This window comes from Carex rostrata, chromosome 3 (genome assembly GCF_964058835.1).
Source record: "Carex rostrata chromosome 3, lpCarRost1.2, whole genome shotgun sequence".
Taxonomy (NCBI): domain Eukaryota; kingdom Viridiplantae; phylum Streptophyta; class Magnoliopsida; order Poales; family Cyperaceae; genus Carex; species Carex rostrata.
The window spans coordinates 12,366,416-12,510,594 of record NC_135920.1 but is presented as its reverse complement, the minus strand read 5'-3'; the positions used below and the strand labels follow the sequence as shown (position 1 = coordinate 12,510,594).

The 144,179-nt window shown below is 34.9% G+C and overlaps 8 protein-coding genes across 22 annotated transcripts in view; 6 read left to right on the top strand and 2 right to left on the bottom strand.

Annotated features, from left to right (window-relative positions):
• The window catches only part of LOC144551561 (branched-chain amino acid aminotransferase 2, chloroplastic-like), a 6,287-nt gene extending 4,676 nt beyond the window's left edge, over positions 1–1,611 (bottom strand). The window contains exons 1-2 of the mRNA XM_078299584.1: positions 1,426–1,611; positions 102–190 (exon numbers count right to left, since the gene is read on the bottom strand). Of these exons, the coding sequence (XP_078155710.1) occupies positions 102–190; positions 1,426–1,548 (212 nt within the window). The 5' untranslated portion in view covers positions 1,549–1,611. The remainder of the gene's footprint in view (positions 1–101; positions 191–1,425) is intronic.
• Positions 1,612–7,109: 5,498 nt separating this feature from the next.
• On the top strand, positions 7,110–12,877 carry MURE (ALBINO OR PALE-GREEN 13). The gene is made up of 8 exons (XM_078299585.1): positions 7,110–7,682; positions 8,241–8,635; positions 8,837–9,738; positions 10,744–10,860; positions 10,955–11,130; positions 11,515–11,660; positions 12,293–12,484; positions 12,569–12,877. Exons 1-7 carry the CDS (start codon positions 7,191–7,193, stop codon positions 12,309–12,311), a joined length of 2,247 nt encoding a protein of 748 aa, XP_078155711.1. The 5' UTR covers positions 7,110–7,190; the 3' UTR covers positions 12,312–12,484; positions 12,569–12,877.
• Positions 12,878–17,756: 4,879 nt separating this feature from the next.
• Positions 17,757–25,412, top strand: LOC144551560 (U-box domain-containing protein 33-like). The gene is made up of 9 exons (XM_078299583.1): positions 17,757–18,152; positions 19,395–19,498; positions 20,149–20,270; positions 20,415–20,519; positions 21,603–21,936; positions 22,279–22,434; positions 22,835–23,260; positions 23,897–24,622; positions 24,962–25,412. Exons 1-9 carry the CDS (start codon positions 17,948–17,950, stop codon positions 25,145–25,147), a joined length of 2,364 nt encoding a protein of 787 aa, XP_078155709.1. The 5' UTR covers positions 17,757–17,947; the 3' UTR covers positions 25,148–25,412.
• Positions 25,413–57,674: 32,262 nt separating this feature from the next.
• Positions 57,675–62,779, top strand: LOC144551559 (U-box domain-containing protein 33-like). Of its 3 annotated transcripts, none has more exons than XM_078299581.1 (7): positions 57,675–57,968; positions 59,266–59,387; positions 60,728–60,852; positions 60,933–61,037; positions 61,297–61,480; positions 61,661–61,732; positions 61,924–62,779. In XM_078299581.1, exons 1-7 carry the CDS (start codon positions 57,818–57,820, stop codon positions 61,945–61,947), a joined length of 783 nt encoding a protein of 260 aa, XP_078155707.1. In that variant the 5' UTR covers positions 57,675–57,817; the 3' UTR covers positions 61,948–62,779. The 3 variants fall into 3 exon arrangements, with proteins under 3 accessions (XP_078155707.1, XP_078155708.1, XP_078155706.1); XM_078299582.1 differs by having other exon boundaries at positions 61,872–61,970; XM_078299580.1 differs by having other exon boundaries at positions 57,676–57,968; positions 61,904–62,779.
• A 3,887-nt stretch (positions 62,780–66,666) lies between these two features.
• Positions 66,667–114,744, top strand: LOC144551558 (U-box domain-containing protein 70-like). 5 transcript variants are annotated; one of them, XM_078299575.1, is made up of 10 exons: positions 66,672–66,910; positions 67,031–67,152; positions 67,362–67,483; positions 67,609–67,713; positions 67,980–68,340; positions 68,871–69,011; positions 69,109–69,480; positions 69,670–70,425; positions 71,630–71,828; positions 114,595–114,744. In XM_078299575.1, the coding sequence occupies exons 1-9, from the start codon at positions 66,751–66,753 to the stop codon at positions 71,813–71,815; spliced, it is 2,325 nt and encodes a 774-aa protein (XP_078155701.1). In that variant the 5' UTR covers positions 66,672–66,750; the 3' UTR covers positions 71,816–71,828; positions 114,595–114,744. The 5 variants fall into 5 exon arrangements, with proteins under 5 accessions (XP_078155702.1, XP_078155704.1, XP_078155701.1 ...); XM_078299576.1 differs by lacking the exons at positions 69,109–69,480; positions 69,670–70,425; positions 71,630–71,828; positions 114,595–114,744 and adding exons at positions 94,189–94,557; positions 94,746–95,501; positions 96,365–96,632 and having other exon boundaries at positions 66,667–66,910; XM_078299578.1 differs by lacking the exon at positions 114,595–114,744 and having other exon boundaries at positions 66,671–66,910; positions 68,880–69,011; positions 71,630–72,069.
• LOC144551557 (U-box domain-containing protein 70-like) lies at positions 91,146–127,043 on the top strand. 9 transcript variants are annotated; one of them, XM_078299566.1, is made up of 9 exons: positions 91,146–91,319; positions 91,424–91,545; positions 91,795–91,916; positions 92,011–92,115; positions 92,382–92,739; positions 123,849–123,989; positions 124,079–124,447; positions 124,687–125,442; positions 126,762–127,043. In XM_078299566.1, exons 1-9 carry the CDS (start codon positions 91,163–91,165, stop codon positions 126,945–126,947), a joined length of 2,316 nt encoding a protein of 771 aa, XP_078155692.1. In that variant the 5' UTR covers positions 91,146–91,162; the 3' UTR covers positions 126,948–127,043. The 9 variants fall into 9 exon arrangements, with proteins under 9 accessions (XP_078155692.1, XP_078155694.1, XP_078155699.1 ...); XM_078299573.1 differs by lacking the exons at positions 91,146–91,319; positions 91,424–91,545; positions 91,795–91,916; ... (1 more) ...; positions 92,382–92,739; positions 126,762–127,043 and adding exons at positions 121,970–122,185; positions 122,278–122,399; positions 122,544–122,665; positions 122,769–122,873; positions 123,112–123,469 and having other exon boundaries at positions 124,687–125,097; positions 125,222–125,416; XM_078299571.1 differs by lacking the exons at positions 91,146–91,319; positions 91,424–91,545; positions 91,795–91,916; positions 92,011–92,115; positions 92,382–92,739 and adding exons at positions 121,973–122,185; positions 122,278–122,399; positions 122,549–122,665; positions 122,769–122,873; positions 123,112–123,469 and having other exon boundaries at positions 123,858–123,989.
• On the top strand, positions 108,535–114,606 carry LOC144551401 (U-box domain-containing protein 33-like). The gene is made up of 9 exons (XM_078299347.1): positions 108,535–108,717; positions 108,819–108,940; positions 109,176–109,297; positions 109,398–109,502; positions 109,979–110,285; positions 110,530–110,670; positions 110,768–111,136; positions 111,275–112,030; positions 114,365–114,606. The coding sequence occupies exons 1-9, from the start codon at positions 108,558–108,560 to the stop codon at positions 114,548–114,550; spliced, it is 2,268 nt and encodes a 755-aa protein (XP_078155473.1). The 5' UTR covers positions 108,535–108,557; the 3' UTR covers positions 114,551–114,606.
• A 6,028-nt stretch (positions 127,044–133,071) lies between the features above and the next one.
• On the bottom strand, positions 133,072–138,278 carry LOC144551554 (U-box domain-containing protein 57-like). Its single transcript, XM_078299562.1, has 9 exons — positions 137,821–138,278; positions 137,606–137,730; positions 137,197–137,306; positions 137,015–137,110; positions 136,486–136,552; positions 135,798–135,923; positions 134,444–135,076; positions 133,605–134,357; positions 133,072–133,411 (listed from the first exon to the last, which is right to left on the bottom strand). Exons 1-9 carry the CDS (start codon positions 138,038–138,040, stop codon positions 133,220–133,222), a joined length of 2,322 nt encoding a protein of 773 aa, XP_078155688.1. The 5' UTR covers positions 138,041–138,278; the 3' UTR covers positions 133,072–133,219.
• Positions 138,279–144,179: the final 5,901 nt, after the last annotated feature.

Below are 144,179 nucleotides of genomic sequence, written 5' to 3'. Positions count from 1 at the left end.
CTGTTGTGCCTATTTTCAAGACATTATTGTAAAAATTCAATTGCATGGTCCCAAAAGTTCTTCAAAGCAATCAGTGAAAGTGTGAAACATATAGTACTTACAAAGCTTTCTTGGAGAAGTATGCTTTGCACATTGTTGACCCAGTAGATAAATGGGAAAGCGACCACAACAAACCAAAATGACTCTCTACCTAAAGGAATTTGCAAAGGAAAAGACAAGAAGATCACCAATGTTGTCGATTCAAGGATTTAGTTAGTCTAGAGAAAAAAAAAATCAAGGTTTATTGTTTTTGCAATTTTAAAATTAGCATTGAAGATTTCAAAGTTTTTGTGAAATATCCACTTCATAGAAGCCCTTCAAAGTATCAGGGTACTGATCAAAAGAACATATTGGTAATAAAACCAAATAGTGATCCCTACTAAAAGCATATTACAATCCTGGTATATCAGTTAACAGATAAACTGGTTCCTTGCTCAATTTCTAACAATTATGCCCCTTGACAAATGTCAGATTTTTCTAACAATAGTGAGTGCTATTTGTTTGTTCATTTAGACAATGAGAAACGCCATATGTTTTAGAGACTCAAAATTACAATCTAATAGAAATCTGATTATAGCTATATGCGCTATTGTTCAATACTGGTCAGGAAATATGAAGGAAAAGGTTTCACAACATCTTGGCAAGTGGTTGCCTACAGACCTAGACATGATCCCTTTGCAGTGCCTATCTCCTCTTAGACCTCAGCTGATTGAAGACTTTGATTGTGGAATGGTACCAGTGGTTCCAATGCTTACTGATGATTGATGAGTTGCTGATGCCTGTTTTTGTTGTTTTGCAAAATTGTCGTTTGCTGGTTGTTATACGGTTGAAGATTTTTGTGCTTTTTTTTTACTTATTGTGCTCTCAGATTGTGGTGTACCAATGTGTGGTACCAATCTGAGTTTGTCAGCATCTTGATGTGAATTCTGGTATTAAGGGTTAGGATGTTGAGTTTTTCTGGTACACTGATGCTTGTGATGCAATCTGGGTGACAAAAAAGTTGTGTGTGTGGCTGAAGCAAAAATAGGTAATACCAGCAGGGTTTTTGTAGAACTTTCAAGGGGCTTATAAATGTTTTTTTTTTTTTTTCAGATACAGAGGGTAAGTTGTAAAAATCAGTTCTAGAGTAATATAGCTGGGCTGTTCAGGCCTTTATTCAAAAAAAAAAAAAATCTAACAATTATGTAATTGATCCTAATATTAATCAGTAAATGAATTCAATACTTATGTTATGAAATTGATCCCTTGCCACGTCTGTCTTCAGGTAAGAACGAGAATAATTAATCATGACAAATACAGAAACTAACGACCAATTAAGATCGACAGAGAACTTCATAACCAAACAGATTTCAATTGGCAACGAGAACCAGGAGACGAGAGAGGAACCTTAAATGAGGAAGGAAGAGAGAGGGGACACTGTTTGCCGTTGCTGAGAAGTGCAAGAGAGGAAGAAGCTGACAGAAAGGCGCCATAACTGGAACTAAGCCTAGAGAGAACCCCTCTCACCATCTCTCTTCAGTCTCGTTGTGTGCGCGCTCGTCTCTCTCTCTCAGGAATTGGACATTGAAGGGAGGGAGAAAATCACGGAAAGAATTAAAAATGGAGAGGAATTCAATACTGTCTAGGATTTCTCATGCCTTATTATAAAGAGTTTCTACTTCCCAATTACGTACCCTATTAAAATTGAACATATCCAGTACATATCCACTAGTTCCAACTTGCCACGGCCGTATCCTCCGAGGTACTTGACTCAACAAAATTGAAATGGACGGCCCAGATTTAATATCAATCGGTGCCTGTTCAGGATAACAGAGGGGGCAGTATTATTTGTGTTTTGAGATTCGTGTCAAGTTAAAAATTCTAATTTTGGACCATCCAATTTAATTGTACTCCAGTCCGGTAACCTCAGGGGATGAGAATTCCACGGCCCATGGGGTAGGGGTGCAAACGGATCGGGCAGTGGTAAAAACATATTCAAACCATATCCGTATCTTTTTATTATTTTCCGATGTGGATTACGGATACATATTGAAGTATATCATAAAAAAGAATCGTTTTCAGTCCATCTTTCATAAATCATAAAAAATGATTAAAAAAGTTTCAAAAATAGTAAAAATTAGTATTCTACGAGCTTATTATATAACCAATTTATTGAGCTACTTAAATAAAAGTTTGTAATTTATAAGATATGTTTTTGAGGCCGTAGCACGGATGTCCTTATGCTATCCATAGCACCCAAGCCTTACTCTTTAAAAAATACAGATAAAATATTAGACATATATGATTTAAATATTTGTAAATATATACATAACTTTTTTATAATATATATTAAATTATATGATGTATGTGTACTATTTAGATATGGATAGTTAAAATTTAAAATCATATTTGTATCTGTATTTGTATGGATATTCGAATATTGGACATCTGTATTTAATTTTCAGATACAAATTCGTATACGATAATATATAATCCGTTTGCGCCCTTATACGGGGGTGTTCATTAGATTCAGTTTATTTTATTTTCAATATGACCGACAATTTTGGATTATAAAGTTTGACTTTTCAGTTAAATAGTTTGGTCCGATTGAACTTTTAATTCCTTTTAATTTTTGTATATAATTCGGTTTAATATTTTATATTTCGATTTGACTGATATATATCTTGATATTTACTTCTAAACTATCAAATGTATTTATATATGTATTAAGTATTGTTTTTTAAAATTTCATCTTTGGTTCAACTAAACAAATCAAAATTTACTTAAAATTTTTTATTAAACTATTATTCGGTTTACAAATTTAAGCCGATTTATTCTATTAGAGTTTGAAAAGTGAATAAAATTTTAATTCAGTTTAAAACAACTGTACATGTCACCTTCTAGACTTTTACAGAGTCAAAGAGGGTGACGGTGGTTCTGGATGGAGATGCTCTACTAAGTTTGCGGAATGGAGATGAGTTATAAACGAGGTGACGTGTCCGGCGGCTCTGGATAAGAGTCTAATTAGCCTCGGGCTCCTTTACGATACTTTATTTTGTATGGACTGTTACACCTTCTGTGATCTGATACGTCAATTTAAAGCACCGATAACCGATTCGCACAAGACACGTTCAGCGCGCGTGAGATAGAATTACTTTTTTTTTTTTTTAAATTGAAGGACAGAGTATAATGATTTTTTTTTTTTTGTACTGATTAGAGCAATGAGGGTCAAAAGTGTAATTTTGATTAACTAAGTACATTTTAATTAATATTTTATTTTGATAAATGAAAAGAAAAGAAATCCGAATGGTTTTTTAATTGCCTAACTAAAAAAAAAATTCGGAACAAACAAATAATTAAATTATTTCAGAAGTTCTAATAGGCATCCGAGGAATTCACCCAAACGGAACAAAAAACACATCACTAATTATATATATGATTTTATTTGTTGTACCTATTTTCTCTTTTAGCTTATTTTTGACAGAAATACCACTTAGTACTTACGTGGATATATTCTTGAGAGACTGATATTTATTTTGTTATGTTTGTTTTGATGGATGAATATTATTCCGACATTTTTATTTTTACCTTTTTTTTCAATACATTTTAATAAAAATAATCAAACTTTTGAGGTTTTTTTTAAAATACTCAAGTTGCAGGATTTTCCTGCGACTTAAAATTAAGGTCCCAAGTCACAGGAAAAATTCTACGACTTGGGTATTTTTTTTGCACTATAAATACTATAGGGTTCTCTCTCCTCCCTCACAAATTCAGCAGATCTCATTCAGAGGAAGAGAAAGAGAGAAGGAGAAGGCGAAAAATGATAATTCTAAGGCGATTTTCGAGTATTTTTTTTCCTGCAACTGTTACGACTGAAATCAATAAATTGACAAAATATTTACCATTTACGAATGTAGTTTATTGGCCATGTCATTTTAGTAAATTTTAAAGGAAAGTTCATAACTAACCATTATGGAGTACATTACTCCAAACCTCGAGTAAATATATATTGGGTTGATGAAAATAAACACTGAACCGTCAAACATTTGATAGGACAAACTACCAATAAGTCTATTTTTTCACAAAAACTAACAACAACTGTGGATGCCAAACTGACCTCGGAAGGTAATTGTATTTATTTTTATGTCTTGATTCTATTCCTCCTCAATTTTCCTTTAGGGTCTGTTCGGTGGAATCAAGGAAATAGGAATGCAAAAATTTTCAACTGATTTTTACTGTTCACGTGGGAAAAAAAAAATTCAGTCTGAGTGAATTTTTTTTTTCCCACGTGAAGTAACTTCCGATCAGACCCTTGAAGTTTTAATTATTAAAACTAACTTGCTTGAACAACTGGTCATCCCACCCCACCTTTTTATATTTGTTTAGCCTGTGAAGTAGGCCGAAGCTAAACTTGATCTATATCATTTTTTATTCAAATTTAAAACTTAAATTTCAAAATGTAACCTTGATCTATATAATTTTTCTCCGTTTACATGTAAAAAATTATGACATGTCCACTTTGTATAATTGTTGTTAAGAACTTGCAAAAATATATTGACGTGCAAAATTTTTAAACATTAATTTTTCAACCTATTGATACACATAAAAAACAAAACAAAAAAGTGATATTTTTTTTTACTTGCATGTCAACAAAATAATACATATCATATCTACTTGTTTTATTTTGACATTAAATTTTATAAATTTTTGTTGTTGTAAAATTTAAAAATGATAACGAAGGATAAAAATAAGATATTCGAAATCTCTTTAAAATTAAACACTTTTCTGATTAAAGTACGTGTTAAAACCAAACAAGCATTAGCGCAGTTTAGATACTAAATTTCAGCTGCTATTTTGGCATTAGACTATCCAAATCTTTACTAATTCGCACAATTTTACAGCGATTTAAGATGAAATTAACATAAAATAATAAAATTAAACTACTACACCACTGCTATTTAACAACTTCGTTAAGATAAAATTTAAATGCTATAATTTTTCTACATGCACCTCTTAATCAGCTTTTGGTCAATTGTCTCACTCATCCAACGTTCTTGGTCTATTTGACATCATGAGAACGAATAAAAATATGATTTTGTTTCATTAATTTACATGTGAGGGAAACGATTAAATATTATTTCACTGAATCTATATATTAGGATCAGTAACATAATTTACATATATAATTTCTCTCAGTTGTGAAAGTAATAATGTACTGTTTTAATGAGGGTATGTAAAAATAAATTTAGGCAAGAATTATAATCAAGGTTTTAAATGGCGATTAACGCGTTATAGCAAAAAGACTAAAAAATAAAATTATCGCAAATAGCGTAGCTATAATGAAATTTTTTTGTTAAGAAAATATATTTTATATTTCTCCTAATTATCAACATTATCTAAAGTCTCATAGAGCAATAAGTAACACAAAATTGATTAAGGAATTAGAATATTCATATTGAACGAGTACGAAGTCCAAATCGCTATTCAAAATATCCCTAATAATATCATAAACTATCTATCTTATTATATTCAAAATAATCTAAGTATCATGACATAAACTATATATATTTTTTTATTAAAAAAAATCTAAGCATAAACTATCTATATTTTTCTATTTAAAAGCAATATCAATCTGGACCTTGAAAAAAAAAAGATTTTTAAAATTAATTTTCAATTGAGCCTTTGTATAAAAACTTATGTAGCATAGCGTAGATAGAGGATCGCTAATATCACTATAGTGGTCGTAGCTAAAATAACATACTTTTATACCATAACTTAGCGTTCAAGGTCTGAAAATGTTATAGCGCACTATTTTGAACACTGATGATAATACTAAATTACTAATAAACACGTGCTGACTTCAAAAAGTGGGTTCAAATACCTCCATTTTTATTTCTCTAATAACAAAACTCTAAAATTTGTTTGTCAAAATAAAACTATTAGATATGATCTATATTATTTTCCTCTACATGTGTATAAAAAAAATATAATTTTTTAATTTTTATTTTATATAAATCAATAAGTTGGAAAATCAACATCCAGAACATCGATGTATTTTTGCAAGTATTTAATGCTAATAAAAACAATATGAGAATGTTGTGATTTTTTACGTGTGCATGGAGAAAGTGATATATATGATATATAATGCTTTTATTTTGACATTTAAATTCTAAATTTTATATAATTATGATTTTAAATGAGGCATGATAAAAGCACAAGGTATATAAACCCTCTTCTTTAATTATATATATGTTTTTTTAAGTTTAGTCCCACAGTGTATCAAATTCGATGTAGTTTGAAAATAAAGCAATTATTTATTGAATGATTGAAAATATTGACGGTCCAATTTTATCAAACTTCATCACAGATCAAATGATTCTTGTAATTTGATATACAAACATGATCACTTGTAATTTTTTTTTATTTGATAAATATGTTTGTCGGTGGTTATGATTGTCAAATTTATCTGCTTTTCGTATCGTAAGAAGAAATATTACTTTTCAGATTAAATTCAGACATATCAAATCCACATCATATTAGATTAAATTCAAGCCCGAAGGAATTTGTCCGTATTTTATCATTGCCATAGATGGTTCAGGCCTTCGGGGCTAGAGGCGGGTAGATTTATTGACAGAGTGACTTTTATTTCGTGCAGCGCAAGAATCATGTGCACTGCTGCTTGTTTCTATTGTTCGTGTGCTGCATGAAGAAAGTATACTCTGTCAATATCTTTACCCTGGAGACTCTGAATTAACTCAAAAAAGAATCTTTTGATTTAATGCATCTAGACCTTTCGATTTACTTTAAGATCCATGAGGACTAGATCCACACTAATATTAATGGACCCCTAAATTATAGACTGTGGACGGATTGGCTTCTTTTAAAATCAAACGGTCGAGATGCGTTAACTCAAAAGATGCTCTTTTGAGTTAATGCAGACGATGCGGACTCGGAGGCTCTATCTCCGTATCTCGGCAACACTGCAACGGGTTGGACATGCTCCGCGCCGTCCGATTCAAAGAGTTCATGATGGGAGCTAAACTCATTAGCTACTGTCCGATCGGTTGATTCGAATCCCACTTCACTCATAGAGTCATAGTAACCACCTCGTCTCTTCCCCGCTTCCTAATCCACAAGCAAACACTTCCAAAACCTCATAAACCCCCATCCCCATGTACCTCACTCTTCCTTTTCCCTGTTCCCACCTCTCTCTCTCCTCCACCCGTCCATTCCCTCCCGCTCTTTCGCTCCCTCTCCGCCGTCCGTGTCGCCTCGCCGCGTTCCGGCACGGTCGATTCCAGCCACTTTCGTCCGACGATGAACCACCAGAAATCCCAGAGGATACTTCCCATGGACTCAGCCGCCGTCAAATCTTCGAGCGTCAAGTTGACCGGGCCCGCCGCCGCATTGAGGCGGAGAACCGAGATTTCCCTGCCCTCGACCCTTCTTCGTCTGATGATGGCGGTGCACTAAAGAATCCTTCTCTTTCCCCTTCAGCTGATCTGTTTCTGGACGTCGACCAAGCCATTTACCAGAAGCAACAGGACCTGGTCAAGGCTGCGGCTCCAGCTCCACCTCCAGCCCCGGCTGTACAGGAGGCACCGACCGAGGATGAGCTTACTCCTGATGAGGAGCAGGATTTAAATGAAATTAATAATCTACAGGTTATTCATATAACTAGTCTTTCTGATAAGATAAACTATTTCAAGTAACTTTCAGTGTAATGTGGAATGTTGGTGAGTTGCCGAAGTGCCTATAGACGTTTATCTAACCAAATTCTTTCATTTAATTTATTGAATTTTGCTCTCAAGGCAACTTACTTTAGTTTGAACTCTTAGACTTGACAAAAAAGTTGAGCATTGATTTCTTTAGTCTTTTCTGAATCAATGCACAGTGTATCAAATAAACCAGAATATATCCTGGATGCAGAATACATAATTACAGTAATATTGAGAATGAAACATAGTTTAATTTGCTGAGGCAATGCTCTCGTGTAGGAGACGTGGTTTGGGCGGGTGCTTAAAATGAGGGAAATTAAAAGTAATTATGGTAATATGTAACATTTTCCATTTTCTTGACAAAGAAATAGACAGGGTCATCATATGTGTGGATTTATGAGCATTTTACTGACTTCTTTTTTATGTGTATATGAGATTCTATAACTTTGTTATATAATACATATTATAATCATCTTGGTCCCCTTTTTCCTGCACTCTCACCAGGCTCAGGCGCGGGACTCATATTCCAGCGACAACGAAGGCGAAGTCAACAATTTGACCAGTCCATCCATAAATGGATCGATGCCTTCCTTTGGTTTTAACTTTGATGTGTTTGGCAAGGAACGGATTCCTGTCAGGGAGCCCAAATTTAGCATGACACTGGCTGAGCTCCTTGACGAGAGCAAGGTCGTACCTGTTTTAGTAAATGGGGATTTAGAGGTCTCCATTACAGGAGTTCAAACTGATCCAAGGGAAGTCACTTCTGGAGATTTATTCATTTGCGGTGTCAATTCCAATGAATCTAGTGGGATTGCACCATTAACTGAAGCTGATAAGAGAGGTGCTGTTGCAGTCGTTGCTGATAAGGAAATTAACATAGATGAGAAGCTTGCATGCAGGTATGGTTGTTAATAGATTGAATCCGTTCTGCTAAAATTAATGACATAGGAGCACATGAATGCTTGATTGAGCAAATTAATGAACATAACCCAAAAGAGTATGATTTTATAAGAGCTAGACATCCGGTGATGCACAACTGAACTGATTGGTTGGTTGGTTTTTTAATGTTTGAACTCTGATGCACAACTGTTGATTTGCAGGGCCGTCGTCATAGTAGAAGATACAGTTGGTGTTGTTGCAAACCTTGCCGCAGCATTTTATGGGCGTCCATCAGAGAAAATGCCAGTGATAGGTGTAGCGGGTTCAAGTGGGGTAACTGCAACTGTCCATTTAATCAGGGCCATGTATGAGGCCTCTGGCCGTCGTACCAGTATGCTGTCTGTTGTGGGTCATTATGTGCATAGCAACATCCATCTGGAGTCTCCTGATGCTAAGCCTACAATACCAGATTCAGTCTCAGTACAGAAAATCTTGGCAAAGATGATGTATAATGGGTCAGAGGCTGTTGCCATGGATTCATCTATCGATGGAAATGGAGATTTAATAGACTATGATATTGCAGTCTTCACTAATTTAAGATATGATGACGCTGGTGGTAGTGATTCCAGGGAAGAATACATAAAAAGCAAGGCTAAGGTATTTTCTAAGATGGTGGACCCCAGTCGGCATAGAAAGGTGGTCAATATAGATGATCCCAACGTTCTGTACTTCTTATCGCAGGGAAACCCTGACGTGCCAGTGGTGACTTATGCCATGGAAAATAAGAAAGCAGACGTGCATGTTATAAAGCACAGGCTTTCTTTATTTGAAACAGAAGTTTTAGTGCAGACGCCCAATGGCATACTTGAGATATCCTCTGGTTTGCTTTGTAGGGAAAATGTGTATAGTATTCTGGCGGCTGTCGCTGTTGGGGTAGCAGTTGGTGTACCATTGGAAGACATTGTGAGGGGGATTGAAGAGGTAGATGCAGTACCGGGTAGAATCGAACTCATTGATGAAGAACAAGCTTTTGGGGTAGTGGTGGACCATGCCCGAACACCAGAGGCTCTGACGAGGCTTCTTGATACTGTTAAAGAGCTGGGTCCACGACGAATCATCACTGGTTTGTTGTTCACAAACTTGTTCTTCAGATATCATTTTTTGGTTAGAAATGACATTTAAACCAACATTTTTGCACTCTCTCCTTGCTGGTTTATAGGCACTAAGAATAGTCACCTCAATCTGAGTATTTTGTTCCCAATTGAATTGGAGAATTTAACTAAGCTGTCTTTTCTGGAAACAACTTGCTCTTTATATATTGGAACTTCATCCATGTAATTATTTCAATTCTATCTGTAATTCATTGTTAAGGTGATTTAAAAAGTTCATCTATGGTCCTCCTATACTCTATAGTACCTTGTTGCTCTGGTGCCGGATCATACTTTTTGATATAAATAAAAGGAGTAATCTGATTTGTTCAGTGTGATCTAAATACAAATTCTAATTGGAGATACTATTTTACATTTGCGATGTTTATTTCATCATCCCATCAGATGATGTAGAGTAAAGCATATACTTAGAATTTAAGGGATCATCTGTCGATTTATGGTGAATTGACATTTGTATGCTCTCAAAATTCGTAGGGAGATACTGTTGGCTAGGATAGCCATGTTGAGTTGATTAGAGCACTTATTCAACATAATGTTTTGGAACTTTCATATATTCATAACTGATCATTATTAGGTTTCTTCATTCTAAAGGGCATAATATCTGTGTAAAAGATTGCAATCATCTCCTATTAGAATTATTTTGGATTTTGATCACATTGAATGGCTTGGATCATTCTTTTGGTTATTGAAGGGTAGAATCGGAAGTGAGATAAGATAACTGAGAATCATTGGTTCACTTAGAAGTTTGGAGCCTGGCTCGGTTAACACTTAATGTTGGTGGTGCTTTTGGGGATCATTGCAGAGAATATAATCCTTCTTTTCATCTAAATATGTAATTCCTTCATAAAGGATTTGACATCCTGAAGATTCACTCACTCTGTTTTAGTGCGTAAATTGACATCTGTTGCAGTGCTGCAATTATATATATATGTGTTTTCTTCTTGTTGAACAACATGCAGTGGTTGGCTGCTGGGGTGAAGGAGAAAGAGGAAAGAGACCGTTGGTCACCAAAATAGCAGCTGAAAAAAGTGATGTGGTTATGCTGACATCAGACAATCCAAAGAATGAAGATCCATGTAATACATTTTCTACTTCTGGTATTATAACATCTTGTTCCTCCTTTCTTTTTGTAAGTTCTAAATATTTACCCTTCTTCTCTACTGGTACTAGTGGATATCTTGGATGATATGCTGGTTGGTGTGGGATGGACCATGGAAGATTATTTGAAGTGTGGTGAGAACGATTACTATCCTCCACTAAAAAATGGCCACAGGCTCTTTCTACACGACATCAGAACAGTAGCTGTGCGAGCTGCTGTTGCAATGGGCGAGGAGGGTGATATAGTTGTAAGCTTTCTCTGCTCATAATTTCCAGTTTTTGGGCTTGAGCTTCTTAGCAAAAAAATTTAACCAAGAATAGCGTGAGAGAATCCATTGCGGTGATCTGCTGAGAATTGTGGTGCTAGTTCCTTTATTGTACCCAGTTCTGACTGGTATGGGGTACATTCTGATACTGATCTCACTTTTTGATTCCATTTTTTTATAATTATTTTATTTTAGTCTATTCTGATATAGTTCATGTTTTTTATTGCATTGACGTGCTTTGTGTATTCTTAGAAATTAAGTTCTAAAAGAAGAAAAATGACCTAAAAGTAGCCTTTTGGGTACATTTGTAATTAACCAGATTGCTACTTTGGTTTGTTTACGTGTTTACATGCCTACATTTTGTAGGTTGTTACTGGGAAAGGAAGTGACACAATACAGATTGAAGGTGACAAAGAAGAATTCTTCGATGATAGGGAAGAATGCAGAGAGGCATTGCAGTATGTTTACGAATTGCATAAATCTGGAATAGACACAAGCGAGTTTCCTTGGAGGTAAATGCTTCTATCAGGATTGGTTTTGATCTTATTTGAAAAATGCTGCTGTTTGCTTTTGTCCCATTCTCTTCTTTACATTTTAACTGTAGAGGCAGCTTTGAATGGTTATTAGATCTCAGTAATATTCAAATTAGGTCCACTACTTGTGTGTGCTTCCAGTATGGTACCTCAGTGCTTTGACTGAATTTTTACTCATGCTCGTTTCTTTGCCTTGCTTTTATTTGCTCGTGTTGGGTATTCCCATTGGTTGCAAAGTTAATGTGGAGTGAGCCACCTTTGTGGACACTAATTGGTATGATTGCATAATTCAAGCTAAGGAAGGCCTATCATGGGGTCAATTCCTATGGTTATGGGTGTTGATATTTTCGGTACTATGTTAGCATTTGTACTTGTAAAATTCCAGCATGGCATGATACAAATTGTTGATAATTTTGATATGTATTGTAGATGTTATACCCGGGTTTATTTTTTAAAACCTTGCCCTTGTGTCCTTAAATTTCAATTTTGCAAATTGCTATCATTCTTTTATGTTCAATAATTTGGGCTACTAGAAGGATCCTTGAAAGAACTTTGTTATCAGTCTATTACTGATCATTTTTCTTTCTTCATTTGCTTTTGATTTGCAACAGATTGCCAGAAAGTCACTGATTCCCATGCTTGTTTGGTGCTTGTGAAAAGAAAAATAATTGATCAGTTGCTACTCTAAAATTGAATGACTGGTTTTGTAATATTGTGATGCTAATTATACGCCAAGTGGAATTATGGTGTTGAAGTCTCCCAATGTCATCTGGGTTTCTAACAATCCCTAACTGCTGTTCCAGGTATATTATTAAAAAAAAAAAAAACCTTCAACTAAAATCTAAATTGCCATGCTTATCTAATTTGTATTTATGTGGTGCTTTCAGATATAGTGTCGTTTAGAAGTTTTTTCTCGGAGTGACCACTTATTAGGGTGGAAGATTCGAAGGTCATCTAACGAGGTATTAATGTTTCATGTGAGTTGGCATTCCCCGTCAATGTCTAGGTGCTGCAGTTTCATATTTCAAGGCAAATGATGCTGATGCCGCATTTGATTTTTTTTTTTCTGTGTTCTCTTGACCTTGTATCTGACAGGATTTTTTTTTTTCCTCTTTTCTTCTGCTTGCATTTTTTTAAGTATTCAATGATAGTAATATTTTGTATTTGTAAATCTTTTTGAAAATGACTTCTATTTTTCATATATGTTATATGTATGTTATTTTAATAGTATTTATTCATTTGGATTTGGCTGTCTTTGCTTCTAAATACACAACTTACCCAGGGGCTGCTATGAATTTTCTAAGGACTTGTTCTTGGAAAAAAAAATTAAATCAGGATAAAAGTATATATGTGGAAATAGAAGCATGATGATAGTAAAAGGACCTATAGTGAGTAATTTGAAATTCATTGGAAATTATTTTATACACTGCGTCTGCAACTAGTCTTCAAATTCCTGGGTTGCACTGGCAAAAAGGCGATTACTTGTATGGGCCTGTTCGGCTGCAAGGCGAGAACGGGCTTGAATTCGGATTCAATTTGAATGGCCGAAATATTGTGTGCACTCTGAGATCCTGTTCAGCTGCCACTTTGGCTTGACCACTTTTGAGTGATTTTTTTTTTCGCTTGAGAAATTACAGTGGTACGTCCCCCCCCCCCCCCCCCCCCCCCCCCAGTTGAAAGAGTACCTGGTAATTTCTCAGGCGAAAGTTCGTTACGTGACTTGCGTCTGAGTGAATTCACTCGGGTTTCGCGTGGGAAATTACCACGTACTCTTTCAACTGGCCAAGCCAACGGTTGGTACGTCTCCATTTCAACCTGGGGGCGTGAATGACTGGTGGTTGGTTTGACCTGTTAAGCCAGGTCTCGATTCGCTATCAGTTGGCCCACCCGGTCCCAGTTGATCTAAGCAGGCTCGGGCAAAGGTCTGAGGTGACCGGATCTTAGAGAGGGGAATGTGTGAGATTAATAAATCTCGCTCTCAACGGTGAACAGATAAGGGTGCATATTATCTAGATATCGCACTTGGTATAACGAATTTCCAGCCGATTCAAAATAAGTTTGATATCTATTTGAATTATAGGCGGTTTGCTGTTTGCTTTAAAAATCGTGCCAAGTTAAAATAAACGATGCAAATTTTATTCTACACGGTAGGTTACCCCACTGGATCTGAACTCAAACGGATAAGGGGGTACGTGCGACTGAGAATCCACTTAATAATGGTTTAGGCGAGTTCCAATCCAACAGTCATCTTTGTTGGTTAGTTTTTATTATTACTATTATTATGTGTCGAAATTTTTTCAGTTACTATTCTAATAAATCAAAATTAAATAATTACCACTCGGTTAGCCAGAATATCATTTCTACTACCTTCGCAGATTGAATCCGTACACGGATCTCAATCGGTTCGCATACCCAATCTACGCACGGATTGAAATAGTTGCTGTGCCTATGACGAATCAATGGTTTTCTAGCGGCAGCGACTCGTTCTGACCTGAGCTAGGATGGAGGGTAATACATTATACGTAAGAGTTATTATTATTATGTATATATTTTCTATTCACATGTTTAATGTATATTTTCGTGTGACCTTATGTTATCCACTAAAAAAAAAAACTTGCTTATTTTAATATTTTGTTATTCACGCCACACTAAATCTAGTTCAAACTTTTATGCGTGGAAAACCGGAGACGTATGAGTGGAAAAACAAAAATCATAAATTTTATGCAACAAAAAAATTTATAATCCGTGTGCAGACTGAGTATGCGAACCGAGATCCGTGCGCAGATCCAGTTTGCGAGGGTGGTAAAAATAATATTCTAACTAACCGGTGGTAATCATTTAATTTCAATTTATTAGGATGGTAACTAAAAAGATTTCGGTATTATGTGTCTGTCCCTTGTTTTTTTTTTCATGGATGTCCTTTTAATTTTTTTATTTTCAATATGTATGGATTTTTCATTTAAAAATAAGCAAAAGAAATGAGGCTAACAAGTTTATCCTAATGTTTTTAGTGTTTCTTTCAAATTTAGAAATTTTAAAATTTATCATAAAGTTAAGCAAAACGATAGAAACTTGCAAATTTATACCCATTCAAATCGATATATTATTTTCAACAAACTATTATATTTTGATATCGGTATCTGGACTATAAAATATTCAAAGGTTTTTAAACAACATATTATATTATTGTATGGTCAACAACAAAACTGTCAACAAAGGATTTTTCTTGTTGTATAGTCAATATTAAAACAAAAACATCCTCTTGTTTTCGTTGTAAAATAATAAATGCAATGTGTTTAAATATTTCAAGTTTCAAATCAATCGGATATATTAAAAAACCTGTTATACTTTGACATAGCATGTGAACTAAAAGAATACTAAAAAAGATTTCCGAACAACTCAAATATTGTTGTACGATCAACATAATAAAACATGAGAAAAAGATTTTTTTTTTTTTTTGTACAGTCAATGTTATATAGCAACCATCATGTTATTCTTGTTGTAAAATATTGAAGGAATTGTGTTTATATAATTTGAAAAATTGTAGGAGCAAAAAGTAATACTCAATATTCTTTGATGAGGAGGATACAAATGTCTTGTGTCCTTCATATTTCATTGTGCCTCACATCATTTATCTCTGTTTTTAAAGTTCAAATATTCAATTTGAAGCGCTCAACTTGATCTCCATATTAAATATGTTGGAAATCAAATTTTTATAATTTTTGGAAAATTGTGTACTATTTTTTTAGATAAGTTTAAAATCACATTTTTTGGATGGTCTAGAAATAATGATTTTGTACCTATCTAGAAGTTAGCAAAATATTTCTAAAAATGTAAAATTTAATCTTCAAACATAGCTAAATATGAAAATCATGTTGAGTGGTTCAAATTAACTGTTTGGACTTAAAAAAAATATAAGACACAATTAAGTATGAAAGATATGAAATATTTTAACCATCCTCACATATTATTTTGCAAGATATGTTTGCCTAAGAAGTAAGAACCAACCAATTTCATAAAGACATAACGTGGACAATCATGTTCAATTTTTATAATTAGATTAATATTAAAAAATACTGATAGAATCTGTCAAATATATAGTTATTTTTATTCTGAGAAAAAGAAAATTGACCTAGTATGTTCCGATTTTTTTATTAATATAAAATAAATAAATAAAATATATAGAATTTGGTGAAATTTCGAAGTAAGAGAGGATGCTTTATCTCATCAATTAGACAGAAAAAACCATCACATTCAGTTAATTTCGTCTATAATCAAAAACTCGCTAATTGCAAAAACAATAAAAGCAGAAAACAAAACTATGAACAGTAATGAATGGGATGGACTATCCAGTACAAATTTTTTATAAGTGATATTACGTGATTAGTGACGAAATCAGCTAAACGGAATGATTTATTCCATCCAACATACGAGATAAATCATATCATTTTTCTTATATTTCAAAATTTCATAAATACCTACTCCTATTTCATATTTCTTTTTTCTATTAATAAAAAAATCGTATGTGGACCTCGATGAAACCTATAGGTATATATTGGATCTATTGCGGCGAACGCTGGCTCGCATTCGCACAACGAAGATCTAGGAAGTAGGAACTCCTTACAAAGTGTGACACGTGGCAAATCGTTGATGGCCTGATGGGCCAACTTCTTTCCTGTTTGTTGTTCTGTGGTTGAAAACCATGTTGCAAATCAACTTCTGGTTCTGGACCTTCTAGTTATGGCTTATTGCAGCGCAGCTCACTGCACAGAAACTTGTATTGTTTGTATTATTGAAAAATAACCGCAAAAAAATAAATAATATAGATTATCAAATCTTCAACTGGCACAAACTGAACTTAATCCAACGGTCGTAAAAATTATAGATCGCTGTCTTCAAAACTCCGAAGACACTGTCTATAACGTCTCACGACTCTCGCCTCCGATTAAAAATTGCTATTTATTTCTACTCCGTGGCTTAATCTCTGCCGAGTATGCTTTAAAATAAATTATAATGACAATTGCATGAGAGAGATATTATTCTGAATTATGGTTATTTTTCAATGATAGTCCTACTCCGTGTGAGTGGTGATGATTATGCTACCCCTTAGCACTTTAAGTTCTAATCCACATCCACCTTCTAGTGACTTTTACCACCCGTGGACATGAAGAATTATAATTCGGTGTCTATTTTGTAATGAAGTTAGTTTATTTAGATGTCAAACTAAATTTTTATTGACTAACTAATAATAGAAAATATTTTGATTTGTGGCAGTTTAGTAACAAATAATAGAGAAAACATGTTGTGGCATTTTGAGTTTTTATATTACTTTGTTACTGTTTGCTTTAAATTGTATTTTATTTGTGTATTTTATTCATCCATTTTGTACTCATATTCAGTAATTTATTTAATTTTATTTGTTCATATGATTTGTGAAACTCAGTAGCATGTTATTTTGTTTGATGCATCATAATATAACAAGGTCATAAGAATCATTTTGTACTATACTTGTATTTTAATAATTGTTCACTTTTTTTATTCCAATTGTTGAATTGTCAAACACATTTGAAATAGACTAAAAGAGTGGTTAATTCTTAATTCTATAATTCTCTTTTGTTCCCTTATTCCATGTATTGCTGAACATGGCCATAATGTACTTGCCGATAGCGATACATTTCCTATTGATATAGATCTATTTATCAAATATTCAACGGTTTAAATTTTAAACAAAATTTTAAAATATTTTTGAACTTTATAAATTACTTATGTGACTCGTATGTTTTGTAAAATACAAGTTTTAATATATTATCTATATCATAAAAATAATAAATTATTTTCGAATTATATATGCACTATATTGAGTTGTGAATTTTAGACGTTATTAAATATTTCTCAAATTATGAATTAGTTATTATGTACGGCCGCAAGTCGGCCATTAAAATTGTAAAAAGAAAAGATGATTACACAGAATTAACTCATTAAGCCCCTAGAAAAATTCAATTAAATTATAAAAACCCGGATGGCAACGCCGAGGCGTCATAGTCAGCAATTAAAGCTCCCAGTAATCCTAGCCATGACCAAAAGTCTCTGCCCTCTTTTTTCTCATATTTTCAATCCCAAATCGGGAGCCTAGTGCTTAGCCTCCGTTCCACATTTTCAGTGTTTTCTCCAAAGCACAGAGGCGACCAACATGTGTGATCTTCTTCTCTATCATTCCTTGCTCCGACTAATCTGCTAATACCTCTAGAATAGCAACAGCGAGGTGGATGGAGGAATGTGAAGGTTGGGTAGAGGCTAAAAACCGGGTCAAGACCCGGTCTAGTTCTACTGTCAACAAGGTGTTTGTTGCTTTGCCAGGGGAGTATAAGGCCGGAAAGTCAGTTCTTAATTGGGCTCTGAAGAATTCTCCAGAGAATTCAGTGATTGTAATCACCCATGTTCATGTCAAGACCTTACCAATTAATCTGTCAGGTATGTTCCTAACAAGTTTTACGTTGTCCAGTGCTAGCTTAAATTGATAATAATTATTGCTATAAACATAGGTGTTGTGTTGATTGGTCTAAGAGGCAGAAAAATATAGCTATTTGCGTCTTTAAACCTCATTAACTGAGTTATAGCTTAAATATTTAATCAAACTCCTTGTGCGAGTTGAATAGAATTAACTGATATCATAATTGCAACACTGATGGAAGTGGGAAATGAGGTCGGTTTAAGAAGAAACTGCAACCTGGTAAAACCTTAAAATCCCACTGGTCTATCCCTGCATAAGGTAGAGGTTTCACCATCACCAGTGAACATAGAGGTTTACCGGGTCTGTACCACCAGCTCTAACAGCTCTGTGTGCGCGCTGTGGATAACTGTGCACGCGGTCTCTGCACGCTCGATGGGATAACCGTGCAAACCATCATACCCGTAAGTGGATTTCAAGAGATATACTTGAAATAATAGATCAAAACATGGATGCTATGATAAATGAATGAAATAATACATTATAATATGAATGAAATAATAAAAAAAAGATATATCTATGAATTGAAAAGACCCCTATTATTTTTTTTTTTCTTTAACATCAAAAACCCAAAAGGAGGCTATTTCAATGTTAGCCAGATTAGTCAACATTCATATGTCCCGATGTAACAACTAGATTTTATTTGTAACAAGCAATTTTGGTGTTTGGTTCATTGGTCAAATTTTATTCACAAACTGGCTTGGGTTGGTATTATTCTGGATATCTTAAACTTATGTTTATGCTTATGGACCAGAGAAGTATAAGGACCTTGTGTTGCATTGGAAGTATACTGTATTAGATCTGACATGTATAGGTGGATATCAGAATATGTATCAGGATAGTGAGATATAAAGAGATACCACAAACTGCAATGTGCTCACACTGTATCAAGCTGTACCACCAGGATCCAATCATTTGGCGACATTGTTTCTTCACTTCCTTTCTCTCGCTAGTTTATGTGCAATCTATGCATACTGTGCTTTTAGTCAGAAACATCTCTTTCTTGCTATTTTACCAAAATAAAGTGCCCTTACTACATTTGTACTGATGCATAGATAATACTATGAATTGTGAGATCACGTCGATTTTTTATCTATGACAGAAAATTAATTTTACTTGAGTGATAGGTTGTCTTTAGATCATCCTGTTGTGTGTTGTTTCTTATAGTTTAAGAAAACTTCATTTATCTGGTGTGAATCTTTCAGGCCTGACAAACGCATATCACAGCATGTATGCATCCATAAACCTTGAGAGGAAAAGGACTGATAGGCAGCTGGACAATTACATTGGTGCATGTGCAAAACTAAAGGTACATATAACAACAACAACAACAACAACAACCAAGCCTTTAGTCCCAAACAAGTTGGGGTAGGCTAGAAATGAAACCCAATCACAATCATAAAATCAAGATAAGTAGTAATAAAGTAGAAAACGGATCCGAATTGGGATCTTTTCTGAATATTTTGAATTCAAATTTGGAACATATAAAGGAAAATATTCTTCAGTTTCTTATTTTCACAAATTCAGGAAATATTGAAGTTCAGAAAGAAAGTGTCGATCTTTTGCATGTAATTTAACTACTAATTATATGCATAGAAACATATTTTATGTGATGCTGTAGGAATGGACGGGAAAATCTATTTGGTGATTTCAACCATGGATTTTGGTACCATTGCTTCTGGTATAGGTATATAAACAGCAGAAGTTTCAGCCTGTACACATTGCATGAGAGTTGATTTTAAATATTTTCTAATTTTTCACTTCTTTTGCTTATGTTGTCTAATGAAGAGTTCAGTTGAGACTATATGGCAGCTTACTTGCAAATGCACTAACAACAAAATTAAGCTGGAATAAAACGTTAACCACAGACTTATCTCATGTGCATTACGTGTAAACAGAACTATATTTTTATTTAATGTTTTGTAATTATGTATTACACCTTGTTTCTTGGTTTTTCAGTTTAGAGCTGAGAAGCTAGTGTTCGAGGCAGATGATGTTGCTAAAGGACTTTTGAATCTCATCACTCTGCATGGAATCACTACTCTTGTAATGGGGGATGCACAAAACAAATATTATACTACGTATGTGAGAATACAAGAGTAGAAGTTTCTCTTCTTTTGCCTCATTTCAAATCTTTTTGGACATTTTTCTTTCTCAACCATTTTTTTTAGGTTGCACATTCCCCCACCTCAAAGTGACTTCACAGGTTTTCTGTTCAACTGTAGGAATGTGGAACGACCAAAGTCCAAGAAGGCAATTGAAGTGATGCAGAAAGCTGACCCATCATGCAAGATACATATTGTTTGTAGAGACGACCTCATTTGTACCAGGTACTTTCCTGCTTTTAAGTGCTGCTTTTGTTTGTTTACAATGTGCTATTTTGCTCCATATACACTTTATAATTTGTGAAATTGAATTCTTTAAATATTGACTATGCTGCCTAACTGCTTGTTATCTCAAAGTAGCAACTCTGCATTTGGCAAGTGATTTAGTGGTGATTTAAGTTGCTTTAAGGCCCAAATGTAAGTGCTTTAAGGTGGATGTTATTTAATGCAGCTCCATATGCGCTTTAAACTTAAATCACCAAATATCTAACTTTTGACACCTTTTACCCTCACCACTTAACTTACTAACATAGTACATGAGGGCAATTTGGTCTTTTATTTAATTATACTTCATCTACTTCACTACTACCTAACAATAATGCTTTAAAAGATTTAGTATATACTTCTCCTTAAATTCACTTGCCAAATGCAACACAAATACGAAGATAGTGAAAAGGAAATTATCTTTAAAGTTTCACATACTTCCTTTATCTCTCACTTTTTATATTTTTTGATCAAGTGATGTTAATTGAGTGATACTACCTAACAATAATGCTTTAAAAGATTTAGTATCTACTTCTCCTTAAATTCACTTGCCAAAAGCAATGCAAATAGGAAAATAGTGAAAAGGAAATTATCTTAAAAGTTTCACATACTTCCTTTATCTCTCTCTTTTTAATTTTTTTTGATCAAGTGATGTTAATTGAGTGATATTAATGATGTGCAAACTACTTATTGTGGTTTAGTCATGACTGGTACTCTTTGTGTTAACTGCATGGTAATGAAATCTAGGTAATATTTTTTTCTGAATTGTCCTTTTCTGTAATTTTCATTTGGGTTTCATTTTTAGCCTACCCCAACTTATTTGGGACTAAAGGCTTGGTTGTTGTTGTTGTTGTTGTCCTTTTTTGGAATTCTCACCAGAATTTCTTAATAATGCGCTAATTTGTTGGTTCTGTTTTGTAATCCAAACCTATGATAAAGGTAAGTACTTTATTATGAAGTCAGTACTGGTAAGTCCATCATGATGCACGTGCACGGATACTGTCTTCTTTTACGTCTAATTGATAGAGTTGCATTTTTTAACAGAGAGGCAACTTCAAGTGCATCACCTGTGGATGCGCCATCCCTAGGAAGATCAAAATTACTATCCTACCTGTCACAGCAATTAAAATCTCTGCCATCAGTTAAGCAGTGCTCTGGATCTCCCAACTTGCGAGCCATTGTTCCTGAAGGTCTGGAAGATATATCTCTTGATCCTTTTAAAGAGATGCCAACAAGAACTCAAATCAGACATGAGTTGGAGATGCATAGTGACTCAGATTCGTCATCCTCTACTGATTTAAAGATTGAAGCACAATATTCATTATATGAGACCAACAAGAACCACTCATCATCATTGAAAAAATCAGAGCTCTACTATGTAAACACTTCTATCAATTCTTAATATAATTTGGTGCTTGTGGGTACGCACTATGTATTTTCCTTGGTATCTCTTCAGTGTCACTGTGTCCCTTTGTGAACTTTCTTTACTAGTTCCATGTCTATGGCCGTACAAGACCAACTAAATGATATCTCCAAACTTTATACCTTGTTAAACATACTCTTACTCCAAGCTAAGTATCAAGAAGATGATATAAGGTAGGGGGTGTTGCAGTGTTGTGTGTGTTTGGGTGGTGGTGGTGGTTGGGGGGGGGGGGGGGGGGGGGGCGCATAAAAAGTTAAACATGGGCAATTTTTTTTCATGTTTACTAATTTCTGTTAGGGAGGCATGAGGTCTGATGACCATGATGACGATGATCATACATATGCCAGGCTTCAAGAGGCGTTAAGGGTAGCTAAGACCTTGGAAAAAGAAGTCCTTGATGAGCGAAATAAGCATCAAAGAACTGAAAGGGAGCTCTGGGAGGCTCTCCTTAAAGTAATGAGTTTTTCTTTCTACCTAAACATTTATTTTCCTCCCAAATTCATGGAATTGCCTTTTTTTCAAATGATTGGTGCATCTGGTGGTCCTCCGCACTTTTTGTTGGTTCTGTTGCAATATTAAATTTCTTTTATTTTTTGGCCCAACATTATTTCTGGCTTCCTACAAAATAGCGGCACATACTTTTTTGTCATTCCGTTTTTACTACTTATCATGCTTTGTTCTGTATTCTTGAACCAGATTGCTTTTCGGTCGTACTCGAACATTTTGAGGGTATAGTTTCTAGTTAGCAAACCAGCTTTTTGTCACTTTCGAAAATAGTTTAAAATTAGCTGTTATCATCATAGTTCATCTAGACTCTTAACTCTCTCTAAATGTTGGCCGATTCCTTTTTCAGACTAAACAATCTGATGACCTGCACCAAAAGGAGTTAAAAGAGAGGGAAGAAATTGAAGAAAAGCTTGCCAACTTGGACCTCTATGCAAAAGATTTAGACAAAAAGTTGGCCGGGACCGAATCACTTCTTCACTCGATACAAGATGACCATGACAGATTGCTGAAAGAACATGAAATTGCAGTGAAAGAGGCTGAGGATTTACGTAACAAAATAAACAATAAGAATTTTTCTGGGTCCTGCTTAGGACCCAACACTGAGTTTTCTTATGCAGAGTTGAAGCAGGCCACCCAAGGTTTCAATGATTTGCTCAAAACTAGGGAAGACGAGTTTGGACTGGCTTACGTTGGTACAATTTCAAATGCCTTTGTTTCTGTGAAGGTGTTGAACTCCAGGAGCGATTTTGATAGATTACAGTTCAAGAAAGAGGTTGCTCAATTTATTACCTTACAATTAACATGAACAGGCAGAGAGCATAATGCAAGAGTTTAGCCCACCATTAATCATTGGCCTTTAAGTTAAATTTAAAATATTAAAATATTTATATATGGCCACATAAAAGAAAGTAAAATAAAGTGTGCAATTTTTCCTTTTTCTTTCTTGTCCCTTTAGGGGGCATAATGTAAGTGGTTCAAGTACACCAGTAATCAAGGACTTTGGAGTAAATTGAAAATATCGAGCTATCCACAATATGACCAAAAAGACAAAAGAGAAGTGCATTTTTTTGTTTACTTGTTTTTCGGTACTTCTTTTCTTGAGTTATCTGCCTGCATGTGGTTGGGAAGGGGGAGGGGGAGGTTCATTATATGAACCAATTTGCTGAATGTTCTGCTTCAGAGTGCAGTTAACAATACCTGAAACTAAGCTCCTAGAAATTATTGTATATTGTCGTATCATTAACTTAACTTACTAAGCTATCAATATATATTTGGTCCACATTTTTTTTTTGATGGTTGGCGGCGAAGTGCCGCCAATAGATATATTGATACTAAAAGAGTTTTTAAAAGTTTATTTACAACCATGAAACAAACAAACAAACTAACTAGTCCACATTTTTTATCACAGGTCACTGTTCTTAGTGCACTGAGGCATCCAAATCTCGTCACCTTAATTGGATCTTGCCAAGATACACCTGCTCTTGTGTATGAACACGTACCAAGAAGCTTACAAGAGCATTTAGTTAGTATGCATGGTGGAGTGCCGCTGACATGGCAGATTCGCACCAGAATAATTGGCGAAATCTGCTCCGCTCTGATATTTCTTCATTCCAGTAAGCCTAATGCCGTAATTCATGGCAACCTCAGGCCTGAAACTGTTCTCATTGATTCTGATTTCCATGTCAAGCTCAGCGATTATGGAACCTCTACTTTTCTAAAATCAACCGAATCTCTGAAAAATTCATACTCGGACCCAAAAATCACGGTCTCTCAGAAGCCAACACCTAAGTCCGATGTCTACTCCTTTGGTATGATTATACTCCATCTTTTGACTGGAAGGTCTCCTATGGTTATTACTGGGGTAGTTGAGGAAGCATTAGCAAAGGGAGAGTTGGGGTCAGTGATTGATGCTTCAGCCAAGGATTGGCCGGTTGTACAGGCTATGCAGCTGGCTTATCTCGGACTTAGATGTGCTGAGTCGTTGAGCAAGGGAAAACAGCTTGATTTAGTTAATGATGTTTGGAGGGTGCTTGAGCCCATAAAGAATGCTGCATCACTATCCGTGTCACCCCCATTTGGACCCTACTTGGATGGGAATGGTGTGCCATTTTATTTTGTCTGCCCCATTTTCCAGGTACTATATAAACTATCAATGTTGCTCCCCCCATTTTTCAGCTTTTGAGGGAAGTGATAACTGCTGTAAGTGTGCATATGGAGATGTGTGGACCAAAAGTTGGAAAAAGAAAAATACTAAGGGGCACTCAGTTGGTACATCAAGATTCTCTTGTAAAGCAAGGGTAGTGTACCTGTCTACTGATGCCTACCTAACTTAGGTCATAAAATTAAAAAAATAGAGAAAACCTCAGTATATACTAATGTTGCAACACATCTAATACCACTGCTAGTTGCAACACAGACGCTTGAACTATTTCAGCAAACACACACAGCTAATTTGCCTACATTTCTATTTCAGGAGGTCATGAAGGATCCACAGATTGCTGCAGATGGGTATACTTATGAAGCCGAGGCTATAAAAGGTTGGCTTGATAGTGGACATGACAGATCACCTATGACTAATTTGAAACTGTCACATCGTCAGCTCATTACAAATTATCCCCTTCGATCTGCTATTCAGGAGTGGTTTCAGCACCACTTGTGATAGCCATAGCCAGTTCCATTTTTTTGATGTTCTGTGTATACTTGTTTGTTTTGATTTTTTTTTGTTTTTGTTGTTGTATAATTACATATTGTACATCTGTATAGAGAGGAAAATATATGCACATGTAGATTTCACAGAGAACAAAACGCAAGTTAAAGACGCAAGAAATTAATTGCTAGAAGAGTTCACATACAGATCTTGAGCTGCAATAAGCATGTACAGTTATTTTGGATATATTTGCATCTTTGATGGATTTGACAACAGAGAATTGTTTGTCTACTATCTGTGCCTGGAGTGTACACAATAAATTATTTATCCTAATTTTTATTTATTTAATGTGCCCTCACATATATAGACCTTTTCCTGTCTTGGCTCAAGAAAGGTTTCTTCCTTCCTATACTCCAAAGCTGGCCATGGAGATCTTTTTTCAACGATTTTGAAATACTTTTTGTGTTTAATTTTGATAACAAGTAATGGCTGAGAGCATCTCCAATTCAACAATTGAAATTAATTGCTAAATTAACAATTATTGAAATTTTAAAAATTAAGCAATCTACTCTTACATTGGTGCAATTAACCAAACAATTGAGAATTAAATATTTAGCCAATTCATCTTTAGAAAATGATTTCTTATTAAGCAATTATTTCCAACAATTGCTAAATAAGCAATAGCCATACAACCTAGCAATTACAAAAACAATTGACACATCAGCATAAGTAATCCATAAGCAATCACTGATGAAGATGCTCTGATATCTTCTGCAAAAGAAATTTAAGTTATCATGTGATTAAGATTTCCTCCATCACATAGAAAATCCATGTATCAAATTTAGGCAATTTTTAATATAGTTTGCTCGTCTATCCAAATTATATAAAAATAACGGTTATTTATGAATATTATTATGTTGAATAGGGATTCAATTACAACATTATATAGTTATAACATCTAACAACACGATTTTTCAAAGTCCATACAGTTGATCCAAAATGTTAAACATTATCTACATATTAAAATGTTCCTGGGATCAAAATTTACCTTTTTTTTATAATTTTTTAATATTTATTAAGATGTGTACAAAATTGAATAGTGAAAACAATACTTTTGTAAAATACTTAATATATGATAAACAACTAAAAAAAAATGTAAAAATTGATCTTCAAGCACATTTTAATATAAAGATCATGTTGAACGGTTGGATCGATGGTTTGGACTTTAAAAAATCGTGTTGTAAGATATTGTAACTATAGATTGCTGTAAGTGGATCCCTCTTCATTTATGAATTCCGTCAAAATTGATACACTTGTTGTCCCTAACGACACCTAGAGGGAGATGAATATATGACCTTTTTAAATTTTAAAACCTATTCAAGTTTAAATAGATCTCGTGTGCAAATATATAGTTCTTAGCGGAATCAAGAACTTAAATATAAATTGCAAATAAAGTAAATAGATAGAGTTAAGAGAGTTGACACATGAGATGATAACGGAGTTTGGTAACTAAAGGCCTACGTCTCCGAGGCATCACGACTGACACTTGGTGCACCTTTCTATTACCCAGTAAGAAAGGAATATAAGGTGGAACCGATAAGATCTCACAACACACGGGTAGTCAACTCAGCCTAAAGAAAAGGAGCACAAACGACTCAAAGAGAGGAGCACAACAACTCAAGTAGGCGAGCACAACAACTCTAAGTCCAACAAACATTCCCTTACTTTCATTCTAATATCAACACTGATCAATTTAGGTGAAGTGGATTTGATATTGTTCAAAGAATATTGAAGTTTAAGCACAAACAACAATAGACTAGGCTAAACCTCTCAAAGAATTCAAAAGTGACACCTCAAAGGATGCTAGGTTTATTGTATGTGTGTGCACAGAGGGAAACAATTAAGCACTTTATTTATAATGAGATATCATCATAGAATCTTAGAAAATAAAAAAAATATAGGGTTTCATTCTCAACCGTCACAATGGCTGGGAAGATCTCAAGATCCGCATAATTAGGGTTTACCTGATTTGCTTGTGCTTTGTTTTCATTTTGGACTTGCCTAGATAAATTTGAATTTTGAAGTTTTGATTTCTGCCGTTATGATGTTAGATCAATCATGTAATGGCTGGACTCAGGAAGTCACAACTTAAGACCTACTTTATCATACTTTTGGATATAAATTAAAAATTAATAAAATTAAAATGATAAAGTAATCTTTATGATCTTCATGATTTAGCATCCAATCAATCCATATAGCTTGTGTTAATCATGAATCATGTCGTGATACTTTTCTTTGACAATCAAATTAATATAGTAATTAAACCTACAAATATCTCAAAAAAGAAAGTGTAGAATTCAATGTTTATATATTTTGCAAATTAGTCAAACAGAGCAATTAGATTGCTTACAACAACACTTGTAGCTTATGTAAGGAGTAGAATTAGGGTGCATTTAAGCAATTTATAATTTTTTGACTTAATGAAGTATAAAGTTAAGTGGTAAAGAAAAAAAATTAGAAGTTAATTTTATGCATTAAGTTTTCATCATATTTTGACCACTTAAATTTATACTAAATTATTTGAAAATTTAATAATTTGACATATGTTTAAATTACTTGCAAAATAAATCAGCTTTAACGATTTAGATTCATCATAGCTTAGTTACTCATTACGTATGTAATAGTTTTTTTTTTATCCACGGCTATGTTCAAAATCCCAATGGTTGAATCCTTCAATCCAATGTTATCAGAACTAGACCGGACATCGATCCAATAAAGCTTCAGATTAATAATTTACTGATCGAACCGGTAGATCAACCGGCGATCACTAGTTTATTTAAATACTTATTATATATATGATGATTATCACACAATATCATATTTTTATGTAGCGATAGGGAAGTATATATTATCCTTTGCGCGAGGAGGATAAATTGCGTACTTAGAATACTCCTAAAAATCGATCGAAAGATAAAAATAACTTTTAAATCGCATAAAAATAAAATAGAAACTCCAGGCGCCTATGGGTAGTGACAGTGTCGTATGCAGGGTCGCCTTGCGGGATAATTTGTTTCACATGCGACAGTGATAGTGCTGTATACGGGGTAGAGAAACATCGAAATTATACTTTGCATAATTTATAAGGAGATGACTTGAACCCTAGAGTCTCTCTATTATCTGTTTACATCTGTATCCTAATTACAATTAGCGCCACCATCTCAAACTTTTATAAACCCGAGAACCTAGACTAGTATATGTTACTAAATATTAAAGATACTATCCCTGTGGACCGACACTTAACACTACTATATAGTAGGATCATGCGCTTATGATTCGAACGAAAGTAGAATTAAGGTATAAAAGGTATATTGATTTATACTAAAAGTAGTGTACTCATTTAGAGTCATTACTAATACAAGATGAAAGACAACTAAAAGAAGATGAACAACCAGTAGAACATGAATGATAGCTAGTAGAAGATAAAAGACAACAAATAGAAAGTAAAATACAACCAGAAGAACATGAAAGACAACTAGTACAAGATGAAAGATAACTAAAAGAAGTTGAACGACAACTAGATGGAGATGAACGACAAACAATTGAATGTGAAAGACAACTAATATAAGATGAAAGACAACCATTTAAAGATGAATAACAAGATGAAAGACAACAAGAAAAAAAATGAAAGGCAACCAGTAGAACATGAAATAGAACAAGTACAAGATGAATAACAACTAGAATAAATTGAAAGACAACATGTAGAACATGACAACCAGTATATTATGAAATACAATTAGAAGAACATGAAAGACAACCGGTAGAACATGAATGACAACAAGTACAATCTGAAAGAAAACTAGAAGAAGATGAAAGACAACCAGTAGAATATGAAAGACAACCAATACAATATGAATGACAAATTGAAGAAAATGAAATGCAACCAATAGTAGAGGAAAGACAACTAGTAGAACGTGAAAGATAACTAGTAGAACATGAAAGAACCAGAAAAAGAAGAAAGACAACTAGAAGAAGATGAAAAGACAACCAGTACAAGATGAATGACAACAAGATTAAGATGAAATATAATCAATACAAGATGAAAGACAACCAATAGAATGTGAAAGACAACAAGTAGAACAAGAAAGACAACTCGTAAAAGATGAAATACAATTAGAAGAAGATGAATGACAATTAGAAAAAAAAATGAAAGAAAACCATTAGAATATGAAAGATAACAAGTACAAGAACATGAAACACAACCGGTACAAGGTGAAAGACAATTGGAAGAAAATGAAATATAACCCGTAGAACATGAAAGACAACTAGTAGAACGTGAAAGACAACCTATTGCTAATGAAAGACAATTGAAGAAAGATGAAACACAACCCATACAAGATGAAAGACAACTAGAAGAACATGAAAGACAACCAGTAGAACATGAAAGACAACCAGTACAAGATGAAAGACAATTAGAAAAACATGAAAGACGTACATGATAAAAGACAACTAGAAGAACATGAAAGACAACCAGTACCATAGAAAAAAAAAACTAGAAGAAGATGAAAGACAACCAGTAGAACATGAAATAAAATCAGTACAAGATGAATGAATAAAAGGATGAAACACAACCTATATAAGATGAAAGACTATCAGTAAAACGTGAAAGACAACCAGTACAAGATAAAAAACAAAAAGAAATTGAAAGACAACCACTAGAACATGAAATACCAAATGCAAGATGAAAGACAACTAATACAAGATGAAAGACAACTCGAAGAAGATGAAATACAACTAGTAGAACATGAATGGCAGCTAGTAGAAGATGAAAGACAACAAGTAGAAAGTGAAATACAACCATTAGAATATCAAAAACAATTAAGAAAAGAAGAAAAGACAATTAGAAGAAGATGAAAGACAATAACTAGAACATGAAAGACAACCAGTATATGATGAATAACAATAAGATCAAGATGAAATACAACCAGTACAAGATGAAAGTCAACAAGTAGAACAAGAAAGACAACTCGTAAAAGATGAAAAACAACTAGAAGAAGATGACAAACAACTATTACAAGATGAAAGACAACTAATAAAACATCAAACACAACCCCTAGAATAAGAAAGACAACTAGTAGAGGATGAATGACAATTAGGAAAAAAAATGAAAGACAATCATTAGAACATGAAAGACAATCAGTACAAGATGAAAGACAACTAGAAGAATATGAAACACAACCAGTACAATGTGAAAGACAATTGGAAGAAGATGAAACACAACCCGTACAAGATGAAAGACAACTAGAAGAACATGAAAGACAAAAAGAACAATATAAAAAACAACTTCAAGAAGATGACAACCTATAATATAAGAAATGCAACCAGTAAAACGTGTAAAACAACCAGTAGAACGTGTAAAACAACTAGTAGAAGAAAAAAAACAACTAGAAGAAAATGAAAGACAACCAGTACAAGACTCTATTACAACACTCTAATTGAAGGTGACTGCAGCAAACTAGTAGTGTCTCCAGATGGGAAGATAAGAGGGTTGGTTGCAACTCTAATAAAACACTCCAACTGGAGGTGTTCGCAATAACCTAGTAGTGTCTCGATATGGAAAGAGAAGAGTGTAGTAGCAACCCTTATAAAACTCAAAACACCTTCAATTGGAGTGTTGTATTAGGGTTATAAATACCCTATTATCTTGCAACATGGAGACACTACTAGAGTGCTCTAAACACCTTCAAATGGAGTGTTGTATTAGGGTTATAAATGCCCTATTATCTTGCCATATAGAGACACTACTAGAGTGCTCCAAACACCTTCAATTGGAGTGTTGTATTAGGGTTGTAAATGCCCGATTATCTTGCCATATAAAGACACTACTATAGTGCTCAAAACACCTTCAATTGGAGTGTTGTATTATGGTTGGAAATGCCCTATTACCTTGCCATATAGAGACACTACTAGAGCGCTCCAAACACCTTCAATTGGAGCATTGTATTAGGGTTGCAAATGCCCTATTATCTTGCTATATAGAGACAATACTAGAATTCTCCAAATACCTTCAATTGGAGTGTTGTATTCGGATTGTAAATGACCTATTATCTTGCTATGTAATTACGCTACTAGAGTGCTCCAAACACCATTAAATGGAGGATTGTATTACGGTAGTAAATGCCCTATTATCTTGCCATATAGAGACATTACTAGAGTACTCCAAACACCTTAAATTGGAGTGTTGTTTTAAGGTTGTAAATGCCCTATTATCTTGTTATCTAGAGATACTACTAGAGTGCTCCAAACACCATCAATTGGAGTATTATATTAGGGTTGTAAATGCTCAATTATCTTGCCATATAGAGACACTACTAGAATTCTCCAAACACCTTCAATTGGAGTATTGTACCAGGGTTGTAAATGCCATATTATCTTGCCATATAGAGACACTACTAGAATTCTCCAAACACCTTCAATTGGAGTATTGTACCAGGGTTGTAAATGCCATATTATCTTGCCATATAGAGACACTACTAGAGTGTTCAAAAGACCTTCAATTGAAGTGTTGTATTAGGGTTGCAAATGCCCTATTATTTTGCCATATGGAGACACTACTCGAGTGCTCCAAACACTTTATATTGGAGTGTTATATTACAATTGTAAATGCCACATTATCTTGCCATATAGAAACACTACTAGAGTGCTCCAAACACCTTTAATTGGAGTGTTATATTAGGGCTGTTAATGCCCTATTATCTTGCCACATGGAGACACTACAAGATTGCTCCGAACACCTTCAATTGGAGTGTTATATTAGGGTTGTAAATGCTCGATTATCTTGCCATATAGAGACACTACTCGAGTTCATGAAATACCTTTAATTGGAGTGTTGTATTAGGGTTGTAAATGCCCTATTATCTTGGCATATAGAGACACTACTAGAGTGCTCCAAACACCTTCAATTGAAGTGTTGTATTAGGGTTGTAAATGTCTGAATATCTTGCCATATAGAGACACTATTAGAGTTCCCCAAACACCTTCAATTGGAGTGTTGTATTAGGGTTGTAAATGCCCTATTAGCTTGCCATATAGAGACATTACTAGAGTTCTCTAAGCACCTTCAATTGGAGTGTTGTATTAGGGCTGTAAATGCCTTATTATCTATCTATCTGGAGACACTATTAGAGTGCTCCAAACACCTTCAATTGGAGTATTGTATTAGGATTGTAAATGACCTATTATCTTGCCATATAGAGACACCACTAGAGTGCACCAAGCACCTTCAATTGGAGTGTTGTATTAGGGTTGTAATGCCATATTATCTTGCCATATAGGGACACTACTAGAGTGCTCCAAACTCCATCAATTGGAGTGTTGTATTAGGGTTTTAAATGCCCTATTATCTTGTAGTAATGAAGTATCAATCCAAAGACTAAGGCAATTGTAATTTTTACTTAAACTAAATTAGAACTAAATAAATTGCAATTAATTAAAGGGGGGGGGGGGGGGTTGTTGCAAAGTAACTAAATGTGGGTTCAATACCCAAAGCAATTGGTTTGTAGCAAGAAACTAAATTAAATGCAAATAAAAAGGGGTTTCTAAATCAAGATAACGAGGTCTAAGGGCTTTTGGTCTACAATCATTTGGTCAATCTATTTACTTTTGAAGTTATCTAAATTCATGTCATGTCTTGATGGGAATTCCAACTAGGTTGGTCTATTTCTAGTTCCTACAACTACCTTTCATAATTCATGATTCCACGTTAATGTACATCTTAATTATGGTTCTCATCCACCTAATTGGGTTATTTAATAGGAAGCATCTACTACTACTACTATTACTTGGTACCGTATTTGGTTCTATGATTCCGGGGGTAGATTTGAGTCCACCTTATCTACTATCCTAAGATTATTTGTGTACAATGAAAATGTTTCTTCTTTATCATACACCCTTAATGCTAAAGTACTGTCACTACCCTAACAAGGTTCGATTACCAAAACACAGATCATGCATGCCTCTCAAATATATAAAATAAAACCAAACATCAAGCCAAAACAATCATCATAAAGAGAACATCCAAGTAAATAAACTAACACAAGTTCTTGCTACAACCTAAGTCCTTAGAGAGGAAATTAGCCTCTCATGGGTGCAATAACAATAACATCCATGATAGAGAACAAGAAATCCATACAAGTATCAAGAAAATAACAAGAGAAATAGAATACACCAATTCCCAAGTTATGCCTCAGTTTTTCCTTGCAAGCTCCTCGAGTTCTGCCAAGTTCTTCAATCCTTCGCGCCTTTGATTCACTTGAGAGATGAGATGGATTGAAAATGTGATTAGGGTTTAGTGGTAGATAATGGTAGCATCCAAAGATGAGTCTCCAGATGGCTGCCTATTGCATACTGCCTTTTATAATCAAATTTGTGACTTGGGGAATAATCAGGCGCAACTTGGAAGTGAATCGGACGAAGATTGCACAATAAATACACAAAATCTGCCAAAGATCTGGCTGGTGTGGCCCAGGGTGCAGCCTGGTCAGGCCGCACAGGCGGTTGCGCTGTGAAGAGAGATGTGAAGAGAGATGTAGATCGTGCGGGCAGAGGAGGCCGCACCTTCACCCGCAGAAGCTCTTTGACTTCTTGGGGTGTCTTCTCCAGAAGGATCAAAATCTGCTATTATTCTCGTGTATGAACAGTGTTCCTACTATCCCTGCTTTTTCAAATCCAGTCATTGAATTGTTTCGAGATGCGTGCACATAAAAGTTTTGAAAAAAGTTGCTTTGAAATTCATTCCCGAAGAAAATTGAACGGTTAGACTCGAAAAAGCAGGGATAGCAGGGTTACTGTTCACAGGAAGAGAATAGCAGCGGATTTTATTCCTCTACAGAAGCGTGCGGGTCATGGTGCGGGCAGGGATAGCCACACGGGAGGCCGCACCAATATGCTTGTGCTGTCTTCTAGAGCTTTTGAGAGGTGTGCGGGTCAGCCAGGCTGCACCTTATGCCGGACAACCTCTCTGACTTGGCTATTTTTGCTCCTTTTCGATCGAGGTTTCTTCCAAAGTGGATACGGTCGCACCAAGTGCCCTACAAACCATTTCAAAGCTTGCAAATGCTCCAAAACTACAAATAAAATGAGCAAACGGTAGTAACTTGGTCCTTGATATATTTCTAAACTAAATTATGCTAAATTAACCTAAATGCATGAAAATTGGTCAAGTTATCAATACAAAACACTAGGTAAAAGTATACCTAATATATGCTCATCATGTATTAGGGTTGTAAATGCCCCATTATCATGCCATACCTTCAATTGGAGTGTTGTATTAGGGTTGTAAATACCCTATTATCTTGCCATATGGGGACACTACTAGAGTGCTCAAAACACCTTCAATTGGAGTGTTGTATTAGGGTTGTAAATGCCCTATTATCTTGCCATCTGGAGACACTACTAGAGTGCTCCTAGCACCTTCAATTGGAGTGTTGTATTAGGGTTGTAAATGCCCTATTATCTTGCCATCTGGAGACATTACTAGAGTGCTCCAAACACCTTCCATTTGAGGGCTGTATTAGGTTTGCAAATGCTATCTTGCCATATACACTACTAGAGTGCTCAAAACACCTTCAATTGGAGGGTTGTATTAGGATTGGAAATGCCCTATTATCTTGCCATATAGAGACACTACTAGAGTGCTCCAAATACCATCAATTGGAGTGTTGTATTAGGGTTGTAAATGTCCTAATATCTTGCCATATAGAGACACTACTAGGGTGGTCCAAACACCTTCAATTGGATTGTTGTATTAGGGTTGTAAATGCCCTATTATATTTTCATTTGGAGACACTAGAAGTGTGCTCCAAACACCTTCAATTGGAGTGTTGTATTAGGGTTGCAAATGCCCTATTAGCTTGCCATATAGAGACACTACTAGAGTTCGCTAAGCACATTCAATTGGAGTGTTGTATTAGGGCTGTAAATGCCTTATTATCTTTCTATAAAGAGACACTACTAGAGTGCTCCAAACATCTTCAATTCGAGTGTTGTATTAGGGTTTTAAATACCCTATTATCTTGCTATATGTGGACAATACTAGAGTAATCCAAACACCTTGAATTGAAGAGTTGTATTAGGATCGTAAATGCCGTATTATCATGCCATATAGGGACAATACTAGAGTGCTCCAAGCATCTTAAATAGTATTGTATTAGGATTGTAAATGCCCTATTATCTAGCCATTTGGATACACTACTAGAATTCTCCAAACACCTTCAATTGGAGTGTTGTATTCGGGTTGTAAATGACTTATTATCTTGCCATGTAGGGACACCACTAGAGTGCCCCAAACACAATTAAATGGAGGAGTGTATCACTGTAGTAAATTCCCTATTATCTTGCCATATAGAGAGACACTACTTGAGTGCACGAAACACCATAAATTGGAGTGTTGTTTTAGGGTTGTAAATGCCCTATAATCTTGTCATCTGGAGACACTACTGGAGTGCTCCAGACACCATCAATAGGAGTGTTGTATTAGGATTGTAAATGCCACATTATCTTGCCATATAGGGACATTACTGGAGTGCTCCAAACACCTTCAATTCGAGTGTTGTATTTGAGTTGTGACTGCCCTATTATATTGCCGTGTCGAGACACTACAAGATTGCACCAAACACTTTCAATTGGAGTGTTGTGTCACTAGAGTGCTCCAAATACCATCAATTGGAGTGTTGTATCAGGATTGTACATGCCACATTATCTTGCCATATAGGAACATTACTGGAATGCCCCAAACACCTTCAATTTGAGTGTTGTATTTGAGTTGTGACTGCCCTATTATATTGCCATGTCAAGACACTACAAGATTGCACCAAACATCTTCAATTGGAGTGTTGTATCATGGTGGAAAATGCCCGATTATCTTGCCAGATAGAGACACAATTAGAGTTCCCTCAAACACCATCAATTGGAGTGTTGTATTATGGTTGTAAATTTCCTATTATCTTGCCATCTGGAGACACTACTAGAGTACTCCACACACCATCAATCAGAGTGCTTTATTAGGGTTGTAAATGCCCTATTATCTTGCCATATAGAGACATTACTAGAGTGCTCTAAACACCTTCAATTGGAGTGTTGTATTAGGGTTGTAAATGCCCAATTATCTTTTCATTTGGAGACACTACAAGAGTGCTGCAAACACCTTCAATTGGAGTGTTGTACTAGTGTTATAAATGCCCTATTATCTTGCCATATAGAGACACTACTAGGGAGGTCCAAACACCTTCAATTGGATTGTTGTATTAGGGTTGCAAATGCCCTATTATCTTTTCATTTGGAGACACTACAAGTGTGGTCCAAACACCTTTAATTGGAGTGTTGTATTAGGGTTGTAAATGTCCTATTATCTTGCCATATAAAGACACTACTAGAGTGCTCCAAACACCATCAATTGGATTGTTGTATTAGGGTTGTAAATGTCCGAATATCTTGCCATATAGAGACACTATTTGAGTTCCCCAAACACCTTCACTTGGAGTGTTGTATTAGTGTTGCAAATGCCCTATTATCTTGCCACATTGAAACACTACTGGAGTGCTCCAAACACCTTCAAATGGAGTGTTGTATTAGGGTTGCAAATGCCCTATTAGCTTGCCATATAGGGACACTACTAGAGTTCTCTAAGCACCTTCAATTGGAGTGTTGTATTAGGGCTGTAAATGCCTTATTATCTAGATATCTGGAGACACTATTAGAGTGCTCCAAACACCTTCAATTGGAGTATTATATTAGGATTGTAAATGACCTATTATCTTGCCATATAGAGACACCATTAGAGTGCACCAAGCACCTTCATTTGAAGTGTTGTATTAGGGTTGTAAATGCCCCATTATCATGCCATATAGAAACACTACTAGAGTGCACCAAGCACCTTCAATTGGAGTGTTGTATTAGGGTTGTAAATGACAAATTATCTTGCCTGATACACTACAAGAATTCTCCAAACACCTTGAATAGGAGTGTTGTATTGGGATTGTAAATGCCACATTATCTTGCCATATAAGGACATTACAGGAGTGCTCCAAACACCTTCAATTCGAGTGTTGTATTTGAGTTTGACTGCCCTATTATATTGCCATGTCGAGACACTACAAGATTGCACCAAACACCTTCAATTGGAGTGTTGTATCATGGTTGTAAATTCCCGATTATGTTGCCAGATAGAGACACAATTAGAGTTCCCTCAAACACCTTCAATTGGAGTGCTGTATTATGGTTGTAAATTTCCTATTATCTAATCATCTGGAGACACTACTAGAGTACTTCACACACCATCAATTGGAGAGCTTTATTAGGGTTGTAAATGCCCTATTATCTTACCATATAGAGACACAACTAGAGTGCTGCAAACACCTTCAATTGGAGTGTTATACTAGAGTTTTAAATGCCCTATTATCTTGTTATATAGAGACACTACTAGAGTGGTCCAAACAGCTTCAATTGGATTGTTGTATTAGGGTTGTAAATGCTCTATTATCTTTTCATTTGGAGACACTACAAGTGTGCTCCAAACATCTTCAATTGGAGTGTTGTATTAGGGTTGTAAACAACCTATTATCTTGCCATATAGAGACACTACTAGTGTGGTCCGAACAACTTCAAATGAATTGTTGTATTAGGGTTGCAAATGCCCTATTATCCTACCATCTGGAGACACTACAAGAGTGCTCCAAACACCTTCAATTGGAGTGTTATATTAGGGCTGTAAATGCCTTATTATCTTGCTATAAAGACACACTACTAGAGTGCTCCAAACACCTTCAATTCGAGTGTTGAACTAGGGTTGTAAATGCCTTATTATTTTGCCATCTGGAGACACTACTAGAGTGCTCCAAACACCTTCAATTGAGGGCTGTAATTGGGTTGCAAATGCCTTATTATCTAGCCATATAGAGACACCACTAGAGTGCTGCAAACACCTTCAATTGTATGGTTGTATTTGGGTTGGAAATGCCCTATTATCTTGCCATATAGAGACACTACTAGAGTGCTCCAAATAACTTCAATTGGAGTGTTGTATTAGGGTTGTAAATGCCCTAATATCTTGCCATATATAGATGCTAGTAGGGTTGTACAAACACCTTCAATTGGAGTGTTGTATTAGGGTTGTAAATGCCCTATTATCTGTTCATTTGGAGACACTACAAGTGTCTCGAAAAACCTTCAATTGGAGTGTTGTATTAGGGTTGAAAATGCCATATTATCTTGCCATATAGAGACAGTGCTAGAGTGCTCCAAACACCTTCAATTGGAGTTTTGTATTAGGGTTGCATAATGCCCTATTAGCTTGCCATAAAGAGACACTACAAGAGTTCTCTAAGCACCTTCAATTGGAGTGTTGTATTAGGGCTGTAAATGCCTTATTATCTTGCTATAAAGAGACACTACTAAAGTGCTCCAAACACCTTCAATTCAAGTGTTGTATTAGGCTTGTAAATACCCTATTATCTTGCCATATGTGGACACTACTAGAGTAATCCAAACAACTTGAATTGAAGAGTTATATTAGGGTTGTAAATGCCCTTTTATCATGCCATATAGGGACAATAGTAGAGTGCTCCAAGCAACTTCAATTGGTGTGTTGTGTTAGGATTGTAAATGCCCTATTAGTTAGCCATTTGGATACACTACCATAATTCTCTAAACACCTTCAATTGGAGTGTTGAATTCGGGTTGTAAATGACCTATTATCTTGCCATGGAGGGACACTACTAGAGTGCCCCCCGAACACAACTAATGGAGGATTGTATTACGATAGTAAATTCCCTATTATCTTGCCATATAGAGAGACACTACTTGAGTGCACGAAACACCTTAAATTGGAGTGTTGTTTTAGGGTTGTAAATGCCCGATAATCTTGTCATCTGGAGACACTACTGGAGTGCTCCAGACACCATCAATTGGAGTGTTGTATTAGGGTTGTAAATGCCAAATTATCTTGCCTGATAGAGATACTACAATAATTCTCGAAACACCATAAATTGGAGTGCTTTATTAGGGTTGTGAATGCCCTATTATCTTGCCATGTAGAGACACTACTAGAGTGCTCTACACACCTTCAATTGGAGTGTTGTATCAGGGTTGTAAATACCCTATTATCTTGCCATATAGAGACAATACTAGAGTGGTCCCAACACCTTCAATTGGATTGTTGTATTAGGTTTGTAAATTCCATAGTATATTTTCATTTGGAAACACTACTAGAGTGCTCCTAGCACCATCAATTGGAGTGTTGTATTAGAGTTGTAAATGCCCTATTATCTTGCCATCTGGAGACACTAGAGTGCTCCTAGCACCTTCAATTGGAGTGTTGTATTAGGGTTGTAAATGCCCTGTTATCTTGCCATCTGGAGACACTACTAGAGTGCTCCCAACACCTTGAATTTGAGGGCTGTATTAGGGTTGCCAATGCCTTATTATCTTGCCATATAGAGACACTACTAGAGTGCTCCAAACACCTTCAAATGGATAGTTGTATTAGGGTTGCAAATGCCCTATTTGCCTGCCATCTGGAGACACTACAATAGTACTCCAAACACCTTCAATTGGAGTGTAGTATTTGGGCTGTAAATGCCTTATTATCTTGCTATAAAGACACACTACAAGAGTGCTCCAAAAACCTTCAATTCGAGTGTTGAATTAGGGTTGTAAATGCCCAATTATCTTGCAATCTGGAGACACTACTAGAGTGCTCCAAACACCTTCAATTGAGGGCTATAATTGGGTTGGAAATGCCCTATTATATATCTATATGGAGACACTACTACAGGTCTCCAAATACCTTCAATTGGAGTGTTGTATTAGGCTTGTAAATGCCCTAATATCTTGCCATATAGAGACGCTACTAGGGTGGTCCAAACACCTTCAATTGGATTGTTGTTTTAGGGTTGTAAATGTCCTATTATCTTTTCATTTGGAGACACTACAAGTGTGCTCGAAACACCTTCAATTGGAGTGTTGTATTAGTGTTGTAAATGCCCAATTATCTTTTCATTTGGAGACACTGCAAGAGTGCTGCAAACACCTTGAATTGGAGTGTTGTACTAAATGCCCTATTATCTAGCTATATAGAGACACTACTAGAGTGTTCCAAACACCTTCAATTGGATTGTTGTATTAGGGTTGTAAATGCCCTATTATCGTTTCATTTGGAGAGACTACAAGTGTGCTCGAAACACCTTCAATTGGAGTGTTGTATTAGGGTTGAAAATGCCATATTATCTTGCCATATAGAGACACTAGTAGAGTGCCCCGGACACCATCAATTGGAGTGTTGTATTAGGGTTGTAAATGCCAAATTATCTTGCCTGATAAAGACACTACAAGAATTCTCCAAACACCTTGAATTGGAGTATTGCATTAGGATTGTAAATGCAACATTTTCTTGCCATATAGGGACATTACTGGAGTGCTCCAAACACCATCAATATGAGTGTTGTATTTGAGTTGTGACTGCCCTATTATCTTGCCATGTTGAGACACTACAAGATTGCACCAAACACCTTCAATTGGAGTGTTGTATCATGGTTGTAAATGCCCGATTATCTTTCCAGATAGAGACGCTACTAGGGTGGTCCAAACACCTTCAATTGGATTGTTGTAATTGGGTTGTAAACGCCCTTATTATCTTTTCATTTGGAGGCACAACAAGTGTGCTCCAAACACCTTCAAATGGAGTGTTGTATTATCATGCCATATAGGAACAATACTAGAGTGCTCGAAGTACCTTAAATTGGAGTGTTGTGTTTGGATTCTAAATGCCCTATTATCTAGCCATCTGGAGACACTACAAGAGTGCTCCAAACACCTTCAATTGGAGTGTTGTATTAGGGTTGTAAATGCCCTATTATATTTTCATGTGGAGATACTACATGTGTGCACCAAACAACTTCAATTGGAGTGTTGTATTAGGGTTGTAAACGCCCTGTTATCTTGCCGTATAACACTACTAGAGTGCTCCAAACACCTTCCATTGGATTGTTGTATTAGGGTTGTAAATGCCCTATTATCTTTTCATTTGGAGACACTACAAGTGTGCTCCAAACAACTTCAATTCGAGTGTTGTATTAGGGTTGTAAATGCCCTATTATCTTTTCATTTGGAGACACTACAAGAGTGCTCCAAACACCTTCAATTGGAGTATTGTATTAGGGTTCTAAACGCCATATTATCTTGCCATATAGAGACACTACTAGTGTGCTCCAGACACCTTCAAATGGATTGTTGTATTAGGGTTGTAAATGCCCTATTATCCTTCCATCTGGAGACACTACATGTGTGCTCCAAACACCTTCAATTGGAGTGTTGTATTAGGGTTGTAAATGCCCTATTATCTTGCCATCTGAAGACACTACTAGAGTGCTCCAAACACCTTCAATTTGAGGGCTGTATTAGGGTTGCAAATCTTGCCATATAGAGACACTACTAGAGTGCTCCAAACACCTTCAATTGGAGGGTTATATTAGGGTTGGAAATGCCCTATTATCTTGCCATATAGAGACACTACTAGAGTGCTCCAAACACCTTCAATTGGAGTGTTGCATTAGGGTTGTAAATGCCCTAATATCTTGTCATATAGAGACACTACTAGTAAAAAGTCCAAACACCTTTAATTGGAGTTTTGTATAAGGGTTGTAAATGCCCTATTATCTTTTCATTTGGAGGCACTACTAGTGTGCTCCAAACACCTTCAAATGGAGTGTTGTATTAGGTTTGTAAATGCCCTATTATCATGCCATATAGGAACAATACTAGAGTGCTCGAAGCACCTTCAATTGGAGTGTTGTGTTTGGATTCTAAATGCCCTATTATCTAGCCATCTGGAGACACTACAAGTGTGCACCAAACATCTTCAATTGGAGTGTTGTATTAGGGTTGTAAATGCCCTAATATCTTGCAATATAGAGACACTACTAGAGTGCTCCAAACACCTTCAATTGGAGTGTTGTATTAGGGTTGTAAATGCCCTATTATCTTTTCATTTGGAGATACTACAAGTGTGCACCAAACAACTTCAATTGGAGTGTTATATTAGGGTTGTAAACGCCCTGTTATCTTACCATATAGAGACACTACTAGAGTGCTCCAAACACCTTCAATTGGAGTGTTGTATTAGGGTTGTAAACGCCCTATTATCTTGCCATATAGAGATACTACTAGAGTGCTCCAAACACCTTCAAATGGATTGTTGTATTACTGTTGTAAATGCCCTATTATCGTGCCATCTGGAGACACTACAAGAGTGCTCCAAACACCTTCAATTAGAGTGTTGTATTAGGGTTGTAAATGCCCTATTATCTTGCCATCTGGAGACACTACTAGAGTGCTCCAAACACCATCAAATGGATTGTTGTATTAGGGTTGTAATTGCCCTATTATCTTTTCATTTGGTGACACTACTAGAGTGCTCCAAACACTTTCAATTTGAGGGCTGTATTAGGGTTGCAAATGCCCCATTATCTTGCCAAATAGAGACACTAGTAGAATGCTCCAAACACCTTCAGTTGGATTGTGGTATTCGGGTTGTAAATGCCCTATTATCCTCCCATCTGGAGACACTACTAGAGTGCTCCAAACACCTTCAATTCGAGTGTTCTACTAGGGTGGTAATTGCCCTATTATCTTGCCATCTTGAGACACTACTAGAGTGCTCCAAACACCTTCAATTTGAGGGCTGTATTAGGGTTGCAAATGCCCAATTATCTTGCCATATAGAGACACTACTAGAGTGCTCCAAACACCTTCAATTGGAGGGTTGTATTAGGGTTGGAAATGCCCTATTATCTTGACACATAGAGACACTACTAGAGAGCACCAAACATCTTCAATTGGAGTGTTGTATTAGGATTGTAAACGCCCTGTTATCTTGCCATATAGAGACACTACTAGAGTGCTCCCAACAGCTTCAAATGAATTGTTGTATTAGGGTTGTAATTGCCCTATTATCTTGCCATCTGGAGACACTACTAGAGTGCTCCAAACACCTTCAATTTGAGGGCTGTATTAGGGTTGCAAATGCCCTATTATCTTGCCATATAGAGACACTACTAGAGTGGTCCAAACATCTTCAATTGGATTGTTGTATTAGTGTTGTAAATGCCCTATTATCTTTTCCTTTGGAGACACTACAAGTGTGCTCCAAACACCTTCAATTGGAGTGTTGTATTAGGGTTGTAAAAGCCCTATTATCATGCCATATAGGAACAATTCTAGAGTGCTCCAAGCACCTTCAATTGGAGTGTCGTGTTAGGATTGTAAATGCCCTATTATCTAGCCATCTAGAGATACTATAAGAGTGCTCCAAACACCTTCAATTGGAGTGCTGTATTAGGGTTGTAAATGCCCAATTATGTTTTCATTTGGAGACACTACAAGAGTGCTCCAAACACCTTCAATTCGAGTGTTGTATTAAGGTTGTAATTGCCCTATTATCTTGCCATCTGGAGACACTACAAGAGTGCTCCGAACACCTTCAATTCGAGTGTTGTATTAGTGTTGTAATTGCCCTATTATCTTGCCATCTGGAGACACTACTAGAGTGCTCCAAACACCTTCAATTTGAGGGCTGTATTAGGGTTGCAAATGCCCTATTATCTTGCCATATAGAGACACTACTAGAGTGGTCCAAACATCTTCAATTGGATTGTTGTATTAGTGTTGTAAATGCCCTATTATCTTTTCCTTTGGAGACACTACAAGTGTGCTCCAAACACCATCAATTGGAGTGTTGTATTAGGGTTGTAAAAGCCCTATTATCATGCCATATAGGAACAATTCTAGAGTGCTCCAAGCACCTTCAATTGGAGTGTCGTGTTAGGATTGTAAATGCCCTATTATCTAGCCATCTAGAGATACTATAAGAGTGCTCCAAACACCTTCAATTGGAGTGCTGTATTAGGGTTGTAAATGCCCAATTATGTTTTCATTTGGAGACACTACATGAGTGCTCCAAATGCCTTCAATTTCAGGGCTGTAATAGGGTTGCAAATGCCCTATTATCTTGCCATATAGAGACACTAGTAGAGTCCTCCAAACACCTTCAGTTGGAGGGATGTATTAGGGCTGGAAATGCCCTATTATCTTGCCATATAGAGACACTACTAGAGTGCTCCAAATACCTTCAATTGGAGTGTTGTATTATAGTTGTAAATGCCCTAATATATTGCTATATAGAGACGCTACTAGAGTGGTCCTAGCACCTTCAATTGGAGTGTTGTATTAGGGTTGTAAATGCCCTATTATGTTGCCATATAGAGACACTACTAGAGTGCTCCAAACACCTTCAATTGGAGGGTTGTATTAGGGTTGGAAATGCCCTATTATCTTGCCATATAGAGACACTACTAGAGTGCTCCAAATACCTTCAATTGGAGTGTTGTATTAGGGTTGTACATGCCCTAATATCTTGCCATATAGAGACGCTACTCGGGTGGTCCTAACACCTTCAATTGGATTGTTGTAATTGGGTTGTAAAAGCCCAATTATCTTTTCATTTGGAGACACTACAAGTGTGCTCCAAACACCTTCAAATGGAGTGTTGTATTAGTGTTGTATTAGGGTTATAAATGCCCTATTATCATGCCATATAGGAACAATACTAGAGTGCCCGAAGCACCTTCAATTGGAGTGTTGTGTTTGGATTCTAAATAACCTATTATCTTGCATATCTCACTACTAGAGTGCTCTAAACACGTTCGAATGGATTGTTGTATTAGGGTTGTAAATGCCCTATTATCCTACCATCTGGAGACACTACAAGAGTGCTCCAAACACCTTCAATTGGAGTGTTTTATTAGCTTTGTAAATGCCCTATTATCTTGTCATCTGGAGACACTACTAGTGTGCTCCAAACACCTTCAATTGGAGTGTTGTATTAGGGTTGTAAATGCCCTATTATCTTTTCATTTGGAGATACTACAAGTGTGCTCCAAACAACTTTAATAGGAGTGTTGTATTAGGGTTGTAAACGCCCTATTATCTTGCCATATAGAGAGACACTACTAGAGTGCTCCAAACACCTTCAAATGGATTGTTGTATTAGGGTTGTAAATGCCCTATTATCCTACCATCTGGAGACACTACTAGAGTGTTCCAAACACCTTCAATTTGATGCTGTACTAGGGTTGCAAATGCCCTATTATCTTGCCATATAGAGGCACTACTAGAGTGCTCCATACACCTTCAATTGGAGCGTTGTATTAGGTTTGGAAATGCCCTATTATCTTTCCATATAGAGAGACACTACTAGAGTACTCCAAACACCTTCAATTGGAGTGTTGTATTAGGGTTGTAAATGCCCTAATATCTTGCCATATAGTGATGCTGCTGGGGTGGTCCAAACACCTTCAATTGGAGTGTTGTATTAGGGTAGTAAATGCCCTATTATCTTGCCATCTGGAGACACTACTAGAGTGGTCCTAGCACCTTCAATTGGAGTGTTGTACTAGGATTGTAAATACCCTATTATCTTGCCATATGGAGACACTACTAGAGTGCTCCAAACACCTTCAATTGGAGGGTTGTATTAGGGTTGGAAAGGCCCTATTATCTTGCCGTAGAGAGACACTACTAGAGTGTTCCAAATACCTTCAATTGGGGTGTTGTATTATAGTTGTAAATGCCCTAATATATTGCTATATAGAGACGCTACTAGGGTGGTCCAAACATCTTCAATTGGAGTTTTGTATTAGGGTTGCAAATGCCCTATTATGTTGCCATATAGAGACAGTACTAGAGTGCTCCAAACACCTTCAATTGGAGGGTTGTATTAGGGTTGGAAATGCCCTATTATCTTGCCATATAAAGACACTACTAGAGTGCTCCAAACATGTTCAATTGGAGGGTTGTATTAGGGTTGCAAATGCCCTACTATCTTGGCATATAGAGAGACTACAAGAGTGCTCCAAATACCTTCAATTGGATTGTTGTATTAAAGTTCTAAATGCCCTAATATATTGCCATATAGAGATGCTACTTGGGTGGTCCAAACACCTTCAATTGGAGTGTTGTATTAGGTTTATAAATGCCCTATTATCTTGCCATCTGGAGACACTACAAGTGTGCTCCAAACACCTTCAATTGGAGTGTTGTATTAGGGTTGTAAATGCCCTATTATCTTTTCATTTGGGGATACTACAAGTGTGCTCCAAACAACTTTAATTGGAGTGTTGTATTAGGGTTGTAAACGGCCTATTATCTTGCCATATAGAGACACTACTATAGTGCTCCAAACACCTTCAAATGGATTGTTGTATTAGGGTTGTAAATGCCCTATTATCCTACCATCTGGAGACACTACTAGAGTGCTCCAAACACCTTCAATTTGAGGGCTGTATTAGGGTTGAAAATGCCCTATTATCTTGCCAAATAGAGGCACTACTAGAGTGCTCCAAACACCTTCAATTGGAGGGTTGTATTAGGTTTGGAAATGCCCTATTATCTTTCCATATAGAGAGACACTACTAGAGTGCTCCAAACACCTTGAATTGGAGTGTTGTATGCCCTATTATCTTGCCATCTGGAGACACTACTGGGGTGGTCCTAGCACGTTCAATTGGAGTGTTGTATTATGGTGGTAAATACCCTATTATCTTGCCATCTGGAGACACTACTAGAGTGCTCCAAACACCTTCAATTTGAGGGTTGTATTTGTGTTACAAATGCCCTATTAGCTTGTCATATGGAGACACTACTAGAGTGCTTCAAACATCGTCAATTGGAGGGTTGTATTAGGGATGGAAATGCCCTATTATCTTGCCATATAGAGACACTACTAGAGTGCTCCAAATACCATCAATTGGAGTGTTGTATTAGGGTTGTAAACGTCCTAATATATTGCTATATAGATACGCTACTAGGGTGGTCCGAACACCTTCAATTGGAGTGTTGTATTAGGGTTGTAAATGTCTTAATATCTTGCCATATAGAGACGCTACTAGGGTGGTCCAAACACCTTCAATTGGAGTGTTGTATTAGGGTTGTAAATGTCTTAATATCTTGCCATATAGAGACGCTACTAGGGTGGTCCAAACACCTTCAATTGGAGTGTTGTATTTGGGTTGCAAATGCCCTATTATGTTGCCATATAGAGACACTACTAGAGTGCTCCAAATACCTTCAATTGGAGTGTTGTATTAGGGTTGTACATGCCCTAATATCTTGCCATATAGAGACGCTACTCGGGTGGTCCTAACACCTTCAATTGGGTTGTAAAAGGCTAATTATCTTTTCATTCGGAGACACTACAAGTGTGCTCCAAACACCTTCAAATGGAGTGTTGTATTAGGGTTGGAAATGCCCTATTATCATGCCATATAGGAACAATACTAGAGTGCTCCAAGCACCTTCAATTGGAGTGTTGTGTTTGGATTCTAAATGCCCTATTATCTTGCCACATAGAGACACTACTGGAGTGCTCCAAACACGTTCGAATGGATTGTTTTATTAGGGTTGTAAATGCCCTATTATCCTACCATTTGGAGACACTACAAGAGTGCTCCAAACACCTTCAATTGGAGTGTTGTATTAGGTTTGTAAATGCCCTATTATCTTGCCATCTGGAGACACTACAAGTGTGCTCCAAACACCTTCAATTGGAGTGTTGTATTAGGGTTGTACATGCCCTATTATCTTTTCATTTGGAGATACTACAAGTGTGCTCCAAACAACTTTAATTGGAGTTTTGTATTACGGTTGTAAACGCCCTATTATCTTGCCATATAGAGACACTACTAGATTGCTCCAAACACCTTTAATTTGAGGGCTGTATTAGGGTTGAAAATGCCCTATTATCTTGCCAAATAGAGGCACTACTAGAGTGCTCCAAACACCTTCAATTGGAGGGTTGTGTATTAGGTTTGGAAATGCCCTATTATCTTTCCATATAGAGAGAGACACTACTAGAGTGCTCCAAACACCTTCAATTGGAGTGTTGTATTAGGGTTGTAAATGCCCTATTATCTTGCCATCTGGAGACACTACTGGGGTTGTCCTAGCACCTTCAATTGGAGTGTTGTATTAGGGTTGTAAATACCCTATTATCTTGCCATCTGGAGACACTACTAGAGTGCTCCAAACACCTTCAATTTGAGGGTTGTATTTGGGTTACAAATGCCCTATTAGATTGTCATATGGAGACACTACTGGAGTGCTTCAAACACCGTCAATTGGAGGGTTGTATTAGGGATGGAAATGCCCTATTATCTTGCCATATAGAGACACTACTAGAGTGCTCCAAATACCATCAATTGGAGTGTTGTATTAGGGTTGTAAATGTCTTAATATCTTGCCATATAGAGACGCTACTAGGGTGGTCCGAACACCTTCAATTGGAGTGTTGTATTAGGGTTGTAAATGTCTTAATATCTTGCCATATAGAGACGCTACTAGGGTGGTCCAAACACCTTCAAGTGGAGTGTTGTATTTGGGTTGCAAATGCCCTATTATGTTGCCATATAGAGACACTACTAGAGTGCTCCAAATACCTTCAATTGGAGTGTTGTATTAGGGTTGTACATGCCCTAATATCTTGCCCTATAGAGACGCTACTCGGGTGGTCCTAACACCTTCAATTGGGTTGTAAAAGCCCAATTATCTTTTCATTCGGAGACACTACTGGAGTGCTCCAAACACGTTCGAATGGATTGTTGTATTAGGGTTGTAAATGCCCTATTATCCTACCATTTGGAGACACTACAAGAGTGCTCCAAACACCTTCAATTGGAGTGTTGTATTAGGTTTGTAAATGCCCTATTATCTTGCCATCTGGAGACACTACAAGTGTGCTCCAAACACCTTCAATTGGAGTGTTGTATTAGGGTTGTAAATGCCCTATTATCTTTTCATTTGGAGATACTACAAGTGTGCTCCAAACAACTTTAATTGGAGTGTTGTATTAGGGTTCTAAACGCCCTATTATCTTGCCATATAGAGAGACACTACTAGAGTGCTCCAAACACCTTCAAATGGATTGTTGTATTAGGGTTGTAAATACCCTATTATCCTACCATCTGGAGACACTACTAGAGTGTTCCAAACACATTCAATTTGAGGGATGTATTAGGGTTGCAAATGCCCTATTATCTTGCCATATAGAGGCACTACTAGAGTGCTCCATACACCTTCAATTGGAGGGTTGTATTAGGTTTGGAAATGCCCTATTATCTTTCCATATAGAGAGACACTACTAGAGTGCTCCAAACACCTTCAATTGGAGTGTTGTATTAGGGTTGTAAATGCCCTAATATCTTTCCATCTAGAGACGCTACTGGGGTTGTCCTAGCACCTTCAATTGGAGTGTTGTATTAGGGTTGTAAATATCCTATTATCTTGCCATCTGGAGACACTACTAGAGTGGTCCTAGTACCTTCAATTGGAGTATTGTATTTGGGTTGCAAATGCCCTATTATGTTGCCATATAGAGACACTACTAGAGTGCTCCAAATACCTTCAATTGGAGTGTTGTATTAGGGTTGTACATGCCCTAATATCTTGCCATATAGAGACGCTACTCGGGTGGTCCTAACACCTTCAATTGGGTTGTAAAAGGCCAATTATCTTTTCATTCGGAGACACTACAAGTGTGCTCCAAACACCTTCAAATGGAGTGTTGTATTAGGGTTGGAAATGCCCTATTATCATGCCATATAGGAACAATACTAGAGTGCTCCAAGCACCTTCAATTGGAGTGTTGTGTTTGGATTCTAAATGCCCTATTATCTTGCCACATAGAGACACTACTGGAGTGCTCCAAACACGTTCGAATGGATTGTTTTATTAGGGTTGTAAATGCCCTATTATCCTACCATTTGGAGACACTACAAGAGTGCTCCAAACATCCTTCAATTGGAGTGTTGTATTAGGTTTGTAAATGCCCTATTATCTTGCCATCTGGAGACACTACAAGTGTGCTCCAAACACCTTCAATTGGAGTGTTGTATTAGGGTTGTACATGCCCTATTATCTTTTCATTTGGAGATACTACAAGTGTGCTCCAAACAACTTTAATTGGAGTTTTGTATTACGGTTGTAAACGCCCTATTATCTTGCCATATAGAGACACTACTAGATTGCTCCAAACACCTTTAATTTGAGGGCTGTATTAGGGTTGAAAATGCCCTATTATCTTGCCAAATAGAGGCACTACTAGAGTGCTCCAAACACCTTCAATTGGAGGGTTGTGTATTAGGTTTGGAAATGCCCTATTATCTTTCCATATAGAGAGAGACACTACTAGAGTGCTCCAAACACCTTCAATTGGAGTGTTGTATTAGGGTTGTAAATGCCCTATTATCTTGCCATCTGGAGACACTACTGGGGTTGTCCTAGCACCTTCAATTGGAGTGTTGTATTAGGGTTGTAAATACCCTATTATCTTGCCATCTGGAGACACTACTAGAGTGCTCCAAACACCTTCAATTTGAGGGTTGTATTTGGGTTACAAATGCCCTATTAGATTGTCATATGGAGACACTACTGGAGTGCTTCAAACACCGTCAATTGGAGGGTTGTATTAGGGATGGAAATGCCCTATTATCTTGCCATATAGAGACACTACTAGAGTGCTCCAAATACCATCAATTGGAGTGTTGTATTAGGGTTGTAAATGTCTTAATATCTTGCCATATAGAGACGCTACTAGGGTGGTCCGAACACCTTCAATTGGAGTGTTGTATTAGGGTTGTAAATGTCTTAATATCTTGCCATATAGAGACGCTACTAGGGTGGTCCAAACACCTTCAAGTGGAGTGTTGTATTTGGGTTGCAAATGCCCTATTATGTTGCCATATAGAGACACTACTAGAGTGCTCCAAATACCTTCAATTGGAGTGTTGTATTAGGGTTGTACATGCCCTAATATCTTGCCCTATAGAGACGCTACTCGGGTGGTCCTAACACCTTCAATTGGGTTGTAAAAGCCCAATTATCTTTTCATTCGGAGACACTACAAGTGTGCTCCAAACACCTTCAAATGGAGTGTTGTATTAGTGTTGTATTAGGGTTGGAAATGCCCTATTATCATGCCATATAGGAACAATACTAGAGTGCTCGAAGCACCTTCAATTGGAGTGTTGTGTTTGGATTCTAAATGCCCTATTATCTTGCAATAAAGAGACACTACTGGAGTGCTCCAAACACGTTCGAATGGATTGTTGTATTAGGGTTGTAAATGCCCTATTATCCTACCATTTGGAGACACTACAAGAGTGCTCCAAACACCTTCAATTGGAGTGTTGTATTAGGTTTGTAAATGCCCTATTATCTTGCCATCTGGAGACACTACAAGTGTGCTCCAAACACCTTCAATTGGAGTGTTGTATTAGGGTTGTAAATGCCCTATTATCTTTTCATTTGGAGATACTACAAGTGTGCTCCAAACAACTTTAATTGGAGTGTTGTATTAGGGTTCTAAACGCCCTATTATCTTGCCATATAGAGAGACACTACTAGAGTGCTCCAAACACCTTCAAATGGATTGTTGTATTAGGGTTGTAAATACCCTATTATCCTACCATCTGGAGACACTACTAGAGTGTTCCAAACACATTCAATTTGACGGATGTATTAGGGTTGCAAATGCCCTATTATCTTGCCATATAGAGGCACTACTAGAGTGCTCCATACACCTTCAATTGGAGGGTTGTATTAGGTTTGGAAATGCCCTATTATCTTTTCATATAGAGAGACACTACTAGAGTGCTCCAAACACCTTCAATTGGAGTGTTGTATTAGGGTTGTAAATGCCCTAATATCTTTCCATCTAGAGACGCTACTGGGGTTGTCCTAGCACCTTCAATTGGAGTGTTGTATTAGGGTTGTAAATATCCTATTATCTTGCCATCTGGAGACACTACTAGAGTGGTCCTAGTACCTTCAATTGGAGTGTTGTACTAGGATTGTAAATACTCTATTATCTTGCCATCTGGAGACACTAGTAGAGTGCTCCAAACACCTTCAATTGGAGGGTTGTATTAGGGTTGGAAATGCCCTATTATCTTTCCATATAGAGAGACAATACTAGAGTGCTCCAAACATCTTCAATTGGAGTGTTGTATTAGGGTTGTAAGTGCCCTAATATCTTGCCTTATAGAGACGCTACTGGGGTGGTCCAAACACCTTCAATTGGAGTGCTGTATTAGGGTTGTAAATGCCCTATTATCTTGCCATCTGGAGACACTACTATAGTGGTCCTAGCACCTTCAATTGGAGTGTTGTATTAGGGTTGTAAATACCCTATTATCTTGCCATCTGGAGATACTACTAGAGTGCTCCAAACACCTTCAATTTGAGGGTTGTATTTGGGTTACAAATGCCCTATTAGCTTGTCATATGGAGACACTACTAGAGTGCTTCAAACACCGTTAATTGGAGGGTTGTATTAGGGTTGGAAATGCCCTATTATCTTGCCATATAGAGACACTACTAGAGTGATCCAAATACCATCAATTGGAGTGTTGTATTAGGGTTGTAAATGTCCTAATATATTGCTATATAGAGACGCTACTAGGGTGGTTCAAACACCTTCAATTGGAGTGTTGTAAATGCCCTAATATCTTGCCATATAGAGATGCTACTAGGGTGGTCCAAACACCTTCAATTGGAGTGTTGTATTAGTGTTGTATTAGGGTTGTAAATGCCCTATTTGCTTTTTATCTGAAGACACTACTAGAGTGCCCCAGACACCATCAATTGGAGTGTTGTATTGGGGTTGGAAATGCCAAATTATCTTGCCTGATAGAGACACTGCAAGAATTCTCCAAACACCTGGAATTGGAGTGTTGCATTAGGATTGTAAATGCGACATTATCTTGCCATATAGGGACATTACTGGAGTGCTCCAAACACCATCAATTCGAGTGTTGTATTTGAGTTGTGACTGCCCTATTATCTTGCCATGTCGAGACACTTCAAGATTGCACCAAACACCTTCAATTGGACTGTTGTATCATGGTTGTAAATGCCCGATTATCTTGCTAGATAGAGACACAATTAGAGTTCCCTCAAACACCTTTAATTGGAGTGCTGCATTATGGTTGTAAATTTTCTATTATCTTGCCATCTGGAGACACTACTAGAGTACTGCACACACCATCAATCAGAGTGCTTTATTAGGGTTGTAAATGCCCTATTATCTTGCCATATAGAGACACTACTAGAGTGCTCCAAACACCTTCAAATTGATTGTTGTCTTAGGGTGGTAAATGCCGTATTATCTTTTCATTTGGTGACACTGCAAGAGTGCTGCAAACACCTTCAATTAGAGTGTTGTACTAGGGTTGTAAAATCCCTATTATCTAGCCATATAGAGACACTACTAGAGTGGTCCAGCCACCTTCAATTGGATTGTTGTATTAGTGTTGTAAATGCCCTATTATCTTTTCGTTTGGAGATACTACAAGTGTGCTCAAAACACCTTCAATTGGAGTGTTGTATTAGGGTTGTAAAGGCCCTATTATCTTGCCATATAGAGACACTACTAGAGTGCTCCAAATACCTTCAATTGGAGTGTTGTATTATGGTTGTAAATGCTATAATATCTTGACCGATACTATTATTCCCTATGGATGCTTGGGTTCGGTTCTATGCGTATTTGAAAGGTTCTCCGACTTTAAGGTCGGCTTGTGGGGGAAAATTCAGATCATCACTGGATATAATGTAATTAAATCACTCGCACTAACCTAATTAATTATATTCCCCTATTACTCGCTAAGTAATAACCATAAACCTTATTCATTACAAGTAATAAATAAATTCCTAATTAAACCTCGAGATGCTATCTAATCAATATCCTGCTAAAGGAGCACACTGCGTTCTAACCCTAGTCTTTGAACTGCTGCCAAGCCTTGTTAGCCGAAGTGTTTACAGTACTTAGTTGTATCCCCTCTCACACCGAGTTACAATGATTTAACACCTATCTATATGTGGAGGGCATTGGCATATAATAAACAGAACTATGTATGCAAGGACATATTTGAATAACATTCAAAGCATAACAAAATCTCAAATAAACATAAAAGAAAAATAAATATTATAGTAAAGAGATAAAATAGAATTCATTACATCCATCCCTAGAGAAGAGGAGCTTAGCTACTCAAAGCCATAACAAAATAAAAAAAAGTAATAAAAGAAAGACATAACCTAAAACCTATAACACCTTTTCCTTAGATTGACTCCTTCTTCCGCCTTGGACTTTGAGCGCATCTTCTTCTCGAACTCCAGAAATTACACGCAATATTCTGCTCTAAACTATGGACTTACACAACTAAAATATGCGCACTAATTCCTAATACATGAGGGGTTTATATAGTTTTCCTAAAAATGTGGAGTCATGGAGAACATGGGTGCCAAATATAGCTTTTCATGCTATATTAATTTGGAGCGCTAAAAATAGACTTCAATGCTTAGCAAGGCTTGCCACATCTGGAGATTCGTCATTCTAGAAGGTCACTGTTCAACAGCCGATATTTTATCTAAACTAGACAGTCCACGAATTCAATTCATGTGCCCGTGCGGCACTGGGTTTTATACCACATGTGGCATAACTTATACCGCACGGCACGATACTTAGCCGAATTTCAGTGAATTTTGCCATGTTGCATGTTGTGCACTTCGTGTGAGGTGTTTGCATACTCCATGTGATGCCCTATTTTGACGCTTCCTTCAGAATAGGTCTAAATATGACATTTTTGCTCCGTTTTCGGCCTAAATTCGCAACTTTCTCCAAAACTTGCCAAAATAGCTTAAAAACACGTTTGCAGTGAATAATTAAAAAAAAATGGTACTTTGCATACGCTTTTCTGCTATTTTTCGTACTCAAAAGTAGTGATTTTCGCTATATAAATTGGCGTTATCAGCGCCATCGGTTTGTTAAATGCCAACCGATGGTAAAAATTTCAATGTAATTACAGCATTGCCACTCGTGACGAACACCATCTATGCGGAAGCGCATTCGATGATAAATGGGCGATGGTAAAAATGTTTTTTTGTAGTAGTGTAGTCTAAAAACCTGTTTTTTAAAGAACAAATTAGGGTCTTCTTTTTGTTATAAAAAATGGTGTATAATTCAGTTTTTATCGGTTCACTGGCAGCAACGGCCTTCTAAACGAACTAAACCAAAATGAGTGCTGGGTCTAGTTTATTTCGATTTAGCCGTTCGGTTCGGTTCGATTTTAATAACACTGCTTCAATTCATATATACCCACTTTCTTGGCAACTTATTCATATATTTGGAAGATTACATTCTTAGCAAATTTCGTAATATTAAAGAAGAAAATATTACACAAAGTACTAGAATATAAATATCATGGTGCTTTATTTAAATTTTATTGACAATTTCAGCAATAATTTCAAATTTAGAAATCAGAGTTAAGTTACATAGTACCAGCTATTAGTAACTACTCACAGCATGAAAATCTGCCCTAACATACCAACAAACCATCTTCCACATAAGCTGCAAAAACCAAATAGAAATGCAAAAACAACATAAGAGATGAACTGTCTGGTTCTACTGCTAAGCCACTTTATACATAGGGCTGAGGTTATAACTAAAGTAATCAAAAGTCAAAAACATCATTTTCTTGTTTGGCTATATATCATGAACTGAGATGTGGTTCCCCTTCAAAGATAGTGACCTTGGTATCTTCTGGGTTCCAGTCTTCCAGACTCGGAGAGTGTTCACATAGTCAACGAAGACCCGAAATTTTTATTTATACCCTTTGAAAAAAAAACCAACAACAAACACCCTCCGAAATGGGAAAATTCCACGTTTATCCGGATCGTTAAGCTAATTTGCGGTCCATTTATGGAGGGTCACAGATTGGCTTAGAGATCACTCAAAGTCCTAAAAAAATATAATGTAATATTGAATATATTTAAGTTTTGAGAGACCTCTAAGCCAATCTGCGGCCCCCATAAACGAATCGCATATTGACTTAGCGGCTTGTGTAAATGTGGAATTCTCCCATTTTTGAAGTGTTTTGATTTTTTTATTTTTTTTATGCTATTAATAAAAATTTCGGCAATGAAGACTAAGAGAATTCCACGTTTACCCGAATCGTTAAGCTAATTTGCGGTCCATTTATGGGGGGTCACAGATTGGCTTAGAGATCATTCAAAAGCCTAAAAAATGCACTGTAATATTGAATATATTGTAGTTTTGAGGGACCTCTAAGCCAATCTACGGCCCCCATAAATGAACCGCAGATTGACTTAGCAGCCTGTGTAAATGTGGAATTCCTCCATTTTGGAGGTGTTTTGATTTTTAAAATGTTTTTATGCTATTAATAAAAATTTCGGCAACAAAGACTAACCTACTGTGTATATAACATGACCAACAGATTTATTAATTGAATTGATATTAACAATTTACACAACTTGAAATTGTTCCATACAGGACCTCCTTTTTTAATCAAAAAATAATATCTGAATTCTGATTTTTTTTTTCAGAAAACAAACGGGATAAAATCCCATTTCTTCATTTGATTTCTTTTATTTTTATGTATTAAAACAAAACACGCTAACATTAATAATATTAATATATCGAATAATAATAGATATCGGTAATCTATAGATATTTTAGCAGTAAATTAAATTTCATACAATTTTAGTATTTATTTGATAATGTATCAAAGATAAAATACAATTTTAGATGGTTAAATCTTTAAATCATCCGATGTACGATAAAGGCATATATTCAATTTCATTATTTTCTAGAGACAATATATACATCATATAATATGCTCATAGTGTTGAATTTCACATCTAAACTTTATTTTTAAAGATTAAAAAAAATGTCAAATCATCGTCGATAATTCTTCCTCGTCTAAAAAAATCATTTATCTACCAGCTTAAAGTTATCTCCCGACCGATAGCGGAAATAAATCTACTGTTATTCCAAAGGATTAACATGAACATGTTATTCTAATCCTAACCGTTCAAATTATTTTATGTGTTAATTAATCTCGACAAAGGAATTTTTCCATGTACGAATGTCAACAAAAATCAACGGTTGATATCGGAATAAAAGGTTTCCTGTTTGGAATACCAGCAGATTTATTTCCGCTAGCAGTATCAGCTGAATGAAGAGGCCATTGTGAACAAAAATTGTACACCAAAAGCAATTAGCAATATATTAAAAAATTTGGTCATGATCCCGAGCAATCCGGATTCCAGACACTTTACATCAAAACGTGTCAATTCATTAAAAAAATTGTCGAATTATTAAAAATCAAAGAAGGTTTCTTCTTTTTACATAGAAAGAGAACTACATATCTAGAATGAAAAATCAACGATGATGTACGGTTTAATAAATCCTGTGTAGAAAAATATTAGTTGTGTAAATGACTTGAGAACTCGATGTCAACTGAGTAATAAATTATGACAAGAACGTCCCCGTCGACCTGAGTATGCTTTGCTCTTGACCAAGCAAAAAATAAAGAAAAATGAAAGAAACATAAAAAAAGAACAATAATAATCATACAAACATATACATCCCTGAGAACTTCAGTTTAACAACTGATCTGTCATTTATGCTCATTTAGACTACCCTTTGGTCTTACATCAAGAGAGAGAGAGAGAGAGAGGAAGAGAGAGAGGAAAAGAGAGAGTAGGAGAAGGGGTGGTGGAGGCATGGAAGCACAAGAGGAGTTGTATGTAGCTCTGCCAGAGAAGTCGAAGGAGGGGATGTCTCTTCTCTTGTGGGCTTTGAGGAATGCTCCCAAGGATATCAAGATCGTCATCACCCATGTCTACATCCTTGATCAGATGATTCCCGGCCCATGTAACTTTCCTTCCTTTCATTCTCTCATCTTTATTCCGGGTAATATATTGACAGAGCAAGCAGTGTTTCTTCATGCAGCGCACGGAAGAAAGTCAAAATAGAGTTGCTGCACTGCATGTAGCAAAAACTACTCTGTCAATATTTTCACCCGTTTGTTCCCATTATCATTCCTTGGGTTTGTTAAGCACTTTAATAATTTAGTTTTAATTCAATTCCCTTTTGAACGAATTGGGAGTTGCGCTGATCGAATATGATGTTGTAGTACTACTGTACTAGTACGTTGATAATTTCACAAATCAAGTCATAGCTTGTGAACAATCTAAATTTTAAATGAAGAGATTAATCCAAATTATTTGATTAATTGGGGATTAAATTACTTGACCGAACAAATTATGAGCAAGCTAGACTGTTGCAAATTTGCAACCATATCTGGTGTGACCACGCAACTGCCTCTGCCAGTGGGACATTTTAGCAACCTGGCACATTATCCAAACCGATCTATTATTTCGAGGCCAAACAAACCGTTCTATTATTTCATAATTAAATATTTAGGAATTAAAAAAATATGTTTTTATAATATAAGTAGGACGGAGATGAGTTTTTATTTATTTATTTTTCCAATCTTTTCCATTGACATCATCTCAAGAGAAAAAGGACAACATGTATATTTTATAATAAATATTTAAAAATAATATAGGATATATAATAGATGGATTCACTTGAGATTTTAATCTCATAAAAAACCGACAAACATTGGTTTGAGATTTTGTTTCCATGAGTAACTGAAATATTTGCTTTTGTTTCTTTAAGTAATTTGAAGGAGATGATTTTTTTTTTATTCTTTTAGTTCAGGAATATAATTTTTTGTGACATGAGGTGGGTGGTACGCTGTATCTTGTCTAAATAAATCATTTTTTATTCTTTCAATGAGATTAAAATTTTCATACAATCCCTATTATCCTATATTATTTTTATTTTATTTCTATATATAAAAAATTCTGAAAAAAAAAACATCTTGAATTTGGATCAAATTTTTTCGTTCTTAATTTCCAAAACGGAGAATTTGTTTCTAAGAAAAAATAAAAACTGAAAATTTGCTCCAGCCTCCAGGTCCTAGTCAATTCCAGAGAAGTTAAGGAATTAATCGTGTTTCTAGAAATTGGGCCCACCAAAGTCTTGGCCCTTCACAAATAAAAATGTAACGATCAAATAAATGTGTGGAAATGAACATAACAAAATCTGGTGAAATTAATCGTGTTCTTAAATCTGAACTTTTCAATTTTTGGATGCATTTCAGTGGGAGGCCGAGTCCATCCAAGTATTGCATCTCAGATCGAACTTATTGCTTACAGACAAGAGGAGAAATCAAAGGCCGAAAAGAAATTGGATGATTATACAAGGCAATGCGCTAAGGCAAAGGTAAGCAACCATTTCGCTCTCGTTTTACTATTTTTTTTTTAATTTTTAATGGTTATAGTTGTCTTGCCAAATGATCCTAATGTAATTACGAAGAGTTTTCATTGTTCACGCGTCGTGAGTTAAGATGTAAATGCCTTCACTTCTAATTTATCTCTTGTAATTACTTTGTAATTAGTTTACCCAAAAATCAACCTTTTCTCGCCACAGAAAAATCAGTATTAAGCAAGCGAGGATTTGGTTTTTTTTTTTTTTTTTTTAAAAAGAAATTCCACCTTTCGCGTCCTGCACCGCGCGTAGGGCCCACGCTAGCAACGCTCTAAGGACCGTGGGGCCCTCACAAGTCTCCTGTCGAAATTTCCGCGATGCATTCTACGTAGAAAAAACGTTCGATTTTACTCGTGTGACTCTAAATAGTCCCACCGATACACATTCGTCATTGTTTTCTTCACATAAAATTTCTAAGTAATTCCGCAGCCCAAATTCACATAGGCGAGAAAAAGATGTCGTCGATCAAGCCCAAGATGGCACCAATTCCATTGTCGTGTTCTTTCAAGCCCAATTGTATAGCCCATTTAAGGAGGAGTCCATATCCTAACCAAAATATTTATGTTCAGATCCGAACCGTCTGATCAGATCCGGACCAATCCGACCCGAAGTGAAATCGGAGCCTCATTAATATTTGAGTAAGGGCTTGGGTGCTATCGATAGATATATCCGTGCTACGATTTCAAAAATATATCGTAAATTTCAAACTTTGATTTAAGTAGCTCAATAAATTAGTTATATAATAAGCTTGTAAGTTACTAATTTTTACTATTTTTAGAATTTTTTCACTGTTTTTTGTAATTTATGAAATATGACAAAAAAAATAGTCTAAAATATTGACAATTTTTTTTTATTTTTAGGCCATCTTTCATAAATCATAAAAAATAGTAATTTTTTTTTCAAAAATAGTAAATATTAGTAATTTACAAGCTTATTATATAACCAATTTATTGAGCTACTTAAATCGAAGTTTGAAATTTATACGATATATTTTTGAGATCGTAGCACGGATGTCTTTATGCTGTCCATAGCACCCAAGCCTTACTCTTAATATTTAATCTAAACAGAAATATTATGTTACCTTAGGTGATATGAATTCTTTAAGAAACACAAAAGCTCATGGCTAGGGTTTATACCAGTAAGGTTTTCAACACATACTGGTATTTTAATCTTTCGTTGTATCACAACCTATAGCTCTTTTATTATATATCCTAACATGTAGTTGTTGAACAAGTTCTTAAATTAGTGTCCTATCAGTATCCCTAAAAATGTGGATAATTCTTTTCTTTTGACAGTTTAAATGCGAGAAATTAGTTTTTGGGTCCAATAATGACATTGCAAGTGGAATTTTGGAGCTAATTGCACTCAAGGGGATCAAGAAATTGATAATGGGAGCAGCTGAAGATCGTCGTTACTCAATGTATGTCGATTTTATTCACGCAATTTTGAGATTTAAATCTCGATTAGATAATTGAAGCTTTTGCTAAGTTAAAATTGCAGGCGAATGATTGAACCGACATCCAATAAAGCGAAGTCTGTTATGAAAAGGGCTGATACATCATGCACAATTTGGTTTGTTTGCAAAGGAAACCTTATCTATACAAGGTGTGACTTTGCTTTTAATCAGCCGTTTTCTTTTCAATTTTTGTTTTTACAAATAAAGGTTATTGGATTATTGCTACTGATTGACTGTTCTCAGTTAATTTTACAATTTTGTAAACAAGTTTACCTTGTTAAGTTAGACAAATTGATCAATTAGATGTATGAAACATATCATACCATGGTTATTTCACGAGCTAGAAAACATTATAACTTGTTTATTTCCCGAATATCATCATAACTCAATATTTCTGTTCCTTGAAAGGGAGGCAAATCAGGAGAAAACGATCAAGCCACTGCAACTGCCCCTGCCCCTGCCCCTGCCCCTGCCATGCAGTTGCAGTCTCAGTCCGGAAAGGACTCAAGAACAGTATTCTTATAGTTCTTCTGGGTCGAGTCCTGGGAGAAGTTATAAAATATCAGATGGAGGATCACTTTTCATGACTGAAGTAAGTATATTACTACATATAATTCAATTTTGCTCTTAATTGATTGGATAGATGAAAAACGTACAATTGTTCATCTGTTAAATACAACTTGACCATATATTATATCATAGACCTTTGTTTATTAATAAAATAATATGACCACAAGTAACTTGTCAAATGCTCTGTATACTAATATTGTAGGCTGATGCTGCATCATGTGCTGACTTAGAACTCAAAGATGCCTTAGCAGATTTGACTTTAATAGTCCAGAAGGTAAAATATTAACAGAAATTTAGTTTTTTTTCTTCTAATTTACTTATCGAAAATCAAAATAGTGTCAAGCATGCCTGTATGTTCTTGTTATGGGTTGTAATTTCATAGTAGTCAAACTTTAGAATCTGAGTTGTAACAGATGTTAATATTGGCACACTGATTTTGGAGAAGGTTGGGGATTCGATTTGCAGACAAAAACAAAGTATGGAACATGAAGTAGAATATCTGAAGGCCGAGCTGAATGAAAAAGACAAGCTTTTGCAAGAGGCCAATAGACATAATTTGGCATTGGAAAATCGTGTGAAGGAACTAGAAGAAAATATTGCATCAGTCAATGGTAGCATGAATTTACTGCAATCAGAAAGCATTCAACCTCAGTCTGAGAAAGAAGCAAACTTGAAACATCTTCAAGAAGCTACTATTCAGAAACTGGTTTTGGAAGACCATTTTAAGGGGCTAGGAGACAGCCTAGTACCAGTAAAGGCTCATGTTGAATCACTACTGTTAGAGAACAAGCAACTACAGCAGGAGCGAGATGAAAACGGTTGAGAACTTGAAAAATTAAACCAGACACTAATAATTAGTCCTGATTTACTGGGATCATTGAATTTTAAATTTCTAATGTCTGAGCTGGAGCCGACAAAAGAAAAATTTAGTGATTTGAATAAGATTGGAGCAGCCATAGTGGACCCGACACAACACTTCTCCAGTGACTAATTCAGTTCTTCCTCATCTAGAGATTTTTCCAAATCATACACTTCAGTCTGCCATTCAAAATGGATTGAACACTGTTGACACTAAAAAGCTGGAGTGTTGTTGCTTTTCTTTTCTTTTCTTTTGGTGAGGTGCTGTTCATGTCTTGTTGGCGGGAGCTCACACAGTTGAATTGTGCAACTTTTCCTTTGTAGATAATTATTTTCTAAGTATTATTTGAATTGATATTTGTTGTAAATACATAACGTAATATACACTATGGACGCTGCATTTCTCGGGTACCCATAGCATTACTTGGTGAACTTTTATGGATTATACCATTTATTCTTTTTCCTTCTTTTCTCAGCTGCTTCATTGCTTGCAATACTTACCAGAAATGAAAATAAATCATGTTACCGTTGTATGTTTTTTTAGTTATTTTCCCAATAACATAATATACACTATGCACATGATGTAAGATATGACAAATTATTCAATAAAGATCATTCATTCAATTAAATCATTGTTTGTAATATTATTGTCATATTGGAGTGATGTTATTTTATTAAGTAAAAAAAATAAATGTGTGTTTGTGACATCCGAAGGTAGTTAGCTACCTTCACGATTTGAAAAAAAATAAATGCGTATTTGTGATGTACTGATTAAAATTTCACTTTGTGATGGAAAAAAACTTGAGTTTAAATTTCAATTGTCACAAATTATAGTGTGGTTTGTTGGACTCTCTAGAAACATTGAAATGAACTTTGTTTTACTAATTGTAATATTGCCACTGTCATTTTACTAATAAAATCTTTATTTCTATATTGAACAAGTGATATGAGCACAAAGGCCAAAACTGCTACAGAGGCCTGGGTTCCAATAATAGAGAATGCTATACCCTTAGACCAGTATATGTCCATAGAAATAGTGATGTACCAGCCTCCTGATGATGCCAGTGCACCCCCTGAGCTTCCTTAGTGATATATGAAGAATCTTCAACAACTTAATTTTTTGTCTCTATATCTAGTTTACTATGTGGCTTAATTTTATCTACTTTAGACTACTTTTAGTCATTAGCAGTTACTAGAAGTTGGATATTATGTCTTCTTATTATCTTTTGTTTCATGTCTCAGTTTATGACATGATATGTTGGATAGAGTCTTGATCTCTGATGAATATGAATGTAATTATCTTATTTCAGTAATATGAAATGGGCCTTGGCCTTTTTTAAAAAAAAAATTGCCACAAATTATACATTTTATATTTCAGTAATATGAGATGGGCCTTGGCCTTTTTAAAAAAAAAATTGTCACAAATTATACATTTTATATTTCAGCTCCTTCAATCAAAAGTTTTTTTTGTGCTTCGTAGTTGCAATATATTGTTTGATTTTTAAAGAATTGATTTAGCTTTAGGTCGATGAAAATAAATTATTGCACCATATACAAGTAGATCTGTCGAAAACTTTTGGAAGCCTTCTAATGGTTACCTAGCCTTGGTAACTGCGAAGTAACACAAGTCTTACTATTTGAACAAAGCCCAGATTGTTAATTTGCTTATATATGACTTCATTTACAAAGAATGATGATCCAATTTTTCTCTAGTTAGACTTCAATCAAATACTGCTAAAGACTTCGTCAATTGTTTTAAAATTAACTACTTGTTCATCTGTACAATAAGTACAACTGTAATTGACAGCTTTGATTTATTAATATTTTGTTATATGACGTATGAAATATGCCTTGGCATATTCCATCCGAGGCAACCAAATTCATTGGGTGAGTTGGTCAGGGCGAATAAAATTGAGAGATTCAATAACTTGGGAACATAAAAAAAGAAAATAAAAAACTGTTAGGTTTCATACCTCATTCCAATATAATAAAAAACAAAGAAAAATAAATAATGCCGGTGGTAGATTTGACAAAGTGCTCATATAAACCACCATTTTTCATTTGTTACACTTTTTGTACGAACAAACAATCAAATTTTGAATTATACAAAATTTTAACATACACCATAAATCCAAATTACGGATATTACATTTATAATCATGTTAATTTAGTCTTTTTATGGATATTTTCTAAAATATTAAATGGTTTTATTGCAAAATGAATATATGTCAAACTTACCATAAAAAAATAAAACATAATCCAGTTTCCATATAATCCAGTTTCCATCCACGAAGGACTGGATCTTAGTTTTGTAATAGTATGCGAAGACTTGTTGAGATTATAAAGAGAGAAAACATATACAATGGGATAATATATCATGTCGAGTACAATGCCACATCATGATCTATGTTACTGGGACCCGCTGTTGTGGGGACAAATATCTAGAGTGGGAAAAATAGCACTGCAGAGTCAGCTTTATCACGGAACGGTACGGCATACGTGTCAGTTACTTATCATGATTCACGTGTCTCGTGCTGTGACTATCTTTTGAAATTTTAGCACGGAACATCACGCAAAAGATCTAGTCACGGCACGGCACATCACGTGGTCATGCGAGTTACGTATAATTGAGATCATTAAATCTTGATCAAATGGTTACGCGAGTCACATTTAATCACAACACGTTTGGACACGGCACATGACTCATGTACCGTGATCACTCCTTGATATTTTGGTCACGACACGGCACATGAAAAATTAGCTTGATTGTGACATGATACGACACAAGATCAAAATCACGGTGTACAACACGACACGTTTTTTTCACTCTACAAATATCCTCTCAGGTATTGGACGGTGGGATCACAACGTTACGGCTCATATTATCTCAATTCGGTGCCTATTCAGGGATAGCACATGGCCAATATTATTTCTACATTAAGATTCGTGCAAAAGTTAAAAGGACGGTCCGGATCCACTAATTCTAAATATTTCTTTGTTCGGTACCAGAGAGGATGTGAATTCCTGTTGTGGAGGGTCCAAAGTGCAGCGGAGGTGAGAGGAATTTAATAAAGGAGGGACGGAGTAAGGGCAATTAGGGGTCTCTAAAAGTATTTTCATACTCATATCTATTAAAAATGACTTTATCAATTAAGAATTAATTTTACTCTACTCTATTCTTATCTGTTAAAATTATCAGGTAACGAATGATAGCAGGTGAATAACGAATAATACTACTATAATAATTAGTTTTATTAGGGATCAAGTTACAACAATTTTTGAGTTACAACAAGTTACCACAACAATTTTCTACATTTTCAAAGTCCAAATCATCAATCCAAACTGTTAGATGTGATATCTATAATAAAATGTGCTTGGAGACCAAATTTTATATTTTTTGAAATTTTTTTACTATTTATTAAGATGGGTACAAAAACTAGTCAAATTCAGACCATTGAATTTTGTATCCATCTTAATAAATAGTAAAAAAATTCCAAAAAATTTAAAATTTGGTCTTCAAGCACATTTTATTGTAGATATCACATCTAACGGTTTGGATCGACGATTTGGACTTTGAAAATGTAGAAAATTGTTGTGGTAACTTGTTGTAACTCAAAAATTGTTGTAACTTGATCCCTCCTCATTTTATAAATAGAATATCAAAACTTATTTATTTTGCACATATGTAATGACATTACTAATAAAAAATAAAAATGAAAATAAATGTGCAATTAATTTAAACAAAATTGTATTTTCTATAAAACAAAAAAAATTCAAAAACAATAATATATCTTCCAATAAATTCAATTATTTAGGTAAAGAACAAGACATGTAGATAAAAATAATATGTTTAATATTTTTCTTATAACAAAAACAATACACTAAATAACAAAAATATTCACTAATTATTGCTCAAACATTATCATACTATTATATTTTATATAATTATCCTTATAGGTAACCGGTACGAAATAATTTTTATTCATATTCTTACCTATTTAGCTAATAAAAAAAATTCTTATTCATATCTAATAAATTAATCAAAAAATAAACAGTTAAAAAGGATATCATTGACACCCCTACGGCCAATGTATCAAGTAGTTAACAGTTAATTTTATAGTAAATTTATTAAAATGGGAAGTTATGACCTAACTATGAAAGAGACTACATTATTGTCTTTTTAAGATGTGATCATGTGATGCTTTCAGAAGCAGCCGAAGCAGCCAACATGCGTAGGACCGTAGGTTAATTGTGACTTCGACTTCGTCCCAACTCGTTGATCAGGTCTTCATGAGAAGTCAACTCAATATTGCTTCTTTTGATGCATTATCAAATCCCGACAAATAGAAGCCGGGTACCTGTTTCCTCCCTCCTTCCCTCCCTCCCTCCCTCCCTCTAGATCTCTCTCTCTCTTTCTCTCTCCCGCTGGCGGAGATGGATGAGTCTGGTCGGGTGGAAGAGAAGGTTTATGTGGCACTGCCGGAGAGGTTGAAGGATGGAAAAAGTACCCTCTCATGGGTATTGAATCATTTTTCGAATGATGTAAAGATAATCATAACTCATGTACACATTCCTGCTCAAATGATTCCTATGAGTAAGCACTCCTACCATTTTTTTTTTTTTTTTTTTTTGTACCAAAGCTTCTACAAAAGGGAAAATAAAAAGTATATGTAATCCTATAGATTCTAAGAAGCACATCCAATTTTTTTTACAGTGGGAACTAAGTTTCCTGCAAATCAATTAAGTCCTCACCAGGTCAACTCATACAGACAAGAGGAGTGGGAAAAAGCCGAAAATCACTTGAATGATTATCTCCCATATTGCTCCAAAGCTAAGGTTCTACTAGTCTTTTTTTCCATTTTCTTTGCTTCTTATTTTGCAATTTTGAATATCAAATGAAAGACGTGTCAAATGAGGAACACATCACAGAAATGCGCATCACTAGTTCAGAAAAAAACATTAATTGGCCTGGCCAATTATAATATATGTTAGCATTTTTCTCGATTTAGCTCTAGATTAATATTCTCCTTTTTCTTCTTAATCAGTTTAAAGCCGAGAAATTAATGTTTGTGTCTGGTGATGTTGCACATGGACTTGTTGAGCTTATTAGTTTGCATGACATGAGTAATCTTGTCATGGGGGCTGCTTCAGACAGGCGATACTCGAGGTATATGCTAATCACGTCGTTTAATTCATAGCCATTTTACCACAACCAATGAAACTTATGTAATCTTTATCTTAATTGGTAATTATTTCTTACATTTTAAGTTATTTGTTTATACATACTTTCAGGGGAATGACTGAGGTAAAGTCCAACACAGCAAAGATTGTTATGGAGAAAGCTCATCCATCGTGCAATGTATTGTTCATCTGCAAAGGAAACCTTGTTTGCACAAGGTATGTTCCTCATTTTGTGGGGGTTTATGCTTTCTTGAAATTAGTTAGCTTTGTAGCAAGTACTGTATCACAAGGTGAAATCATGTGGCTCCTCCATAAATAAGTTTAGTTTGCAATACGAGCAAAATAAAATATTATGTTCACCTTTTTTATAATTAACATGAAAAATTAACATGATGAATTTACGTTAAGAAAAAAGCAAAAAAATTGCCTTTTTTATAATCTTTTTCGTATTAAAATTCTTTTTATATTCACCTTTGTCAAAGAGAACCGGAACCACTGCCAACACGAACCTTGAATCAGACAGAATCAATGCCTACAGAAAGAAACAGGCAAATTGTGTTACCAAGAATGTCAAGTTTTGATGTGTCGAACTTGCATGTTGGTGGGATGATACCAGGTTTTCCTCCTCGATCTACTATGAGACCGAGCCGCCTGAACAGTGATAACTACTCGATTGACTTCTCAGAAGGAGCTACAAGATCGGATGCGGTGTCATCTATTACAAGTGAAGAAGGGTACAGCAACTATGACTTGTTGTCATTAAACAGGGATGATGATTTCGATGTACGATCCTTGCATGAGCCTCGCTTGGGATCTCAAGGCTCCACGCCAGCACGTGAACAGGTACTTTTTAGCGGCTTAATGCTTCCTACCTAAATTGTTTCAAAATATTATGAAAATATAATCAAACTCCTCTCTCCCCCCCCCCCCCCCCCCCCCCCCCCCCCCAAACCCACACACACCCCACTCCACCCACAATCCAATTCCACATAATTATGATGATCCCATTTCACTTCACATATGAGCCATATATCCCATTAATATTTTCCCGCGGAATTTCATCATCTACTCTCCTGTATATATAATTCTGGATGCATGCTGTCATTACAAGTTTTCAAGCAAGTTGCCTCCACAGTTACTACAATTTTTTTATCATTGTATTACTAATCAAAACCAGTTGTCTGATAATCTCATCATAAAATTTGAAATAAAATGTTACTGATCTGAAGAAGTTGCAGCATATCAATTTAGTGCCAACAACTTATCATTCCAACTGTTTTCCAGGAAATGGTCGCCAAAGCCTACAAAAAGAAAAATAATAATTGAGGGTCCTAGTTTTTTCCATCACACTAATTTCATATAAAATTTCCTAGTTCTTTCAGGGAAATATAGGAGACATTTGTGCCAAACTTCAAACAGCCTTATCAGATGCTGCAAAATACAGGCTCGAACTTCATGAGGAGATCTGCAAACGTGAAAAGGCTGAAATGGATTTGGCTTCCTTAATCCTAAAGGTATCTATTTAATATCTAAAATCAAGTCATTTAGAAATTCCATTACAACAATCCAAAATAAGCATGATCAATGGCACAATTGAACTGGAATTTTTAGGCAGAAGAAACCCAAAATGCCTTTCTAAAAGACAAGCAAGAGATGGAGTTTTTACACAAGGAAGAGATAGAAATGGACAAAAGTCGACTAGATTTGCTGCAAGAAGAAAATAAAAAATTGCAAGAGGAGAGAGATAATGCAGTTAAAGAGCTTGAAGAATTACGTAATGGTGTGGGTCGTGGATCTTTTGTAAAGTTCTCTGAGTTTTCTCTGCTAGAGCTTCAACAAGCAACTGAGAATTTTAGCGATTTACAAAAGATCGGTGAAGGAGGTTTTGGTTCTGTCTACAAAGGTTTTTTGCGCAACACCATGGTTGCTATAAAGATGCTGCATCCTACAAGCCTACAAGGCAGGCCAGAATTTGAACAAGAGGTAATTTGCATTTTATTGGAACCAAGCAGTCACATAACTTAATTTTATTGGATCCAATGTTTTTACCTATTTCGGATGATATGGCACAAGGTGAACTTATACAAGGAAGTCATTACCAATTTTCCTTTTCCTACCAATTTATGCAATAGCTTTTCTAGACTAACTCATATTCTCGTTTTGCATTAATAGGTAGCTATCCTAAGCACAATGAGGCACCCAAACCTTGTTACTCTTATAGGAACATGCTCAGAACAGTCAGCTCTAGTCTACGAGTATTTACCTAATGGTAGTGTTGAAGATCGACTTGTTTGCCAAGGTGGCTCCCCCCCACTCACGTGGCAGGTGCGCACACGTATCATTGGTGAAATCTGTCGTGCTCTCCTGTTCCTTCACTCAAACAACCCCAATCCAATTGTCCATGGAGACCTTAAGCCAGCAAACATCCTCCTAGATGCTAACTTGGTTAGTAAGCTCAGTGACTTTGGCATTTCTCGCCTCCTAATGGAATCCAACACAAACACCTTAGTGTACCGCACTGAATTCCCTAGGGGAACATTTGCCTACATGGACCCGGAATTTCTGAGCAGTGGAGAGATAACAGTAAAATCTGATGTCTACTCATTTGGTATAATTGTTCTTCGGCTATTGACTGGAAAGCCTCCAGCAAACATAGCAGCTGATGTGGAGGATGCCTTTGAGACTGACTCACTGCACTTGATTATAGATGAGTCAGCTGGAGAATGGCCTTTTGTGCAAGCCGAGCAATTGGCATATCTTGGGCTGAGATGCGCTCAAATGCGTAGGAGGAAGCGCCCGGATTTGGAAAGTGAGTGGAAGTTGGTTGAATCCTTGATGATGGCTGCTTCCTTGTCTGTGTTGCCAAGTTTCAAATCTCAACTCGATGACAAAGGCACACCTTCCTACTTCATGTGTCCTATTTTTCAGGTAACACTTTATTGAATCTCCCCTTGAATTGATGAACGACTCTTAGTGGTACTTTTGTCGAACACTTGGCATGCATTGGTAAAAATAATCCACTAGGAAGCATAAAACAAGCAAATAATCACAAGTCAGCAATGATATAACCAAATATTTAATTAGAACCAACTGAATGACGATAATGCTTGAATTAATATTCTCTCAAAATGGATCTTAAAAGTCAAAAGGTCTCTTAAGTCTTACCTGACAATAAAACCATTATTTGTCAAGTAGGAACTTTTTGTACAGAACTGCGCGACTCTCTAATATTAGTGAAGGCCACATTAACCCAGTCCAAAACCACACACGGCTAGAACTCATATAACCTGAGATAACAGAATTGATGAGTTTGTATTCGATCTATTCGTTATATACTAACACGAATTTTAAAGGGGTTCCGTACATTACAAGTTTGGATTGAATTGGTGAACGTTCCGGATTGAAACTCAAATATTCTGTTGTCTCAGAGAATGCGGAATCACCGGATTGCAATGTTTTAAAATGCAATTTTGTTCATACATATGCAAAATCACTACATACCGCATATGCAGATTTTAATGCGGACTTATATACGTGAATTTTAATTGAAAATAATCTACAAATACAGATAAAAATGGAATATATATCGTGCCTATTTGAATTATCTGTTATGGCGACTAATATTATAAATGGGTTTTTGAATTATCTGTTATGGTCACTATTAAATGGGTAAATTACTGGTCCAGAATCATTCTTGTCTGTTATGCCACAATTAAATGGATACGTAACTAATAACAGTTATGAGTTATGACAGATGACAATTGAATCAAACAATGGAGACCCAAAGAAAATAAGGCTTTTTCCTTGGGCCTAGAATCATTCTTATCAAGTTAGTGAGTTATTCGCGCACATGACTTGATATTTAATTTAGTGTAGAACTGAGGCGTTGTTAAGTTTATCATATTATTTTATGAACTCAAATCCGGGTCCATGTAGGCAAATATAGTGTTTTCTACTTATATATAAAACAGTATAAAATTCTAGTGCGAATTAAAACAATGTACAAAATGTACATTAGCTCATCTCCTACTTTAATTGAAATCCACGCAGTCTTGTTTTGGAATTTGGAAAAGATATATTGCTGACGACTAATATTTTGTGGGTGTAAATTAAAAAAAAAAATGATTTTCAGGAGATAATGAAGGATCCTCACATTGCGGCAGATGGTTATACATATGAAGCTGAAGCCATTAAAGGTTGGCTCGATGGCGGACATGATACATCGCCGATGACAAATTTGCCCCTGCTCCACCTCCAACTTACTCCAAATTACACCCTTCGTTCTGCCATTCAAGAATGGCTCTTGCACCATCCATAGCATATACAATTTCGTAATTTAACACACAAAAAAGAAAAAAAAATGTAAATATGACTTGCATAATGTAAAATCGCGTGTGCACATGAAGAACATGACTGCTGCAATATAATATGTAAGATAGTTTTTCTGATAATGTTAATGTAAGTTTTCATCAAAAAAAAAATGTAAGTTAGCTTTTTGGTACAGTAGTTCAGTACTCTACAAATGAATTCTCTAGCAATCGTTAAGTTTTTACTTTTGTGATGTTTAAATTAAAAAAAATACTTTGGTGATATTTGGACACTAATTAAAAAAAATACTTTGTGATGTTTAAATTAAAAAAAATACTTTGGTGATATTTGGTACAGGTAGTTCAGTACTCTACAAATGAATTCTCTAGCAATCGTTAAGTTTTTACTTTTGTGATGTTTAAATTTAAAAAAATACTTTGGTGATATTTGGACACTAATTGAGCCACGAATAGATTAAATGTCTTGTGCTCTTGCTCTCTACCTCAGTTGCAGGTGCATTACTCAGTGGTGGATTTACAACCAAGATCGGAAGTACTTAGACACCTTATAATTTTACAAATTTTAGTTAAGTATATTGAAATTTAATTGAATTAATTTTTAAGTTTTTATATAACTTAGCTTCTTTATAAAATGTTCAATGTGTGTTTGCAGCTTAGTGGTTAGAGTTTCGCTTTCTGGTTAAGACATGAGTTTAGATCCGACTGCCACCTATTTTACATTTTAGCTCCTCCAATCTAAATTGTCTAATTCCACTCTTCATTTCCATAATTGCTTTAATCTTGCTGTAACCTATATTAATATGCATAAAAAGATACTTTATAATTATGTTGAACATATTGAATCACTCGTCTATATGGTAATTGGTTCTTTATAAATAATTCATTTTTTTTTCTTTGAAAGCCTAGAAGGGGCTGCTAGCTAGGTGAGAATTTTTATATAATGTAAAAAAGTTATTACAGCAAAGTGGTTTAGTAAATATTTTTTGACTTAGTTTTTCTTGAGTAAACATTTCTCGATTACTCAAGTGCATTCGTTCATAATATGTGCGACAATAAGTGCAGTTGATAGCTTCTCAACTGAAGGAGGTTATGTCATATGACATATTATGGATTGATCCGTATTATAAATCAATATATATATATATATATATATATATATATATATATATATATATATATATATATATATATATATTTTTAAATTCAAACAATCAATTTAAGCTATTCAACATAATCTCTATATGAAAATATACTTACAGATTAAATTTGACATTCTTTCCAATTTATTTACCATTCAAAAATAGTGTTTTCTAATTATATATAAAACAGTATTTTATATAGTATAAAATTCTAAAGTAAATATAAAATTTAATTTGTATGTACATTTTAATATAAAGATCACATCGAATGATTCACATCGATCTGATCCGATGTGAGCGTATAGTTGTTGGAGCTCGGAGTGTGGAGTGTTTATTGACTTTCATCTCGATCGGAGCATGGCAGTGAACATATTCAATTGTTGGAGTGTAGTGCTATCGAATGAGAGCATAACTGGTCGTGGAGAGAAATAAAAAAAAAAGATAATAGAATAATTAAGAATATAAATAAGTACAAATAGATGAATATGATAGTTTCAAAAAATTGATACAAATAAAAAATAGATTTAGAAATAAAAGTATTATAGATATTTAAAACCACTAATCTAAAACTACAATAAAAAAAAATGCTAATTATTTTCTTTTTAAGGTGCCATAATGATGCTTTCAGAAGCTGCCAACCTATTTAGTTCAGAAATCCTGTTTAATTTATTCTGACCAAATGATCGCGCGGTGACTTTGGACTTCGTCCAAACGCCTTTCCTTCAAAAGTGGATCACGGTATTTTTTAAGAAGTCAACTCCATATTAGTTGTTTTGGTGCATAAGAAAATGTGACAAATTAATTAATAGAAGTATTAAGGTTAACTAGTGTAATGTGAATTGTTCCAAAACAATCTTCTTTGTAAGAGCACTGGGGCTCAATATTCATTCAAAACCAAGTCATGAAGAATTTTCTCGGTTTTATCACCGAATATTCGTTGAATCATCGCTAGAATATTCGTTAAATCATGGTCAGAATATCACCGGACCTTCAAGACTCCATTGGAAGAGAGATTGTTTTTTGAAGTTTTGTTAGTCAAAGAATTATAATAAATTGTGGTATCGCCGACGGTATTTTAATTAATGGGGATATAAATCTGCTGTTATTCCAAAGGGATCACATGACCTGTTATTTTTAAGACAACTGTTCAAAATTTTTCATGCACGAATTTTAAGACAATTTTTTTGTACCGAATCTCGATAAAGATCAACGGCTGAGATCAGAATAACAGAGTCCTGTAATTCCTTTGGAATAACATAATTTATTTCCTTTTAATGGTATCACAAGAATATTTTTTTCAGAAATAAAATGATATATATGACAGTATGAATTAGCTAGATCTTTAAATAACGCCTAGTCAATATGACAACAATTTAGGAGATTCAGAATTTTAAGCATATTTAAATATTTAAAAAGATATAATGTTTTTTCAAGTAAAATTGAAAGTCAAACTATCAAACTATTTATATCTACAAGAGATTTCTCATTTAAATTTTGAATTTACAATCTCCTATATAAAAGATATTATTTTTACCACTAAATCAAACAGTAGTTCTTAACATATCTAATTCTTTAATAATAAATAATAAAATGATGACCGATCTGAAATCAACAAGACAAGTTGTCAAAGATGCGGCAAATGAATTTTGCGCACAAATCCTCCGAGAATCTGAAAATAATTTGATTAAAATTTTAAATTATAATTTAGATATATTACAAGTAAATTTAATTCAGCTATTTTCAGGGGCATAATTAGAAAGGAGCTGAAATGTAAACGGGTAATGTGTGACAATTGGAATTCAAATTCAAGTCTTCACAGTCAATCATTGAGCATTATTTTATAGGCTGAATCATATAAACATTTTTAAAAATTATAAATTACAAAGAATAATGTGTATAAACATCAATACTTTATTAGAAAAATTGTTATCAATTCAGATATAATTAAAAATTGTCCAATACTTTATTAAAAAGATGCCGAACAAAAATTCCTTCCTTCTAGGCCTCATTTTCAGAAGGTTAGGTGAAAACTTGAAAATAAGTGTTCTAAATAGCTAGCTATCGGCGCTATAGCTAGCTACTTAGTGCAATCGCTCATATTTTTTAACCGTCTCGCTATACCGCTATAATCGCTATTTAAACCATTGAGTTAGGTTAAGATAATTCTGCAAGATTAAATCCGAATCATTCACTTTGAATTAACACGAATCTTAAAATGGATCTCCTATGTTTCAACTGGGTTAATAAAAATTAGTTTGATTTTGAGCTAATCTAATGCGGTCAATCGGTCATGTATCACTGAAAATATTTTACACAAAAAGGTACACAGAATCCATTGTCACACAATGTTACAAAGTTCCATTAGAACGAATCTTTAATGCCAGATAATTTTGATGACGTCGCTTGCATGACGACTGAAAATGTGGGACAGCGACTCGAGGAAAACCGACATTTTTTTCAGTGATGCTTCTATTGACATAAGGACCTATTTGTAAAATGAACATATTTTTATTTTTAAAATTCAAACAGTCGATCCGAACCGTTCATCTTGTTCTCCATATTAATATGTGCTTGGAGACCAAATTTTACATTTTTCTGAATTTTTTTACTATTTATTAAGATGGGTACAAAAAATATCAAATTTAGACCATTGAATTTTGTACCCATCTTAATAAATAGTAAAAAAATTCAGAAAAATGTAAAATTTGGTCTCCAAGCACATATTAATATGGAGAACAAGATGAACGGTTCGGATCGACTGTTTGAACTTTGAAAATAAAAATATGTTCATTTTACAAATAGGTCCTTATGTCCATAGAAGCCTTTGCCTTTTTATTTTTATCCGTTTTTTAAAATATTTTATTAAAAATAATCAAATTTTAGGATTATTTTTTAAATACCCAAGTCGCAGGACAACTTAGATTAAGGCCCCAAGTTGCAACTTTTTTTTTTTTTTTTTGCTTTTTGGAAACCTCAAATAGACTATATTCGAGTCTTGTTTGAATTTGTTGCTATATGTTCATCTTGTTTAAATTTCGATTGTTTAATCTGACGGATTTGTGACTTATAGAATGTGAAATATTTGATTAGAATGCGGGGTACTTGAAGTGGATACAATTGTAAATTACCACTACGATTTCAACTTTGCATTTTGAATAATAGTGAAGTACAAGGATATATTTAATCAAGCTCTTCTGAAGCTTTTCTTAAACTGAGAGCATGTAGAAATCAATATGATGGACATGTGTATTATGGTGTGGTGAATAATGTAGATGGTTTCGATGGAATTGTTAACTTCTCAAACTAAGAGCATGTAGAAATCAATATGATGGATATGTGTATTATGGTGTGGTGAATAATGTAGATGGTTTCGATGAAATTGTCAAGTTAGAGGAGACGGTATCGATGAAATTGTTAACTGCTCAAACTGAGAGCATGTAGAAATCAATATGATGGACATGCGTATTATGGTGTGATGAATAATGTAGATAGTTTTGATGGAATTGTCAAGTTAGAGGAGACGGTTTCGATGGAATTGTTAACTTCTTAAACTGAGAGCTTGTAGAAATCAGTATGATGGACATGTGTATTTTATGGTGTGGTGAATAATGTAAACGGTTTTGATGGAATTGTCAAATTAGAGGAGAATAATGTAGACATATTGTATTACGGTATGGTGAATAATGTAGACAGTTTCGATGGAATTGTCAAATTAGAGGAGACGGTTTCGATGGAATTGTTAACTTCTCAAACTGAGAGCATGTAGAAATCAGTATGATGGACAAGTGTATTATGGTGTGGTGAATAATGTAGGCGGTTTTGATGGAATTGTCAAGTTAGAAGAAATTGTTTGATGAAATTGTTAACTTCTCAAACTTAGAGCATGTAGAAATCAGTATGATAGACATGTGTATTATATATGTACAGTTTTGCTAGTGTTTAAATAGTAGCTGTGGCACAATTGGGAATTGAGTTCTTGTTGCATCTTTTTAACTGTTTTCTATAATGAGACAGTTTTAATGGAATTGTTAAGTTAGAGGAGATGTATTTAATCAAAATAGTTCTCAACACATACAAATAAAGTTCATACAAACCTCAAATCAAAATAATTCGCAAACCTTCATCTAATTAAATAAGTTTTCAACATATAAAAATAGTTCGCAAGTTAATATCTACTACCACACCTCCATGGAATTTCGAAGAACTGACTAGATCACATTGATGATGTACTTCTTCTTGCTGGTTGCTTTGCATCTTCTTACTGGTTAGCTGTACCAGATGGCCCTGCTTGAGATGTGCTCCTCATTCCTGCTTGATATGTGCTCCTCCTTGCTGATTCCTCTGCTTCTTCTTGCTAGTTAGCTGTATCAGATGGCCCTGCTTGAGATGTGCTCCTCCTTCCCTGGGTAGTACCTGAAGGCCCTGCTTGCATCCCAACAGTCTCTTCTCCTACTATTACTTTCCCATTACCTCCCTAAATATCAGATTTGCATTTTCACAGAATGTACAGCTTCTGGCTGTGCTTCGCCGCGACCCTTGCGAGTCACTTGCCTTTGTCATAACTCGCTCATTTTATACTGCATTTACTGTGTTATATTCCTCTGCAGCCCAAATATGTTAGTTAGTAAGCTATTCAAAATTTGAATGAAATATAATCAGGATTGAATGTTACATACCTCGCATCTGCCTGTCAGAAGTGGAACGGCGAGGACGGTGCCCCTGTTGCCTACCTTGCATTTCATCCATGGTCATTACCTGACGGATGTGTTTTCTCCCACCACATCGTATCCAACCTTTGGATGGCTCAATTTTAGGGGTAGTGGTCGTAGGCCATTCATTAGTATTGCCATAAGGAACAAACAGAGCATTCCAAGTACTCAGAAGGTAGTCCAACCTATACCAATGGCCAACAAATTGGTCGGGTGACTAGTTATTGTGGTGACAAATCGCTAACACATGAGCGTACAGAATTCCAGTTAATTGGATACCTCTACATGTACATTCCACTGTTCTGTTGGGCCCGCATGCCACGATATACTGGAACCTTCTATGAATAATGAACATAGTTCTATCCTGCGTTTGGACTACTGGAACATATTCATTTGGGCCTGTAACTTGGTACTGACCTTCGCTGTGCGAGTATGAGGTGACATCCATATTTACAGCTTTACCCCACCGTTTGGTAAGCTTATCATGTACCCATTTAGAAAAATGCTGATCTACATTGCTTAGCTCCGTCACTCGCTGTCGCCGCTAAAAAAATCATCGGTTGCACTTGTAGAATGTCTCCTCCACAAGTGCAGTCACAAGCAACATTTGGCTCTCCTTAAAGACAACGTTCAGGGACTCGGAGCCGTTTGTTGTCATGATACCAAATCGGTATCCTCAAATGATAAATTTTCATCAACCCAATAGATATTTACTGGAGGTTTAGAGTAATGTACCCTATACTGATCAGTTATGAACTTCCCTAAAAAATGTACTAAAATGGCAATAGACAGGGACAATAAATGTTAGTGTAATAATCTAGAAGTCAATAATACGACAATTGATTATATAAAACTTTGTTCATGAATTGGATGATTAATATCATTTTGTTGCCTTGAGTATTATTGTATTTATGAATCATTTCGAGTTCATGACTGGAATTGTGAAACTTCATAATATAGATGATATATTGTTACGTTACAAAATTTTTATAATTAATTTCAAATGAATTAAAAGCAAGAATCGAAAATCGTGCTAACAAAATAGGAGTTCAAAACCTTAATTAAGGTTCATCTAAGTAAGTAAGTTAAGTGTGAATCGAAACCGCATTGAAATTTCGAGATTTTGAAACTTTATAGTGCCGAGTGCGGATGGGTTGACCCGCACTGCGGGTGGGTGCGTCCGCACTCATGAATTTCTGTGTTGAACTGAATTTTCTAAAATCTTCTAAGTACTGAGTGCGGATGGATTGACCCGCACTGCGGGTGGGTGCGTCCGTACTCATGAAATTCTGTGTTATTCCGAAATTCTTCCCAAGTACTGAATGCGGATGGATGGACCAGCACTGCGGGTGGAATGCATCCGCATTAGGCTCAGACTTTTTCCTGAACTCTTGCCTAAGTCCCGAGTGCGGGTGAGTGACCCGCACTGCGGATGAGTGCGTCCGCACTCAGAGATTTTCTGTGTTAATTTCATGTTCCGAAATCTGTCAAGTCCCGAGTGCGGATGGGTTGACCCGCACTGCAGATGAAGCGATCCGCACCGAGATGATTTTCTGTGTTTTTGAGCCGTCTAAATTATGCCGAGTGCGGGTGAAGGCACCCGCACTGCGGATGAGTGCGTCCGCACTCAGAGATTTTTGTGTTAAATTTTCTATTCTGAAAACTGATTAAGTGCTGAGTGCGGGTGAAGCCACCCGCACTGCGGATGAGTGCGTCCGCACTCAGGGTAATTTTAACCCTAAAACTCAAATTGAACCTTCTCTCTCTCCCACTTCATTCCCTTCCCCCCTTTAAGTGAAATTTCGCCCGAGAGAGAGAAAAAGAGCGAGAGAGTTTCCCGTCCCTCTCTAATCCCCGATTATTGCGAGAAATCAAAACTGGAACCGAGTAAGCGCCCGTGAATCTCTCCTAACTATCCGATTCGGTATTCTTTTCTCTCTTTCTATCTTTCGAAACCTCGAATTTTCTCGATTTCTCAGATTTTCATTTTAAACTCGAGATTTGTGTTCGAATTGCTCGAGGATGAGTTCCTCTACACTCCTTGCTTGTTTATTTGTCAATCTTTTTCCTAATTTCTTCCGATTTCTAGGGTTTCGTGCCAAAATTGAAACTTGGCGTAATCGAGAATTTATTTGTTTAATCCGACCGATTAGACTTGTAATCGGTAAGGTTACCCCTTGATCTGGAATTTATAGAACGTTTAACGGCTAATTTGATGTTTTTGGCCAAATTAGGGTTAACCACTTGGTGAATTGAATTGTTACGAGAACCGAAACTGTGAACTAGTAAATGAATTGTTACCAAATTGAGATCGTATATGGTCTAGAAGACCCAAATGGAAATCGTGAGAAGTAGAGATTTTAAAGCAAGAAAGAGGAATAGGAAATGATAAACCCTAATATAATTTAAGTGAACACCTCGATCATGAACCACGGTTAAACCTAGTATACGTGTAATATAGGTGTAGGCTCGGTCGAGCAAGACTTCGCGAGGCAATTCGAGACGTCCGATCCTTAATTAAGCGGTACGCTCCTCGTAATCAGGTGCAGAATTCTTGGACTTGTTTGATACTTTATTTTCAGGAATTAAACTGTGTATTCGTTTGTTATGTTGAATATAATTGATTGCATCATTGAATTGTGTAAAGCATTTGCATAGCCCAATCAAATTAAACTCGAATTGATGTGACTTGAGTGATTTGCATGCTGGTATGGTTGTAGGTTGTGTCGATCTATTATGATCTGATTTGATTGAAAGTCACCACGATTTGATATGTATGTGAATGGATTTACGAAGTTAAGCACTTGGATCCAATGAATTTGCAAAGTCGGGCTGTATGCTGACTTTGATTCCCAGGATCCTAAATGGCCTTAGGTGATTATGTTATGATGTGTGAATTGGAATCGTGGGTGACTAGTGTGTAACGTTTGTGGCTCGGTGGCATTCTCCTACGTGTCAATGCATTTGGAAGGTCAATTTAATATTGCGAATATTGGAAACGATTCTAAAGATAATTTTTTTTATGTGACTTGAACCAGACCTTAATAACTGTTAAGCCAAGCAATTGCAGATGGGTGTCAGATAAAGGGTCCAGCTCGGTTGGCCATCTGTAGGTGTCAGTAACCCTACAAATGTGGGTTTGATAAATGGTCCAGCTCGAAAGAACATCTGTAATTGCTACAAGCCCTAATGAGTCGAGTTAAGCCAAAATATGTGTTGTGTTTGAAATTTATCTTGGAAATTCCGTAAACTGTGATTCATCTGCTTAATTGTTGTCGAGCATTGGCATTCTGTTATTTATGAATATATATATCTGTTTGAACTGTTGTGGTTTGGGTTTCATTGTTGAATATAGAGTTTGATTGCAAGTCCAATAATCTAAACTGTGGCAAATTTCGCACTGGGAATTTATTCTCACCCCCACCCTTTGGGTTACTTTACAGGTATTGGTGCGACTGATTCCGGAGAGGCATGAGAGTAGTAGGCCTTAGTAGCTTACCACTTGATAACCCTAGATATATTTTGTTATATAGATTTAGGGTAGGCCTCATGGTTGGTATTCGGATGTGATACTTTTGTTGTATTATTTACTGTCCAGACTGTGTACTCTGATTTTATATTAGAAACTTGTTTCTATTGCTTGTTGTTGTGTTTGAATTGGTAATCGCCTTGTAAGCATACACGGCGTTGTATGCTTACGGCAGGGGACTGTTACGACCCGTGGCCGCGGGGTGTGACAGCTCTCTTCGGTGGTATCAGAGCATAGGTTTTAAGCCCTAACCAGACTGATAGGATACGTGAGTGGGGTACGTTATACTTGGGGTCGTCACGGCTAACGACTTGTTCGTTCTATGAGATAAGTGTATGCAACCTTAATAAATTATTTTCTTCTTATTTAAGTTATGGAAGGACGTCGCAGTAGGGGACGACCTAGAATCAGGAATCATGATCATATCCAGGATCCACAGAACGAGCCAATCGTTCAAGCGAGTGAGGTTGGATCTACTGGGCCTGAGGTCCAGAGAGTTGATATTGGACCTGGAGGTGCGCAGAACCGGGACCGAGATCTAGACGATAGATTGATTGCGGCTTACGAGAGAGGCCGCCAAGCAGAGAGACGTGAGGTGGAACCGGAGGCTCCTAGAGGTGATCCTGAAGAGTTTAGGAGGCTGTATGACTCCTTCATGCGCCTTAATCCACCTCGATTTAATGGCACTGGCGAGTATGCCGCTGCGGAAAAGTGGCTCGCAAGTATGAGTGCGAAGTTGGTTCTGTGTCGAGCACCAGAACAAGATATGGTGGAGCTGGCAGAACAACAGTTGGAGAGCGGTGCGAGGTTCTGGTGGGATGGAGCCCGACGTAGTTATGTCGGGGAGGAGGCCAAGATTCCGTGGGAGTGGTTCGAGCAGCAATTCACCCAACGATTTCTGAGTAACATACAGCGAGAGGCGCTGCGGAGGACATTTCTGGACTTGAGGCAAAATGAGCGAGCTGTGGCTGATTATAACAGCGAATTCCTTGCCTTATCTAGGTATGCGACTGATGTGGTGAGATACCATAGGCAGTACCTGGATGGACTGGATGGGGAGATCTCTATGATTGTGGATACCCTTATGGCTACGGAACTGCAGGCCATGATGGATCATGCCGAGCAAGTAGAGTTGCACGGTAAGAGGAGAAGGTTGCAAATGACAGAGAGGAGTGTGAAGCAGAGGGAGGATCAGAACCGACAATTTAGGTCAAGGGGAGGACCGTCAACAGCTAGACCACCCCTGAGACAGTTCATGGCACCTAGACCCCCTCCGAGACAGATAGCAGCACCGGTACTCCGGCCGGGTTTTGTTTCAGTATGGTGCCGTTCATGCAACCAGGCACACTCTGAGATAGACTACAGACGCCGCAACCAAGCATGTTACACCTGCGGCAGTATGGAGCATTGGGCGAGAGAGTGCCCGAATGTGGCACTAAGATTTCCGAGAGATGGCGGTGGTAGAGTGTTGGGGTTTATGGTGCTGTAACCAAAACCCGTTTAGGCTTAAGCTGCGGAATGACCGTAGAACAAAAATTTCTACAGCCAACTTAAGCTCAGGATTAAACGGGGTATGTCAGGAAACTTTCCAAGGCGGTCCACCTTCAGTATTCCTTTGGTATCAAAACCCAATTTAATCCTTTTTACAGATCTACTCCATGATTGATTTCTAAAACTTTAATCTACTTACCAATTAAATAAATTAATATAACATATTTATACCTTGTTTCCAAATCACAGTTGGAATGCAGACCGAGCGAGTAGAGTCTCACCAAGGAAGGAATCGACTCGGAGTATCACACGTGTGATACCTCTATCGGTTATCCACCAGGACTAACCGGAGAGCGGTTTATTTCTTATGCCAGAAATACCGTAAACCACGGAATTATGCAAAAACACTATTCATGGGGAAAAAGACGAAAACCCATAAACATGAATTTTCGGTTGCTCAGTTTCATCAATATGCAAAACTGACATACTGCGAAATTCGGTAAAACACTATTCATCGATCCCATAAATATACTCCACAACAACCCGCAAGATTATACGTCAACTACGTATAACTTTCTTTTCTCAACCGAAATACTATTTGGGAGAGAAACCGAGAAAGAGAGAAAATACCGATTCGATTCTGCACGAAACGATACGTGTGAATTAGTGCTTTTTCTCTCTACATGCACCCCTCTATTTATAGGCTTTTGAGGAGGTTCGCAAAAGACTGAAATACCCCTCAACATATGCCTATTTACAAGATATGTCATTGAATGGATAAGGATGACATGTCATGTGGATAAGATCGATGACGTGTCATCTGGATAGGATCGATGACATGTCATGCGGATAAGGACGAATCTGAAAAGACCCGAATGCCCTCGGCCCAAATACAAATAATATTCGTATAATTATTCTGAACAATTATATATATTTTTCTTGCTGTTGTTGTTTCGGTAATTTATACAACGTGTCCTCCACATTTATAAATTAACCGGTTAACTTTTATACAACGTGTCACACACGTTTATAAATTAACCAATGTTTTTGCTTGTTATTTTTACATAACATTTATAATTTAATTATAACACGTATAATTAATTATAACCATCTTACTATCGATCATAACCAATTTATAATCAATCACAATAAGATTCTCCAATTAACTCCTATATGGTGTGACCCAATAGGATCTGTGTTATGTTGGTAAATAGAGTTAAAACTGTTTTAACTTCTATAATCATGAGCGGCCTCTGGCAACACATCATGACCATCCAATTACACAGATGATGCTGTACTGTACAATATCACGATCCAGTAAACTATTTACTGTGTCAGTTCTTTTGTCTCATAGCTATCATATTAGTTTCAAGGTAGATGTGTGTCATCCTTGCAAACTTAATCTTTTCTTGATCTTGAGCAGATTATCAAATATAATTACTCTTGTAATTATACCGCATGCAGATAATCTAACTCTACCAAGGGGCCCAGTGATGCTATAGCTCGTATAGAGATACGAGGGACGATAGTACTTTTGGTAAACCATCACTACCTCAGCTAAGCGATGTATACCGAAGAGCTACCGTTATAACTGCATTTTACCGACAGCGTTTGATAACAATCACACATATACATTTCTTAGTAGGAAAGATGAATATCTCATACTTTAGAACTTAACACTGAATGAAAACATTAATGACACGAACACAATTCTATTTAGTGTTTCATTCGGGGTCTGTCAAATACCATGTTTCTAGAACATGTATCTATGTGATTAAAATGACATCTCGTGTCATGTGGTTTGTAAAACTTAACCATCTTTTAATCCACATACTAACCTTATCGCGGTAATTAGTGTTCCTACTAATTACCTTGGTGAGTGACTATTTAAGAGTATATATCATCTATATTATGGAGTTTTACAATTTCAGTCATGAACTCGAAATGATCCATAAATGCAATAATACTCAAGGCAACAAAATGATAAACATTCAATTCATGAACAATGCTTTATGATAATTTATCGTATTATTGACTTCTAGATTATTACAAACTAACAGATAATGCTTTCTTGAACTTTGTTCTTGAACTTGTCAATAAGTAATGTTTAATCAAATCAAAGTATTATCATGTCAGGGACAATGATAAATACTTCTCAGACATAAGGATAAATACTTGTCAGAACAATGATAAATACTTTCTTGAACATCAATAAACAGATAAATATTTATTAGCGGGAATTGTTATTAAATGATAGTATAATTAATGCGGGGATTGTTATTAGATGACAGTATAATTAATGTGGGGATTGTTAATTAATGCTGGGATTGTTAATTAATGCGGGGATTGTTATTAAAGGGCAGTAATTAATGCGGAGATAAATGGAAATTCTTAGAGGAATTAATGCGGGGATAAAATGCAGTTAAGGGAGTTAATTTGGAAAGAGAGAGTGCGGGGTTAAATGGGGGGACAGGAGTGAGGGGATCAATATAATTATTCTAAAAATATTTGATCGTTTTTCTTAATTAAAACTAAATTAAACCATATAAGGTAACAATTGATTGGAGGTTTGAATCAAATAAGGGAATTCGAAATATTTTTTGCTTTCCGATTAATTGGTAAGTTAAAGAACTTAGATTGTTCTTCTAATTATTACTGAATATGATGAGAGGGTTTCTAATCCTCAATTGTTATGAAGTAACACTTTCGTGGCGTATAATACCGTGCCTAAACTGTTCAGATTTCACTATTCAGTACCTCACACTACAAGTTTAGGCCATGAAGTTTTGTTAGCCAAACCGTACCTAAATACAGGTCATGTTTCTCCAATCAGTGCCTCACACAAACATCTAAGTCACAGTTTTAGTTCCCACTTAAACCCTAAGTTTTATCGTCAGGTACTTGGCCTATAATCTTAAGTTCTATTTCTTGTAATTCCGGGTTTATGCTATACGTTCAGTTTTAGCCTAAATTCCTAAGAGTTCATGCAAGCGTGGTTGAAACTATCTGCTTTTGAATCAAATCTACTCAAGTTTGATAACCTAAATTAATATCTGCACAAAAATTAAATTCTCAACTCAGATAAACTAAAAAGAAACAATCCTAGTAAAGTTAAACACTCTCAAGTTTTATAGCCGTGACTCCACAGAGAAAATTAGCTTCTCATGAGTTGCACAAACATCCATAAAAAAAATATAAAGAAAGACATAATAAAAGTAAAGAATAAAGCAAAAAAATGACTACACCATTCCCTTGTCTTTTTCCTCCATTTTCTCCGTATTCCTCCTCTACATCATGTTTGATTATGGACTAAAGGTGAAATAAGACTTTAGGCCACTGCTATTCTACCAAATATGATTTAAATTGACTGGCCTAATATTGAATAACTTAGATTTCAGTCCAGCCTAAACATGCCTAAATTAACCCTAGGGGTGTCAATGATACCCTTTTAGTCGTTTACCCGACCCGTACCATATTCGATAAGACTGATATGGATAATTTTTTTTTTTTTTTAGTTTATTGGGTGTGGGCATGGATAAGGATTTTTTTTTTGTTAACTAAATGGGTAAGGGTACGGGTAAAGGCTATTTCGCATCCGTTACCTTATAGGGTAATTATATAAAATATAATAATATTTGATAAATAATTAGTGAGTACTTTTATTATTTAGTGTATTATTTTTGTTGTAAGAAAAATATTAAACATATTATTTTTATTTGTATGTTTTGTTCTTTAATTAAATAATTAAATTTTTCGAAAGATATATTTTTGTTTTTGAATTTTCTTATTTTATAAAAAAATATAATTTAGTTGAAATTGATTGCACAATTATTTTTATTTTTTTTAGTAATATCATTGTATATGTGCTAAATAAATGAGTTTTGATGTTCTATTTGTAAAATATAATAAAACTAATTATTATAGTCGTATTATTCGTTATTCACCCGCTACCATTTTGTTACCCGATAATTTTAACAGGTAATGATAGGGTAGGGTAAGATTAAATCTTAATAGATAATGATAGGGTATGGATAAGATCATTCTTAGTGGATATGAATATGAAAATGCTTCCACCCTACCCGTATCGTACCCATTGACACCCCTAATTAACCCACCTCCTAAGGTGCCTTAAATTTTTCTTCAATTTTACGCCACCTGGGATCCACTGTCATCGACTTTCAACCATTTCACTTCTCTCTCATTAATCACTATTCACCCACTTCCCATCTTTTTTTTTCTCACAGGGAGAAGAAAGAAGCACACAAGAAAAGACGTATGAAAAGTTGAAAACCTAGCCGCCTCCCTCACTTTTGCCTCTACACACGCACAACCCTCTCCTCTGTCTCTAACTTCTCTGACTTTCTTCTCCTCCATCTTGTATAGGTACGTTGCAATCTCTTTCACCGTACTTTTTTCTCCTTTTTAAACTTAATTTAATAAATAGATTTACTTTTTCTTTGTCAAAAATCTAATTTTGAAATCTAACCTCTTTGCTTGGTATTATCTGGTGTCTATGTATCTTTTTATATAATTTCATGACATGCATGAAATAATTGGGAATTCAAGATGTAGCTTTCAATTAAATTTAATATAAGTTTGAAAGGGACTGCTCTGGTCAAAAATCAACTAAATTTAAAGTAAGTTTCGATTAAATTTAATATAAGCTTCAAGATGTAGCTTTCAATTAGATCTAATGTAAGTTTGAAAGAGACGTTGTGACTATATGATACAGATGCTGCTTTAGGGAGAATACGTAGAGCCCAATCTCATCCATGACTCAATGATAGAGATTTACTAAATTTTTTCTCCTTTTTAAGGGTCAAGGACTCAATGTCCCAGCAGCTCTATGTATTGGTATACTAGATATTATTTCATTTTAAGGTTAGGGTATATAAAATGTAAAACTTTTTTGTCCCTTTCAAAGTTTGTGATGAGAAAAATCAAGTGCATGGACTTCTTCTAGTATGTGTTCCATTGTATTGAATTACTTTCTTCTTGTGTGATATCATATAGATTAGTAAAGCCCAATCCCATTCATTACTGCATCATTTTTTATTTATTTCTTAGACTGGTGTGTTTGTATCTGATGCATAAATGCGAGAGTATCAATTTTTTCTATTTGTTAGACTGGTGTGGATTACTTATTTCTTGTGTGATATCAAACTATATGATTTTTAAAGGACATGTTATATGTTTGAAAATTATTATGTTTAATTTTTAGATATGAAAATTATTATGTTGAATTTTAGATAGTATCAATTAAATTCTTCAAAGTATATGTGAATCTGCATTAAATTAGGCAATGATCCCTTAGAAATTCATTTGGCAAGCCAATATAAAAAAAGGAACACAAAGGACATGTGGCCACAACTGGAGCGCTAACCAAACAACAATTCTGTTGAATCTACTTGGGGAATAACAAGTTACACAAAGGTTTACTAGTCAAGGGTCCTTTATGAAGCAGGTATGGAATAGGTTGAGACCAATATTGAGCTCTCAATCAGAGCCAAATTGTACCAGTAATGTGTTACAACGTCGTTGGAAAATTTTACTATGTATGAACTTATCCTATTGTGAGACTTTTGTAATTAAGATGTTTAATTATGTCTGACCTTATTTATGTTTTTGTGTATGTGATTATGATATTTGATTTGTAATGTTGGCTTAATTATTGGATTGAATCAGGTTTGTTTATAAGGGGTTTCTTGATGTTGTAATTTCACCAAAAAAAAAAAAAAAAAAATTAGGGGGGGGGGGGGGGGGGGGGCGGGGGGCTGTGTGGCTGGGTTCTGTAAAATTGGTTGTAGTGTTCCAGCTAAGTTGTCAACTTCAATGAATTTTACTAGTACTAAGATGTATTATGATTTTTTTTTGTTGTAATTTTTTGTAATATTTATGACATAAACTTTAATATATGACATGAAATAATGTATATGACATAAAACTATGAAATAATAATTTCATAGCTATGACATAAATTTTGTAATGTACTATAAAAAACATTATTGCAGTAATTAATGTATATATTTATCTACAAAATAATATATTACATAGCTAGGGCAGTAATAACTAAATTTAAAGAAACAAAAATAAATAATAACATGCTTTAAGCCATCAAATTCATACTAAACAAGGAATAGCTTAAATCATAGCATAATTTTAGGCATGACTAAGCATAAATAATTTTGATTGACTTAAGTTTAAATAACCAACTTAGGTCATCTTAGCTTTAGTCCACAACCAAACACCACCCTAAAGATTGATCAGACCTATCCTTACTCTTAAATCTAACTATCAATAATGATTCTCTATGATGATCGATGATTCTCCCCTGCCTCTAGGCAATTCTTTTTATAGTTTTTTCCAAGAGTTGGAAGGCAATCCACTAAGATCCGTAAAGAAATAAAAAAATTTGAAAACAAATCCTGCATTGTTGCGGTCTACAAGTTTTCTCTTGGTGAATTCTTGATGAAATTTCTACTGAGTTTAGGAAAACTTTGTGACTCACAAAGTGATATTTTGCTGTCGCAAAGACTTATTGTGTCCAATAAATTGTATTACTGCAATTAAACCTAAACCACGGCAGTAAATTAAATTTTAGTATAAATCTAACCTAAATTACTCTAAACGTATGAAAATTGGTACAGTATTAGAGGCAAAATCCTATCAAAAAAAATATAATTGATGCTTATCATAAACAATGTGTCCATTTTTCAAATAACAAGGTCCCATCCAACTAGTCTCTCACTTGTTTCCTCTGCAATTATTTTTCCTCCAATCCACTGCCCAATTCGTTGCTTATATAGTGCTAAAAATTAAATAATTTCACGATTTTATGATTTTTTCTCATTCGAAGTTTTCCAATTCAATATCGTCACCTTCTTTTTTTCTAAGAAATATTTTCTCATATCAAGTAATGAATCTGTAGTCCCAAATTCTTGAGGATGAGAAGCCGTTTAAATTGTTACGTTTTAAATCTGTTTGCTTGTATCTCTACACAAATCGTCTCGTCTGGAATAAAATTTGTCCAAATCTTTTAACAAGAGTAAAGATGTTGTCCTCCTTAAATCTGTTCCTTATCTGTCTCCCCTAACAACCTTCATTTTTTGTTCCTTCACGTGGTCAAAACCAACCCTCTTCAATCTTCTCTTAAAAAGAAAAAAAAATTCAACACAACTCAAAACTCACCCTGTTCTTCTCCTCTACTGCTCGCCACCATCTACCTATGCCGACAGTTGTGATGGCAGTTGAGATCCGCGCGAGGCGAGCATGGTGCACCGTCGAGATCCGACGAGGAGAGCGTGGTGCACCGTCGAGATCTGGCGAGGATAGCGTGGTGCACCGTCGAGATCCGACGAGGAGAGCATGGTGCACCGTTAAGATTCGGCGGGGAGAGCGTGGTGCACCATTTGAGAGGGTCCATGCTAGCCCAGCAAAGGTTGTCATAGTGGAACAGATGAATATTTTATTAGTTAGATATGAATACTTTATTTGTTAGATATTCATACTTCATGTTAGATATGAATACTTCTTGAAAGAGGTAGGGTGAGAGAGACGAATCTGACTTTTGAATGTTGAATTGTATAAATTATTTCGAACATGTATAAATATTTCATTTGTTAGATATGAATACTTCGTTTGTTAGATATGCATTCATGTTATTAGATATGAATATTTCTTAGAAAAAGTGTTTAAGAAGAAGGGTCTCACTTTGAATTGTATAAATTATTTCAAACATGTATGAATACTTCATTAGTTAGATATGAATACTTCATTTGTTTAATATGCATGAAGAAGGGTCTAATTTTGAATTTTGAATTATATAAATTATTTCAAACATGTATGAATACTTCGTAATCGTCAGTATGAATACTTCATTTGTTTAGATATGAATACTTCTTTAGTTAGATATGAATAATATATAGATTTGCTGTAGTGGTCCCCAATCTTGGCAAATGTCACTTTCAGACGATTGCGGTCCCCAATCTAGGCTGTCACAAGACGTCAACAGTCCCCCTGGTCATTACTGGTCCCCTCCAGCTTGTGTTTACATATGACGAATGGTTCTGATAATAAGTATGAATACTATACATTCGTAGGTATGAATATTATATGTTTTGACTATTAACTCAGAGTATAAATACCTTCATATCAGATGTTAGAGTCAGTTAGTGGTTCCCTGTCAAAAATTATTTGTTTTTTAGTGCGGAGAACATTTAGGGGACTGATATGGGGTACCTTTAGTCGTTCCCTTTTAATAATATCCGATCCCGTTCGCGCTTTCTTGAATTCTACAGAGTTGACTTCTAATACCATAACCTTAATTTTCTGGCTTCTCTAAAATCCTGTAAGCCACGCGTCCTTGTATAAGAAACCTGGACCTGGAAGTCTAGAACGCACTGCATTTCCCAGTCTATCTCTCCTCTCTCTTTCTCTCTCTCTCTTTCACACACACACACACTGGCGGAGATGGACGAGTCTGGTCAGGTGGAGAAGGTTTACGTGGCACTGCCGGAGAGGTTGAATGATGGAAGAAATACTCTCTCATGGGTATTGAATCATTTTTCTAAAGATACAAATATCATCATAACTCATGTACACATCCCCACTCAAATGATTCCTATGAGTAAGCACTCTTACCAATTTATTTTATTACTAAAGCTTCCAAAAGGGAAAAAAAATTGTTTGTAATCTATAGATCCTGAGAAGCACCTCCATTTTGTTTTACAGTGGGAACCAAGTTTCCAGCAAATCAATTAAGTCCTCATCAGGTCAATTCATACAGAAAAAAAGAGTGGGAAAATGCCGAAAATCACTTGAATGATTATCTCTTACAATGCTCCAACGCTAAGGTCCTACTAGCCTTTTTGTTTCAATTTTCTTTAATTCTTATTTGTTCTTTTTTTCTTTCAATATTGAAATTCAAATAAAGTACTTAAGTACATGTAGGATTATGAAATGTGGAACACCGAACACATCACTGAGATGCGCATAACTAGTTCAGCAAAAATACTAATTGGTCTGACCAATTATAATGTTAGCATTTTTCTTGTTTTTGCTCAAGTGTAATCTTCTCTTTTATTTGTTTCTTCTTAATCCAGTTTAAGGCCGAGAAGCTAATGTTTGTGTCTGATCATGTTGCACATGCACTTGTTGAGCTTGTTACTTTGCATGGCATGAGTAATCTTGTGATGGGGGCTGCTTCAGACAAGCGGTACTCAAGGTCTGCTAATCATGTTGCAATCTATGAAAATTATGTAATCTTTATCTCAATTGGTAATTATTTCTTTACATGAGTTTGTTTATACATACTTTAGGGGAATCACTGAGTTAAAGTCCAATAAAGCAAAGATTGTGATGGAGAAAGCTCATCCATCGTGCAAAATATTTTTCACCTACAATGGAAGCCTTGTATGCACAAGGTATGTTTCTCTTCTTTTTTTTTTCGGGTTTTATGCTTTCTTGAAATTTGCTTTGCAGCAAGTGCTGCATCACAAGATTAAATCAGGTGGCTCCTCCAAAAGTGTAGCATTCCATACGAGCGAAATAAAATATTATGAGGACTTTTATGAGAAGTTAGTTGAAAATTAACATGACAGATTTAGGTTAAGAAAAAAAGCAAAACAATTGCCGTTTAAATAATCTCTTTCGAATTAAATATATCTTTTATATTATTCTTTCTCGAAAGGGAACCAGCACTACTGCCAACTGAAGCCTTGAACCAGGTATCATCAATGCCTATGGAAAGCAACAGGCAAACTGAGCTCCCAAGAAGGTCGAGTTTTAATGTGTCAAACTTGCGTGTTGGTGAAATTATCCCAGGGTTTCTTCCTCAATCCCCAAATCAACCGAGTCACCAGAAGTGTGACAACTACTTGATTGATTTCTCAGAACGAGCTACAGCATCAGATGCAGCGTCATCTATTGCAAGTGAAGAAGGGCACGCCAACTATGACATGTTGTCATTGAACAGGGATGATGATTTGGATGTAGGATCCTTGCACAAGCCTCACTTGTCTCAAGGTTCCACGCGAGCACATGAGCAGGTACTCTTTAGTGGCCTAATGCTTCCTTATTCCTTAATTGCTCCAAACTTTTTCCAAATCCCCCCCCCCCCCCCCCCCCCCCCCCCCCCTTCCCACAAACACACACACCATTTCTTTTTGAGAGAAGTGGACCACCGATTGATGAAAACCATAAGATTTATTACAGCAACAACTGGGACCAGTATAAGTACCAACATACGGTATTAAGCAAATGCCTCAACAAACAACTGAGCAAACTCCAAAGCACTAACCTGACAACAAAATAACATAGCACAAGCACATGCTATCAATTACAAAATAAACCCTAAAACATCACAACAAATTCAAAATAGACAAATTTTGCAAACTAGTCCCTAGCACCTAATAAAACTCCAAAGGCAGCAACTGTTGAGTCTGAGAGACAAGAGAGCCTCACCATCCAAATTCATTTCTGCGCCAAGTGTAGAAAAGGAAATACATGACGTGATAAACATGCCTTGACTTGGTCACGTTTACACTATTTTTAACCACTACTCTTAACTTTTTACTAGAAATTATATAGAAATAAGTTACAAATAAAAAAATTTGAAAAACAAATGGGGGTCAATTGACCCCATTCCCATACTATGGCTCCGCCTCTGAGTATCACTGAACCTACACTAAAAAGGAATCCTGGATATTCTATGCGTATCAAAAAAAAGCTGAAAATTAACTAGAAAATAGAAAAAACTGAAACTAACAAGGAATCCAGTACTTCCTAAACTTTTGACAGCTTCATCTCTTCCTACCAGCAACTGAAAGTGGTGCCACTGCGTATGGGTTGTATCCCGTATATCCTCCACGAAAACTGCCACTGCGCACACACCATTCAATTACATATAATTCTGATACTATTTCAAATACTAGCCATATAACCCATTAATAATTTTTTTTCCCATAGTGTCTCTATGATTCTGGATGCATGCTGTCGGTGTAAGTTTTCAAGCAAGCCGCCAGCAAAGTGATATACTAGAATTTTTCTAGCATTATATTACTAATCTAAACCAGTAGTTTGATAATATTATAATAAAATTTGAAATAAAATGTTACTGATTCTGAAGTTGCAGCATATCAGTTTAGCGCCAGCAACTTATTATTCCAACTGCATTTCAGGAAAATGGTCGCCAAAATCTAAAAAAAATAATTCAGTCATAGGTTTTCTTATAACACTAATTTCATATAAATTTTCCTAGTTCTTACAGGGATATATAGGATACATTTGTGCCAAACTTCAAGCAGCCTTATCAGATGCCGCAATATACAGGCTCAAACTTCATGAGGAGATCAGCAAACGTGAAAGGGCTGAAATGGATCTGGCTTCCTTAATCCGGCAGGTATCTATTTAATATCTAAAAGGAAGTCATTTACAAATTCCATTACAACAATAGAAAATAAGCATGATCATTGCCACAATTGAATTGGACTTCTCAGGCAGAAGAAATGCAAAATGCCCTTCTAAAAGAAAAGCAAGAGATGGAGTTTTTACACAAGGAGATAGAAATGGGCAAAAACCTACTAGACTCACTGCAAGAAGAAAATAAAAGGTTGCAAGAGGAGAGAAATACTGCAGTTAAAGAGCTTGAAGAATTGCGTAATGGTGCCGGTCGTGGATCTTATGTAGCATTCTCTGAGTTCTCTCTGTTAGAGCTTCAACAAGCAACTGAGATTTTCAGCAATCTACATAAGATTGGCGAAGGAGGTTTTGGTTGTGTGTACAAAGGTTTTTTGCGCAACACCATGGTTGCTATAAAGATACTGCATCCTACAAGCCTCCAAGGCAGACCAGAATTTGAACAAGAGGTAACTTAAATTTTATTGGAACCAAGCAATAACATAACTTTATTTTATTGGATCCAATGCTTGTACCTATTTTGGATGATATGGAATGTGGTGAACTTATACACGGAAGTCGGTACCAATTTTTCTTTTCCTACCAATTTACACAATAGATTTCTAGACTAACTCATATTCTCATTTTGCATTAATAGGTTGCTATCCTAAGCACAATGAGACACCCAAACCTTGTTACTCTTATAGGAACATGCTCAGAACAGTCAGCTCTAGTCTACGAGTATTTACCTAATGGTAGCCTCGAAGATCGACTTGCTTGCCAAGGTGGCTCCCCGCCACTCACGTGGCAGGTGCGCACGCGTATCATTGGTGAAATCTGCCGTGCTCTCCTGTTCCTTCACTTGAACATCCCCAATCCAATTGTCCATGGAGACCTTAAGCCAGCAAACATCCTGCTAGACGCTAACTTGGTTAGTAAGCTCAGCGACTTTGGCATTTCTCGCCTACTAATTGAATCCAACACAAACACCTTAGTGTACCGCACTGAATACCCAAGGGGAACGTTTGCCTACATGGATCCAGAATTCCTGAGAAGTGGAGAGATGACAGTAAAATCTGATGTCTACTCTTTTGGTATAATCGTCCTTCGACTATTGACTGGAAAGCCTCCCGCAAACATAGCAGCTGATGTGGAGGATGCTTTTGAGACTGACTCACTGCACTTGATTATAGATGAGTCAGCTGGAGAGTGGCCTTTTGTACAAGCCAAGCAATTGATAAACCTGGGGCTGAGATGCGCTCAAAGTCGTAGGAGGAAGCGCCCGGATTTGGAGAGTGAGTGGAAGTTGGTTGAATCCTTGATGATGGCTGCTTCCTTGTCTGTGCTGCCAAGTTTCAAATCTCAACTCGATGACAAAGGCACACCTTCCTACTTCATGTGTCCTATTTTTCAGGTAACACTTTGTTGAATCTCCCCTTGAATTGATGAACGACTCTTAGTGGTACTTTTGTCGAACACTTGGCATGCATTGGTAAAAATAATCCACTAGGAAGCATAAAACAAGCAAATAATCACAAGTCAGCAATGATATAACCAAATATTTAATTAGAACCAACACTTTGGGATCTGAATGACGATAATGCTTGCATTAATATTTTCTAAAAATATTAATGTAAGTACGGAACAAACACTGGGTTGTACTCATTACGCAAGTATTGCAAAAATATCCTATGAATTATTGGGATTTTGGACTTATTGATATAAATTTTTCAAGACCTGTTCGGATGGAAATCTACATGTCGTGGGAATAGATATTTTTTGCCCTCTCCTCCGCATTATTTCCCATCCCAGTGTATATAAATGAAAGAAAGAAAAAAAAAAAAACATTCAATGGGACTGAATTTTTTTCCCATGAAGGAGGCAGTGCTCTCTCTAACATCCAGAGCCTTAAATGCATCTCCTAACTATTTTTATTCTTTCCAACAATTTTTTTCATTCATTGAGTGAAATATTGTTGTATATCAGAAAAATTATGGACCATAAAAAAAATAGTAAAGAATTTCAAAAAATTGTCAAATTTGGTCTTCAAGCACAATTTAATATAGAGATCATGATGTGTGGTTCGGATCAGCTATTTGGACCTTGAAATCACAAAATATGGACGCGTATTGAAACAGGGGCTTTAATCCGCGATGTCCATTAGCTCATCTCCGAATTTTAATTGAAATCTCGCATTCTATTTTTGTATTTGGAAAAAATCTAGTGCTGATGACTAATATTTTGTGGGTGGAAACTGAAAAAAAAAATGATTTTCAGGAGGTAATGAAGGATCCTCACATTGCGGCAGATGGTTATACATATGAAGCTGAAGCCATTAAAGGTTGGCTCGATGGTGGACATGATACATCACCGATGACAAATTTGCCCCTGCTCCACCTCGAACTTACTCCAAATCATGCCCTTCGTTCTGCCATTCAAGAATGGCTCCTGCACCATCCATAACGGTAGCTACTTGTAATTCTGTATATAAACAGTTTCACAATTTAACACTAAAAAAAAATGTAAGGGCAGTGCTATTTTGAGAGCACAATTTTGATTATTGAGGGCTGAGAGAAACTTTTATGTCTTTATTATACCTAGTTTGTCCTTCAATTTTTTTCTCATTATATCTTGGGCAATAAATGCACAACACAAAAGGAAATAACATATAGGAAACTGCTTAAAAGGAAACAATTAATACACCTCAAAAGGAAACTACTTAATGGAAATATGGAAATATTTTACAATGCAAAAACAACATACATAATAAGAATTTAACAATATGTTCTGTATTTGGGATTTTTTTCAGAAACCATAATTAAAAAAATAATTTTTAGGGAACCAATAAGATTACTTTTTTTTTTTCAAAAACCATAAGAACCGTGGGAACCTCACGGTCTGGCATTTTTATTTTTTTCCAGACCGTGTGCTTCTCACGGTCTTGCGAATTTTTTTTTTTTTTTTTTGATTTGTCCACACTTGCATGAAAATTGCCACAGAAGATCCGAAATGAAATTCAAGACCGTGTGCATCCAACAGTCTGAGGAATTCCAATCTCAAGACCGTGTGCATCCCACGGTCCGGCCTTCAATTCTGAAGACCGTGTGCTTCCCACGGTCTAGGCTTTAGTTTTAAACCCCCCAGCGAGACAGAGCCTTTCTTCCCCCACGCCCCTTCTCCATTTTTTTTCTTCCTCTTCTTTCTTCCTCTCTTCCATCAGATATTTTTTTTTTGTACTCTCATAATTAGAGTAATTTTTATTTTAATTACATAAGTTTATATATTTTTGAGAGAGGAACAAAAAGAGCTTTAGATCTACAAATTTCGTTAGGTATGTGTTTAATTCTTTTATTTTTGATAAATAATTTATAATTATGAATAAATAAGTAGAATAGATTGTTTATGTAGTATAAATGGTTTATGTAGTAATTGTAGTATAAATAAATGGTTTAAGTATAATTTTAGTGTAGATGAATGTAGTAATTGTATGGTGATATGTCTATTTGCATATTTTATGTGCATGTAATTTTTTTTAGTTTAGATGCATGTAGTTTTTTTTAGTGTAGATTAATGTAGTAATTTTTGGATTATTTATTTGTGGTTTATGTAGTAATTTATTTGCATGTAGGTTTTTTTAGTATGCATGTAGTAATTGTTGGGTGATTTATTTATTTGCATGTTTTATGTGCATGTAATTTTTTTTAGTTTAGATGCATGATGCATGTAGTTTTTTTTAGTGTAGATGAATGTAGTAATTTTTGGATTATTTATTTGTGGTTTATGTAGTAATTTATTTGCATGTAGGTTTTTTTAGTATGCTTGTAGTAATTGTTGGGTGATTTATTTATTTGCATGTTTTATGTGCATGTAATTTTTTTTAGTTTAGATGCATGATGCATGTAGTTTTTTTTAGTGTAGATGAATGTAGTAATTTTTGGATTATTTATTTGTGGTTTATGTAGTAATTTATTTGCATGTAGGTTTTTTTAGTATGCATGTAGTAATTGTTGGGTGATTTATTTATTTGCATGTTTTATGTGCATGTAATTTTTTTTAGTTTAGATGCATGATGCATGTAGTTTTTTTTAGTGTAGATTAATATAGTAATTTTTGGATTATTTATTTGTGGTTTATGTAGTAATTTATTTGCATGTAAGTTTTGTAGTATGCATGTAGTAATTGTTGGGTGATTTATTTATTTGCATGTTTTATGTAGATGCATGGTTTATGTGCATGTAATTTTTTTTAGTGTAGATGCATGGTTTATGTGCATGTAATTTTTTTTAGTGTAGATGCATGATGCATGTAGTTTTTTTTAGTGTAGATGAATGTAGTAATTTTTGGATTATTTATTTGTGGTTTATGTAGTAATTATAGTATAAATAAATTATTTATGTAGGAATTTATTTGCATGTAGGTTTTTTTGAGTATGCATGTAGTAATTGTTGGGTGATTTATTTATTTGCATGTACTAATTGTTGAATGATTTATTTATTTCCATAGTTAATGTACATGCATGATTTATTTGCATGTAGTATAAATAAATTGTTTATGTAGTATAAATTGTTTTTGCGTACACCCTCCATGGACACCCCTCTGCTCTACATACAACTACATAACCAGTACGATTGGTATATTGTTGTTGTAATTCTAAGTTATTATTTAGGGCAAATGCACCCAACTGGGATTTAAGATCGGCTTTGGAGTCAAACATCTGTCCCACTGAAAATTGACCGTCAATTCTGGGTGGATAACCAAAAAATGCTTCATCCTTGTACGGCATCGGCACATCGTCATTAAATGCCGGAAAAGGATGCTGCAATCCTCGATTAATAAAGGGAATAGAATTTACCCACTCCTTCATTACATCTTGCATTCTAATTTGATCCTCCATTTCAGCCATATCATCTTCCCCGACAGCTGAGCCACCAAGGTCAGAGTTTGTGTCTGAGCTAGTATTATTATTCATCTCGTTAAAACGAGTTACCAAATCATCCACTATCGGTATTTCGGGTGGGTCATCATAATATATGGGTGAATCAGACACCGTTGTGTCTCTACTACTTCCAGGTACACTACCCGGATATGGGTCATAATTGGTATGACTATCAACTGGTACTGACTCAACCACTAAATCAAGAAGTTTAAAATTCAGTACCGGAGTGGCATATTCAAGCATCATGTGCCATATCGTTTCCTCGTCTACGCTAAATAACTGGTATTTTTCTGCTGAGCCAGGTGGTGCCGTGTTCAAACGAGCCTTGATTGTCAGATCGAACTGACTAGGGAGCAAATGAATGCTAACATATATATGTTTTCTTAGCTCATGAAGACTGGTTGAATTAGTAACAGGAAATGTGCAGGTCGGTGCGTCTGAAATTTCGCGTCCATAATAAACATTTATTATCACTTGAGACATTATCTGAACAAAAAAAATTCATAATCAATAATCGATATCATTTTCAATTTTACAACCTAAAATATGATCGTCATTGAAAAAATAAACTTACTACAATTACTTATACTACAAAAAGAAAAAATTATACATAAACCATTTATTTATACTACAATTACTACATAAATCATAAATAAATAATCCAAAAATTACTACATTCATCTACACTAAAAAAAACTACACGCATATACACTAAAAAAAACTACATACACATAAACCATGCATCTACATAAAACATGCAAATAAATAAATCATCCAACAATTACTACAATTACACTAAAGAAACCTACATGCAAATAAATTACTACATAAACTATTTTTTTATACTACAATTACAACATAAACCATTTATACTAATAAAAAAAATACACATAAACTATTTATACTACAAAAAAGAAAAAATTATACATAAACAATTTATTTATACTACAATTACTACATAAACCATTTATACTACATAAACAATTTATTCTACTCATTTATTCATAATTGCATATTATTTATCAAAAATAAAAGAATCAAATACATACCTAACGAAATTTGTAGATCGGAAGCTCTTTTTGTTCCTCTTTCAAAAATATATAAACTTATGTAATTAAAAAAAATAAACACACTAATTATGAGAGTACAAAAAAAAAATTAAACTGAAGGAAGGAAGGAAGAAAGAAAAAAGAGAGAAGATGAAAAAAGTGGGGAAGAGATGCACTGACTCGACAAGGAAGAAGCAGGAGGTAATGGTGCCAAGGAAACAAATAGGGACCGGACCGTGGGGTTCCCACGGTCTTGAGATATATTCATCAAGACCGGACCGTTCCCACGGTCTTGATTTCAATTTAGGTGGACCGTGGGAACCACACGGTCTGGAAATCAAAAAAAAAAATTGTGGATCTTCTGTGACAATTTTCGTGCAGGTGTGAAGAAATCAAAAAAAAAAAAAAAAAAATTTCCAAGACCGTGAGAAGCACACGGTCTGGAAAAAAAAAATGCCAGACCGTGAGGTTCCCACGGTTCTTATGGTTTTTGAAAAAAAAAAAGTAATCTTATTGGTTCCCTAAAAATTATTTTTTTAATTATGGTTTCTGAAAAAAATCCTGTCTGTATGTTTATATTATTTTTTTTTTTTTGTAATTTATATTGAAATTTTGTTTGATAGAGAATCGTGACGGTAATTATCACTGAACTTTATTTTACATTTTAATATGTTATATTTAAGTGAGAGCAATTGTTCTTTTTTTCATTCTTCTACAATTTCATTGACAAGAGTATAAGCATATAAGATCACCAAGTATTTATGTGAAAGATGAATAAATAATGAAAATAACACAGACGTTATAAGCAATGATGGATCAGAGAAAAAAAATGACCTTTGCAATTTCTTTTTGAGGTGTATCGTCTATCTCATTGCAATATATTCTCTTGTTTTTTCTTTCTTAATTAGATATATTGTGCATTTATTGTGTAAAGATAAGAAAGACAGTCTAAGAGTAAATTGGATATAAAGAGATAAAAGTTTATTTTAGCTCTCAATAATCAAAGTTTTGCTCTCAAAATAGTACCACCTAAAATATAATGTAAATATAACTGTAAAATGTAAAAGCGTGCCCAGAAGAATATGACTGCTGCAATGTAATTTGTAAAATAGTTTTTCTGGTAATGTAACTTAGCTTTTTTGTATTGGTAGTTCAGTACTCTACAAATGAATTCTCTAGCAACCTCTTTAACTTTTGTGATGTTTAAATTAAAAAAAAAAAAAAAAACTTTTGTGATATTTAGGCACTAATTGAGCCCCAAATAGATAAAATGTCTTGTGCTCTTGCTCTCTAGCTTAGTTACACGTGCATTACTTAGGGATGGATCTAAGGTAGGGAGTGCTTAGGCACCCTATAAACTATAGTAAATGGAACTTGCATATTATCCTGTGAAACTGAACTAATTTGATCCCAATTGTAACATGAACAAATTGAAAAAATGGGGGTTTGCTCCCTGCTTGAACTCCAGGTTCATTTAGGGATTTATTCTTTTCAAACAATTAGCATAGTTAATAGTTTGTGACAGCTTAGATCAAACTGAAAGAAATCAAACATTCATAATCTTTCTTATTTTTTCTTCAGTGAATAGAAATTGATGGAATGACATTCCATGACCATCATTTCTTGGCAGGAAGGAAAATGGGGGCATTAGACATATCTTTAATTCGATAGAAGAATAGACCTATGGAATAATACTTGATAACAAAGCTAAAACATTCTCTCTTTTTTTTTTTCTTTTTTTTTTTTTGGCTACAACAAAGTTGAAAGCTCTACGAGCACAGATTATGACTTCTGATGTTTCTGAAACCAGTTTTGAACAAAGTTGAAAGCTCTACGAGCACAGATTATGCCTTCTGGTGTTTCTGAAACCAGTTTTGAATGGCTGAATGAAGGGGATGATTTGGAATCCCGATTTTTTTATTAATCGAAAATAAAATTAAATAAATATCAGGAAGGGTATTGTTTTCTTGGAAAATCAAAATCTAGGAAAAACGGGATGATTTATCCCCTCCAGCTACAGTATTTGGATGAGATAAACTAACCCGTCCAGATTAGTGCTCAGCTAATTTTGCTAAACAGAAAAAATATATATATATCTTGGACACTGTAGCATTTTTTTAGGGGGTTTGGTTTCATCTAAGAGAATGAATTTTTTTTTTAAAAAAAAAAATGCGTGCTAGACGGAATGGTTTATCTCTTTCAGACACTGTAGTTGGACGGGATAAATCATCCATTTTTCCTAGATTTTAATTTTTCACCAAAATAATTCCCTTTCGCGATATTTTCTATTTTTATTTTTGATTAATAAAAAAATCGGTTTGGAATTAGATGAAGGTTTGGGAGGGGCAAATTCGCCATTGGAGATGTATTATGCCCTCCATCTAACCAACCTTTATAGCAGTGGGTTCATATGTATACCCATCCCCTGCTATATGAGGTTCTTTCATTAACAATCTTTAGTTTGAATCTAGCTTCATTGATGGAAATTAAAATTGTAAAAGTTGTAACTCTTTGTTTGTGATTCCCTGGGAAAGCAATCCCCAAAAAGCAGGGATGGACTTAGGGTAGGGGAGGAGCAGGAGTGGAGCTAAACTTTCAATCAGAGATGGGCAAAAAAAGTTGGTCAGTTGTACTTTCGAACAGAGGTTCCAGTAAATCATATCAGTAGCCTGTGGGGACTGATCCAACCTGGTACCCGACTAAATACACATCTATAACAAAATTTAAACCTGTTGATAGAATTGGTTTCAAATAAGTAAATTTTGTATTACATTTTGGGTTTTGATACTCATGTCAAGCATTTGTAATTCTGATAGCCACTATCGGAAATTTTCAAAGAAAGATGCTCGTGTCAAGCATAGTCCCATATTCCATAATTCTCACTCTAATTTGGTTTCTAAACCCCAAAACTTATTTAGCTGGCTTTCTAAAACCCTTCTATTATGCTTAATCTGATTTCTATATGCCCTAATCTAATTAATTGAAACAAAAAAAGTTACTGAAAATGTCGATTTCGCACCTCGAGCCTTTGTCAGTTTCCTCGTCTCTTCCTTCCTTCAGTCTTATTTTACTTTCATGTTGTATGTCGTACTTATTTTATGGATTTAAATTTGATATTATGTTATGTAATGTATTTAGGGATTTAAATTTGATATTTTATAATATGCTATGTTGTATTTAGGTTCTTATGTCATGTAACCGATTATGCCGTGCATGTAATTGATTATGTCATGTATTTTTAATATGCTATGCTCTATTTAGGGATATCATATGACTGATTATACTTTTAAAGATGATATGTGATATGTGATCAAATTATTTATTATAGTAGGTAAGGTTGTGATATGTGGGAATTTTCGTTGCTGTCGTTGTTTTGAGGAGCAGTCTTGCCGCTGTTTTGAGGAGTAACCGAGTAAAAAATAAAAAAAGAAGCATTCTGGATGAAGAGATCGGAGATAGCGACGGGACTTAAAAAAAGGGAGCACCTAGTATAATTCTCCGTTTCATCCTCTAGTCATTAACTACTTCAATAATTACTAACTACCTAGAGGGACCACTTACTATTTAGAGACCACCTAATATTTAAAAGATTTTACAACTGGCGCGCGCAAGTATTCATCTATAATGCATCAAGTATTCATAGTTTCGTACCTAATACATCAAGTATTTAAAAATAAAAAAACTGGACACGTTTTTAGAGGTGAATTTTTTTTCTGCGTTCAATCTAATCAATATTTCTGATGATCGGTGAAGAATTTTGCAAATCTAAAATCACGAATGTTTTCTACATAATTTTATCTTTAAAATGAGATTTATGATAACATACTTTCGAGTTGTCCGTTGCACAAATATTCATCCTTATCGAGAAAATATTCATCATCGTCGTGCAAGTGCAAATATAAAAACTGGACACATCACTCATCTATCTTTTACACGTTTTTAGAGGTGATTTTTTTTCTCCATTCAATCTAACCAATATTTTTTGACGATCTGTGAGAATTTTGCAAATCTAAAACCACGAACGTTTTTACACAATTTTATCTTTCAAATGAGATCCATGATGACATACTTTCGAGTTATCCGTTGCACAAGTATTCATCTCTCATCGAAAAAGTATTCATCCTTATCGTGCAAGTGTAAATACAAAAACTAGACACATCACTCATCCATTTTTTACACATTTTTAGGGATAGTTTTTTCTTCTCTGTTCAATCTAAACGATATTTCTGACGATATGTGAGGAATTTTGCAAATCTAAAAATACAAATGTTTTCTACACAATTTTATCTTTCAAATGAGATCCATGATGACATACTTTCAAGTTGTCCGTTGTACAAGTATTCATCTTTAAGATATCAAGTATTCATTCATACATGTTGAAGTATTCATTCTAAGACATCAGGTATTCATTCGTATACCTCTATTTTATTTTTCAAAAATCTTTTTATGTCATTTCTTAGGACAAAATGACTTAATTCACCATTAATAAAATTTTGTTCTTTGCAAATAACTCTCTACTTCATGAGGAAGATACGGTCAACAATGATGGATCTGACCCGGCAGAGGCGTGCTCAAGTATTCATTCGTACACGTTGAAGTATTTATTCATACATGTTGAAGTATTCAATTCCGGCAGAGGCGTGCTTGATTGGGATGGAATGACGAATGATCTTCGGCAAAATGTCTATTGGAGCAGGAGCAGTTGGCATAGACGGGAAAAAACGGAGGCGGAGACGAAGGTGGGAGAGGGAAGAGTGATGTAATTGAAATGTTACAAAAAAAAACAATATTTAAAAGAAACAAAACATACTTTATTGAAGTATTCATACAAATACGTTAAAGTATTCATACATATACCCGTGTGAATACACTTCCACAATCTAATTTTTCCTCTTTGTCTTCAACTTTAGAAAATTGACTGCATCTTCCTACCTCTCGGCGATCCTCCTCCGACGACTAACGACAGGCTCCGGAGAAGAAGCATCTGGTTGGAGAGGTGGAGATTTCCGAGATGGTAAGGTTTCTAGTGGTCGGGTTAGTAGACAGTGTGTGTGGAGGCGTAAAAGGGAAGAAGACAAAGCGCGCAGCAGTCTAGAATGTCACCAGATCCATGGAGATGGTGGAGGTGCTCTCATGGAGGTGGTGAGATAGGTTGCTAAAGCGTGAGAGAGTTGGATCTTAGATTTTTTTTGTTTCAAAAACGAATTGAAAGTGGTTGAAGATGCGGGACTGTAGTAAAAGAAGAGATTAGGTTGTACGGACCACAAATTAGTTAAAACCGGTAATTATGGTTAGAAAACTGATCTATTTTAACGGGGGATGAAATAGGAGATGAAAGCACGGGGTATAATATAATTACCCTAAAAAAAAATCGTGTGGATGGTAGAATTTGGAATCCCACTTTAGAATTTTTTTTTTATCATTTCTGATTGCTTGTCTTATTTGGAGCCCCATATTTAGAAACTTCTTTTTTTTTTCCGGATTTTGTTCTCATTTGAAGTCCCACTTATATTTTTTTCTATTTTTTATTTTTGACGTGAGCTACGTGATTATTTGGCGTCCTGTAGGGACTCCAAATCATGAGGTTACCTTCTTATTTTTAGAATTTCACAGTGACCTTTATTATTTTAAATTTTTTATTTTTATTTCTTACGAATAAAAATTTCGGGTGTATACATGTCAAATTTATAATTTTTCAGTTTAATTTAGTATAAAGTCAAGTGGTAACAAAAAGTGAAGGTTGATAAGTTAATTTTACTACGTTCATTTTTCATTTTTTTTTTACTGCTTGACTTTATAGTAAATTGATTCGAAAATTTATAAATTTGACATTAAAATCAATCCATAGGCCCATCTTCATTGAACCCAAAGAGAGCAGCAGACTTAGCTTCCTCTTATAAATATATTCTACCTATATACACTCAAGTAATTATGTATATATTCATTAAAATTACAACTGTGTTATTACGTAATTTGGAATCCCACTTTTGAAGAAAAAACCAACTGAGTTATCAGGGTGTATGTTAATGAATTTTCTTCAATGAAGATGGGCCTATGGCCTTTTTAATCAAAAAAAAATAAGAGGAAGCTAAGTCACTGGATATTACACATGGATACAAAGCAACACATAAAAGATAACTAGTTTATATATATTACGTACGTCAGTGGAGGTGAGAGCAATTGAAGAAATGTGGGACGGAGTCGGGACATGCACTATCAATCCTCATAATGAAGCTGTTAATTTTTTCCTAGTTTAATTTATAAAACTGTGGAGTTATATATTGTCTTACTAAGAAAGAGCCTAATTATTTTCTTTTTAAGATGCCATAATGATACTAGGTTCCTGTTTTATTCTAACCGAATGATAGTGCGGTGACTTTTGAATTCGTCCAAACGCGTTTCCTTCAAAAGTGGGTCAAGGTTTCTATTAAGAAGTCAACTCCAGTTCTCCAAATTGATTAGTTGTTTTTGATGAATAAGAAAATGCGACAAAATAATCAAGGATAAGTAGTGTATATACATTACGTCAAGTAGTTCCAAAAAGTGCTTCTTTGTAATTAATAAGAGCACTGGACCTCAATGTTGATTTAAAATCAAGTTGTCGTCATCACCGAATGGAATTAAAATAGAGGAAGCACATATATGTGCTAATATTTAAGAAAATGCCATATCGTTTCTATCAAAACATATTTGATTGATCAGATCGAGAACGCTCGTGCCCTGTTTCATTAAATTAAGATGCACCATGATGATTATAAATTAAATGACAAAGATGCTAAAATGCTAAGAACTATATATAAACTGAATGCCGGAAGTTTGTCAGAATATTCGTTGAACTATATATATCGGCTAGAATATTCGTTAAATTATAACCATAATTTCGCCGAAACTTCAAGGCTCCATCGGAAGAGATAGATTGATTATTGAAGTATATATTTGCTAGTCAAAGAATTATAATCGAACGGTTAGCTGGTCAAATACATTTTGGTACGTAGCCCTGGCGTATTTTTAATGGTATCATAAGAATATTTCTCAAAGATAATTAAATGATATGCATTAATTAATTAGCAAGATTGTTAAATAACGCCTGGTTAATATGACAACATTTAGGAGATTCAGAATTTTAAACATATAACATTTCTATTCTTTTTTTTTTTAGTAAATGTTAAATAGAGAGTTCAAACTATTCATTTATTTGATATTTAGGAGAGAGTCCTATCCGAATTTCGAACCTGTAATTTCTTACATAAAAAATATTATTTTTGTCATTACATAAAGAGTATTATTTTTGTCACTAGATTAAAACTGATTCTCAATATTGGATATTTTGGTAAAAAAATAAATAGCTTTTAGACGTTGTAGACTATAGTGTCGGTGTAATGTCTCATAAAATTAGTTCAGAAGGGTCAAGGCAAGGCCATATAAATTCTCTTGAACACCATAAACTACAACGTTCAGTTTTCAGACATTGTAGACTATGGTTTTCGTGGCAGACGTCATAGTTTATGATGTGCTTAAACCTCCCAAACAAAATTTCATAATGTTGATATATTACTTTTAATTTAATTTTACTACTAATAAAAAAATCGGATTTCAAGTAGTTACATATCAAATAACAAAATTTTCTTTTCAATTAACAGGACTTAATTGATAATCATTAAAGTGATTTCCAAGCAGTTACATATCAAATAACAAGATTTCTCTGTCCTTTTACCACTTCTTTTCCTCCAATCCAACCCCATTTTACTAAGTCAATTTCCCTGGATTTGACAAAATCTCAAAATATAGCAAGAACAAAATGGTTTATATGACGGACGAGATAAACCATTACGTCCAGCTAATTTTATTTTTAATTATCCAACTCGTTAATCCTGAAAAAAAAAAAAAACTAGACGGAATAGTTATTCTCATTCAGAATTTCAATTATTTTTTTTGCATGTTATGTTCAATAATTTCTAAATGATACATGATGATGAATTATTTAAATAAAATTTACAAAAAATTTTGAACAGTCATGGACGGAATACACTATCCCGTTCAGATTGCTTTTTTTTTTTTTTAGATTAACGAGTTTGTAGAATTAAAAACGTAATTAGCTGGACGAGATGGTTTATCCCGTCCGGTGGATGGAATAAACCATCCCGTTCTTCCTACATTTTGAGATTTCACCAAATTCTATTCCTATTTTGATATTTTATTATTATTTTTTCTATTAATAAAAAAATCGGCTTAATTTTCGGGCTTCTCCAAAATAAAAAGGGATATTTTATTATTATTTGTGCTATTAATAAAAAAAATTGGCTTAATTTTCGGGCTTCTCCAAAATAAATAGGGATATTTTTATTATTATTTTTTCTATTAATAAAAAAATCGGCTTTCCAAATTAAATACGCTAGCGTCCCTATATGAGAAGCCTGGTACCCGCTTCCTCTCTCTCTCTCTCTCCCTCTCTGTTTTCTCTCTCTCACACATTCTCTCTTGGGAGATGGATGAGTCTGGTCAGGTGGAGCAGAAGGTTTACCTAGCACTGCCGGAGAGGTTCAACGATGGAAAAAATACTCTTTCGTGGGTATTGAATCATTTCTCAAATGATACAAAGATCATCATAACTCACATACACATCCCTGCTCAAATGATTCCTATGAGTAAGTAATAATATCAATTTATTTATGACTAAAGCTTCCAAAAGGGGAAAAAAAGTGTATGTAATCTAGATATCCTGAGAAGCACCTTCAATATTTTACAGTGGGAACCAAGTTTCCAGCAAATCAATTGAGTCCTCATCAGGTCAATTCATACAGAAAAGAAGAGTGGGAGAAGGCCGAAAATCACTTGAATGATTATCTCTTACAATGCTCCAAAGCTAAGGTCCTACTAGCCTTTTTTTTTTTAATTTTCTTTGTTCTTATTTTTTTTCCCCACTTCTGAAAATTCAAATGAAGTACATGTAGCATTGTGAAATGAGGAACAGCGAACACATCACTGAGATGGGCATAACTTGTTCAGCAAAAATACTAATTGTTCTGACCAATTATAATGTTAGCATTTTTCTTGTTTTTGCTAAAGTGTAATCTTCTCTTTTATTTGTTTCTTCTTAATCCAGTTTAAAGCCGAGAAACTAATGTTTGTGTCTGATAATGTTGCACATGCACTTGTTGAGCTTATTAGTTTGCATGGCATGAGTAATCTTGTCATGGGGGCTGCTTCAGAAAAGCGGTACTCAAGGTCTGCTAATCATGTCGCAATCTATGAAAATTATGTAATCTTTATCACAATTGAGTTGATAATTATTTCTTTACATGAGTTTGTTTATACATACTTTTAGGGGAATCACTGAGTTAAAGTCCAATACAGCAAAGATTGTGATGGAGAAAGCTCATCCATCGTGCAGAATATTTTTCACCTACAATAAAAACCTTGTATGCACAAGGTATGTTCCTCCTTTTTTTGTTTTTTGTGTGTGTGGGTTTTATGCTTTCTTGAAATGAATTTGCACCCCCCCACCCTCTGGTACCTGAGGGCAGAATGAGTAAATTTGGACCCTTCTGGCAGAAATCTCAAAACGGACCCCTATATCTTTAATAGAAACTGGATTTCTTTTGACCCAGCTGGAACTAAATCCAGACTGTACTTTACTCATTGTACCCCTCTGGTACCTGAGGGGAGAGGGATTCTCTTGAAATTTGCTTTGCAGCAAGTGCTGCATCACAAGTTGAAATCATGGGGCTCCACCACAAGTGTAGCTTTCCATATGAGCGAAATAAAATATTATGAGGACTTTCATGAGAAGTTAATTGGTTAAAAATTATCATGACCTATTAACGTTAAGAAAAAAAACCAAACAATTGCAGTTCAAATAATCTCTTTCATATTAAAAACACCTTCTATGTTAATCTTTCTCAAAAGGGAACCGGCACTACCGCCAACTCAAGCCTTGAACCAGGTAGCATCAATGCCTATGGAAAGAAACAGGCAAAATGGGTCCCCAATAAGAAGGTTGAGTTTTGATGTGTCGAACTCGCATGTTGGTGGGATGATCCCAGGGTTTCCTGAATCCCCAATGCAAACAAATCACCAGAACGGTGACATCTACTTGATTGATTTCTCAGAACGAGCTACGAGATCGGATGTGGCATCATCTATTGCAAGTGAAGAAGGGTACAGCAACTATGACTTGTTGTCATTGAACAGGGATGATGATTTCGCCTGCACAGTAATATACTACAATTTTTGTGTCATTGAATTACTAATCAAACCAGTAGTCCGATAATCTCATTACAAAATTTGAAATAGAATGTTACTGATTCTGAAGTAGCAGCAGCATACCAGTTTAGCACCAGAAACTTATCATTTCAACTATTTTCAAGGAAACGGTCGCCAAAACCTACCAAAAAATAAATAAATAATTGAGAGTCCTAGTTTTTTCCATCACACTAATTTCATATAAAATTTCCTAGTCCTTTCAGGGAAATATAGGAGAGATTTGTGCCAAACTTCAAGCAGCCTTGGCAGATGCCGCAAAATACAGGTTCGAACTTAATAAGGAGATGTGCAAACGGGAAAAGGCTGAAATGGACCTGGCTTCCTTAATCCAAAAGGTACCGTTTTATTATACAAAAGCAAATTATTTGGAACTTCAATTATAACAATAACAAATAAGCATGATCATTGGCACAATTGAATTTGATTTTTCAGGCAGAAGAAACACACAATGCCCTTCTAAAAGAAAAGCAAGAGATGGAGCTTTTACACAAGGAGATAGAATCGGGCAAAAGCCAACTAGATGTACTGCAAGAAGAAAATAAAAAATTGCAAGAGGAGCGAGATAATGCAGTTAAAGAAGTCGAAGAATTACGTGATGGTCGTGGTCGTGGATCTTATGTAGCATTCTCTGAGTTTTCTCTGTCAGAACTTCAACGGGCAACTGAGAATTTCAGCAATTCACATAAGATCGGCGAAGGAGGTTTTGGTTGTGTCTACAAAGGCTTTTTGCGCAACACCATAGTTGCTATAAAGATGCTGCATCCTGAAAGCCTACAAGGCAGGCCAGAATTTGAACAAGAGGTAACTTCATTTTATTTGGAACCAACCAGTTACATGACTGAATAACTTATACCCAGAGGTCATTACCAACTTTCTTATCTGATCAATTTATCCAATAGATTTTCTAGACAACTCATGTTTCTCATTTTGCATGAATAGGTCGCTATCCTAAGCACAATGAGGCACCCAAACCTTGTTACCCTTATAGGAACATGCTCAGAACAGTCAGCTCTAGTCTATGAGTATTTACCTAATGGTAGCCTCGAAGATCGACTTGCTTGCCAAGGTGGCAGCCCGCCACTCACGTGGCAGGTGCGCACGCGTATCATCGGTGAAATATGTCGTGCTCTCCTGTTCCTTCACTATAACAATCCCAATCCAATTGTCCATGGAGACCTTAACCCAGCAAACATCCTCCTAGATGCCAACTTGGTTAGTAAGCTAAGCGACTTTGGCATTTCTCACCTCCTAATGGAATCCAACACAACCACTTTAGTGTACCGCACCGAATTCCCGAAGGGAACATTTGCCTACATGGACCCAGAATTTATGAGCAGCGGACAGATGACAGTAAAATCTGATGTCTACGCATTTGGTATAATTGTCCTTCGATTGTTGACTGGAAAGCCTCCAGTAAACATAGCAGCTGAGGTGGAGGATGCTATTGAGACCGACTCCTTCCACTTGATTATAGATGAGTCAGCTGGAGAGTGGCCTTTTGTACAAGCCAAGCAATTGATAAACCTGGGGCTGAGATGCGCTCAAAGTCGTAGGAGGAAGCGCCCGGATTTGGAGAGAGAGTGGAAGTTGGTTGAATCCTTGATGATGGCTGCTTCCTTATCTGTGTTGCCAAGTTTCAAATCTCAACTCGATGACAAAGGCATACCTTCCTACTTCATGTGTCCAATTTCTCAGGTAAAACTTTGTTGGATCTCTTAATTGATGAACCTCTTAGTGGAACTTTTGTCGAACACTTAGGATGGATGAGTAATAATAATGCACTGGTAGGCATAAACCAAACACGGCAATTATATAACCAAAAATTTAATCCAAACCAACTCTTTGGAATCTGAACGCCGATAATGCTTGCATTAATATTCTATCAAAATGGATTTTAAGAGTCAAAAGATCTCCCACCTGACAATAAAACCACTTGTCAGTAAGCTTGAATCACAAACATTTAGTGGAGGGGCCGACGAGAGCGGTCGTACCACTGGGATCATTTGTAGCGGAAAAGAGAAAAAAAAATAAAAAATTCATGGGCTTGTCTGGGCTGTATCGGAAAAGAGAAAAGAAGATAAATCTGGGCCGTAGCGGGAAAACAAAATAGGCCTGTGGTCGGAAAGAAAATAAATCGAGCTGAATGAAAAAAAATGAGTTGAACTGGACAGAAAAAATAGCCTGTGGTCGGAACAAAAAAACAGCGAAACTTATTCACTATGGATAGACAACCTACCCTAGCAACTGCCTACCCTTAGGCCGGTTCGTCGCCCTTGACCATAGGTCCATAGGTATTGAGTCTAGAATTGTGGGTTCCATATAAACCCAGTCCCACATATTTAATTGTCTGGGGAGAAATTTTGTTTTTGTTGGTGTGGTGTATTCATCTCTTTTTCTCAAGTATAACAATAACAATAAATAGTGGTAACAGTATATATAATCAGGTTGAGCTAGCGGGCCGGTTAGACTGGTACGGGTATTGTACTTACATTGTAATTAGGGGTAGGTTCCTTTGTACATTAAAACTCTTCGATCTTTTTTTTATTAATGCAAAATTTGTTAGTTGAGCTTGAGCTCGCTAACCATCAAAAAAAAAAAAAAAAAAAAGACTGAGGCTATGATACTTTGCAAAGCTTAAATCGGCCCATACTATGAAGTCGTATCTTAATTTAAAGTTCAAACAGTTGATATGAAAGCTCAATATGGTCTCCATATTAAAATATAGGAAAAATTTCCAGTGTGCCCATTCAAACTTTCAAAATAGCCAATTTTCCCATTGAAACACCATAATAGCCAATTTCCCCATATAAACTTAAATTTCTTTCTTCTATACCCTTCTAGTTATTTAACTTTTATTTAATTATTTTAATAAATGAATTGACAAATATACCCCTCCATTAACTAAATTGAATAAGAAATAACAGAAGAAGACGGAGCTTGGACTCCAGCCATGGCTAACGGGTCCGAATTTGGTTATTGGATCCTATTTTATTTTAAATACCAAAAGAGTTTATCGAAATGAAACACCTTAGATAGAGATTTTGGATAGTTCCGAACATTGTGATGGTTGAAATCCGGTCATCGATGGTTAATCAAAACATGGTTGGAATTAATCCATTAAATGACCAAAGCAAATTTCAATCAATCAAAAAGGCTCTTCTTACTGTCAATAAGATTGCCCAATAAAAAAAAGATTCTAGGTCTTCTTTTCTAGGTCCAGGGCCTTTCTTAAAGTAGGGACGAGTTTACTGCTAAGAAACTGAGTAGACTATTGGATCAGACAAAAGGAAAGAAATTGGAGCAGTCCAACTTTGAATTAAATTGCGAGAAGGGCAAAAGAATGTCAGATAAATAAGACAGATTATGTTGCAAGTTGCATTGTTTGATATATTTCGATAAACTCTTTTGGTATTCAAAATAAAATAGGATCCAATAATCAAATTTGGACCCGTTAGCCATGGCTGGACTCCAAGCTCCATCTTCTTCTGTTATTTCTTATTCAATTTAGTTAATGGAGGGGTATATTTGTCAATTCATTTATTAAAATAATTAAATAAAAAGTTAAATAACTAGAAGGGTATAGAAGAAAGAAATTTAAGTTTATATGGGGAAATTGGCTATTATGGTGTTTCAATGGGGAAATTGGTTATTTTGAAAGTTTGAATGGGCACACTAGAAATTTTTCCTAAAATATAATTGGAGATCAAATTTTATTTTTTAATAGAAATTTTTATTAATTATTATTTTTAGATAGGTAGAAAATCACATCTTGTAAAGATTCTGGATCATTCGTAAATAGAAATATTCTACCTTTATAAAAAAAAATAGTACACAATTTTAAAAATATAAAATTTGGTCTCATAATACATTTTCATGAGGAGATCATGTTGAGCAATTCAGATCAATTGTTTAAACTTTAAAAACAAAGATATGAATCTATAGTACGAACCGATATGCACTTTGCAAAAAGATGTAGTCCTGACACTAATATTTTATCGGTGGAATTTGGAAAAAAAAAATGATTTTCAGGAGGTAATGAAGGAACCTCACATAGCAGCAGATGGTTATACATATGAAGCTGAAGCCATTAAAGGTTGGCTCCAGGGCGGGCATAAGACTTCGCCGATGACAAATTTGCCCCTTGTCCACCTCGAACTTACTCCAAATCATGCCCTTCGTTCTGCCATTCAAGAATGGCTCCTCCACCATCCATAATGGTAGCAACCTGAAATTCTGTATTATACAGTGCCTTGATTTAGGACTCAAAATGTAAATTTGATTTGATGAAGTAAAAACGTGCACATGAAGAAAATAACAGCTGCAATATAATTTGTAGGATAGTTTTTCTGGTAATGCAAGTGACCTTTTTTTTATAAGGATTACTGCTGGTTGATGTCAGAAATTGCACTTGCGAAGTTTAATTTTTTTTAAATGTTGTCATTGTCCAATGAATATTCCTTCTGAACTTTCTGTTTGCGGAGGTAGGTGAGAAGGGGGCGAAAGTACAGGAGACGTACTCCAAAAAGGAATTCTCTGGCAAATTGCTTTTAACTTTGTTTGTGATGATGGTATTTACAAAAATACTTTTGTGATATTTGGACACTAATTGAGCCATGAATAGATTAAATTCTTGTGCGCTTGCTCTCTGCCTCAGTTGCAAATGCATTACTCCATTTCCATATTTTCTTTAATCTTGATCTAATCTATATTAATATGCGTCAAAGGATACTTTATAATTATGTTGGGAAATTTTTACATCACTTTCCATATATAGTATGGTTCTTTTCTAAATAGTTTCCCAACTTTTCTTGATTTATGAGAAGTGATAACCAGTAAAATTTAGAGAAAATTTATAGTGTACCCATGCAAACTTTTAAAATAGTCAATTTTCCTGTCAAAACATCTTAATATTTAATATCTCATAAAAATTCAAAAAAAAAAAATTATCCCCTTCTATTCATTAAATTTTTTTTTGTAAACAAATATATCTCTTCCTTTCAAATGGAGATGTTCAATTAGCAAAAGAATTGAATGGATCTCTGTTTGAAAAAACGGGACGCAGCAGGGACATTGTATCAATTTTCATAATGTAATTATCTGTAAATTTTATCCTAGTTTTATAAAAAATTGGATTCTTTGTAATATGCCATAATGATTCTTTCAGAAGCAGTCAATTACATGCCGTGTTTCAGATATCCATTTTTTTTATGACCGAGGGATCGCTCAGTCTCGATGACTCTGACTTCGTCCAAACTGGTTTGTCTTCAAAGTTAGGTGTATCAATGACATCCTTTAACTCGTTTATCCGTACTATATTTGATAAGATAAATATGGGTAAAAAGGTTTATACTTCAAATATTTATTGAGTACAAGTACGAATAATTTTTTTTGAGAAAAGGTATAATTCCCCGGGTTACAGTCTTTCGAAAATCTCCGTGTATAAAAACTTTTTGTTTTCAGTCTAGTTCCGACGCGCTTTCAACTGCCATAACTGGCAACGACGCGGTCCCCACGTGCTTTCAACTGCCATAACCAACAACGCGGTCCCCACTGCTACAGCCGCCATTTTTTTCCTATTTAAACTCTTCCTTTTTTACCACTTTCCATTTTTTGAAAATTGAATCAGGTTTTGCATTTTCTTTCTTTTTTCTGATCTTATTTTTTTCCTTTTCTTTTTCTACTTTGTTTGAATTATATGTTTGGAGACCAAATTTTACATTTTTTGAAATTTTTTATTATTTTTTTGGATTTATTAAAAATCGTGTTTTTTTTTTATCCAAATTTGTCTGAAAACTGCATTTTTTATGGTCCAATCTCAAAAAGCATCCAATCGCTGTTTTTTTTCTGCATTTTTTTTACATTTTTTATGGTCCAAATTTAATAAAATTCTATTAATTCTATTAACTGGTAAATTCTATGAAATTGGACAGTTTGACTAGTCAGTAATGCTTATTGATGTACTGATTAGTCAGAAAGAGCTAGTTACTGACTAGTCAAACTGGTAACTGAGGTTAAGTAAATTGTGGTAGTGTTGACGATATTTATATTGATATAGCGGCATTATTTTCTTAAAATAAAATCATAGCTAGTAATTAATTAGCACAAGAGGTACTATTATAATATATATTGAGCATATTTTACACGTTTACCGAATTTGTCCCTTTCAAAATTCTTTCTATCTAAACTCAAACAATACATCTTAAAGAAAAGTATTTAATGAATTATGTAGCAAACGATCTTTTCAACAATGAAGAAATGTTACAAAAATAGCTAGCAATGTGTTTTCATGGAATTTACTAACAAGTAACATGTAATGTAATTTTCCGTTATTTTTCATTCTTATTTGTTAAGCATTTACTAATTTAATCAGCTAATCAATACTCTTTTAGCTATTTAATTGAAGTTAACTAAAGTTTTCATTTTTCTTTTATTATTCAGAAGCAGTTGACTTTATTAAGATTATTAAAAATAATATTAGATTATAAATATGATGTATTTTTCAGAAAAAGATGACTGTAGTTTTCAGCAAAGCAATGTGTATATAAATAAATGTTACCACACATTGTTGTTAATTTGTTTTATCAAATATCCGCTAATTAAATAAATTTAGGAAAATCTTTGCATCTATAGCTTATAATGCTTAACTTAACCCTTATGCAAAAATTAGAAAAATATTATGCTACGAGTAGATTAATTAGAGTGTTCTTTGTAAGCTTAAATTCAAAACAAATCGGATTGACTTCAAACGACAAATTCAAAATGTAAAACCGATCTACTTTATAGGTGATGCATTTATATATCAAATTTATAAAATTTTAAATTAATCTAGTACAAGGTCAAGCAGTAAAAAAATAATGAATAATAAATTTATTAAAATTAACTTATAAATCTTTTAATTTTGACTGCTTGACGTTATACTAAATTACGTCAAAATTTTAATTTCACTCGTCAAGTAAATTGATTTTAACGATTTAAATTTGATTGTTTAAAATCATTTCGATATATTTTAAAGTTAATATTACCAAAGAACTTAGGTGAGCTTCAGAACATCGTAGTTCTACTCATATAAAGACAATTATATAGCAAGCTGGACCTATTATATAATAGATAGTACTGCTATTGGTAACTCTAACTTTATTTCTTTATTTATTATATTATATTAATAAACAATGATTATCTATTTTTCAATTACTCTTGATCTTTTCGGAAAACTACATTTTATTAAATTTATGAAATTAGACAATTGATTATTTTATGTAAATGTGTTACACTTAATTAATCATTAAAACACGTAAATAATTCTATTAATTTCAATAAAATTTAGACTTTTAAAACACGTATATATGAGTGAAATGAATGTGTTTTAATATTTTATTTAGTAAATAATAAAAATAATTATAATATTAGCATTACCCGTTATTAACCCGCTGCCATTTCATTATCTGACAACCATAACGGATAAGGATAGGGTACAGATAAAATAATTTGTAATAGATAAATGTAGAGTACGAGTAAAGACAATTTGTAACAGGTGCAGATATGGAAATGCTTTCACCCGACTTTTATAGTACCCGTTAACACCCCTATTCAAAAGTCAATCAATGTGTTTCTTAACACCTTGTTTGGATGCATCTTTCCTTCCTCTCTCTCTATTCAACTCCATCACTTCTTGTAGTTTTTATTTTTAATACAATATTTCCTCTCTCTTTTGGTTCTATCTTCTCGAGTGGAGAGGAGAATAAGAGAGGGGAGAAACCGGAACCAAGCGAGCCAATCGGAGCCGGGAGTTTGGTATCGTCGGAGCTTGGAACTTACGTAGAGTTCATATCTCCATAGATTTGCGACCTTGAGTAGATTTGGTCGTCGTCGGAGTGCGACAGTGGTCGAAGAAACGGATCCGATTGTGGAGCTAGATAGCGTTAGGGTGATCAATATCTCGATTGGAGCGCAACGGTGAGTAGATTTGGTTGTTGTCGGAGCGCGACGATGGTCGAAGAAGCAGATCCGGTCATGAAGTGAGATGGCGATTAAAGTATTACAGTGATCAACATCTCGATTGGAGAACGACAGTAAGTAATTCCGGTTGCCGTCAGAGTGCGGTGGCGATCGAAAAAACGGATTCGGTCGTGGAGCGAGATGAGGATTAGAGTACTAGATTAGATTTTATGAAAATAAAAGAGTAGATTTAGAAATTATAGTCATTTGATCCATTATAAATACTTTTTTTTTATCTATGAAATTGTTAGTTGATATTAAAAACCTAACCTTAAAAAAAAAAGACCTTGTTTGAATGGAGAGTAGAGAAAGGGATGGAATGGAAAGAAAAAATAAAATTTTCCTCAAACCGTATTTGGTTAACAAAATTATGTTCAAGGTGAATAATACATGAGAAAAATATTTAACCTTACATTATTGTAATTAATATAATTAATTTCTCTCTCGATTTGAGGTATAACAGATGAGAAAAAAAATATTGCAACAAATATTTTCAAAATAAATAGCACATGTCCAACCTTATATCTTACCTATATATATTTCATATAAATTTATTTATCATAAACCTACAACAACTAACGAACTTTTTATTAATCTTCTAAATTTTAATTAATCAAACAAGAAATAAAACAGAAAGAAAAATTCAATTTATTTTTTCTCACTAATCATTGAAACACGGAGAAATAAATTTCTATTCTATATTCCTCTTTTGTTCTTCACCTAGCCACCCTTCGTCTACTCTCCATCCAAACAAGGTGTAAGAGATAATATAAATAGATTCATAGAAGCGGAACTTCCAAATTTTTCCGTTTTATCACCGAATAAAATAAATAAAATAAGGAGAGCGAAAGGTCTTTTTGACTGGTCAAACGACCGTAACATTTTTCAGAAATTAATGCCAATCCTAATCTGGATGATTATAAATTCTCTCTAGTCTAAAACTACACGACAGCGGTAATAAAAGTCCATCACACCAGTTATAAACTGAAAACGGAATGCCGGTAATTTGTGAGAGTGCTGTTAAAAATTAATTGGACCATTTGTCAGAATTTCATCGAACCTCCAATTAATGCTCCACGGAAAGAGATATTGCTTATTGAAGTACTGCTTAGTCAGAAAGAGTTACTGACTAGTAAAACTGGTAACTGAGGTCAAATAAATTGTGGTAGTGTTGACGATATTTATATTGATATCGCGGCAATATTTTCTTAAAATAAAATCATAGCTAGTAATTATTTTACACGTTTACCGAATTTGTCCCTTTCAAAATTCTTTCTATCTAAACTCAAACAATACATCTTTAAAGAAAAGTATTTCTCCATTCTATTATTAAGTATATTGGAAGTCTGCTTCGCCAACGGCTACGATTGAAAGATGAAACTTCGGATTTGATATCAGCCCTCCAATTACATAATTTGTCTTCTTTTGATTAAATGCATTTGTTTTATATATAGAAGTCTAAATTTAGTTAAAAACATACTCACCACATGTGCTGCCACACGATACGTACGTTACAATTAAAATTGAAGAGACTATAAAATTTAGCGATATATTTATCCGTTTTCTTATTTATTTGTTTCTATATTTTTCTCTTCAATTGAGAAAACTCCACCTTCCATTTTCTTATTTATTTGTTTCATTATTTCTTCTTTGTTTCTATACGGATCACAATAGAAATCAATTTTATTTATTTCCTTATTTCTCTTTCTTTGTTTCTATACATATTGTTGTGGGCAATTTAGAATATATTTCCAACATAGAATATATCAATGTGTGTGTGTGTATTCTAAATTGGAAACAAAGAAGAAGAATAATATAAATTGGAACATGTGTGAATATATATTTCTCTTATCATATGTGTGTGTGTGTGTATATCCTATACATACACACGATAACACTTTTTATTTATGTTTTTTGATATCATATTATATATCGATATTGAATTGTTGTACGATATTTGATATTAGATTCGGATCGAGCTATTAATTGATATCATTGGTACTTAAAAATAAAGAATCATCACATCATCAAATTGTTATCAGAGATCAGGATTAAAGTTAATTAAAAATACATAATCATATAAATTTTCTATTAACATGTGTCTTAATTTTTGGATAATTATTATTTTCATTGATATTTTTTTTCTTATAATATGTTCCCGTTGCAACGCACGAGTACGATACTAGTAATGAATTAGCAAACGATCTTTTCAACAATGAAGAAATGTTACTAAAATTACTAGCAATGTATTTTCATGGAAATTACTAACAAGTAACATGTAATGTAATTTCCAGTTATTTTTCATTCTTATTTGTTAAGCTTATTTTATTTATTAATTTAAGCAGCTAATCAATACTCTTTCAGCTATTTAATTGAAGTTAACTAAAGTTTTCATTTTTTTTTTATTATTCAGAAGTAGTTGACTTTATTAAGATTATTAAAAATAATATAATATTATATATATGATATAATTTTCAGAAAAAGATGACTGTAGTTTTCAGCAAAGCAATGTGTACCTATAAATAATTGTTACCACACATTGTTGTTAATTTGCTTTATCAAATATCCGCTAATTAAATAAATTTAGGAAAATCTTTCCATGTATAGCTTATAATGCTTTACTTAACCCTTATGCAATAATTAGAAAAATATTATGCTCATAAATATTGTATATATAAAGATGAGTAGATTAGAGTGTTCTTTGTAAGCTTAAATTCAAAACAAATCGGATTAACTTCAAACGAAAAATTCAAAATGTAAAACCGATATACTTTATAGGTGATGCGTTTACATATTAAATTTATAAATTTTCAAACTAATCTAGTACAAGGTCAAGTAGTCAAAAAATGATGAATAATAAATTTATTAGAATTAATTATTAATTATAAATCTTTTAGTTTTGACCGCTTGATGTTATACTAAATTATGTCAAAATTTTATAAATTTCACTCATCAAATAAATCGATTTCAACAGTTTGAATTTTGTTGCTTGAAGTCATTCCGGTGTATTTTAAAGTTAATATCAACAAAGAGCTTAAGTGAGATTAAGAACATCCTAGTTCTACTCATATAAAGACAATTATTTTGCAAGCTGGAGCTATTATATAATAGATAGTACTGCTATTGCAAGCTGGAGCTATTATAAAAGACCATCCTTTATTTTTTTTCTCTAATAATCGACGAGTGCGTATCCTCTGAGATATCTCATATTTTGCGTGACCGACGTGTCCGGTGAGTATCCTTTGAGATTCGTGCAGAATGTATTTGAACAGTTAAGATTCTCCAAAAAGTCATGCAAAATATGAGATATCTCAACTCCCCATTTTGCTATCAAGCAATAAAAAGTATAAATAATTTCACGTTTCTTTTATTCAGTATATCCAAATTCAAATTTCTCATCTTCGTTTTTCCAAGAAATCTTGTTTCATATCAAGCAATGAATATGTAGTTCCAAATTCTTGAATTAACAAGTCAACTTTCCGTACAAACTCAACAGACACTGTCAAGTTCTCAAACAACAAAAACAAAAAACTAGTCAACATTCCAAGATATTTTTACATCCATGACTTCGAAATACCAGAATTTAAATTCCGTGCCTATCCCAAATCCTCTAAACCACAAAAAGTCCCTATAAGAAGCCACCTCTCTCTCCCTCCCTCTCTCCACCTCCCTCCCTCATGCTGTTGGAGATGAATGAGTCTGAGTCTGGTCCGGTGGAGGAGAAAGTTTATGTGGCGCTGCCGGAGAGGTTGAAGGACGGAAAAAGTACTCTCTCATGGGTATTGAATCATTTCTCTAATGACAGAAAGATCATTATAACTCATGTACATATCCCTCCTCAAATGATTCCTATGAGTAAGCACTCCTACCAATTTATTTTTCTTACTAAAGCTTCTCCAGAAGATGTAATCTATTAATCCTGAGAAGCACATCCTTTTTTTTTACAGTGGGAACCAAGTTTCCTGCAAATCAATCAAGTCCTCACCAAGTCAACTCACACAGACAAGAGGAGTACGAAAAGACAGAAAATTACTTGAATGATTATCTCGTACAATGCTCCAAAGCTAAGGTCCTGCTAGTGTTTTTTGCATTTTCTTTGCTTCTTAATTGTTAATTTTTTTTTTTTTTTATGTTGAATTCAAATGACGTTCCATTGCAAATGACATGTGCATAAAAGTGTAATCTTCTCTTTTATTTGTTTCTTCTTAATCAGTTTAGAGCCGAGAAAATAATTTTTGTGTCTAATGATGTTGCACATGGACTTGTTGAGCTTGTTAGTTTGCATGGCATGAGTAATCTTGTCATGGGGGCTGCTTCAGACAGGCGGTACTCAAGGTATGCTAATCACGTGGTTCCATATTTTACCACTCTATGGAACTTATGTAATCGATCTTTTATCTTATATTTCTAACATGAGTTTGTTTATACATACTTTTAGGGGAATGTCCGAGGTAAAGTCCAACACAGCAAAGATTGTGATGGAGAAAGCTCTCCCATCGTGCAAAATATTTTTCATCTGCAGTGGAAACCTTGTATGCACAAGGTATAATTAATTTTCCTTCTCTTTTTGTTCATTTTATGCTTTCTTAAAATCATGCGGCACCTCCATAAATAAGTGTTGTATTGATGTTTTCAATACGAGCAAAGGACAAATACTATGAGGACCCCATGCGAAGTAAGTTAAAAATTAACACAACAAATTAATGTTAAGGAAAAAGCAACAATTCCCTTTATAATAATCTTTCAAATTAAAACACTTATTATATTAACCTTTGTCAAAGGGAGCCGACACGACCGCCAACACGAACCTTGAACCAGGTAGCATCAATGCCTATGGAAAGAAACAGGCAAAATCTATTCACAAGAAAGTTGAGTTTTGATATGTGGAATTTGCATCTTGGTGGGATGATCCCCGGTTTTTCTGCTCCATCCACTATTCAATCGAGTTCCAGGAACAGTGATAACTACTCGATTGATTTCTCATCAGAAGCTACGAGATCGGTTGCAGCATCATCTATTGCAAGTGAAGAAGGGTACAGCAACTATGACTTGTCATTTAACAGGGATGGTAATTTCGATATACGATTCTTGCACGAGTCTCGCTTGGGATCTCAAGGTTCCACATCAGCACCCGAACAGGTACTCTTCAGCAGCATAACGCTTGCTTTATTGCTTCAAAATATTATAAAAAAAACTGAGTCAAACCTTTTCAATTCCCCCCCCTACTAATTGCCTATAATCCTGATTCATCACTTCCCTATTTCACTCGTGGTGCAATGATAATACTAAATTTTTTTGTGTTATTGAATTACCAATCAAAATCAGTAGTCTGATGATCTCATTGTAAAATTTGAGATAATATGTAACTGATTCTAAAGAAGCAGCAGCATATGAGTTTAGCTCCAGGAACTTATCATTCCAACTCTTTTCCAGGAAATGGTTTTTAAAACCCACAAAACAAAATAATTGACAGTCATACTTTTTCTTAACGCACTAATTTCATATAAAAATTTCCTAGTTCTTTCAGGGGAATATAGCTGGCATTTGCACCAAACTCCAAGCAGCCTTGGTAGATGCCGCAAAATACAGGGTTCAACTTAATGAGGAGATATGCAAACGTGAAAGGGCTGAAATGGACCTAGCTTCCTTGATCCAAAAGGTATCTATTTAATATGCAAAAAGCAAGTTATTTGGAACTTCAATAGAAAATAAGCATGATCATTGGCACAATTGAATTGGACTTCTCAGGCAGAAGAAATGCAAAATGCCCTTCTAAAAGAAAAGCAAGAGATGGAGTTTTTACACAAGGAGATAGAAAGGGGCAAAAGCCGACTAGATTTGCTGCAAGAAGAAAATAAAAAATTACAAGAGGAGAAAAATATTGCAGTTAAAGAGCTCGAAGAATTACGCAATGGTGCCGGTTGTGGATCTTATGGAGCATTCTCTGAGTTTTCTCTGTTAGAGCTTCAAAGGGCAACTGATAATTTCAGCGATTCACATAAGATAGGCGAAGGAGGTTTTGGTTGTGTCTACAAAGGTTTTTTGCGCAACACCATGGTTGCTATAAAGATGCTCCATCCTGAAAGCCTACAAGGCAGGCTAGAATTTGAACGAGAGGTAACTTCATTTTTTGGGGACCGAGCAGTCACATGACTGAACCAGTGCGAGCATGTTGATCACATGACTGAATCAGTGGTAGCATATTGATGCAAAAAAGAAAGAAAGAATGTTGAATGTTTTTACCTATTTTGGATGACAACAAACAAGATAATCAACTCATTACCAATTTTCTTTACCTATCAATTTCTGCAATAAATTTTTTAGGCTGACTCATGTTTCTCGTTTTGCATTAATAGGTTGCCATCCTAAGCACAATGAGGCACCCAAACCTTGTTACTCTTATAGGAACATGCTCAGAACAGTCAGCTTTAGTATATGAGTATTTACCTAATGGTAGCCTCGAAGATCGACTTACTCGTGAAGGTGGCACCCCACCACTCACGTGGCAGGTGCGCACGCGTATCATCGGTGAAATCTGCCGTGCTCTCCTGTTCCTTCACTTGAACAATCCCAATCCTATTGTCCATGGAGATCTTAAGCCAGCAAACATCCTCCTAGATGCCAACTTGGTTAGTAAGCTCAGTGACTTTGGCCTTTCTCGCCTCCTAATGAAATCCAACACAAACACCTCAGTGTACCGCACCGAAAATCTTAGGGGAACATTTGCCTACATGGACCCAGAATTTCTGAGCAGTGGAGAGATAACTGTAAAATCTGATGTCTACTCATTTGGTATAATTGTTCTTCGACTATTAACCGGAAAGCTTCCAGTAAATATTGCAGCTGATGTGGAGGGTGCTATTGCGACTGACTCACTGCACTTGATTATAGATGAATCAGCTGGAGAGTGGCCTTTCGTACAAGCAAAGCAATTGGCAAACCTTGGGCTGAGATGCGCTCAAATGCGTAGGAGGAAACGCCCGGATATGGAGAGTGAATGGAAGTTCGTTGAGTCTTTGATGATGGCTGCTTCCTTATCTGAGTTGCCAAGTTTCAGGTCCCAACTCGATGACAGAGGCATACCTTCCTACTTTAGGTGTCCCATTTTTAAGGTAAGATCTTGTTGGATTTCCTTTGAATTGATGAACTTTTTTTAGTTGAAATTTTGTCGAACACTTGGCATGCATGAGTAATAATCATCCACCAGTAACCATAAAACCAAGCAAATGACATGGCAATTATTTAATCAGAACCAACTCTTTGGGATCTGAACGCCAACAATGCTTGCATTAATATTCTATCAAAATGGATTTTAAAACTCAAAATCAGCAAGCCTTTAAATCAGAAACATTTAGAGACATTATTCCGATAATTTAGTTTCCATTGATTCGACGTATCTACAACGATGAAGCTTCCGCTGACCGCTAGAATCAAGCTTAACCAACGAACCAAACCCTCTCCATTCTGTCTCTTTCCCATTTCTTTTTTCCCTTTTATTCTCTGTCTGTTTGTTTCTTTCTGGTTTTTGTTTTGACTTTGACCAGAGAGTACTCTGCTCTCCGCCTATCCGGCTCTCTGATTAGCCTCTCATGGCCTGCGCAATGCCGTGATGGCGAGATTCGATTCGAGTCCGGATACTTTGAGTTTGAAGTAGCTCAAATTTTGAGATCCGAACCGTTCGATCACAATCCGATCAATCTGGTTCAAGATAGAATGCACTGACTTCTTTACTATTTGTGCAAATATAGATCTGACGGTTTGGATGTAAACTCAAAATTTGAGTTGCTTTAGGCGATATGAATTCGTTCAAACCTATTGTTTGCTGGACCCTTCAGTGACTGCGTATCCTTTGAACTAAAACTCAAATTTCGAATTTAGATTTTGATCATCAGTTCAAAATTCGGACCAGTCTCATCTGAAATGGAATTCATAGGATCAGGAGCGGAACCAGAATTTGAATTTGGGGGAGTCAAGTCGCTGAAAGACGAAAGAACAACCGCATGGAGGCTGCCAATCGGTATGCATCGGTAAAAAATCATATAAAAATAACTGCCCGAATAAACAACTTCCGATAAGTTGGAGGGTGCCTGGCCCCCCTTTGCTTGTACTTAGTTCCGCCATTGCATAGGACTCTTTATTGATGTCAAAACTAATCTGTTGATCCGAATTTAAACTCAAAATTTGAGTTACTTTTATGTGATTTGAATTCTTTTTCAGTCCCCACATATTGGATTGCCTGGAAAGAAAATTTGTTTTTGTTGGTATCATGGTAGGATGTATTCATCTCTTTTTCTAAGTATAACAACAAATTAATATCTAAGAAAATATTGTTAAATATGATCTATATTATTTTGCATTATTATTTTGGAAAAGATCTAGTGCTGACACTAATCTTTTGTCGGTGGAATTTGAAACAAAAAATGATTTTCAGAAGGTAATGAAAGATCCTCACATTGCGGCAGATGGTTATACATATGAAGCTGAAGCCATTAAAGATTGGCTTGACAGCGGGCATAAGACATCACCGATGACAAATTTACCCCTGGTCCACCTCGAACTCACTCCAAACCACGCCCTATGTTCTGCCATTCAAGAATGGCTCTTGGGCCATCCATAACGATAGCAATTTCTAATTTTGTATATATGTTGTATGTAGTGCCTTAATTTAATTTAAGACTCAAAATGTAAATTAAATATGAGTTGATAATGTAAACATGAAATGAGATCTAGAGCTGCAATATAATTTGTAGGATAGATTTTGTAGCAACAGAAGTGAGCTTTAGGATTAGTAGTTGAATAGAGATGTCAAAAAATTATGTCATGAACGGTTACGTCGCAACATGACATGTGTGCAAGCTGCACTAGAGTACCCAGAGCAATGGCTCCAGGTCTCAAGATCTAACATCTAAGGGGCTCAAAAAAATTCAATTTGTATATATTAAAAATAAATAAAATATTAGAATCCGAACTTTGTTTTTATAAAGAGTCAAAGCTTTTCTATAAATAGATATTATTTATTGGCATATTAATAAAAAAATTTGTATATATAAAGGACTAAAGCTTTTTTTTCGCTTTGAATTTCAAAATTTTCAGAACTAACCATGCATACGTGTCGGTCACATGTCCTTTGACGTGTTTTTTTGTGATCACTTTTAATAAGAACAAAGTACGTGCCGACCTAATCATAGCACGATATGTCGCTTGACATAGTACGACGTGGCATACGATATGATACACACACGTGGTCATGTATAAACTGTTGGCAAAATATGAACTAACCAACTAATTTTAAATCTGATTTTTGATCAATAAAATAAATAACAATTATATTAAAAATATAATCAAGAATATAATTAAAACTTTGTTACCCGGAGCTGCAAAATGCGGATCTAAGGCAACTTCCCGTCCTAAGCGCAGGAATAATCAGTTAAGCTTGCCCCAAGTTACGCCGGTATTCCTCTACCTTCGGGTGCAACCGTGGTAGAGGTTGATGTAGCTTCTTTCAATAGTGATAACATAATAATATGTTTTCTATAAAGAAAATATTTGTTTGTGGGAGAATAGAAATTGAATTTATGAATTATAGAGCTTAGAGAAAAATCAAGAGAATATGTAAATTGTTGGATAATGGGATGATCTTCTTTCCCAAAATCATGTACTATTTATAAACAAATTTATGCACTCGTGACAATTAAATTCATATTCATTCTTCTACCGTTATTATATAAAATTATATAATATTTAAATAGCCATTACAATGAATGTTCAAAGAAATATCTATGACAGTAATAGCATTAACAGGTCAAATATTAATTGCTATTCATGTCAATGAAATATGTGCACCAAAGTAATAGCTATTACCGTTTCTTTTTATTAATAACAATCAAGGTTCTAAATAGCGATTATAGCGGCATAGCGGGGAGACCAAAAAAAAAAGCTATTGCGAATAGCGTAGCTATAGCGGAAGCTATCACACATAGCGATTTTCCCTTTTCAAACTTTATATTTTATATTTCTACTAATTATCAACATAATCAATATTAGAGAATTGATGTAACAACTAAATGACAACTAATCTAAGTCTATACTTTTTATCAATTACGCAAATAAGAAGGAAAAAAATTTAAAAAGTAACATTACTTAATAGTTTATACTTCATGGTATTACATATTATAATAGACAAAGAGCAATTAATTTTATAAGGTAAATGAAGTCAATATACATATTTAAACATTTTATAATTATAATAATAATCAAAATCAGCTTTCAATTGAAACGAACGATAATAATTTTACAAATGAATACTATAAAAAGAGTAATCAAAATGAAGAATTAGTATTTGAATATTTCTCGATATAGAATGATAGAATAAATCACAAATAAAAATAGAAGCATATAGTTTGGTTTAGTATACTTATCGTAGAATACCATGTAGCATTAGAAATAATAATAGAAGTACAGAAGTCCATATAAATTGCAAAAAAAAACCATGTAGCATAGCGGTAGTTATAGCGGGTCTCATATAGCGGTAATAGCGGTCAGCTATTATAGCTATAGCGATCGTAGCTGAGTTAGCGCAATTTTATCTCATAGCTTAGCGTTTATGGTCCGGAAAAGCTATAGCGTAGCTATAGCGCCGCTATTTAGAACCTGATAACAATTAAAAGAATAAATGCCATTTAATTGTGTATCAGTGCATCAAAGAAATTAAGCTCTGTAACTCATAAAATTTAGAAAACATTAATATAAAAAAATAGTATTTATTTACATAAATTTTGAGTTTCAAAATAAATTCCCAACATAAACATGCGCGACACGATACACCACAACACGTGGTGTATGTTACCATATACACAACCAGTGGTGGATTGAAAATGGGCTGGTGAGATGGTCAGTTTGGCGCACAGATTTTGACAGAGACGCAGTTGACCTGATGCAGCGTGATAGACTGACAGATCTTCCAGGCAAGTGTTATCTTTTGCAATTTTTCTTTTTGGTTTTTTCTTGATTTTTTGGTTTTTACTATATTAACTTAGAATTTGAACAAAAATATTAAACAAAGACTATGCATGACTAAATAAAAAATAGAATCAGTCACGACATGTGTGATCGTGGTGTGATACATACATGTATTATGATTATTTACATGTCATAATTGTCCTTCTGTCATTTAATTCTACATAAAAAAATTAATTTAATTGTAACACGACACGTATGGTCATGGTGTGACACATGTATTCTGACTATTTACATGTTACAATTGTCCTTCCGTAATTTATTCTACATAAAAATTTAATTTAATTATAACACGCCACATTACGAATTTACGTTACCACGTTAGAATGTACGTCACAACCTTCTAAATTTTGTGTCCAACGAATTCCTTTAAACTTTTTGTATGCGGAGCATTTTTGTATCAGTAGTTCAGTACTCTGAAAATGAATTCTCTAGCGATCATTTTTAACTTTTGTAATGTTTGTATTTTCAAAAATACTTTTGTGATGTTTCATATTTGGACACTAATTGAGCCATTGACTCGTGTGATCTTCCTGTCTGTCTCAGTTGCAGATGCATTACTCCACTTCCATATTTGCTTTAATCATAATCTAATTTATATTAATGGGCGCCAAAGGATACTTCATAATTATCTTGAACAATATTTTAGGACTGCTAATGATTAAGATTTAGCTCAAATTCGACTTGGCTCAATGAGAGAAGCAAAATAATTCAGCTCTAACTCATCTTGATTTTCAAAGAAAATGCTCGGTTTGTGATTTGGAAAATTATAATCTTCGATAGCTACTTGGGCTCATATTCTTATTTCGTCTATCGCTAACCGCTGTATGCCCGAAATTTTTATAAATATCCAAATCAAATAACAAATTACGGAATCTATTACGGAATCTATCCTTTTTTGCAATGGAATTCGAAAACTATCCTATCCGGTTAACCATTAACCGGAATAGGCCATTCTTTCCGGTTCTCCAATTCCCGGAAATTGAGAATATGACCGGTTAATGGTTAACCGGATATAAGGTGTTTGATTAATGGTGTACCGGAAGTAGGATAGATGTCCGGTTAATAGTTAACCGAATTTGTGGATTTGTGGATTTTTTTTTTTTTTGAAAACAGAAATTTTTTATTTTTTGTATTAAAATATTAGAAATATTGAATATATTTCTTTAAAAATAGATGGAATACAATATAATTTGATTTATTAGAAAGACTGCAACAAATAACCCGGATCAATATTTTTCAGACCGGATTTTTCGCGGCTGTAAGAAAAATTAATATATTTCTTTATGTGCTATTGGAAAAAAATAAAAATAATTAGATTCTGAGTTATTGATCCCGGTTCAAAAGTCACTTCTAGGTAATCCAGAAAATATTGTGACATTTCTAGTACATTTAATTTATAAAAAGTTGTATCTATTTTGAGAATTCTTTTTGAAAAACAATCATTAAATAAATTAAAGTTTTTGATTTTTCTCAAAAATAGATACAACTTTTTATAAATTAAATGTACTAGAAATGTCACAATATTTTCTGGATTACATAGAAGTGACTTTTGAACCGGGATCAATAACTCAGAATCTAATTATTTTTATTTTTTTCCAATAGCACATAAAGAAATATATTAATTTTTCTTACAGCCGTGAAAAATCTGGTCTGAAAAATATTGATCCGGGTTATTTGTTACAGTCTTTCTAATAAATCAAATTATATTGTACTACATCTATTTTTAAAAAAATATATTCAATATTTCTAATATTTTAATACAAAAAATAAAAAAATTCTGTTTTCAAAAAAAAATAAAAAAAACAAAATCCACAAATCCACAAATTCGGTTAACTATTAACCGGACATCTATCCTACTTCCGGTACACCATTAACCAAACACCTTATTTCCTGTTAACCATCAACCGGTCCTATTCTCAATTTCCGGGAATTGGAGAACCGGAAAGAATGGTCTATTCCGGTTAATGGTTAACCGGATAGGCTAGTTTTCAAATTCCATTGCAAAAAAGAATAGATTCCGTAATTTATTATTTGATTTGGATATTTATAAAAATTTCGGGCTGTATGCATTATTTTTCCTAACCATATACGCATGTGTACTGACTTTGAAATTGAAATTGAAATTAAATGACCTAACAAGAATATAACCTCACATTATGTTTATAATAAAATATTTATTATGAGGTAACTATAAAAAAATAATTATTGTCTTCAAACTATCGATCAAGGATGTTACTTCAATTTACAATTTACGTGTGTTCTTATTAATTAGATCATTTTAAAATTAAGTGTAAGAATTTTATTTAAAATTAAGTTTCGAAACTTGTTACTGAGGTAGCCAGGTAGGCCTAGAGTATTAATTATACCCTTAACGGGTATACCCGACCATACCCGCCCGTGCCCGCCGCCCGGGGTACCCGTGCCCGAGCCCGGGTATGGGTCAGGTACTCGGGTACGCGGGTACGGGCAAAAACCGGACCGGACCGGTTTTTTTGGACAAATACCTGACCATACCCTACCCGATCATACCCGTACCCGACTATACCCGTACCCGACTTTACCCTACCCGGGTACCCGTCTACCCTTACCCGTACCCGTACCCTTATACCCGACCCAAATTCAAATTTCCCCCCAAACCCTTAATTTCTATTTTTTTAAATCTATTTTTTAATTTCTGTTTTTAAAATTCTGTTTTTATTTCTGTTTTTTAATTTCTGTTTTTAAATTTCTGTTTTTAAAATTCTGTTTTTATTTCTATTTTTTCATTTCTGTTTTTTAATTTCTGTTTTTAAAATTCTGTTTTTATTTCTGTTTTTTAATTTCTGTTTTTAAATTTCTGTTTTTAAAATTCTGTTTTTATTTCTGTTTTTTCATTTCTGTTTTTAAATTTCTGTTATTAAAATTCTGTTTTTATTTCTGTTTTTTAATTTCTGTTTTTAAAATTCAGTTTTTATTTCTGATTTTTAATTTTTGTTTTTTAATTTTTGTTTTTAAAATTGTGTTTTTATTTCTGTTTTTTAATTTCTATTTTTTAATTTCTGTGTTTTAATTTCTGTTTTTTAATTTCTGTTTTTAAAATTCAGTTTTTAATTTATGTTTATTAATTTATGTTTTTAAAATTATGTTTTAATTTCTGTTTTTTTATTTATATTTTATTGTTTTAAAGTAAAAAAAACAAATAACAAAAACAGAAAAAAAAAATATCAGGAAAGAAAACGGAAAAAAATGAAAAAAAAAACGAAAAAAAAAACAGCAAAAAAACAGCAAAAAAAAAAAAAAAATACCCGTACCCGGACCGCCCTACCCGTCAAGGGTACACGGGTACGGGTATAGGACGGGTAGGGTATGGTTTTTGAAAAAAATACCCGACATACCCGTACCCGTACCCGTATACCCTAGTACCCGTCATACCCGTACCCGAGACGTACCCGTACCCGTGCCCGGGTATACCCGGGGTACCCGTACCCGCCCGACCATTAATACACTAGGTAGGCCAATATTCTCCTATTAAGAGGACAACATAGACTATAAACAGTGCGCTAAAAGGTGGGTTGCTGAATGAAATTCACCCAAATACATGTCAAGTAGAAGCAACAAATCAAAGGCAACTCAACGAGTGATAAATATGAGACCTAAATCCAAACAACGAGAATTGTGTTGAAACTTTAATTTGAAATCTCAAAATATTCAATTGAAATTATATTTCCTTAATTATGAACAATTCTGCAAATGACTATCATTTATTCGTTAATAATCTTTTTTGTTTTCAAAACGGTAGCAATCATGAAAACACCGAGTTTTTTCTTTTAAAATCGAGCCGAGTCAAGTTCAGACTCAAAGAAAATTCAAAGCTATAGGAGGGAGCACAGATTATGCCTTCTGGTGGTTCTGAAGCCAGTCTTGAATGGCAGAACGAAGGGGATGATTTGGAATTAGATGGACGTTTGGGAGGGGCAAATTCGTCATTGGAGATGTATTATGCTCTCCATCAAACCAACCTTGTATAGCCGTGAGTTCATATGTATACCCATCTGCTGCTATATGAGGTTCTTTCATTATATCCTGAAAATGGATAAACACCAATGCTTTCAGTTTAAATCTAACTTTGTTGATGGAAATTAAATTGCAAAAGTAGTAACCTTTTATTGTCATTCCTTGCGAAATGATCCCCAAAAGTAGAGACAGATGGTGAAAGATATAATGTTGCATCGTAAACAACAAGCATGATATAGAGGGACACAGGATCATATTTTACCTGAACAATGGGACAAAAGAAGTATGATGGTGCATGATTTTCATCTGCAATAGATTTGCAACATGGCGAAGTAGGCGCCATTGCAGCCGTTAGTAATGGTTCAATTCCAGGCCACACATCCTTCATCAGATTAGATCGACTCTTACTACAGATTTTGGTACACCTCAGACCGATATAAGCCAGCTTCTTGGCATGGACAAAAGGCCATGATCCAGCTGATGGGTCGATCATAGCCATGAAGTCCTTATCAGATGCTGCTCCCACATGTTCCACAATATGCAATACTGGCTTCCTGGTTAAGAGGCGGAGTATTATGATCCCTAGGGAGTAAACATCTGACTGGGGAGTCAATTCTCCTGTATCAATAAAGTGTGGATCAATGTAGCCATATGTCCCCTTTGGATTGGTGCGATGAAATGCCGAGGTTCTGCTAGATTCCCGTAGGAGACGGGCAATGCCAAAGTCACTGGTCTTACTAACAAAATTCGAGTCTAGAAGAATGTTGTCTGGTTTGAGATCACCATGGACTATGGGATGAGGCTTTGCTGAGTGGAGAAAGATTAGAGCAGAACAGACCTCGCCGATTATTTTAGTACGAAGCTGCCAGGAAAGAGGTGGAGTTTTACCTTTGCAGTTGAGTCGATCTTCCAAATTACCATTTGGTAAGTACTCATAAACTAGAGTTGATGCTTCTGGACATGATCCTATAAGGGTTATGATATTTGGATGCCTCACTTTACCAAGAACGGAAATCTGTAATATAAAAAAGAAGCCAGAATTGAACAAAAAAAACTCTTGTTCTGATATCATAGTTTAGTGATTTTGACTGAAAATGCTACCTCTTGTTCAAACTCAGTTCTGCTTTGTAAGCTTTCAGGATCCAATTTCTTGACGGCGACCACAGTATTGCGCAGGAAACCCTTATAGACAGGTCCAAATCCACCTTCTCCAATCTTCCTTAAAGCACTGAAATTTTCAGTTGCTTGTTTTATCTCTTCAAGTGAAAACTCGGTGCACATGGGTTCTCTCCTTCTCTGATCACGCAACTGTTCGTTATCTCGTGCTGCAACGTTAAAATTTAGCAACAATTGGTTGTGACTTTGTTCTAGCAAGCTCAATTTACTTTGCAATTCTGTAGCGGCTGAAGTTGCATTACTCAGCTCCTGTTGCAAACGAACTTTCTCTGCTTCTAGTGACTCGTTGCGGTCTCGGGCTGCTGCATAGATGTATTGTATGTCCTTGACAGAAATTTCAGCTTCCAAAATGCACCTTTCCATTTCCTTTCTTTGATTATTCACATCATCAAAAGAGTTGTCATTCTTGCTCTGGCTCATTAATTGCTGTTTCTCAAGCTTGAGTTGTTCAATCTCATGCTTTAGATGATCTTTCTCCATTTTTTCTTTCTCGAGAAATTTCTCAATGTCTCTCCTCCATTGCACATCTCTCAACAGTAGCTCCCTGGACCTTTTTTCCTACAGCATAACCATAATACAAGATCCAAGTTTCAACAAACTGTATAGTTTAATTAAATTGATTTTGGGAAAAGGTTAATTTCATTAATTCACCCTATGGCTTATATGGAATACACATCTTACATATAGGTCCCTAATCTATTTCATAATTTTGCTTTTACATAATTGCCCTTTTTAAACTTAAACTCTCAATAAATTATATATAACTCATAATAGTAAAATGGTGCCAAAGTACTTTGTTGTCACTAGAAGAATGACCCAGAGAGATCAAAGAAAATTCATAACTGTATGGCACTTAACAACCTCTTTCCTCTGTGCACAGATGGTGCTTACAGGATCTTTCCTTTCGTTCCTTTTTGTTTCCTTGTTCCTAGTTTGTTTGCGTTCCCCTTCATCATTATTATTTTTTTTGTTATTTTTTATGTGCATGCAAAGTTTGTGTGTGTGTGTTCTTCTTTGCAACTCCACAGAGACTCACTAGTGAGTCCTATATAAGATACGTGCATCATTACTCACATTTGTTTGGAGCTACTACTATTGTGTGTATCCATGCTTTTGGGATACACACATCCATTATGTTTGTATGCTCTTGTACATGGATACATGCATCTGACACCCTAGGGCTCGCTAGAAACTTACACAAACAAACTTCATGTTTGTTTTGAGGCATTAAAACCCAAATTGTAAACTTTAAAGGCACTCCAGTGAAAATGATTATTACTGTTAAAAGCATTGCTTTCTGCCAACCCCAATACATTTCCTTTTCTGCATTCTGGTGCCTGCTAAGCACTTCAAAAGCTTTCTCCCTGATGTTCTCAAGTGGATCAGCATCTTGATCCATTTCTTCCTAAAATTATCAAAAAGACATAAGAAGTTAGATCAAATATACCATTAGTAGTCTAAGATGGCTAAGGAAATACTAGTTGTTCCCAGTGGTCTAGCTGGATTATACATACTAGGGCTGAGTACAGGTAGAAGGTATAAAACCTGGTTCTCGGTTCTCGGTTCTCACACGTCTGAGATTGATCAATCCAGAACTGCATTTTTACTAAGATGGCTAAAGAAATACTAGTTGTTCCCGGTGGTCTAACTGGATTATACATAATGGGGCTGAGTAAAAATAGAAGGCACATAATCTGGTTCTCGGTTCTCATACTTGTGAGTTCTGAGATTGATCAATTCAAAACTGCACTTTTTAAAAGGAATACCTTCTTTGTATAAAAGGATGCCTCGGTATAAATCAAAGCAGCAATAGTTGAGTATGGAAAGGTTGAATCGGAAAATATTTCTTTCTCAGTTCATATACACAAAATCCGAGAAACATTAACCAGAAAAAAAATATGTAATATGTATCACTAAGGCACAACTCAACAGAGCAAAGAGTAAAGAAATAGAAGAAACTCGTGCACCTCTTCATCATCACTCTTCCCTCCAGCACTTGATGAGGATGATGCTTCACCACCATTACAAGAGATCCTACATGTGCATGTCAAGCACTATAAATATAAATGGGAGGGATGTGCCTTCAAACATGCAATATGTACTGGCTGGTGTTTACAGGGATGCATTCTTCTGTATTTTTTTCATCTTTCAGAGAAGAGTATTCTGACGTACCCATTGCTTTTAAGAATTTTTTTCTTATTCCTTTTTTTTTGGGAGAGAGATGGGGTCTGAAACTTGAATTATAAAGCATCATCAAAACCCCACTTTGTCCATACTCCATGTAAATGCCGCAAACAAAAAAGGGCCATAAAAAGATATTATACAAGAAAAGCAAGGTATGAATCAAAAGAATTTGATTGATATAAAGCACCTCACCCTTAAGGACCAATGCATATGGGTATCCCACTATCAAGCCTGAATTTTATTTTATTTAAAATATATGAGATGTTCTTCCTGCCATCAGGAAATCACTCACTCAATAAAATCTGAAATTACCTATTGAAAATCACTTTTCCATTGCAGACAAACCAAAGCTTGCATGATGGTTTTGCCTCTCTCAATAACTTTACTCCCTCTGACGTCGCTGGCCGACTGCAATTTATGGAACTGATCAGCAGAATGCTCATAATTGAATCCAAAGGCAAAAGCATCAGTATTGATTTACATGCAAATTGTACCTCTCTTTTACTGTACTCACAACCACTTTAGAGATATTGAGAGTACGAATGATGTTGAGAAGTCCTTCAAATGTATCTACTGCCTCCACTAATAGCTTCATACATTTGGACTGGGAAAAGGTAAAGAGGAAAACTAATCAGGCTTTGCTCCATTGCTCGCTGTCTTTCTTTACAAAATCCATACAGAGAGGGAGAAAACAATAAATAATAAGGCAAAGCATTGCTTTGATGGCGCTAGAATGAATTGGTAAAACAGAAAGGTTCATTGCCAAAAATAAAAAAGAAAAGTTAAAAATTATTCAACCTCTCCCTCTCAAGTACATCCAATATTGCAATGGCCACAACAGGAATCTCTTGTCCGACAAAACAGATTTAGGATATTTAAAAGAAAAAAAGGATCAAACCAAACCTTAAGTGTATGTTGACACTGAGATAGGTACTCGTTCAAAATTCCATTCAACCTATCCCTCTCAAGCTTCCTATATGAAGCAACAAATTCCTCATCTAGATGGTTCGCATCAATCTCCATACCCACTAAATTCAGATTTGAACAAATTAAAATTTATTAGCAAACTCCCAAATTAAAACTGGAAACCAAAGTAAACTCAAATTTAAGCTTCATACTTAGAGTAATCATCTTAGTTGGTTTATACACATGGGCTACAGCAAACCAGACCGAATCATTCCCTGCAAAATAGTTGAAAGCCCAATTCAAGGTTGATTTCCCCTCATCAAAGTTCTCTGGCAAAACAACAAGCACAGTGTTCTCGGCTGGAGGCCTCCATTCTGCATTCACTGTATCTAACCAGAAACTTCCCTCCATATCTCCAGATTCTTCACTCATGAGATCCTTCTACCCTGAGCAGGAACAAACTTAGAAGAAAATGGGTGGTTCTCAAAGTCAAAGACTGGAATGGGAAAAGGGAAGTGAAAAAAGGGGAAATTTCTCTGCACTGGAAGCATGATTTTGCCTCCTGTTTCAAGGTAAACATATTAAAAGTGAAGAAACCGAGTTGGAAGGGGAGACGAGTCGTCTGCATGACTCCGTCTCCTGCTCTCGCGAGAGCGCTCAGTCCAATTCGTATCGTCTCCATTTAGTTAATGCAGAATGAATCCCGACCGTCCGATCCGTACTGGCATTAATCCGTGCAATTCACCTCATGCCGGAATGACACTGACAGGGATCCTAATCGGACGGTCAAGATATATTAACTCAAATTCTTAGTTAATACAGTTTTTTTTTTATATATATAAATCAAGAGAAACTCATCCGTGATTTTTATTAATATCAAATCTGTCCTTATTTTGAAATTAATTTTAAAAAGGGGGAATTTCACGTATACCCCTCAAAAACTTCAAAATTACATATTTCCCCCTCTAAAGTTTGAAATTACATATTTCCCCCTCTAAACTTCAAATACTAACAAATTTACCTATTTTATTGTCTTTTATATTAAAACTCATTCTAAATTTATAAAATACCTATTTTACCCTTTTATTAAAAGCATATAAAGCCCGTCAAACTAAAAATTGAATCTAAACAATTTTTCTACCGTCCAAACTGCTTTTAAATATGTGTGTGCAAGATCAGCACGAATCTTGATGCGAACACGCACGCATATTGATGTGACGTGCACAGATATTAATGCGATGTGCACCGATCAATATTGCTTTAAGATTCGTGCATGCTAGATCAACACGAAATTGAAGCACTATGCACAGATCTTAATGCGATGCACACGGATCGAACGGTAGAGGAACCCTTTAGATTTAAATTTGAGTTTGATGGGCTTTATATGCTTTTAATAAAGGGTAAAATGGGTATTTTAAGATTTTAGAATGAGTTTTAATATAAAATACAATAAAATGGGTAAATTTGTAAGTTTTTGAAGTTTAGAGGGGAAAATACGTAATTTCAAATTTTAGAGGGGGAAATACGTAATTTTGACGTTTTTGAGGGGTATACGTGAAATTCCCCCTTTTAAAAATACCCTGACTCAATGTTGGAGCAGTCAGTTTTTTTTACCAAACCGCCCAACATTTGGACGGTCAGTAAATTTTTTCATTTTTTTGGAGATCTTAATATTTTCAGATGCTTACCAAGGTACAAATTAGTTTATATTAGCAAATAACAAATGTATACTAGTTTTAAAATGATTGTAATTTTTTATTTTATAGATGTTTATCAAACAATAATTTTTTAGAGAGATTTTAATATTTTCTTCTAAAATGTATATTATATGACACATATCCTAGATGAGTAAATTGTAATCATAGAGAGATTATGTGTTGTTGTATCGATCAGATTAGATTACTTTGAAGATGCATTTTAATTTGTCAGATTAGATTGCAAATATTTGAACAGCCGTCAGGCATACATTGGAGACGTAAAATTGACAAATGCATATCCAAAGTTGCCAAAAAAATAAAGGGAAGAGCATCCAAACTTGAGTTGCAGTTTCCATTAAGTTTTTTATTTTTCGAACATATAAAATATCAATTTTATAGCAAACATTCATTATATACACATCTTTTAAAAAAAAAATTATAGCAAACCGTCTCACTCTGAGAGCTAAATATTTTTTTTTAGAGATATTTAGTATATATAGAATAAATATTTGCTATAAAAATTGAACATTAAAATAAATATTTTGATATTTTTTTTACTATTTTTCAAGTTAGTTTTATTACTCAGAAATTTCGCGACGCGGAGATATTGTCTTTGACGTTTCTCATCTTTAGCGCTGAATTAAACATTAAGAAAAATATCGAAAGAGAATGAAGACGATGGCAGAAAACGAGAATGAAGACGACGGCGCGGGGGTATTGACTTCGTAATTGAGTAATTGACGTTGTGAACTTAATCAGAAACGAGAATGAAGATGCCGAGAAATTGAACGGACACAAATTTCATGGGCTTAAGTGGCGTACGAAAATCCTCACAGACCCAAAATTCAATGGTACCAAAAAATAGAAAGAAAACAAAAATCTAGTTCCAAGTACGTCCATTAAGAATTTTTTTTTCTGAACCAATTTCCTTATCAAAAAGTAAAATAGTATTGTTAATTTGAGTAGAACTAGGGTGCTCTTAAGCTTACCAAAGTTTTGGTGAGCTTAATTCTAAAACTCATCAAATCGATTTCAAATGATGAATCCGAACCGTTGAAACCCACTTACCTTACGTGTGATGCATCTACATGTGAAATTTTTAAACATTCGAATTAATTTAGTATAAAGTCAAGTGGACAAAAACATTCAAAAAATGAATGCACTAAAATTAATTTATTAACCTTCTAATTTTGACTGCTTGACTTTATACTAAATTAATTCGAATGTTTAAAAATTTCACATGTAGATGCATCACACGTAAGGTAGGCGGGTTTCAACGGTTCGGATTGGTCGTTTGAAATCGATTTGATGAGTTTTAGAGTTAAGCTCACCAAAACTTTGGTGAGCTTAAGAGCACCCTAGTTCTACTCTGTTAATTTTTTCATTTCTTCTTCCCTTGGGAATCCAGCAACTATTTGAAGTGGTCTCATAATAGTTAGAAACAGATTGCAACTTACATAACATGACAAAAAAAATGTACTTCCAAACTGCACTTTCGAAAATTGCAGTTATAGGAAGTTATTGGTAGTTAGTGTTAGTTATTAGCAGTTATTTTGACAAAAAAGTGATAAAAAGACAAAATTAAATTTTCCGAATAATTTTTTTATTATTTTTTCTCTGTTTAATGAACACATAAATAAATCATCAAAATAATGAATACTGTAAAATAGACCACTTCAACTGTAAAAATAAAATGTACAAACTATTAATTTTCAATATTGTAAAATTATCAAGTTAAATTGTGAAAACAAAAGGTAAAAACTATAAATTTATCAAATTGTAAAATTAGCAGATAAAAACAATAAAACAAAATTTAAAAAATATTAATTTTCAATACTGTAAAATAGTCAACTAAAACTGTGAAAACAAAAAGTAAAAACTATAAATTTACAACATTGTAAAATTAGCAGATGAAAATGATTAAATACAATTTAAAAAATATAAATTTTCAATACTGTAAAATTGTGAACTTAAACTTTGAAAACAAAACGTAAAAACTATGAAATTTCAATAATGTAAAATAAGCAGATGAAAACGATAAAACAAAATGTAAAAAATATAAAATTTCAATACTATAAAATTGTCAACTTAAATTACAAAAACTAAACATGTAACATACAAACAATAAAATAATGTAAAATTTCTAAATCTAAACTATAAATCAATTCCATGTATACTGTAAAATTTCTAAATCTAAACATACATCCATCATCTGTTCAATAAAACCATAAAATTGACCACACAACATCTGTTCAATACAAACCATAATATTCACATCAGTTCAACATCATATGTTCAACACAAACAATAATATTCACCACACAATAGCAAACCTAATTATATCATTCAACATCTAGAATAGCATCAAAAAAACTACGAAAAGATAAAACTTCTACATTAAAAATCTCCTGTAATTATTGTTGGGATAAGTAAGAAGCCTCATCACAAGAACCACACGTTCTTTTGAGATATCATCCTGCATACAAATAAAATAAACAATGAAACAAATTGGATTTATTACAAATAAGAATTAAAAAATAATCTTACAAGTTTTTTACCTGGGTGAAAATCATAGGACTGTCTGTGATTATATTTTACACATAACGCAAGAGGAAGATGACGCAGTCCTTCAAATTTTCTCCTTGTTTTGGGCAGTCCTTATAATCCACAGCAATATCTATCCAAACAGGTTTGCCTGAAAGTTAATTTTATTTCAGCAATTAATAAAAACTTTAATTCTTAAACTACAATCCTGCAGCACCATAGTATTCGATGCACATTAATTAATAACTCAAATTGTTCTAGTAATTTCAGGAAATTGAATTACATGCAAAGGGCACTAAAAAGACATAACCCTAGCAATGAATCCCATAAATCTAATGTAAGAATCATGTAATGAATCAGTATAAATTCGATCCCAATTCTACTAATTTTTTGAGTCTTAACTAGCCTGTGATTTGAAATAAGAACGATGATGTGTTTGATGTAATTCTCTTTCAAATCCTCTTAAATCAAACAAACTTATTAATACAAGTCACTACTATTTCCATCAAGGTCCCTCTCCTTCTATACAAGTAGTCCCAGATCTATACTATTTCCACCTTGGTTACATATGCAACTCTCTCACTTTTCCCCTTTAAATCAACAAATATCTTGTAGGTGAACATTGATTTCCATAGATCAAACCTCATTGCGCATTGCATGGATCTAGATTGAACTTTTACAACTCAAAGAAGTAAATACAATTTAAGAATCAAAATCAAAGCATAGTATAAAAAAAAACGAATTCAGCCTCTCTGTTTCTAAATCATCGCAGTAAGAGGACTGGATGAGCTCGTAAGAGGTGTGCCTAATTGAAGGAGTCCTTGAGGTAGTAGTGGATTGGGCTAAGACGAGTGCTAGAGGATTATGATACTAGATCTGTTCCAGTGATTGCAGTTGTTGTCGGCTCAATTATATTGTCGTTTTGGAGATCAATCGTGACCTCAACAAACACCGAAGAGGAGGTTCGGTGTGGCCACGACAGTGCGCAGAGGTGAGGAAGTCGAGAAAGAAAGATAACCGATTGGGAAGAAAGCGTAATGGATTTTTTTTTTCTGAAAATGGAAAACTGATCGATAAATTTGAAGAGAGAGAGGGAAGATGAGAAATTTTAAAGCTAATAGGTAGTTTGGGAAAAAGAGAAGAGAGAAAGAGGAGAAATTTTTTCTGAAAATTGAAAATTGATCGGTAGTTTGGGAGAGTTACGGGAACTTTTCGGCCGTTCGTTAATTACGGTTAATGGCAGTTTAAAGCTTATCCGATCGGTAGTTTGGGAGAGTTACGGGAACTTTTCGGCCGTTCGTTAATTACGGTTAATGGCAGTTTAAAGCTTATCCAATCAGTCTGTGGACAAACCGTGGACAGCAGTCCGTGGATGAAAACTATTTCTCTTTTAATTAAATATTCACATTTCTTAAATTATATGAAGGCAATGAAAAATAAAACAATAATAGGAAAATAAATATTTTAATATTTTAATATAATTTTTTTTTTGTTAATAACATTATCTTATAACTTATAAAGAGAAGAGTTAAAATTAGGGCTGAAAACGGAGCCGGATTATCCGTATCCGACTCAGATCCGGATAAACGGATCCGGATAATTTCGCGGATCGGATGCGGATATTTTTGATATGCTAAGAAGTCATCCGGATTCGGATACGGATGGTGACTGGGAAACAGAGCGGATATCCGTCTGTATCCGCGAGAGTAACAGCGCATCTCTTGCGCGCATCCATGTCCGTTTGAATTTCTGTTTTGTATTCATCTCAATGTTATATAAAGCTGTCAGTTAACTTTTAACTTCAATAGTGGGACTACAAATACTCACCGTCCGGATCGCTGCATAGCATGCATTGATTGCTTTTGCTTTTTAACTTTTCCACTTTCCGCTACTTATTTTTTTCAAACTTTTCACTCAAGGCTGCTCTTCTCCATTCATTTCTAATCCTCTCTTCTCCATTTCTTTACCTCTTTTTTATTTTCTTTTCTAATTTATTTTTCTTGATTTTAAAATTTTCTTAATTGATATTTATATCTTAAATTTATATAATTTAATTATCCGACCATTATTCATTTTATATCCGTATTTGAATCCGTATCCGTAGACTATCCGTTCCGTATCCGTATCCGTTTAAGGCGGATTTGGTTTTGAATTTTGATATCCGTTTACTATCCGTATCCGTATTCGTATCCGCTCATTATCCGACGGTTGCGGATATGATATCAGCATTATCCGCTCCGTATCCGCTCCGTTTTCACCCCTAGTTAAAATACCTCTATTTTTGTCTCGATCATGTTTTTATTTTTGTAATTTTCTAATACAAATTTCTA

What these genes read in the sequence shown, in the direction of transcription:
- MURE (XM_078299585.1), top strand. Translation starts at nt 7,191, where the DNA reads ATGTACCTCACTCTTCCTTTTCCCTGTTCCCACCTCTCTCTCTCCTCC. An exon ending in ATGAAATTAATAATCTACAG is followed by an intron (nt 7,683 to 8,240) that starts GTTATTCATATA and finishes CACTCTCACCAG; the next exon opens with GCTCAGGCGCGGGACTCATA. An exon ending in GCGAGGAGGGTGATATAGTT is followed by an intron (nt 11,131 to 11,514) that starts GTAAGCTTTCTC and finishes TACATTTTGTAG; the next exon opens with GTTGTTACTGGGAAAGGAAG.
- LOC144551401 (XM_078299347.1), top strand. Translation starts at nt 108,558, where the DNA reads ATGGATGAGTCTGGTCAGGTGGAGCAGAAGGTTTACCTAGCACTGCCG. An exon ending in AAAAACCTTGTATGCACAAG is followed by an intron (nt 109,503 to 109,978) that starts GTATGTTCCTCC and finishes CTTTCTCAAAAG; the next exon opens with GGAACCGGCACTACCGCCAA. An exon ending in TCATGTGTCCAATTTCTCAG is followed by an intron (nt 112,031 to 114,364) that starts GTAAAACTTTGT and finishes AATGATTTTCAG; the next exon opens with GAGGTAATGAAGGAACCTCA.
- LOC144551554 (XM_078299562.1), bottom strand. Translation starts at nt 138,040, where the DNA reads ATGAGTGAAGAATCTGGAGATATGGAGGGAAGTTTCTGGTTAGATACA. An exon ending in AGTGTCAACATACACTTAAG is followed by an intron (nt 137,307 to 137,605) that starts GTTTGGTTTGAT and finishes ACCTTTTCCCAG; the next exon opens with TCCAAATGTATGAAGCTATT. An exon ending in GGAAGAGTGATGATGAAGAG is followed by an intron (nt 135,924 to 136,485) that starts GTGCACGAGTTT and finishes TGATAATTTTAG; the next exon opens with GAAGAAATGGATCAAGATGC.
- LOC144551560 (XM_078299583.1), top strand. Translation starts at nt 17,948, where the DNA reads ATGGAGGAATGTGAAGGTTGGGTAGAGGCTAAAAACCGGGTCAAGACC. An exon ending in TCTGGGAGGCTCTCCTTAAA is followed by an intron (nt 22,435 to 22,834) that starts GTAATGAGTTTT and finishes TTCCTTTTTCAG; the next exon opens with ACTAAACAATCTGATGACCT. An exon ending in GATTACAGTTCAAGAAAGAG is followed by an intron (nt 23,261 to 23,896) that starts GTTGCTCAATTT and finishes TTTTTATCACAG; the next exon opens with GTCACTGTTCTTAGTGCACT.
- LOC144551558 (XM_078299575.1), top strand. Translation starts at nt 66,751, where the DNA reads ATGGATGAGTCTGGTCGGGTGGAAGAGAAGGTTTATGTGGCACTGCCG. An exon ending in GGAAACCTTGTTTGCACAAG is followed by an intron (nt 67,714 to 67,979) that starts GTATGTTCCTCA and finishes CCTTTGTCAAAG; the next exon opens with AGAACCGGAACCACTGCCAA. An exon ending in GGCCAGAATTTGAACAAGAG is followed by an intron (nt 69,481 to 69,669) that starts GTAATTTGCATT and finishes TTGCATTAATAG; the next exon opens with GTAGCTATCCTAAGCACAAT.
- LOC144551559 (XM_078299580.1), top strand. Translation starts at nt 57,818, where the DNA reads ATGGAAGCACAAGAGGAGTTGTATGTAGCTCTGCCAGAGAAGTCGAAG. An exon ending in TCAGATGATTCCCGGCCCAT is followed by an intron (nt 57,969 to 59,265) that starts GTAACTTTCCTT and finishes GATGCATTTCAG; the next exon opens with TGGGAGGCCGAGTCCATCCA. An exon ending in GGAAACCTTATCTATACAAG is followed by an intron (nt 61,038 to 61,296) that starts GTGTGACTTTGC and finishes GTTCCTTGAAAG; the next exon opens with GGAGGCAAATCAGGAGAAAA.
- LOC144551557 (XM_078299564.1), top strand. Translation starts at nt 122,008, where the DNA reads ATGCTGTTGGAGATGAATGAGTCTGAGTCTGGTCCGGTGGAGGAGAAA. An exon ending in TAGCTTCCTTGATCCAAAAG is followed by an intron (nt 123,990 to 124,078) that starts GTATCTATTTAA and finishes TGGACTTCTCAG; the next exon opens with GCAGAAGAAATGCAAAATGC. An exon ending in TTAGGTGTCCCATTTTTAAG is followed by an intron (nt 125,443 to 126,761) that starts GTAAGATCTTGT and finishes AATGATTTTCAG; the next exon opens with AAGGTAATGAAAGATCCTCA.